The 144,179-nt window shown below is 38.2% G+C and overlaps 2 protein-coding genes across 4 annotated transcripts; both read left to right on the top strand.

Annotated features, from left to right (window-relative positions):
• The first annotated feature begins 9,375 nt into the window (after positions 1 to 9,375).
• On the top strand, positions 9,376 to 105,428 carry DEPDC1B (DEP domain containing 1B). Of its 3 annotated transcripts, none has more exons than XM_057743051.1 (11): positions 9,376 to 9,502; positions 26,481 to 26,746; positions 55,875 to 56,052; positions 60,029 to 60,156; positions 61,708 to 61,838; positions 63,749 to 63,796; positions 67,951 to 68,091; positions 95,342 to 95,508; positions 97,952 to 98,128; positions 101,645 to 101,830; positions 104,472 to 105,428. In XM_057743051.1, exons 2-11 carry the CDS (start codon positions 26,514 to 26,516, stop codon positions 104,631 to 104,633), a joined length of 1,551 nt encoding a protein of 516 aa, XP_057599034.1. In that variant the 5' UTR covers positions 9,376 to 9,502; positions 26,481 to 26,513; the 3' UTR covers positions 104,634 to 105,428. The 3 variants fall into 3 exon arrangements, with proteins under 3 accessions (XP_057599034.1, XP_057599018.1, XP_057599024.1); XM_057743035.1 differs by lacking the exon at positions 9,376 to 9,502 and adding an exon at positions 9,725 to 9,852; XM_057743041.1 differs by lacking the exon at positions 9,376 to 9,502 and adding an exon at positions 9,725 to 9,852 and having other exon boundaries at positions 55,875 to 56,010.
• On the top strand, positions 22,365 to 24,127 carry LOC130857410 (elongation factor 1-alpha 1-like). Its single transcript, XM_057743063.1, has one exon. It carries the CDS (start codon positions 22,440 to 22,442, stop codon positions 23,826 to 23,828), a length of 1,389 nt encoding a protein of 462 aa, XP_057599046.1. The 5' UTR covers positions 22,365 to 22,439; the 3' UTR covers positions 23,829 to 24,127.
• Positions 105,429 to 144,179: the final 38,751 nt, after the last annotated feature.

A 144,179-nucleotide genomic window follows, 5' to 3' on the forward strand; every position in this document is an offset into this window, starting at 1 on the left:
ACCCACCATCCAGCCTGTTAGAAATGGAAATTTTCAAGCCCAAAGTTCTACAGAATTAGAAACTCTTGGAGTGAGGCACAGTGATCTGCGTTTTAACAAGTCCTCCAAGTGATTCTGATGCATGCTAAATTTCCAAAACCACTGCTCTTAGAGACTGAGTCTTTTAAAAGATAACTACAATATAATTTTAAACTATAATTCTTGATTATCTTCAAATATCTGTTCAGTATTCCATCTTCCAATTGTTTCACAATTGCTTTTTAAAGGTGTTTTTTTTTTTTTTGGCAGCGCAGGGAGGCATGTGGGATTTTAGTTTCCCGACCAGGGATGGAACCTGTGCCCCCAGCAATGGAAGTGCAAAGTCTTAACCACTGGCTGGCCAGGGAAGTCCCTCACAATTGCTTTTTAAAACGTTTAGTTTTTATAATTTTTACAGTAGGTCAAATTATGATCTAAATAATGTCCACATGCTGTGATTAGCTGATTTGTCTCAAATCTGTAACTGTTCTCCCTCCACCCTCCACCCGCCTTCCTTCCTTGTAATTGCAAATACCTGGTCCTTTATAGACTCCCCCATATTCCAGATGTTGCCAGTTGCAACCCCCCCACCCGGGCCTCCCCACCCCCATGTTTTTCCATCCTCTGCATTTCCTGTAAATTGGTAGTTGCATCATAAAAATTAGGTATGGTCAGGTTGTTTCAATTTTGGGGGCAAGGATCCTTAGTAGATGAAGCTGTGATCCTTGTCTCTTTGAAAGCGCCTGGCTAAAACGTGGTTCTAGCTATCTGCACGGCAGCTCTGTAGTTACTCCAGGTTCCGCCTCAAACCTCCTATCTCACTGCACCTCCCCTGTTCCCATCTCCTTGGGCTCCCCATTGGGAGACCTGACTTGATGCTCCTCATGGCCTTTATCTGACATTCCTTCAGGATTACTTCAGGTCACTTCATCATCATGCAAAGAGGAACAGGTAAGAGGCACTTTCTCTTAGACTGCTGCCCAGGTCCTCAGGACACTTCTGGCAGGGCCTGCAGAGCCCCACCTCCAGCCCTCAGCTCGTCTGAGGGAGAGGATCAGATAATAATGGCACAGCTGTGCTCACTCCTCTGGGGCCCCTATGCCCCAAAGGAGATATTTCCAGGAGACCTGGAGTTAGGCCTAGCATCTGTGTTTTAAATAAGAGTCTCCAGGGTTCTGGTATGTAGAGAGGCTGGAGGTCACTTCACAGTGAACTCTGAGGAGCTACTCTCCCTCCTAATCCCTCATTGGACCTGGAATCAAAGCACTGCCCTGTCGTTAATTCCAGGAGCAACCCAGAGACAGCTAGATAAGGAAATGCAGTCAAGCGGGTTTGAATGTCTAGAAAGTCTCTCTTTAATTTTAAATGAAAGCGGAAAATCCACAAAAATCCACAAATGGAATATCCAGTCAAGCTTGAAACCAAATGCTGTGTTTCATCCACTAAATAAAATCCTCTCATCCCTTCCCCCTCCACTTTTTTTGTTTGTTTCTCCATATTCTTGCTTTATTTTCCTTCATCATATGCAGTTTCACTAACACTTGTAAATATTTGAACCAATTAAGTGAAAACACTGTTAATAGTCTAATTGCTTGAGATTATAAAATAGACATAACACCACAGGGGGCCCCCCTCCACTGTTTATAGTTGGCTTTTGGATTACAATGTAGATGGATTAAATTCTCGGGCAATTTGTAAATTAGCTTTTGTTCCTCTTTAGTCTGGAGTAAACTCTTTCTTGTTTCTCTTTTTCTTACGTAGTAGAAGATCTGCAGCAGTTATCTTTAGGCAGGTAGAGACTGGAGGTCTGCTCAGGTCCTGGTCATGTCTTGTTTCTTGATCGGGGTGCTGGTTATAAGGATGTGTTCAGTTCGTGAAAATTTCCCAAACCTTATACAGATAATCTCCATAGGTTATAATCCAATCAAAAAGTTGAAAGAAAGGGACAAGATCTGTGTCAGAAACAAAAGAAAAATATAAAATATAAATAATCATCAGTAAGGACAAAATGCTTAAAATAACTTTGTTTTTTTATATCCAGGCCAGTTTCAGTTACTTGGCTTTGAAAGAAAATAAGAGTGGCAGTGTTGTAGGCGAACACAATAACCACTGTTGCCTTTGTTAGCCCTTCAAGATAGCGCAACACATACAGACACCCTGCCCCAAACCCAGCGCACAGACCTGCCTTGTTCCCCAACTGCTTGGCCTCGGTATCTCATTTTCATCCTGCTCTGGCTTGGTGCTGCCGACCACTGTCCTACTTCTGACTCTCTGAGCTCTTGTGTTTGTTTGTGGTCCATGGGCCTTGGCTCCCGGGATCCCCTGCTGCTGCTGCCAAGAGTAGGAAATTCCTGTTAAGTATCTTACCTCTGCCCTGTGCACCTTACTACTTACTTTCAAGTGTCTGGCTGTGCGACCTGACAGCAGCGTTTTCGAAAAGTTCTGCACATTCTTCTCCTCCTCCACTCTTTTTTTGTAAGTTGAATTCTTTGGGGCTATACTAAGTATATTTGCTACTTCAGGTACCATTTGTGATAAATCTTTTAAAAGTGCAGATAATTTTATCTTACCTTTAGATTTTTCTTTTTTTTTTAAAAATTTTTATTGGAGTATAATTGATTTACAATGTTGTGTTAGTTTCTACAGTACAGCAAAGTGAATCAGCTGTATATATACATATATTCCCTCTTTTTTGGACTTCCTTCCCGTTTAGGTCACCACAGAGCATTGAGTAGAGTTCCCTGTGCTATGCAGTAGGTTCTCATTACTTACCTATTTTATACATAGTATCAGTAATGTATATATGTCAATCACAATCTCCCAATTCATCTCACCTAGATTTTTCTTAAAACTGAGTTTAGGGGCTATGAGTCAGACAACCTATGTACTGATACTAGAATTTATCATTTACCTGTTCGCTAGCCAAAAGTTCAATAACATGTAATGATTTGTAATTCTGCTGAAGCGAAAACTTGAATCTTGAGACTTTGACAGTGAAACAGAGAAGAAAGTCTCTGATGGATGCCCAGAGTTGAAGACTCTAGGCAGGGAACCAAGAGAGTGGGATAATCCCCTAATTGAAGTATCACTGGCCCTGGACAGGCTGAGGAATTGTGGAAGATGAAGTGCCAGTAGTGGACAGACGGCCGAGACTCAGAGGTGAAGCAGCAGGTTTGAGGGCCAGAGAAGCGAGTCAGTCAGGGTAGTAAGCTAAAGGGCTGAAATGGCACAGCGAAGGCCTCTGTTCTTCTCTCGATGTTCTTCCTTCCTCAAAGTCCTCATTTATCTGTAGGCCTTTAACTTCCCCAACTCTCCCCTACCCTCTTGATCTAATATATTTTCAACCATGGGTCATCTCTATTTGGATATTTCATTGTCAATCAAAGGCTGCATATTCAAATTCCAACTTCTTTTGGCTTTTGGCATTTATGAGGAACAGGTCCATTGACTTGGGTAATTGTGAAACACAACTATAGCATAATTAATTGTCTCCATAAGATACATAAACACAAACAGTAGAAAATATCAAAGTCACACTGAGCAGGAGATCCTAGGGGTTGGCAAGCTGGATGACATTCTCTTGCATACCAGCCTCTGAGGAGGGAGTTTAAAGTTCTGTCTCATCAAAATTAGAAATATGTACATGGATCTTTACAGTTGCTGGTAAGGAGTCAAAACCATAAATCCCCTGTGGAATCTAGGTAACTAGGATTTTAAACAAGCTACCTTGGTGATTCTTATCTCCAGGATCTTCCTCCTCTAATCCTATGTTCCTTGGCCAGCCCAATGTTTGTTTAAAAAATTTTTTTTTTCCCATTATGTCACTTTCCTAGATGTTAGCCATAGCAACACAGAGGCATGGCTATGATATGCCAGAAACTGAACCTGAGCCCAAATATGAGACGCCATTCAGCTAGATCCTTGCTAAAGATTTTCTTATGCTAACTTCAAACTATAATGGTGTGATTGTGAGGCGGCAGGAAGTGTGTGTGCGTGTGTGCATGTGTGTGTGTGTGTTTGCATGTGATTATAACACAAGGCATGGGCTGTAGCGATATCTTCCCAGACTCATAAAGGAGAAGCAAGAATGGAAAATCCTTTAACAATAAAACCCAACAGAGTAGTAGGTTCAGAAGCAAATTGTATAGGTTAAATTGAAAATATAAAAGTTACCTATTATATTGTAGAGTACATACATATAAGACATACACTTATAGAGAAAATGCATTGATCTTTAGGAGATGAATTACTTTTAGAAGCTTACTTTCACTTGCTCACTCATTTATTCATTCAGCAAATATTTGTGGAATGTCACTATGTGCCAAGCACTGTACCAACCCGATTTATTTATTTTTCCTAGTAGTGTATTGCAGTAGTATCCCTAACTGGTTTTCCTGCTTCTACTCCACACCTACACCCATTCCAGTCCATTATCCACACAATGGTGAGAGTGATGCTTAAAAAACCCTATTTAAGATCTTGACACACTCAAAACTTTCTAATACATTTTCAACAAATGCAGAGTAAAATCCAAATCCTGTGGCCCATAATGTGGCCTCAAATGCTCCTTTCCACTCTGTAACCAACCCCACCTCCTCCTTTCTCCCTTTCACTCACCCCACTCCAGTAACACTGGTCCCCTTCCTGTATTCCCTAGACGTGGCAAGTATATGTCCACCTCAGGCTTTCCCGTGGACTGTTACTCCACTGGCTTGGAGGGTCCTCCCTTAGACAGCTACCACACTATTTCACTCAGATTGTCTACCCAATGCCACTTCATCAGAGAGACCTTTCCTGATCACCTGAGCCAGAATAGCATCCACTCCCTCCATCCTCCTCTCCTCTTTCTTCTTCTACTTTACATCCCAGCACTCAATTACCACCTGATACAGTATATATATTTTATATAGTTGGCTTGTCATCCTTTCCCCCACTAGGATGTCAGCTTCTGGAAATGAGAACTTTGTCTTATCTACTTATCTATTTCAGTGATTGGAACAGTGCCTGGCACACGGTAGATACTCATACATACTTGCTGAAAAAATGAATTAATGAACATAAATCCTCTATTTCTTTGGGGCATTTAGTTTTTTAAATACTGAAATAAAAATATTATTCAGCAGTTTCAATGAAATAGCATGGTTTTATATTTTCCATATATTTTTATCCTTTCTTTTTCACCCATACCCTAGAGAATATGATGTCCCTATTAGTGACTAAGGTTAATACAAGATTTGGGGAAACATTTCCTAACAGAACAGTGACAATACAGACCAATAGCCATGGAAATCAATTCACAGATATTACAACTTTTAAGAACCTTGGCAAATAGACAGTCTTGATGGCTTAAATGCAACAAACTCAACTGAATGTAGCTGCAGTACGATCTGAAAGGCTCAAGTTGAATATAAGCACTGAGTGACTTGGGTTTCAGCAGAGGAGTTCTTTCAAAATGACCCATCCAACCGGCTGGGAGATCTTTCAAGCAGCAGCAAGACTGCATGAAGCAGTCAGGAATTTCCTGGGGAGTGAGGGCGCCTCTCCTAAGAGTTCCTTACTGGGCATGATTGAGAAACACACCTTCCAACCCCACAATATACTTGAGGCCTAATGTCAGTGACGAGTCACGTGGTGATGGTGAAACTGCCCTTTCTCAGTGTGCTAATACTCACCTTATAAAGATGTTCTGAGGCTGACGCAAAGCTTCTACAGGACCTTGACGGCCACACACTTAAATATGCCAAGAAGAGTATGCACAGCAATTTATTAAAATTGCTTCCACTGTGAATGTGGAAATAAATTTTGATTAGTTAGTTGAGACATAACTGAGAGTTCGATTTTCTTGGGGGTTAGTAATCTGAGTAAATACATATTTCATATGCAGTCAATCCCAATGAATACATAGTAACAAGCCACACTATAATCAGAGGGTTGAAAAGAACTCACATGTTTTATGAAACTCAAGTTTTTTACTCAGGTTTTTATGAAACTCGTTCCTAGGAAGGGTCATTTGGATAAACTTATGAAAGGTTTCTATGCTTCTCCCCCCTCCTGAAATGTGTATTTGCATAAACATAACCGTGAAATTCTACTTTACATTTAGAAATTATCTTTTTTGATTTGTGAAGGCATTAGTAAAAACCAACCAAACAAGCAACCAAACCAAAGCAAACCAAACTCCACAGGCTTTAGCAGCAGCAGGTCTGGGTTCAGTTCTAAGTTCTGTCAGTTCCTGGCTGTGGGACATTTAACCTCTCAGGTTAGGCAAGTCACTTAACCTCTCTGAAGCTTAGCTTTCTCAACAGTAGGATGGCATTATTCATATTTGCGTATCCATATGGTTCTGAGGTTCAAATGAGAAAATGTGACAAAGCTTTGAAAGCAGCTTTACAACTGTAAGGATTGTAATTTATTTCTTAAAAGTAGCGGGTACCTTTTTCCAAAAAGGAACTGAGCCAACTTACAATGTATTTATATAATGCGTAGAATACGTAGGAAATAAAAGTAGAAAAATAAAATAACTATTATATTCTTTTTTTTAAATAAACATTTATTTATTTATTTATTTATTTTATTGGCTGTGTTTTTGCTGTGCGCGGGCTTTCTTTTTAGTTGTGGTGAGTGGGGACTCCTCTTCATTGTGGTGCACGGGCTCCTCATTGCCGTGGCTTCTCTTGTTGCGGAGCACGAACTCTAGGCGCGTGGGCTTCAGTAGTTGCAGCACATGGGCTCAACAGTTGTGGCTCACGGGCTCTAAATGGCGCTCAATAGTTGCGGCGCACAGGCTTAGTTGCTCTGCGGCATGTGGGATCTTCCTGGAGCAGGGTTCGAATACGTGTCCCCTGCATTGGCAGGCGGATTCTCAACCACTGCGCCACCTAGGAAGCCCTCACTATTATATTCTTTATAGTTGTTAGGAATTGGCCACAAATTTAGATCTCAGTTCCTAGTAGATAAGTCAGAGATAAATATTCAGTCACAATAGTCATGAGTCTATCAGACAAAAAAATAAACTAGCATATTTTTGTGCTCATTCAACAGGGGTACCTATGGATTTGGAAGGAAGATTGTGGTATGCACAGGCATGGAAAGCCAGAGGATAAACTGTAGAATCTCCCTACTGCTTCAATTTTACTTGAGTAAGTTAAAACATTTTTACATTAAAACAAAGTTATGTATTAAAAAGTTTTTTATTCAGTGTTTACTATGTATCAGATACTGTTTTTGGAACTGGGGTATAGTGGGAAACAAGAGGTCCTTGGTCTCATGGAGTTTATAGTTTAGACAGAGAAATGGTTCACAACTGGATCAGGGCCAATACTCTTTACTCTGCCGAAATGAAATTCACAGATAACCAACCTACACATAATTAAAATTAACATTATTTTTAATAGAGAGGTGAAATAAAAAGGAAGTAACTCATAATAAAGCAACATTCATTTCAAAATTTAAATAAATACCTAAGCGTGATTATATCAGAAATATATAATAAAATAGGCACGTACTTGCATCTACTTATAAAAATTAATTTGGATTAAAGAGAAGTAAAGATAAAGCCAACTGAATATTCTTGTCATTCTTCCTTTATATTTGACATTTCGAAATAAGGACTAAATAAGTATTCAGCACCTTTATGTATAATTCCCATGAATTCAACAGTTACAGGTACAGAATGACAGATACGTGTCTCAAACACCATGAACAGCATTGCCATTACAGATGATTCTGTGACATGGCGAGCAACTTTTGGTACGGTCCCAAATGGGACAGGGTATGATATTCCTGGAAACTTCAGTGCGTACTCAAGCTGGCCAAAACTATTTTTTATTTCACACGTAAAACAGAGTTAGGTTCTAGACTCAGATAAATACAAACAGGTTATTCACTTATTTGAATGTCCAGTGGACAATTAAAAGGCATGTTGAACATAGGCCAATTGTAGGTTGTGTGGCCTGACTTAAGCATTAGAGGATATCTAGCTCCGCTGGCCCCTGCCCACAAAATACCAGTTATGGCCTTCCTACCTTTTTGAAAATCAGACAGCAACCTCACAGATGCCCAAAATGCTCCCAGAAGCTGAAGCCCGTTCAATAGACAACTCTTATTTTAGAAGCAGAAGAGAAAAAAAATAAGTAATTCTAGATACAGGTAAGTAAGTGCTCAGAAGGAAATAAAACAATGTAAGAGTAGGGTGGGGGGTGTCGGTTCCTCTATACAGGAAGGTCAAGGAAGGCTTTGCTAAGGTTGGCAGCATATGAACTGAGACCTGAATGGTGAGATGGAGACGGCCTTGCAAAGAGCTGAGGCAAGAACTTTCCCAGCAGGGGAACCACACAGACTGCGAGGTTTGAATGGAAAGAGGACCACTGTGGCCGGAGCATAGGTCAGAAAGGTAGAAAGCACTGGCATTTTACGGCAGAGAGAGGGTGAGAAATTTCCCAGTTGATTTTATGTGATGCTGAAAGACTGGCAGATGATCAGCTGCCTAATTTAAATTACATTTATAAAGACTGTCTTTGTGGCCTCTGATATGTAGATCATTGGGAAACACACCTGTCCAGAAAAAGGAACTATCTTGTCTTCGGCTCATGACTGGAGTCTGGGGAAAATGCTGGGGAAACAGGCATGATGTTTTGTATCAGATCACAGTTCCACCACTGAGGCAGGCGGCGACGATTCCGAGGTGGACAAGGCCCTGGCATTTCTTTTCTCCTTCTGTCTCTTGTGCCCCATCGGTGTCCCTTGTTAAGCACAAGCAGCATCTCTTCTGTGGCGTTTAGAGGTCAAAAAAAAAAAAAAAAAAAAAAAAAGGTTCCGGTAAGGATTGGAAGTAAAAAAATCTTTATTTTTTTCCCGATTACAAAAGTAATATATATGTATCATCCGGGGAACGTTTTGGGCTTTCTAAAATGCAGCTAAATACATACTTGACGCAGCAAACGGAGGACGGGTATTAACAGAGGGTGGGAGTCTGATCCTTTATTTACCTCTTTCTTAAGATATCTCATCCTGAATGGTCGCTGAGGTGACGAGGTTTCCATTTTGAACTCGCAGGTGTAGAGCGGTGACCTCATGTGGCCATCGAACAACTGCCAATCAGACCATCAATTCCTCGAGGGAACATTCTGCGCAGCAAAAAAAGGACTCCCAGCTCTGCGGCACAGGACTGAGAAGTTCAGTCAGATCCAAAACACCACTCAGCTTCCAGGGAAAGACCACTCGATCAAAAGCACGACGCAGGAAGCTGGACGGGGCTCTTTCCCAGCTCTTTGCCATTCCGTAAGCGCGGTCGACACTCCCCGTGGCCAAGCGCTCTTACCTGGTTCTCACCCGTCCCTCCACTTGAAGAGGCTGTCCCCTCACTCCCTTTCACTACCCACTTCTCCTAATCGCAGCCGCAAGGCCAGGTTCACCGCGCCCTCGGAAGGGAGCACAGGGATTTGTCTACCCGGACGCGCCGGGCCGCCGTCCCTGAACTATACAGGTTCGTCTACCTCTCTGCGGCGACGGCTTGCGCGTGCGCGGAGTGGGGGCGGTGAGCGCGGCCCGCGGACGCGACCCCCGGCGGCGGTGCGCGCAGGCCTCCCTCCGCCGCAGGAGGTCTCGGAGGGCACGCCCACCGTCCCCGCGGAGGGGCCCCGGCGGCCCCGCCCCACAGCTCCCGTCACGTGCCGCCGCGCCGCCCAATCGGCGCCTGCAGCGCGTGGGCTCGGGATTCAAACTGCGGCGCGTCGGGCTCGCGGGGATCGGCTGTGGTGCGGCGGCCGCCGCCGCTGCGCGCGGGCCATGGAGCACCGCATCGTGGGGCCCGGGCCGTACCGGGCCACCAAGCTGGTGAGTGCGCGCGCGGGGGTCTGGGCGAAGCCAGCCTCCGGCCGGAGCGCAGGCCGCGCCCTCGTCAGGCCTCGCTTCTCCAGGGCGGGCCGAGCCCTGGAGGGGTCTGGAGGCGGGGGGTGTTTCGGGCGGGGCGGCGGTGTCCCGGACGAGGCCCAAAGAAGAGCTCACCGGGCCGGGGGCGGACGCCTCGAGGCGTTGGCTGGCTCCGCGCCAATCCGCGGCGCCTCCCGGTTTAAAGCGCCCGGAAGACCGCGGTGACACCCCCTTCCCCCCTCCGTGTGCTCCGGCATCCGGCGCCTGCAGCCGGGAGAGGGAAGGCCCGGTCCGTGGCCTCAGGGCCGCCCACCGCCTGCAACGGGCAGGGCGCGTCTCCGTCCTCAGTGTCCCTTGTGGGGACGCGAGGTTCTTTGTGACAGGGCCCAGGACAAAGGTGATTTGGGAGGAAGGGACTGTTCTCCTTGGTCTGTCACCACTCCTGGCCACAGCTGACTTGGGAATTTTGTTCTGTGTACTCTAAGGGATATCCAGGAAAAGATGACAACAGGATGGAAGGAGTTGGTGCACTCATCTTTGCAGACAATGCACAATACACCCATAATGATTCATTAAAAAAAAAAATTCAACACATATAAATTTAGGTTTTCCTTTGGACTAGCCTCTAAGGTATGGACGCTGGTGGCAGGGAACAAATAGAGTTTAAAGAAAAGTGTCTTCATGTCTGCTTCCACTTCACAGTTGCCTCTACCACTTGAAACCACCTGGGGTCAAGGCTATTGGTAAGTCCATCTCTAGGGATGAGATACCGATAGTGCCTTTTTCAGGGACTTTCAAAAACTTTACTCTGCTTTGTGGAGGGAAAATAGCATTCCGCTACTGCCAATTTATTCACAGCACTTATGGAGGGGCAACAGAGAGACTCTGGATCTTAGGGTAACCAGTTTTCATTCTTCCAGCTTTAGACTAAAAAAATAAATTACATGATAATTGGAACTGTTTTTAAATCTCATATTCACAGAATTGTGTGAAGTACCACTTTTTATAGATGCAGAGTGCCTATGTGAAAGATATTCTTGATTCTGTTACATTAAAATAATTATCAAAGGAATTTACAAAGAAAAGTACTCTGCTCTTCAGAAGTCTTCAGTCCCCAAGAAGTGATATTCAAGTCAAAGTTAGCCAAGACTGATCAAGTTAAGCATGAAATTAAATTATGTGAATAATCAGTCAAACATCTCAATTTCACCAGAATTTCCTAGGTAGTCAATTCAGTTCTCAACTTTATTCTGTTTGAGACTCTTGATGTTAAACTAAGATATTTGAAAACAGAAAACAATAGCAATTTTTTTTTAAAGTGAGAATTACTGATTTATCAATGATCTCCGTAGTCATTACAGGTGCTTTCCCCCCATTGTAAAATCTCTTAAGTGTCTCCCTGAGCATAATTCACTTGTGCTTTACAGCTTTTATCAGTTAAGTCATAAAGTTTGTGATTAGTCCTCTCTTTACTTATTTGCCCCAGCTTGCCTTTCCTCCTTGGCTCCCAACTTCCCATTTCCATCTTCTCCCAACATCATCCTCAACCTAATCTTCAGGAAAAGCTTGGGAGAAACCTGTTGGTACACAAAGAGCAGGCCTTTAACTTCCTCCTTTCATGGCTCACTGTACGTTTTTCAAACCATGTACAGCTCCATATTTTCTAAGGCACCAAAGTCTTATCTGAAAATAACATTTTGTGGACTAGGTAGACTTCTATGCCCAAAATCAAATGACAGACTCTTTAAGTCAATTCATGGTGAATATGGAAGGTAATTAGCAACTTATTCATCTTCACTGAAATAGCTCTTATTTTTGTAACCCACATGTTAAATAGTTCATTAGTTAAAAAGAAATAATGAAAACATTGCTTTTTCTGAAAACTGCCTAAATCTACTGATCCTTTCTTTGAACTTGAGTTGTCTGTATCTTCTGATGCAACTGGTAAACTTTGAAAGACTTATAGCTTGAATCTGAGAGTTCGAATGGACTCCAAAGATTATCTAGTCCAATTCTCTCATTTTATTTGAGGCCTAAAAGGGTGAACTGACTTGATCTGGTTCACACTGCCAGTATGTGGCGAGTACATCTAGATTTAGCATTTGTTTGTCTCTTTAGTCCCTGGCCAGGTGCTGTATTATAGCACCACTATCATAACATTTTTAATACTAAGAAGTAAAGAAATGGAACAAACATTCAAGGGAAAAGAATAGGAAGCACACTTCAAAATTCAGTATTGTATTTTGTAGTTTGGCTCACGTTAAGCAAAAACAGTTGTGTTGTATGATTTATTATCCTTTAAACTAGGGGTTTCAAATAAATAAAACAAAAAATGTGTTTTAATCATGAAACAAATCTGTTCTGTCCCCTTTACTATAAAGATTATCTCTTAATATGTCATTGAAACAATCTCATTCTCAAGCTCTATGTAGTTCTTTGATGACATAGGATATTTTCTTACTAAATGTGACTGAGAGTAGTGAGGTTTTTTTTTGATATTTAAGACAACTTTTATTAAAATTGATTTTTAAATGATACAAAGAATAAGCCTTAACACACTGCTTAAAAATAACTGGTTCTGTCTCAAAATGATCAATGCAATTAATCTAAAACATTTGTCATAAGAGATTAAAATAATACCGAGTGTTACACGTTATAAAATTGTGGATATACTGTTTCAATGTATGTACTCAGCATTCGCCAAAGAAACCTAAGTTCAGTTATTTCTAACTCCACTAGCCCTGCATATCTTACTGCTTCTGTCATGTAATGTTTATATGAACTGTTTTTATTATCATTTTTTGTACTACTTGAAAGTCCTTCATGATGAGGATTATTTGCTCTGTTGGTCTACATGCATATTGATAGAGCATAAAGCCAGTGACACATAATTTTTAAGCATTGATATGTTCTCCCTCCTGTCTTTTTTTTTCCCTTTAAGAACTTTTATTGAGATATAGTTGATATACAGTAAACTGGATATATTTAAAGTGTACAATTTGATATATTTTTTTCTTATTAGTAATGTGTATATGGCAATCCCAATTTCCCAATTTGTCTCCCCCCCCCCCCCCCGCTTTCCCCACTTGGTGTCCATATGTTTCTTCTCTACATCTGTGTCTCTATTTCTGCCTTGCAAACTGGTTAATTTGTACCATTTTTCTATATTCCTTATATATGTGTTAATATACGATATTTGTTTTTCTCTTCCTGACTCACTTCAGTAGTGAGTTATTTTAAAGATAACTCTTTTTCTTTCTTGGCAGAGTAGCCAAATAACCACTGAATTATATTTGGAAATATGTGGGAGCAGAGTTCACAGTCCTTGTTAGGTTTTTTTTTTTTTAAATTCTTTTTTTTTTCTGAATTTATTTATTTATTGGCTGTGTTGAGTTTCCACTGCTGCGAGTGGGCTTTCTCTAGTTGTGGAGAGTGGTGGCAACTCTTTGTTGCAGTGCACAGGCTTATTGCGGTGGCTTCTCTTGTTGTGGAGCACAGGCTCTAGGCACGCAGGCTCAGTAGTTGTGGCACATGGGCTTACTTGCTCCGTGGCATGTAGGATCTTCCCAGACCAGGGCTCGAACCCGTGTACCCTGCATTGGCAGGCGGATTCTTAACCACTGTGCCACCAGGGAAGCCCCCTTGTTAGGTTTTTGTTTGTTTGTTTGTTTTTAGCTGAGTCTAAGTTTCTTTTTTTTTAAACTTTTTTTTTTTTTTTTGGGGGGTACACCAGGTTCAATCAACTGTTTTTATACTCATATCCCCATATTCCCTCCCTTCCTTGATGCCCCCTCCTCGAGTCCCCCCCACCCTCCCTGCCCCAGTCCTCTAAGGCATCTTCCATCCTTGAGTTGGACTCCTTGTTAGGTTTTGAAAATTTAAAATGTCTCATAGATTGAGTAAATATAATCCTAATGATAAATGCCATTAAAAATAAAAATAAATAAATTCAAAATTCTTTTATGAGTTTTTTTTTTTTTTTTTTTTTTGGGGGGGGTACACCAGGTTCAATCAACTGTTTTTATACACATATCCCCATATTCCCTCCCTTCCTTGACGCCCCCCCCTCGAGTCCCCCCCACCCTCCCTGGCCCAGGCCTCTAAGGCATCTTCCATCCTCGAGTTGGACTCCCTTTGTTATACAACAACTTCCCACTGACTATTTTACAGTTGGTAGTATATATATGTCTGTGCTACTCTCTCGCTTCTTCTCAGTTTCACTGTCACCCCCCGCCCCCTCCCATACCTCGAGTTCTCCAGTCCATTCTCTGTATCTGCATCCTTGTTCTTGTCACTGAGTTCATCAGTACCATTTTTAGATTCCGTATATGTGAGTTAGCATACAATATTTGTCCTTCTCTTTCTGACTTACTTCACTATGTATGACAGATTGTAGTTCTATCCACCTCATGACATATAGCTCCATCTCATCCCTTTTTATAGCTGAGTAATATTCCATTGTATATATATGCCACATCTTCTGTATCCATTCATTTGTTGATGGGCATTTAGGTTGCTTCCATGTCCTGGCTATTGTAAAGAGTGCTGCAATAAACATTATGGTACAAGTTTCTTTTGGGATTATGGTTTTCTTTGGGTATATGCCCAGGAGTGGGATTACTGGATCATATGGTAGTTCTATGTGTAGTTTTTTAAGGAACCTCCAAATTGTTTTCCATAGTGGCTGTACCAACTTACAGTCCCACCAACAGTGCAGGAGAGTTCCCTTTTCTCCACACCCTCTCCAACATTTGTTGTTTCCAGACTTTGTGATGATGGCCATTCTGATTGGTGTGAGGTGATCCCTCATTGTGGCTTTGACTTGCATTTCTCTGATGATTAGTGATGTTGAGCATCTTTTCATGTGTTTGTTGGCCATCTGTATGTCTTCTTTGGAGAAATGTCTCTTTAGGTCTTCTGCCCATTTGTGGATTGGGTTATTTGCTTTTTTGGTATGAAGCTGCATGAGCTGCTTGTATATTTTGGAGGTTAATCCTTTGTCCGTTGTTTCATAGGCAATTATTTTTTCCCATTCTGAGGGTTGCCTTTTAGTCTTGTTTATGGTTTCTTTTGCTGTGCAAAAGCTTTTAAGTTTCATGAGGTCCCATTCGTTTATTCTTGATTTTATTTCCATGATTCTAGGAGGTGGGTCAAAAAGGATGTTGCTTTGATGTATGTCAAAGAGTGTTCTGCCTATGTTTTCCTCTAGGAGTTTTATAGTGTCTGGCCTTCCATGTAGGTCTTTAATCCATTTGGAGTTTCTTTTTGTGTATGGTGTTAGGAAGTGTTCTAATTTCATTCTTTTACATGTTGCTGTCCAATTTTCCCAGCACCACTTATTGAAGAGGCTGTCTTTTTTCCATTGTATACTCGTGCCTCCTTTGTCAAAGATAAGGTGCCCATATGTGTTTGGGCTTACTTCTGAGTTCTCTATTCTATTCCATTGATCTTCCTTTCTATTTTTGTGCCAGTACCATACTGTCTTGATCACTATGGCCTTGTAGTATAGTTTGAAGTCAGGAAGCCTGATTCCACCAACTCCATTTTTCCTTCTCAAGATTGCTTTGGCTATTCGGGGTCTTTTGCATTTCCATACAAATCGTAAGATTTCTTGCTCTAGTTCTGTGAAAAATGCCATTGGTCATTTGATCGGGATTGCATTGAATCTGTAAATTGCTTTGGGTAGTACAGTCATTTTCACGATGTTGATTCTTCCAGTCTAGGAACATGGTATGTCCCTCCATCTGTTTGTGTCATCTTTGATTTCTTTCATCAATGTCTTAAAGTTTTCTGCATACAGATCTTTTGCCTCCTTAGGCAGGATTATTCCTAGGTATTTTATTCTTTTTGTTGCAATGGTGAATGGGAGAGTTTCCTTCATTTCTCTTTCTGCTCTTCCGTTGTTCGTGTATAGGAATGCAAGAGATTTCTGTGCATTAATTTTGTATCCTGCTACTTTACTAAACTCATCAATTAGTGCTAGCAGTTTTCTGGTAGAGTCCTTAGGGTTTTCTATATATAATATCATGTCATCTGCAAAGAGTGACAATTTTACTTCTTCTTTTCCAATTTGGATTCCTTTGATTTCTTTTTCTTCTCTGATTGCTGTGGCTAACACTTCCAAAACTATGTTGAATAACAGTGGTGAGAGTGGACACCCTTGTCTTGTTCCTGTTCTTAGAGGGAATTCTTCCAGTTTTTCTCCATTGAGAACAATGTTGGCTTTTGATTTGTCATATATGGCTTTTATGATGTTGAGGTAATTTCCTTCTATGCCCATTTTCTGGAGAGCTTTTATCATAAATGGATGTTGAACTTTGTCAAAAGCTTTTTCTGCATCTATTGAAATGATCATATGGTTTTTATCCTTCAATTTGTTGATATGATGTATCACGTTGATTGATTTGTGTATATTGAAGAATCCTTGCATCCCAGGGATAAACCCCACTTGATCGTGGTGTATGATTTTTTTTTTTAATGTGCTGTTGCAGTCTGTTAGCTAGTATTTTGTTGAGGATTTTTGCATCTATATTCATCAGTGATATTGGTCTGTAGTTTTCTTTTTTTGTGACATCTTTATCTGGTTTTGGTATCAGGGTGATGGTAGCCTTGTAGAATGAGTTTGGGAGTGCTCCGCCTTCTGCAATATTTTGGAAGAGTTTGAGAAGGATAGGTGTTAACTCTTCTCGAAATGTTTGATAGAATTCGCCTGTGAATCCATCTGGTCCTGGGCTTTTGTGTGTTGGGAGATTTTTAATCACTGCCTCAATTTCTGTACTTGTGATTGGTCTGTTCATGGTTTCTATTTCTTCCTGGTTCAGTCTTGGAAGATTGTATTTTTCTAAGAATGTATCCATTTCTTCCAGGTTATCCAATTGATTGGCATATAGTTGCTTGTAGTAGTCTCTCATGATGTTTTGTATTTCTGAGCTGTCCGTTGTGACTTCTTTTTCATTTCTAATTCTGTTGATTTGCATCTTCTCCCTTTTTTTCTTGATGAGTCTGGCTAATGGTTTATCAATTTTGTTAATCTTCTCAAAGAACCAGCTTTTAGTTTCATTTATTTTTCTTATGGTTTCTTTCCTTTCTTTTTCATTTATTTCTGCTCTGATCTTTATGATTTCTTTCCTTCTGCTCACTTTGGGGTTTCTTTGTTCTTCTTTCTCTAGTTTTTTGAGGTGTAAGGTTAGGTTGTTTATTCGATCATTTTCTTGTTTCTTAAGGTAGGACTGTATTGCTATAAACTTCCCTCTTAGAACTGCTTTTGCTGCATCCCATAGGTTTTGGGTTGTTGTGTTTTCGTTGTCATTTGTTTCTAGATATTTTTTGATTTCCTCTTTGATTTCTGTAGTGATTCCTTGGTTGTTTAAGAGTGAATTGTTTAGCCTCCATGTGTTTGTATTTTTTGCAGTTTTTTTCCTGTAATTGATATCTAGTCTCTTGGCGTTGTGGTCTGAGAAGATGCTTGATATGATTTCAATTTTCTTGAATTTGCTGAGGTTTGATTTGTGACCCAAGATGTGATCTATCCTGGAAAATGTTCTGTGTGCACTTGAGAAGAACGTGTAGTCTGTCGTTTTTGGATGGAATGTCCTATAAATATCAATTAAGTCGAGATGGTCTAATGTGTCATTGAAAGCTTGTGTGTCTTTATTTATTTTCTGTTTGGATGATCTGTCCATTGATGTAAGTGGGGTGTTCAAGTCTCCCACTATTATTGTGTTCCTGTCGATGTCCCCTTTTATAGCTGTTAGCATTTGCCTTATGTATTGAGGTGCTCCTATGTTGGGGGCATAGATATTTACCATTGTGATATGTTCTTCTTGGATGGATCCCTTGATCATTATGTAGTGCCCTTCCTTGTCTCTTTTAATAGTCTTTACTTTCAAGTCTAATTTGTCTGATATGAGTATTGCTACTCCAGCTTTCTTTTGACTTCCATTTGCATGGAATATCTTTTTCCATCCCTTCACTTTCAGTCTATATGTATCCCTTGGTCTGAAGTGGGTTTCTTGTAGGCAGCATATAGAAGGGTCTTGTTTTTGTATCCATTCAGCCAGTCTGTGTCTTTTGGTTGGAGCATTTAATCCATTTACATTTAAAGTGATTATTGACATGTGTGTTCCAATTACCATTTTCTGAATTGGTTTGGGTTTGTATTTGTAGGTGTTTTCCTTTTCTTGTGTTTCCTACTTAGAGAAGTTCCTTTAGCACTTGTTGTAAGGCAGGTTTGGTGGTGCTGAATTCTCTTAACTTTTGCTTGTCTGTAAAGCTTTTGATTTCTCCCTCAAATCTGAATGAGATTCTTGCTGGGTAGAGTATTCTTAGCTGTAGGTTTCTCTCTTTCAGGACTTTCAGTATATCCTGCCATTCCCTTCTGGCCTGCAGAGTTTCTGTAGAAAGGTCAGCTGTTATCCTGATGGGTTTTCCCTTATATGTTGTTTGTTGCTTTTCTCTTGCTGCTTTTAATATTTTTTCTTTGTGTTCAATTGTCGTTAGTTTGATTAATATGTGTCTTGGTGTATTTCTCCTTGGGTTTATTCTGTATGGGACTCTCTGTGCTTCTTGGACTTGGTGAATTATTTCCTTTCCCATGTTGGGGAAGTTTTCCACTAGAACCTCTTCAAATATTTTCTCAGACCCTTTCTTGTTTTCTTCTTCTTCTGGGATGCCTATAATTCGAATGTTGGTACGTTTAAGGTTATCACTGAGGTCTCTGAGGCTGTCTTCTAGTCTTTTTATTTTTTTTTCTTTTTCCTGCTCTGTGGCGTTTATTTCTCCCATTCTATCTTCCAACTCATTTATTCGTTCTTCTGCCTCAGTCATTCTGCTGGTTATAGCATCTAGAGTATTTTTAATTTCAGTTATTTTGTTATCCATTGCTGTTTGTTTTTCTGAGTTCTTATGAACTGTTTCTTGTACTTTCTCTATTTTGTTATCGAGATTTTGTATCATTTTTACTATCATTACTCTAAATTCTTTTTCAGGCATTTTTCCTATTTCCTCCTCATTTATTTGGTCTTGTGGGTTTTTTTCCTGCTCCTTTGCCTGCATGGGGTTTCTTTGTTTCCTCATGGTTGTCCAAGCTTTTGGGGTTGCTTGTCCTGGTGATAGAGGTGTTTATAGAAGACTGTCCAAGCCTCAGACTAATGTCCAAGTATTGGATTAAACGAATATTCAGTCGGCTATGTCAGGCTCCCCGCAGCCCTTTCTGGTGTCCGAGGCCGTCTGCTGGTGTTCAGCTGGTTCTCTGTGGGAATGACTGCGTCCTTCCGTGCATTCCCAATGCATCTGTGGAGAGGGATGCACTCCACGTCTCTCTACTTCACCGCCATCTTTTTCTCCCCGAGTTTTTTTTTTAAAAAAAGAGATGTGAGTCTTTGGTAAGCATGTCTTCTTAGAAAGTTTCTAGTGTGAAATGAAAACTGGCTATCAACAGAATAGCTAAAAAACCAATCAGAATCCTAACAGATTTTTTTTCCTGTTTGGGGATGCATTGAGTAGAAAGCACATAAAGAAGAGTAAAAGTGAAGGACTTAAAAGGTTTTTTAAAAAGATGACTGTAGGTGGCCTTGACCTGCCAGAGATTTAAATTTAGTATTAATAGACAGTAATCACACCAGTGTAGTACTACTCAAGAATAGACAAATAGGTCAGTGGGATAAAAAAAGAGAATTCAGAAACAGATCAAGAAAAGTGATATGTAAGGTAACTTACTGTTTCACTTCAGTAAGAGGGTAGCATAATTGGCTCTCCATTTGGGAGAAAATAAAGTTAGAGATCTCCTCCTTCCTGCCATAAAAAATTCCAGTTGAAGATTCAAATATTAAAATCCCTCTAAAATATTATAAGAAAAATTTGATAAATATTTTTAATACCTCAGGATGGGGAAACTTTCTTAGTTGAGGGAGTAAACCCTGAAGCTGTAAAGAAAAAAAAGATAATTTGTTTCCTTAAAACAGCTAGAGACCACAGTAAGCAGGTTGATGTCAGGAGAAAACATTTCTAGTATATTTGAAAAAGGATTAATATTTATATTCATTCAATACTTATTAAACACGTGTACTGTATGTCAGGCACTGTCCTCGGTTGTGGGGATACTGAACTGAGCAAAATAGAGTAACTTTCCTGACTTCTGTGCACTTAGTTTGAAATTCTATATTTAAATACTTCTTAAAATTGATAAAGAAAAAGAGAAAGAAAGACAACCCAGTATAAAAATGGCAAGTCTCAAATGAAGAAACAAAAACGACTAAGGAGAAAGGCAGAAAAATGCAAACAAAATATAAAGATACCATTTCTTATGTACGGTATAGATTGACAGACACAAGAATGATAATATCTAGGAATGGCCAAAGAAAAGGCAGTAGGCTCATACAGAGTTGGTGGGAGTGTGAATTGCTACAGCTGGTTTAAATAAGCTGATACTCTTTAGAAATCTGTTCTATCAAAAATAAATAAATAAAAGCTTTGGTATGTTAGGTTTTATGAACAAGGATATACTTGTGAAACAAACTGGAAACAGTTGCATGCCCCTTAGCTGGAAAAGGGTTGAATAAGTGAGGAAACTCATTCATTCATAATATGGGCTAGATCTATAGGTATTGACACGAAGATAGCTTGGTATGTTCAATGCAAAAGCAAGTTGTCGGATAATGTGTACAATATGGTTGATCTCATTTCTTAAAAAAGGAAGCAAACAGCCACAATAATAATAAACAATACATACATACAAAGGGAAGAATTCTGTATATGTGTGTGTATGATTGATAGGTATGTGGGATTGGAGAGAGACAGGGCAGACTCTTTTGTGTATATTTCTGCATTTAATTTGTTACCTTGTGCATTACTCTGTAATTAAAGTGACAGTAGAGGAACTGCTAACCAGCTTGAGTGAAATAACAGGCATATTTACTTATATTTTGAAATATTGGGTCCCAGAGAACCATATCTTCATCCTTTTATTAAGTAATGCATAAAGTACTGTGCATTGTTTATCCATCAACCTAAAATAAATAAAAATCTTTTAAATTAACTCTTCTTTTTTGCGCATCTCCCAATACTTAATCAGGACTGAAATGAATACTGGGTGTCAGCAGAGAATTAAAAAAAACTCAAACAACCAATGATTAAAAATATGTGGAAATTGTTTAAAGCTGTGTTAAAGTTCGTAGTTTCTTGGTATAATGAAGTGACCAGTTGGGAAGGCGAGCATAGAACAGGATTCTGGATGTTATTATGAGACTAAGTACCTGAGTGACATGTGCCAACTTGCCTGTCCTTTTTCAATCTTGATTTTGCCCCAGAGTTTCCTTCTAGCTCCAGAATAGATTGAACCTGTAATTTGTTTTAAGAGGTTGTCCTGGAAATTTAACTTAATTTAATTTTAATTTCAGTCATGTGAGTGATTTTTTTTGACATACAATAACCTGCATATTTTTTAAGAACTTTTATTGAGATACAATTGACATACAATAAACTTCATATATTGAAAATGTGCAATTTGGTATTTTTTTTCTTATTAGTAATGTATATATGGCAATCCCAGTCTCCCAATTCATCCCACCCCAAACTCCCCCCGCCCCGCCCCCGGCTTTCTCCCCTTGATGTCCATATGTTTGTTCTCTATGGAAATTTTATATATTACCCTTATGTTTGAGGAATGTTTTATCTTTTACAAAGGGCTTTTGTTGCCATGATCTCATAAGACTTCACAGTAACCTGGTCAGGGAGATGGGCAGATAGTGAACTTAAATCAACGTATATGGGCTCTTCCTGGGCTCTCTTTCTACTGTTCATTATTTCATTTTAGCCAGTTTGCCCTGCTTCTCCTCTGTTTATATTCAGTCCCTTTTTCATCCACTCACTTGGTTTCTTCTCCGGCTACCCTCCGCACTCTCTTCCACATTCAGTTTACCAACACAGTCAGCTAGTTCATATATAGCAACTTTCAGGTTGGTAATCTAAAATTGTGGATGGCTCTCAAGGAGGATTTTAATATATGAGCATATGTGTGTGTATATGTATATGTGTGTTTTGTTTTTAGCCCTTTATTTAGCATAATGTACAGAAAAGCGCACAAATTATAAGCATGCAACTCAATGAATTTTTACAATGTGAGCACTGCATGTAATCAATGCCCAGATCAAGAAATATGACATTACCAGCAGCCCAGAAGTCCCCCTGCCTCTCCCAGTCTCCACCTCCATAGAAATTAACCACTATTTTGATTTCTAATACCATGGATTAGTTTTGCCTATTTTTAAACTTTATGTAAATACAATCACATACTATTTTTCATATCTGGCCTTATATCATTTACATTTTATCTGTGTTATTCATCTGTTATTGCATGTAGCAATAGAGATTTGTTCATTCTTGTTGCTGTACAGCATTCCATTGCATGAATAAATCTTTTTATTTATCTGTTCTTATGTTGGTGGACATGTGGGTTGTTTTTGTCTATTAAGAATAGTGCTATTGCTTTTTGCGCAACGGGTTTGCCGCCAGGACACAGGTGTCGTGAAAACCACCGCTAATCCTAAGCAAAAATGGGAAAGGAGAAGACCCACATCAACATCGTTGTCATTGGACACGTAGATTCGGGGAAGTCAACCACTACTGGCCATTTGATCTACAAATGTGGTGGGATAGACAAGAGAACCATTGAAAAATTCGAGAAGGAGGCTGCCGAGATGGGAAAGGGCTCCTTCAAGTATGCCTGGGTCTTGGACAAACTGAAAGCTGAACGTGAGCATGGTATCACCATTGATATCTCCCTGTGGAAATTCGAGACCAGCAAATACTATGTGACCATCATTGATGCCCCAGGACACAGAGACTTCATCAAAAACATGATTACAGGCACATCCCAGGCCGACTGTGCTGTCCTGATTGTTGCTGCTGGTGTTGGTGAATTTGAAGCAGGTATCTCCAAGAACGGGCAGACCCGTGAGCATGCCCTTCTGGCTTACACTCTGGGTGTGAAACAGCTAATTGTTGGAGTTAACAAAATGGATTCCACTGAGCCACCCTACAGCCAGAAGAGATACGAGGAAATTGTTAAAGAAGTCAGCACCTACATTAAGAAAATTGGCTACAACCCTGACACAGTAGCATTTGTGCCAATTTCTGGCTGGAATGGTGACAACATGTTGGAGCCGAGTGCTAACATGCCCTGGTTCAAGGGATGGAAAGTTACCCGTAAAGATGGCAATGCCAGTGGAACCACGCTGCTTGAAGCTCTGGATTGCATCCTGCCACCAACTCGTCCAACTGACAAGCCCTTGCGTTTGCCCCTCCAGGACGTCTACAAAATTGGTGGTATTGGTACTGTCCCTGTGGGTCGAGTGGAGACTGGTGTTCTCAAACCTGGCATGGTGGTCACCTTTGCGCCTGTCAACGTAACAACTGAAGTGAAGTCTGTTGAAATGCACCATGAAGCTTTGAGTGAAGCTCTTCTTGGGGATAATGTAGGCTTCAATGTCAAGAACGTGTCTGTCAAAGATGTTCGTCGTGGCAATGTGGCTGGTGACAGCAAAAATGACCCACCGATGGAAGCAGCTGGCTTCACAGCTCAGGTGATTATCTTGAACCATCCAGGCCAAATCAGTGCTGGGTATGCACCTGTGTTGGATTGTCACACAGCTCACATTGCTTGCAAATTTGCTGAGCTGAAGGAGAAGATTGATCGTCGTTCTGGGAAAAAGCTGGAAGATGGCCCCAAATTCTTGAAATCGGGTCATGCTGCCATCGTTGACATGGTTCCTGGCAAGCCCATGTGTGTTGAGAGCTTCTCCGACTATCCTCCTCTGGGCCGTTTTGCTGTTCGTGACATGAGACAGACAGTTGCTGTGGGTGTCATCAAAGCAGTGGACAAGAAGGCAGCTGGAGCTGGCAAGGTCACCAAGTCTGCCCAGAAAGCTCAGAAGGCTAAATGAATATTCCCCCCAATACCTGCCACCCCAGTCTTAATCAGTGGTGGAAGAACGGTCTCAGAACTGTTTGTCTCAATTGGCCATTTAAGTTTAATAGTAAAAGACTGGTTAATGATAACAATGCATCGTAAAACCTTCAGAAGGAAAGGAGAATGTTTTGTGGACCATTTGTTTTGTGTGTGGCAGTTTTAAGTTATTAGTTTTTAAAATCAGTACTTTTTAATGGAAACAACTTGACCAAAACTCTGTCACAGAATTTGAGACCCATTAAAAAAAGTTTAATGAGAAAAAAAAAAAAAAAAGAATAGTGCTATTTTCTATTTTTACAACAACCAGGTCATGGAAACAACCTAAATGTCTATTAACAGATGAATGGATAAAGAAGATGTGGTACATATATACAATAAAATATTACTCAACCATAAAAAGGAATGAAATTGGGTCATTCGTAGAGATGTGGATGGACTTAGAGTCTGTCATACAGAGTGAAGTAACTCAGAGAGAAAAACAAATATATATTAATGCATATATATGGAATCTAGAAAAATTGTACAGGGAACCTATTTCTAGGGCAGGAATAGAGACGGGATGTAGAGATCAGATGTGTGGACACAGTGGGGGAAGGTGAGGGTGGGATGAATTGGGAGATTAGGTGTGACATAAATACACTACCATGTGTAAAATAGATAGCTAGTGGGAACCTGCTGTATAGCACAGTGCTCTGTGGTGACCTAGATGGATGGGATGGGGTGGGGTGGGAGGGTGTGGACACAGTGGGGGAAGGGGAGGGTGGGCTGAATTGGGAGATTAGGTGTGACATAAATACACTACCCTGTGCTCTGTGATGACCTAGATGGGTAGGATGGGGTGGAAGAGGGAGGGGATACATTCACTTCATTGTACAGCAGAAACTAACACAACATTGTAAAGCAATTATATTCCAATTAAAAAAAATGTAAACACAAAAAAGAATAAACATTTATTCTTTATATAAATGTGGCTTTTGATGAACATATCTCTGTTACATAATACTTAATGGAATTGCTGGATTATACAGTGTGCATATAATTTCCAGTTGCTCCATGTTCCCACTGGCACTTAGTTTTGCCTGTCTTTTCCACTTTAGCCATTCTGTAGGCATGTAGTGGTATTGCATTGTAGATTTATTTTGCATTTCACTGCTAATTAATGGGAGTGAACATCTTTGTGTACGTTACGGTAAATTTGGAGATTCTTTTATGTGAAGTGCCTGTTTAAGTGTTTTTCCATTTTTCTATTGGAGAGTCTGTCCTTTTCTGATTTGAATTTTTTGTTTTGTTTTAGAAATTCTGGTTATATGTTATCTTACTCTACAGCTTGTGTTGCTTTTCTGTATGGTTTTAAGAAGTTAAAAAAAGTTTAAATCTGGACCAACTTAATTTGGAGCATGGCTTATAGCAGTGTCAAATGAAGTAGAAAGATTGATATGCATAGGGCAAAAAGATGCTTGAAGTTGGCCAGGAGGAAGACATGATTGGGAGTCAGAGTAAAATTAAATTGCATGAAGTTAGGAGGGAGTTGAAAAAAAAAATAGGAAAAATGAAAGACCAGTTAGGTGTTTGCTTGTTGTGTACCTACTATGTGTTAGTTGTGCCTGGTGCTGCACATCCAGGGTGCATGCTTGCACAGACCCTACCTGGGCCCTTGAAGCACCTGGTGTTGTATACTCAGGCATGACTACTGTGGCTGAGAAAATTAGCCATCAAAGGGAGAAGAGAAATGGAACAACAGATACAGAGGTGACTGGGCAGTTGAGAGTATGAAGAGAAACCTGGAAGAAGAGGCCTGGTTGGCAGAGAAAACAAGGAACAAGTGTTGAGCAAAATGAAGAGAAGATGCTGAGGTCAGAACTATCATTGAAAGAAAAAGGTGAAATTAGAAGAGCTGATTTCAGTAGGCAGGTAGGTGAAATATAAGGTTTAGAGTCTGTAAAGGGATAGACTTGAAAGAGAAGCGTGAGAGAAGAGCAAATGGTTATGAGAGTAAGACTGAGTTTTCAGGACTTTTAGGAGTGGCGGGAACACAAGGGTCCTAAGAAAATGTTGGAGTAATTATGTAGGAAGAACACCATATGTGAACATTTAATTTAATTTAAGGATAGCTGATGATGGTGTGGATGTCTAGATTTTTTTTTTAATAGGAAAATATTCTTTAGAATTTTTAAACATGCTTTGACACCAGGCACTATATTTCATGCATCTCTCTTTTCCTCTCTCCATACAATGCCTTTCATGTAATAAACAGTAAATACTTGCTGAATGAGGTAAAGTTATATTAAACGTAGGACTCCAAGAAGTGAATTATGCATATTGGGCTCAGTTTTACCATATTTTTGTTCATATGTTTCTCATTAATGTAAAATCCATTAAGTTCACATCATAAGACAACTTAACGGCAACATCTCCAGTAAATATTTATTGAATGAATACATGCATTTGTAAAAGTTACTTTTTCTTTTGCGTGTAAATGTAAATAAAAACAATTTCAAGGCTCTCTGTTATTAAGGCAGTCTTTTAAATGGGAAAATTGCATGCATTGTCTTAAATATTTGGGATATAATAACCTTTTAAAAAACTCAATTGATTACTAAATTCCTTCCTCTCTTTTTGCCCCTAGTGGAATGAAACAGTCGAGCTTTTTCGTGCCAAGATGCCATTACGGAAACATCGCTGTCGTTTTAAAAGTTACGAACATTGCTTCACAGCGACCGAAGCTGTGGATTGGCTACATGAACTGCTGAGGTGCAGCCAAAACTTTGGCCCTGAAGTGACCCGCAAACAAACGGTCCAGCTGCTAAAAAAATTCTTGAAGAATCACGTTATTGAAGACATCAAGGGAAAATGGGGCCAGGAAGACTTTGAAGACAACCGTCACTTGTACAGGTAATGGCAACGTCAGCCCTGAAGAGGAGGAGTTTGGGGAGCAGGAGTGGATCTGGTCAGTCTGTTGAAATTTCCGCATGTGAAAGAACTTACCTTGTCCTTGGGGGTGATGCTTCTACTTGGGATTTGTTGGGTGGAGGACTGAATCTGTTGCTACAATAAAATTGATTGCAGTTTTTCTTGACTTCATAGAGCAGTGGCTTTTCAGGAAGGAAAGCTTTTTGTGCCTTTTGCACACTGGGAGGATGGCTAAAGTAGCTTAGCACCTCTCCTGGGGAATCTTACAGTGTGAAACAGTAGTTCTGGCTTGTACCTTTCTGAGCAACGTAAAGGTGTATGTTCAGGGAGTTAGTGGCAGAGGTGTCTGATCTTTAAGCAGAGCTCAGGCCTATAAGGAAGAATTGTGCTAGAACTCCCTGATGTCTCAGATTAACCCTGCAATGCATATCTGCTTCCCCCCAAGCATTTTGGCTCATGTTTCAGTGCTGTTTTATGATTGCTTACTTACTACCTGATAATCCAAGGGCAAGGATGTCTCTCTGCTGACACTTCCCTTCTCAGTGCACACTAGACTGCTTTATTGCTGGAGGTGGAGGGGTCCTGCCCAAGATTCAGGGAGTGGGAGAATACTAAAGAGGAATGAAGTCACGTGAGTCCAGAAAAGAGGAATTGTCGAGTTATCTGCAGAGAGGGCTACCAAAGTGCTAAGAACCTGAGGGGGATTAAAGGAAGAAATGAAGATGATGGGTCTTTAATATTTGCTGCCTTTTACTCCAGCAGAAGAATAAGGAATATTCTTACAACACATTCAGTGAGGCATTTTGGGGCCCCTGGGACACCTGGCTTTGAGCAGAGAAAATGTGACTGTTTCCTACCTGAGTCATTTCTTTGGTTCCTCTGGGGACTAGCTGCTGAGAAAGGCTGCAGAGCAAGGCTTCAGAGCAAGGTGGTCACCAGCACCAAGGCTACAGCCGGACAAGACTGTATGTTTAGGGTCTAACTTCCTCACGGAATTTCATCAGCAATCTCTCTCTTCTAGATTTCGAGATTGTCAGCTGGGCAATTAATTGTCTCTCCACTTGGCAGTTACTTTTGGCTTGCTGATCCAACTTTTACTTAGACTCTTGGGTGATTTTAGCCTATTCTGAGACCATAGTGCTTATTAGTATCAAGCAGTGGAAACTCTAGCCCTGGTTCCACATGCCACACTTCACTGGGGATTCTTGAGTGATTATTTCTCTTGGGAAACTGTAATTGCTTGTACCCCATCAAGATTTAGCTAGCACACTTGTAAAAGATTGTCTGGATGAGTAGCTTGCAACCTGTTTTATTGTGACCTTAGATTGGGTACCGTGCATTGAGTCCCAGGAGGCCTTAAGAGTTGCCAGGAGAGTAAAATAGGAGCCGGCTCTAGGAGCCAACTCCCCAGCACTGTCAGAGCATGTTTCACTTCAATATGAGGACTTAATCATTTGTCCCCTTTTAAACAATAAAGTTCACAGATAAATTAAATTTATCCATGAAATAATGATTTTTTTTACCACCAATTTCTCTTATAAAATACTTGTGAGTTGTAAAGGGAGCAGTACCACTTTCATTATTTACCACCTGAAAACTCATAGCTTTCTATTTTCCTTATGTAAGTCCTAAAAGTTAACAACTGATGTTTAATGTTCTCAGGTTAATCTGGGTTGAAACTATTCAGACCTGTAAACTATTTGTGAAGGGGCGTGTGCCTTGAGTTGAGGGTAAGCTGACTAATGAGTGTGGAGGCACCTGTTGCGCGAAGGCAGCTTCCAGGACTGAGTGTACAGCTCAGGATCATCACGGTTACATGCCAGTGCCCCAGGGAAGAGTGGGGACAGGCTGCCGTCCCTGTTGTGGTCATAGTACCACTGCCAGATTATAATGAAAGCAGATGAGGGAGATTAGGAGCTAGAGGCAAATTAGATTTGAAAATAGATGCAGCATCGATGAGGTGAAGAAATTCCCAGAATGCTTTTAAATATCAAGCTTTATGGAAGAGAAGCCTTTATAAGTTGTACCAAGAAGGCTAGAATGGACAGCTGACGGTTCTTGCTGGGAAGAGAGGGACTAATATCAACAACACCTGTGATGTGCCGGACTCCTTACTTAGTCGTCATTTAACTCGGCACCTGTGGATATTGGTGATATTAGCTTAATCTTAAAGATTAGGAAATTAATGAGGCCAAAGTTATGGACTTGTTCAGCCACTCAAGTAATAGTAAAAGAGTCAGGATTTGAACTGAGATCTCTTTCTCTGAAGCCTGTGTTTTTGTGGCATGCCAGACCGCCTCCATTTCCACAGCATGAGGTTGACTAGCTTATTAAATAAATTAGTGACTAAATGAGTAAACACACAGAATCATAAACAAGACATATTTGGCATAGTTAACCGTGTTCATATATTCACAGAGTTCCAGTAATGTATTAACTGCTGTGTAATACATATTAAATGATCAGCTGTCTTCTCAAATAAAGGAGGCAAAGTAAACATAATCAGCTTAAATACTTATATAACATAACAGGAGATAGGTGGTTTCTTGGGTCTGTGAATTATAGAAAGGCATAGTTAGAGAAAGCAACATGAAATACATATTTATTATTATTATTATTATTATTATTATTTTTTACTTTTTACTTTTTTGGCTACGTTAGTTCTTCCTTGCTGAGCATGGGCTTTCTCTAGTTGCAGTGAGTGGCTTTTCATAGTGGTGGCTTCTCTTGTTGTGGAGCACGGGTTCTAGGCATGTGGGCTTCAGTAGTTGTGGCACACGGGCTCAGTAGTTGTGGCTCACAGGCTCTAAAGCACAGGCTCAATAGCTGTGGCACACGGGCTCAGTTGTTCCTCGGCATATGGGATCTTCCTGGAGAAGGGATTGAACCTGTGTCCGCTGCATTGGCAGGTGGATTATCAACCACTGTACCACCCAGGAAGCCCAGGAGGCGGATTCTTAACCACTGTGCCACCAGGGAAGTCTCAAGACTCTTAGAGTATTAGAGTATTTTTTCAAGACAAATTACACACACACACACACAGAGCCCACAGGAGAATTTTATAATAGAAATGATGAGTGAAGCTTTTATTTTGGAATGTGTCAAATCTTAGTTTAAAAAAATGTCGTATTTGTTGTGTGACTACATTTACATTTGTTAACTGTGATTTTATTTTTCAAAAATTCAGGAGTTAAGTATAGAAGATAGGAGAAAATAGTGAATTTGTGTGTGAGAGAAAGGAAAGTAAGATCCTAATATCTGAATGTCCCTAACAATCAGAGGAGATGTCGCGGAGAAGTGCCCAGAGCTATTTACTGAACCACTTCTTTTCTGTTAGTAACACTGATGACTGGAAAGAGTGCTGGACTTGCTGCCAGTGAAGACAATTTTAGGTTTCACTGAAGGGTCCTCATAGTTGAGCCAGATGCTGTCATCTGTGTCTCACAAGGCTTCGTGGCCCTAGACTTGGGTGAGGAGAAACAGTTACACTACCTTGTATTTTTGTAAGAAATTTCAGTTTATGAAGCAGTTCTTTATGATCTCATTTGATCTTTGTGATAACCCCCTGAGGGAGACAGGGTGGATATTTCATCCTCAGAGAATTAGACTCTTGTCTCTTTGAACCCTCTAAACGAAATATCAGTAAATTCCATGCTGATCATTGAATCCGCCCATTTATGTATGTGAACAGACAGTTATGTAGGATTATTTGAACCTAATGTAGTAGGTTATATAAAAATAGAAGTGTGTATTATGATCATTGCTTGTTTTGAACTATTTAATGGGAAAACTGTTTAGCCTATTGTAGATCTTTAACAGGATGGGTCCCTTGGTGTGGGGCCTCCCCCAGGCCCTTGCCCTGCTCCCAGTACTGATGCTAGCTCTGGTATGCAGTTGTAACCAAGAAAGGCGTTCATGGTTTACAGATGGGAATTCACTGGCTCGTTGTAGTGCTTGTAATCTAACGTGTAGGGAACCATTTTCTTTTTATTCTCCTACTTCTTCCTCTTGCTTTTTTTCTTTCCTGCTCTTTTTCCTTCTCTGTTTATACCACTTTATGTATATCACTGTCATATTCCCACTTCTTTCCCCTTTTCTTTTTCTTCTACTTTGTTTCTCTCTCCTTTTCTTCCTGTCTTTTCCCTCATATTTGCTTTTTTCTGACTTATTTCCAAAATGTTTTATTTGAACCTAAAATTCATTATGTAGATTTTGTCAGCTTTCTTGAATGTGACTTTCACAGTTCTTAATTTAAAAAACAGGAATCATGCTACCCAGTTTTAAGACTTACTCTATAAAACCACAGTAATGAAGGCTGTGGTGTTGGGGAAGGGCTAGATGGATGCTTGGATCAGTGGAACAGAATAGAGTCCAGAAACCCACACAAATACGGCCAATTGATTTTTGACGAAGATGTAAAAATAAAGGAAAAAGATTAGTCTTTTCAGCAGGTAATGTGGGAACAATTGGAAGGCAGCTATGCTTACCACTATACCATCAATGCTCATGATGTTGGAACAGCTGGACATCTATTCATCTGCATGCAAGAAAATGAACCTCGGACTTCCTAGGTGGCGCAGTGGTAAAGAATCCGCCTTCCAATGCAGGGTTCACGGGTTCGAGCCTTGCCCTGGAAAGATTCAACATGCCGCGGAGCAACTAAGCCTGTGCGCCACAACTATTGAGCCTGTGCTCCAGAGCCTGTGAGCCACAACTGCTGAGCCCATGTGCCGCAACTATTGAAGCCCATGCGCTGCAACTATTGAAGCCCATGCACCTAGGGCCAGCGCTCCGCAACAAGAGAAGCCACTACAATGAGGAGCCTGTGCACCACATTGAAGAGTAGCCCCCGCTCGCAGCAACTAGAGAAAGCCCATGTGCAGCAACGAAGACCCAACGCAGCCAATAAATAAATAAAATAAATAAATAAATTAAAAAAAAAAAAGAAAATGAACCTCAACCTAAACTTCATTTTTTAATATACAGATTCATTCAAAGGAATCATAGATTTCAATGTAAAACTAAAAGTTTTAGAAAAACAGGAGAAAATCTTTATGCTCTGAGCTTAGGCAAGGAGCTTTTAGACATGACACCAAAAGCATGATTTATAAAAAAGAAAAAACATGATAAATTGGACTTCATCAAAATTAAAAACTTGCTGTATGAAAGGCACTATTAAGAGGATGAGAAGACCAGCGACTATTGAGGAGAAAATGTTTATAAACCACACATATAACTGTGGACTGGTATCAAGAATATATAAAGAATTCACAAAACTCAGCTGTAAGAAAACAACTCAATTAAAAAATAGTATATTTGAAAAGGTACTTCGAAGATATAAAGATACTTCATCAAAGATATACAGATAGCAAATAAGCACTTGAAAAGATGTTTAACATCGTTAGCTGTAGGGAAATGCAAATTAAAACCATAGTGAGATACCACTACATATCTAATAGAATGGCTAAAATAAGAATACTGATTTAACACCAAAATCAAGTGAGGATGTAGAGCAATTGGATATCTCATCCATTGATGGGAAGCCTACATTGGTAGTCACTTGGGAAAACAGTTTGGCAGTCTCTTTCAAAGTTAAACATGTACTTACATATGACTTCATATTCCTGCTCCTGGGCATTTACCCTGGAGAAATGAAAACTTAACGTTTACACAGAAACTTCTATGTGAATATTTATAGTAGCTCTGTTAACTCAAATGTTCCTGTGGGTGAATGGATAAACACTGAACATCTGTATGGAACACATCTGTGCATATTGGGTGCAGTGGGAATTGTGACTATAAAGTCAGAGCAGGAGAGAGGTTTTTTGTGAATAATGGAACTGTTCTGTTTCCTAATTGTGATGGTGGTTTTACAAAGTGTATATGTGTGTTAGCATTGATAGAGTAGTACATGCACACACACACACACACAAAGAAAAAAAAAGATCAGTTTTACTATATGCTAATAACATTTCCTTAATGCTGGAGATTGAAAAGTCTCTGTTTGTACCTCTAGTGAAAGAAATCCGAATTTACATTGATTGACGTACACAGCCCTTTAGTCATTTTCTGTGACCCAGGGAAAAAGTCTCCATTATTACAGCATAGGTCTTTTGAAGGGGCGGATGGGAACTTCAAGTTAATGGGCTATTGGCTCCCTCTAGTGGACACCTCTTGTTTTATAGTAAAGCTGAAAATTGTGATTGTGATTTTTTTCTTTTGTTTCTATTCATTTCCTTAAGTTCTGAGTTCTTATCATGTGATAGTTGGGTAAATTTTGTACCCTTCCTATGCATCAGTTTTTTCATCTATAAAATGACAGGGGTGGGCTAGAACTTTAAGGTCTTTTTCCATTCTAAACGTTTATGAGTCCAAATATTGAGTACTTATCATGGGTGTTTTCTAAGTCCTAGGCGATGAAGAAGATAAGAAATATAACATTCTTTTCCTCCCTAGTTTTGCACTCTCTTTTGAGAGAGAGTATATATGTATAAAAAAGATAAGTAGCAGAACCAAGGCAGTATTGAATTAATTAACCAAAGTGAACCTGTAATAAAAGATTTGAGGCACTACCCTGGCAGTCCTTGGGTTAACACAGCAGTTTTGTTTGACTGGCATTGTGTTTTTAGTCACTGACATTTTTTTCTCATTTTCGTTTTTCAATTTTGTATATTTTGTGAAGGTAATACATTCGTGTGTTTCAAAATTTACAAAGTATGAGAGTATATACAATAAAAATCTCCCTTCTACCTTGCTCCCCCAGGTGGGGTTCAGGCCTTGAACTTGCATTGAATCTTTCTTGTTTTTATTATTTATTCTAAAATTGTGTGTGTTTTTTTAATACCTTAAATGCCAGTTTGTCACGGATGAGAAGATGCTAAATAACTTTCAAATGCCCAGTAGAAATAGAGTGGGGAGTAGAGGGGAAGAGTGGGATAGAAGATACTTTAGTCTTACTCTTTTCCATGTAAAGGCTTAAGCAAAAAAATATAGAGACGTCACAATGTTAACAGTAATTATTTCCCGATAGTGGGCTTAAACATAGCATAAATTATTTTCTTAATTTTAGACATTGAATATATATTACTTCTTTTTCAATTTTCCTTATTGAGATACAGTTAACAGACAATAAACAGCATATATTTAGAGTGTACAATTTGGTATCCCAATCTCCCAATTCATCCCCCCCCAACCCTCCCCGCTCTCCCCACTTGGTGTCCATGTGTTTGTTCTCTACATCTGTGTCTCTATTTCTGCCTTGCATTTCCTCTTTCATAGTTGTTAGCATTTGCCTTATGTATTTTTTTTTTTTTTTTTGGCACACGGGCTTAGTTGCTCCGCAGCATGTGGGATCTTCCTGGAGCTGGGATCGAACCCGTGACCTCTGCATTGTCAGGCGGATTCTTAACCACTGCGCCACCTAGGAAGCCCTGCCTTATGTATTGAGGTGCTCCTATATTGAGTGCATATATGTTTGTAATTGTTATCTCCTCTTCTTGGATGGATCCCTTGATCTTTATGTAATGTCCTTTCTTGTCTCTTGTAACATTTTTTATTTTAAAGTCTATTTTATCTGATGTGACTATTGCTACTCCAGCTTTCTTTTGATTTTCATTTGCATGGAATATCTTTTTCCATCCCCTCACTTTCCATCTGTATGTGTCCCTAGGTCTGAAGTGGGTCTCTTGTAGACAGCATATATATGGGTCTTTTTTTGTATCCATTCAGCCAGTCTGTGTCTTTTGGTTGGTGCATTTAGTCTATTTACATTCAAGGTAATTATCAGTATGTATGTTACTAGTACCATTTTCTTAATTGTTTTGTTGTTGTTTCTGTAGGTTCTTTTCTCTTATGTTTCCCACTTAGAGAAGTTCCTTTAGCATTTGTTGTAGGGCTGGTTTGGTGGTACTGTATTCTCTTAGCTGTTGCTTGGCTGTAAAGCTTTTGATTTCTCCGTCAAATCTGAATGAGATCCTTGCTGGGTAGAGTATTCTTGGTTGTAGTTTCTTCCCTTTCATCACTTGAAATGTATCGTGCCACTCCCTTCTGGCTTGCAGAGGTTCTGCTGAGAAATCAGCTGTTAACCTGATGGGAGTTCCCTTGTGTGTTATTTGTCGTGTTTCCCTTGTTGCTTTTAATAACATTTCTCTGTCTTTAATTTTTGTCAATTTGACTACTATATGTCTTGGTGTGTTTCTCCTTGGGTTTATCCTGCCTGGGACTCTGCGCTTTCTGGACTTGGGTAGCTATTTCCTTTCCCATGTTAGGGAAGTTTTCAACTATAATCTCTTCCAATATTTTCTCAGGTCCTTTCTCTCTCTCTTCTCCTTCTGGGACCCCTATAATGTGAATGTTGGCGTGTTTAACATTGTCCCAGAGGTCTCTTAGGCTGTCTTCAGTTCTTTTCATTCTTTTATCCTTATTCTTTTCTGCATCAGTGATTTTCACCATTCTGTCTTCCAGGTCACTTATTCGCCCTTCTGCCTCAGTTAATCTGCTGTTGGTTCCTTCTAGTGTAGTTTTCATTTCAGTGATTGTGTTGCATATCTCTGTTTGTTTGCTCTTTAATTCTTCTAGGTCCTTGGTAAACTTTTCGATCTTTGCATCCAGTCTTTTTTCAAAGTCCTGGATTATCTTCAGCATCATTATTCTGAATTCTTTTTCTGGAAGGGTGCCTATCTCCTCTTCATTTAGTTGTGTTTCTGGGGTTTTATCCTGTCCCTTCATCTGGTACAAAGTCCTCTGCTTTTTCATTTTCTCTATCTTTCTGTGGCTGTGGTTTTCAGTTCCACAAGACAAAATACTGCTGATACTGCTGTCTGCCCTCTTGTGGGGGAAGGTATCTAGCAGGCTTGTGCGTGCTTCCTGATGGCTGTTTTCAATTTTTAAAACCATTCCAGTAAAAGAGGGATAAATCGTATTGTTTGGAAGTTTACAATGACTGGATGAGTTCTTTTAGGCACCTCTGCTCCTTACCAGTATCCCACTTGCTTTTGGATACTGTAGACTAAGAATGCCACCTCTTATTATCAGTAAACAAAGGATGTTGCAGCCATTGAACTATTAGCCACTGCAGCCACCCTGTTGAACCCTGAGGGAACTCAGGGTGGAAACATTCTGGATGCCTGCCATCAAGCCACCAGCCACTGCAGCCACCCGCGATGGAAAAGCATGCGATACTGGCCCAGGTAGCTAAGATGCATATCAAAGAGATGATTTCAGTGAGCTGACACTTACATCTTCCCATACATATAAAAGTGCTGAGTTAAGTAACTTGAGATATGTGGTTTTCTTTAATTAATCTTTTGATGTTCCCACTATCTGAACTTTGTTATAAAACTCCTATGAAGCTTGGCTCTCCCCTTACTTCTTCAGAGCGGTTTCTCAGAGCTATCTGAGGGGCTGCCTTCCAGGGTTGAAGTCCTCAGAAAGTTTGCCAAATAATACATAATTCTCAGCTTTTCGGTTGTGTATTTTTTTCAGTCAACAATAGTAAGAATTCATCCAGAAGAGAGAAGGCACAGAAGTAGCCAAAAAATCTTGGACAACAAGACCTTTTGCTCTATCAGAAACTAAAATGCCATAGGGCTAAACAGTGTGATAATAGACTTGGAATAAATAAATATGGAATTGAATAGAGTAGAGAAAAACCAAACTTTCCGCCCAGTACCCTCCTCCGTAGGCACCTAATATTATTAGCTTCTGACACAGTGTTTTAAAAAATTGTGAACCTGCAAGTCTTTAGATGGAGCAGATCCCCCCAATTGCCGCCCTTCCCACTGCTTCACTACATCATACTAGACTGTATCACGGTTATGTTGTCTGTCTGATCAGTGCAGGAATTGTGTTTATGACCCAGTCAGTGTGGGCTGGGGTGTTGTGAGACCTCCTGGAGGAGGAGGTAGAGGATGTCCATCTGCGTCCTGAGAATGGGGCAGGGTCTGGATGACCAGATGGAATCGGAACGGGGAGGATATTTCAGGTGACAGGGATGGCAGGACTATGGCTGTCAGTCCCATATGCCTAAGTCAGCTCCACTGGGAGAAGAGGGAGGAGACTAACCTGGCTGGAGAAGAAGTTCTAGGTCCGGAAGTCATAGTGCTAAATTTGTTTCTTAAATACCTGGCTGTGGAGTTGACGTTTATGTAAAAGAAAAAGGCAGCCAAGGTCCATGTTTTGAGTAGCAATGAAGTGTGTGTTCTAGAATAGAGTTAATTGGACTTCCCTGGTGGTCCAGTGGTTAAGACTCTGTGCTTCCACTGCAGGGGGCACGGGTTCAGTCCCTGGTTGGGGAACTAAGATCCCACATATTGCGTGGCACTGCCAAAAAAAAGAAAGAAAGAAAAAAAGGATAGAATTAATTGAATAGTAGTAATAGAATAGATTTTTAAAGCAGAGAAACTGATGAGGTTTTTAAGGTAATTGGCAGGGGCGATGTTGCCTGGTTGAGAATGCCAGCCATGGCGCTGAAAAGGAAGGAAGGGCCCACATTTTATAGCCAAATTCCAGGCTAGACCCTAACAGCTCTGTAGGCCTTTAGGTTTACCTGAAGTCTGATATGTTTTAAATGTATTATTCATTAGTCTGAAATTGCTGTTTTCATTTAGAATCTTTGTTAATGTTTAGCATTTTCTTCTATTGAGGCCTGGAATGTAACTCAAGTCTTTTTCAAGGTAACTCAATCCAGTTGCAATCCTTCAGACATATCTCGTGTTTAGTGGGTGTCTGAGTCTTTGGAATGGCTTTGTTCCTATTTAATGTCTCAAGGAGTTTGGAGCCTCAGGAGCTGGTTGAGTGTCTCAGAGTCTCTGTCCCCATGCCTCCCACAAGGGTCAAGAATGAATGTCCAGGTTGTAGGTCATAGTTGTGGGGTAATGATGGAAAAATATATAGTAGATGTTTGACTTTTTTTTGCTGGCACGCATTTTAAACTCCTTTTCTGTTTTGTAGGATTCCTTGTTTGTGTGAGCCTTGGTGGGAGGCAGGGCCTGCCCCCCTCCAGTGGAAGCCTAGGTGGGTGAGACGCTCTCTCCCTGCCCCCGAGCAGTTAGGGTGCAGGCACACGTCCTACCCTGGGCTGTTGGTATGTTCCTCCCTAGGACTTTGGACAGCTTAGAGTTTCTTGTGGTAGCAGTGGTGGCCTGTGAGAGCAAGCACAAGTAGCCATGGTGCCAGCAGTGGCTTTCACACTAGCCTGTCCCTTGTGGTTCCTGCTGTGTGTGTGCTGTGGGGCTTCCTTTTCACCCTTGTCCCAGCTTTTTTAACTTTCTGATCCTGATTTTCCAGCTCGCCTATTGATTTTGTGACCTACTAGGATATCTTAAAATTCTTTTCCAGTTAAAGTAGCCAGAATTGGTTTCTGCAACCGAGAACTCAGACTGATATAACAAGCAATGCCTATAGAGGTAGCAACACTGGGGCGGCTTTTTGGGCCTAGGAAATAGTGCTGCAATTTCTGTGTGTATTTGGACTGCCTGAGAGCTAAGCACCAGATCAGATTGGCCTGTAGCAATCAAAGATAAGGAGATGGAGCTCAGGAGCCCTGAGGCACAGGTATGGAGTCTGCTTAGAATAATGGTTACAGATAACCCCGGGGGCTGAAAGTTCTATATTGGGCTGTTCAGTCTAACTGATTCTAACTGAGGTTACATTATCACTGCCATCTTTGGATGTAAAAGATGCCAGTATGGTGCGTTAAATAGAAGGTTGAAATAGATTGTCCTGATTCACAAAAGGCAACTCCTGGTAGCTGATAAACTTTTGTAATATCTTTTTTCCGGCTTTTTGGTGATTAACTCATGAAAATTTCAGACTTTCAGACTTTCAGAATTTCAAAGATTTATCGTCCTATCTTGGTCCTTCCTTTGTGGTCCTAGTTACACATTCCCTGTCCGGTTACTTTACCCCTTCCCTTTATATTTGTTTGTTTTATCCACTTGGTCTTCACCAACTTGCTCCTGACAGTCTTTTTTTCTTTAATCCTTACCCCGATTTCTTTCCTATGAATTTATAATACCTGGTTATTATCATTAACACGGAATGATGTGTCATTAGTAGGGAATGGGGCAATGGAATTCAGAAAAATAAAAGGAGCTTGGCTCACCAGATGCTCCCATTTTAGGAGGAGAGAAAGCTCTTTAGGCTAGAGAAGGTAGATTGAACAGGAGTAGTTCTCGAATACTGTTGACCTTAAAACAAAATATAGTTGACCCTTGAACAGTGCAGGGGTTAGGAACGCTGATGAGTATAACTTTTGATTCCTCTCTAAATTTAAGTACTAAGAGCCTACTGTTGACTGGAAGCCTTACTGATAATAATTAACTGTCAGTTAACACACACTTTGTATGTTGTATGTATCATATACTGTATTCTTACAATGCAATAAGTTACAGAAAAGAAAATGGTAAGAAAATCATAAGGAAAATACTTATAATACCATACTATATTTATTTGTTGTATATATATATTTTTTAAAGAGTCCACATGAAGTGAAAACAATATCTGCCTTTCCCTGTCTGACTAATTTTGCTAAGCATAATACCCTCCGGGTCCATGCAGGCTGTTGCCGATGGCAAAATTTCATTTCTTTTTTATGGTTGGGTAATATTCCATTGTATATATCTACCACATCTCCTTTATCCCTTCATCTGCTGATGGGTGCTTAGGTTGCTTCCATATCTTGGCTATTGTAAATAGTGCTGCTGTGAACATTGGGGTGCATATAATCTTGAATCAGTGTTTTTGTTTTCTGTAGCCATATACCCGGGAGTGGAATTGCTGGGTCACATGGTATTTCTGTTTTTAGCTTTTTGAGGAAACACCATACTGTTCTCCATAGTGGCTGCACCAGTTTACATCCCCACCAGCAGTGTATAAGGGTTCCCTTTTCTCCACATCCTTACTAGCACTTATGTTTGTTGCCTTTGTGACAGTAGCTGTTTTGACAGGTGTGAGATGACATCTCATTGTGATTTTGAGTTGCATTTCCCTGATGATTAACAATGTTGAGCATCTTTTCCTGTGCCTGTTGGCCATAAAACTCCTAGAAGAAAACATAGGCAGTACACTCTTTGACATGTCTTAGCAATATTTTTTTTTTTGGAGCTGTCTCCTCAGGCAAGGGAAACAAAAAAATAAACAAATGGGACCCAATTAAACTTAAAAACTTTTGCCCAGCAAAGGAAACCAGTGACAAAATGAAGACATCCTACTGAATGGGAGAAAATATTTTCAAATGAAGCAACTGACAAGGATTAATCTCCAAAATATACAAACAGCTCATGCAGCTCAGAAAAACAAACAACCCAATTAAAAATTGGAAAGAAGACCTGCATAGCCATTTTTCCAAAGAAGACATACAGATAGACTATATTTATTGATACTGTAAGTTTATGTCATCTGTTTACAAGATGAAATGTCTCTCAGTACCTACATCAATATTGTATATGATACAAAACACTGTAGATGTTTCACGAGTCACTAACACTAGACATTAAAAATGAAAAGATAATGTGATAACCCTTAAACACTCACTTTAAGCGTTTCATAAATTTAGGATTTAAAAGAATATCTTAAAAAAAAAAGATAATGTGAAAAAGTCATTTTTTTTACAGTTATAATGATTCATGTATTAATAACAAAGAAGCAGCAAATATGATGGCTTCACAGTAGTCTACCCTATGCTCTATGAATGAATTCTTACAAAATTTTTATGGTGTTACCATATTACAGTCACATAATGCTGTTGCATTTAAGGGGAGAAAAAAGCCGCTTACCGGTGATGATAGGCTGATGTATGGTTTCTCCAAATACAAGAGAGAGGGGCATACTGTACAGTAATATAATTCTTTGAAAACAAAGTTATGAAATAGTAAGAACTAACACATTATTAGTTTCATATTAAATATCACTCATCTTATGCCTGTGTAAGGATATGCTATCCACTTCAATACAAGTCTCGCACAGGATGTTCTACACAGTGAATACTTAGGTGATGGTGATGATGACACAGAAATGCCTCATACAGTTCTTGCTCTGCAGGTACGAGATTTTCACACAAGAGACACACAGGTACTACAGAAAGGCTTATTAACTGTGTGGGGTGATACTTACTATGCATTAGGTAGAAGTGGATCATCATAAAGGTCTTCATCCTTGTCTTCACAGTGAGTAGGCTGGGGAGGAGGAGGGAGAGGAGGGGTTGGTCTTGCTGTCTCAAGGGTGACAGGTGGAAGAGGAGGAGGAAGTGGAAGGGGAGGGAGGAGAGGCAGGCACACTCGGTGAACTTTACTAAGTAATCATGATTTCTGACTTTTTTGCTTTTTCGTTTGCCTAAAAATGTTTCTATATCAATCCTTCTTCTACCACTTGCTTTAGTTTCAGTGCCTGTATCATAGAAGGGTCCATGTTATAAAAGAAGTCAAAAGCAGTCTTGAATAATTGGAACCCTCTGCCGGGTTGTCTAATGTCAATTTGTTTTCTGGCACTGCTTCTTTCACGTGTTCTTCCTTGTCATCTGGCACTGGTTAGGAAGCACCCATCTCCATCAAGGTGTCTTCTGTTAGTTCTTCTGGTGTGGTGTCTGTTAGCTCTTGAATTTCTCCAAGATCCATATCTTGAACCCTTCACCCTCCACCTTTTTTTTGTCATTTCCGCAATATCTTTCATAATTTCCTTGATTGGCTCTATAGTAATTCCTATGAAGTCAGATACAACATATGCAGGAATTTATTGTTTCAGGCTTGACAGCTTTCACAGCTTTTTCTGTAACAGTGATGGCATCTTCATTATTCATATCCTTCCAGACTTTCATGATGTTCTGTCAGGGTTCTCTTCCATAGTGTGACAGTCCTTTCCAAAGAGTACCATGTATAATTAGCCTTAAAGGTCCTTATGATCTCCTGATGTAGAGGCTGAATTAGAGACGTTGTGTTTGGGGGCAAGTAGATCACTGACACCTTCAGTGCTGAAGTCATGGGGTTCTGGGTGGCCAGGGGCATTGTCCACTATCAGAAGAACTTTAAAAGGCAGTCCCTTGCTGGCAAGATATTTTCAGGGACAAAGAATCGATGGAACTGGTCCAGAAAAGGGGTTCTTGTTGTCCAGGCCTTTCTTGTACAGCCAGAACACTGGCAGCTGGCGTTTAGCTTTCCCTTCAAGGCTCAGGGGTTAGCAGCTTTCTGTATAAGGGCAGTCCTGATTGTAAACCCGACTGCGTTTCCACACAAGAGTAGAGCTGGCCTATCCCTTCCTTTCTTAAATCCTGCTGCTCACTTCTCTTCCTTACTAGTAAGTGTTTGCTGCATTTTTCTCCCCAGAATAGGTCACTTTCGTCTGTATTAAAAACCTGTTAAGGCAGATATCTGAGTTTCTCCTCAGTGATTTCTTAATGGTGTCAGGGAATTCATCTGCTGCCTCTTGGTCAGCAGAAGCTGCTTGTCATGTTATCTTGACATTTTTTAAGCCAAAACTTTTCCTGAAATTACCAAACCATCCTTTGCTGGTATTAAATTCTCCAGTTTTAGATCCTTCACCTTCCTTTTGCTTTAAGTTGTCATGTAACGATTTTGCTTTGTCTCAAACCATACTGGAGTCTATATGCCTTTCTTATAGCAATCCTGCACCTACAGAAAAGCTGCATTTTCAATGAGATAAAAAGGTATTTCTCAAAAAGTGCAAGGTTTTCATGCCTGCTGGATTATTAGCAGCAGCAACAGCATCACTGTTTTGTTTTTGTTTTTGTTTTTAAAAAAAAAAACAGTCCTTACACTGGATTCATTTATCTTGAACTAGTGGATAACCACAGTTTCCGACCTCAACCTGTGGTACATATCAAGCAATTCGACCTTTTCTTGTCATGTCATAACTTTTCTCTGCTTCTTGGGAGCACTTTCAGCATCACTAGCGGCACTTCGTATGGGCCCCGTGATATTATGCAAGGTTTACAGCACTGAACATGATGAAAGATACAGGAGAACTGTGAGAGATCACTTCTTACTTCAAAACGTAATTTACTGGAGATATGAACTGCTAAGGTGGAGATGATTAGTCACAGGGCAATTTGAGCAGATACTGGTAACACCTGAGCTCACTATAATGGCAAAAGGAAGTGGCTATGAAATTACTACAGTAGTGCAGTGTGTACACAGTTTCATGCAATTCTAATGCTGCATTTTTGTGTTTGTTTACATTTTTCTCAACCGCAAATGGTGCCATGTACGGTCTGTAAGAGTTTGTGTGTAAATGCTGACTTTTTATAATAGATTTGTGTATATTTTGTGGCAGTAAATGATAAAATAGGATAGTCTCTACATACAGTTTATGCATTCAGGACATACCTAACTTTTTCTTAATTTTTTTTGATAGTTCTAGGCTACCTGGTTTGTCTGTGAGTTTTTTTCAAATTGTTGCAAATCTCCAAAAAAATTTCCATTACATTTATTGAAAAAAATCCATGTGTAAGTGGACCCATGCAGTTCAAACCCCCTGTCGTTCAAGGGTCACCTGTGATATGGATCATGTGGGCATCAATCAGTTCTCCTCAGTTAATCCTAAAACTGTAACTTTCTGAGAAGAGTGGGAACTTGCTTGAGATGCAGTTGATAAGACTAGGCTTATAAAAGTTGTTGAAAGGTGTAATACCTAGCATGCACTTACATTGTTTGAATTGATTTGAAGTCTTCACACGGAAAGGAGTACAAATTAATAGCAGATTCTGTTAGTTCAGGTCCTCTGAGAAGAGAAGGAGATCCCAGGAAGGGACTAGATGTGCAGGCATTAAAATGCCACAGTTGGGGGGGGCACCTGGAAAGGATAAACAGAAGGGAAGAGGAGTTGGGGTGAGCCTTCAGACTGTGATGCAGATCTGACTGTGAAAACAGAAAGAGAAAGAGGAATTGGGGAGGAGGAAAGGCCGAAGCCCACAGGGTGCAGTTCTGAGAAGGTCGTGGCCGAGCTGATGTGATGGGGAGTCCTTGGGCAGAGGTTGCCTGCTGGAGGAGTCCTGTGTCTTCTGGTGGGATTGGCCTGTCTTCACTGATGTACTAGAAGCATCCTGGGGGAAGCATGACATGTGCAGCAGCTAGAGGCTGGAGGCTGTCCTGGAGGCTGCTGCTCTTGAAGGGAGATACGAGCTGTGCGCCTCCTTGGCAGGCATCATCCGTTTCCTGTGCTGCACAGACCTGCTTCCCCACACGTGTTCATGGGCCTTTCTTCCTGAAGCAAAATCTAGGAGATGGAAATTACTAGGAAGAATACATTCTCTGCTGCTGTAGCTGGTCTCCTGGCTGCAACTGGTGCTGACTCTCTTCCTTCTCCACTCTCCATTGTAGATCCCCCACCCTCAGCTGTCATGTTGGCAGACTTTGGGTGGCTTCCCTAGAAGTGAGACCCAGACATTCATTCTGAGAATCTGGACCCTTGGTAACCATGCGCTCTCGGCATGGCGTCTGTGCGCGTGCCCATTCACAGTGCGGTGTGGCCCGGGAGGACAGGAGGTGCATGGCTATTCATTTCTTCCTCCCCCTGCCTCCTTCTGCTGGTCAGCATCAGTTACCCTGCCATGACAGGGGTTCTTCTTCTTGCCTGTTGTTCCCTGCTCTGTCTGCTGGCAAGAGTTCTTACTTCTCTTTGGGGGACAGGACTTCTAACTGCAGAGCCCAGGGTTGTATGGATGGGAAGCACCAAGTCCCCCAGTGGGTCACTGGGAGGGATGATAAGCAGGGCTACTCCTGCTTCCACCCCTTGGTCCCAGGACATGTATTCATGTGTATGTTGGGCTCAGCATATAAAGCCCTCTGACTTAATTCATACACTGTTCCACTGTCCTGTATGTCCACCTTGTCTCCAGTACCACACTGTCTCGATTACAGTAGGATTGTAATAAATCTTGAATTCCAGTAGTCTTTTTTTTTTTCCCAAAATTATTTTGGCTATTCTAGTTCTCTTGCCTTTTCATATAAGTTTTTAGAATCAACTTTATTTACAAAAAATTTCTTTTGAGATTTCGAAACAAATTTGTGTAGAATCTATAGATCAGTTTGGGGAGATTTGTTAACAAAATTGAGCCTTCCAAATCATCATGGTATAGCTCTCAGTTTATTTAGGTTTTAAACCTCTCAGCAGTGTCTGTAGCTTTAAGCATATAGACTCTGTGCATGTTTTATTAGATTTAGATCTAAGTAGTTCATGTTTTTTGGTGCTATTGTAAATGGTGGTAGTTTTCCCTGTAGGTCTCGTGCATTTATTTTTTTGTCATAGGTATTTAATATATTTTATTCTGTTGTAAATAGAATTTATTTTCTAAATAGTTATTGCTAATCTGAAGTAGGAATGTCTTTCAGATCAGATCATATCTCTCCCTTTCTTGAAAATACGCATTTGATCCTTTACTCAGTGGAATCTTTATTCATACAGAATATGGAATGAATTCTGAGCTTGTAGTTCAAAGAGTTCATTAGTTTATCAAGTAACTTTTTCCAGCTTCACCTATCATTCTCTTTCCCTCAAATGCTTTTAGTTCCTAATACACCTTTAAGCAGTATCGTGAGATGTAATCATTGGCAGTTTTTCAGCATTTAAGTGATATGATACTATATACCACTATTGGGCTCTAAAAAGATGTTGAATGGATGTACAGAGCATAGTGAAACCCATAAAAATACTATAAATTTGCCTAACCCTTGGGTTTCTGGGAAACAGCAGTCTCAGAGAGATCAGCTTCTATAATAATCACTACTAGTCTGCTTTTTAAAATTTTTTTTATTTTTATTTTTTTATTTTTTATTTATTTTTTGGGTGGCTGCTTTTTTTTTTATACAAAGGCTGTAGGCTGTTAAGGCAAAGAGGTGGATGGTAAAAGCTGTAGATGCTGCAAATTTCTGTAGATGCTAAAGGAAAATTTTTAGTATATATTGTGGAAAGGACTTTTTAAAGTCATTCTGTCCTCTGTTATTTATGAGTGAAATTTATTAGGATTTATAAACTATGTTTTCCTTGGGGTTTAGATGCCCTAGAATGTTTCTGTTGACTGGTTAGGTAAGAAGTTCTAGTTTGTTTCAAGTACATTCACCAAAGGATAGTAGTTTTAGTATGGATTATTTCTTAATTGCTTTTTTCTAACGGGTATTTGGCAACAGAGGTGGCAATAGGAGACCTGGGCTGTTTTGTTGAATGATTAGCTGTGGCCATTTCCTTTTCTGGCCTCAGATTTTTCAGTGTACACCTGTGGAGTTTGTACTAGATCGTCCTAAGGGGACTTTATAATTTTGGAATCCATGATCATGTTGGGATTAAATTTATAGTTTGTGTTTTATTTATTTATTTTTTGGCTGTGCCTCGCAGCCTGTGGGATCCCAGCTCCCTAACTAGGGGAGCGAAACTGGGCTCTTGGCAACAAGGGGAATTCCCAATCGTTTTTAAAGTAAAGACAAATGTTGCCCACTAGAGAGAGCTCTGCTCTGTTTGAATGTCCTAAATTTCGAGAAATACATTTTTCATGCGAGAGTGTATAAACTATATTTGAACAATTTATATAGGAGTAATAAAGCAAACACTCATTACCCTCAATTTATTTCTTCTCTAGAGAGGTCATCAACATCCTGACCTCTCTGTTAATCATTCCCTAGCTTTCTCTTTATTGTTTTAACATTTAGATTTGTATCCTTGAACAATAGACTATTTTTGTTACTGAAACATTTTTCTTTGTTTTAAACTTTATATTAAAGATATCAAAGAGTGTATGTTCTCCCATTTGTTCTTTTGCATCTCATGATTTTTGAAATTTCATGCATGTTGGTGTGTTTATAGTTCATGGAATTTCCTCAGCTCTATTATATCGATATAATCGCTTTAGTCTGTCTTCTGTCAGTGAGTTTTTTGCTCTTATAAGCAATGCTGCCATCAACATTTATAGGCGTGTATCCTTTGCACACGTGTGTTTCTTTAGGTGACCCTGAGTTACTGAGGAATGGAATTAGTATGCAGGATATGTGAATGTTCACATGTGCATGTTCAGCTTTACTGGGTCATGCCAAGTGTTTTCCATGGTGAATATGCTAACTTTTTTTTCAGTAGTGGAAGATACTTGATATTGACTGACTTTAGCTTTTGCCTGTCTGTTAAGAATGAAATAATGTTTTACTCTGATGTTATTTTGAATTTCCTTGGTTACTAATGAGATTATCTTTTTTTAAAAAAAAACTGAAGTATAATTGACTTACAATATTGTGTTAGTATCAGGTATACAATAAAATGATTTGGTTTCTTTTTTTTTTGAATTTGATCATTATATTTTATTTTCTAATACAGGGTGTTCAGTTGTGTCTTTGGGTAACATTTTACATCATGAATTAAAATTTATAATGAACTTTATCTGTGTCTGTCACTTCTTGTAAGACTTTTTACTACATTCATCTTCTTACTAGAACTTAACTGTGAAGATTTAGGACTAAAGAAAAAAACATTACAAACATAGAAAAGTGAGAGTAGTTGCAAATTCCATTCCTTTTCTCCTAAACTAAGATTTAAGTGTCCTCATTTGTTTGTTACTTATAAAGATTGTTTAGTTGCTTTTGCATCCCCTGCCACAGGACAGACAAGGAACTGTGCTGTGGAGCTGGAGAAGCTTCCAGGGTAGAAGGGAGGGTTCAGGTATATAAACATTAACCACAAGAAAACAGTTACAACGCTTCTGACCTTTAGCTACCATTGAGTTTGGTGCCACTTTTCTGTTTCCAGAGTCTTGCATGTTACCACATTGGATGCTTTGACAGCCCTGTGATTTGGAAGCACAGGCAGGTTGTGTGGTAAGTCAGCGTTGATACTGCATACGGGAGGATGCCAGAGAAACGGGCAGGGCTGGCGTGTGGGCCGTCTGCGCCATGCGGGAAACAGCTTTCATCCTAGGTGCATGGGGAGCCCCTGGAGGACATGTATGTTATGCAGGCAATCTGTTATGTGTGCGCAAAGGGAACAGCTGTTTGTTGTTGTTGTTTTTATTTATTTAGGCTGCATCGGGTCTTAGTTGTGGCACGCAGGCTCTTTGTTGTGTCATGTGGGCTTCTCTCTAGTTGTGGCGTGCAGATTTTCTCTCTTCTCTAGTTGTGATGTGCAGGCTCCAGAGCGCATGGGCTCTGTAGTTTGAGGCACGTGGGCTTCTCTAGTTGAGGCATGCAAGCTCAGTAGTTGTGGCACTAGGGCTTAGTTGCCCCACGGCATGTGGGATGTTAGTTCCCCGACCAGGGGTTGAACCCGTGACCCCTGCATTGGAAGGTGGATTCTTTACCACTGGACCACCAGGGAAGTTTGGAACAGCTGGGGTCGGTATCCTGTGTTTTCATATCCTGAGTTTCCTCAAGGCTCACCAGTTCACCATTGGCTGTGGCTGCAATTGCTGATAACTGACATCCTTTGTTTACTGATATTCAGGCAGTATTCCATTTATCAGCTGGCAGTGTGGGAGGGCAGTGTTGTAAGACAACAGAAAAGCCTGGAGACCCAGGAAAGAGAGGAAAGGCTGTTTTTCCTGTTTCACTTCCCTGGAAACTCTGGTTTCTCAGAGCTCCTGACTGGGGGCCACCTGCTCAGGGTCCCTTGCCCCTTCCAGGGGCCGCTGCCTTGACCGATTTGGTTTCATATATTCTTTTTTTTGATTCTTTTCCATTATAGGTTATTTCAAGATATTGAATGTGCTTCCCAGTGCTGTACAGTAAAGCCTTGTTGTTTATCCATTTTGTATGTGGTAGTGTGTATCTGTTAATCCCATACTCCTAATTTATCCCTCCCACCCCGAGATTAAGTATCTTTTAAAAAAAGTTTTTTTTTTTTTTTTTCATGTGGACCATTTTTAAAGCCTTTATTGAATTTGTTACAATACTGCTTCTATTTTATGTTTTGGTTTTTGGCTGTGAGGCATGTGGGATCTTAGCTCCCCAACCAGGGATCGAACTGCATCACCTGCATTGGAAGGTGAAATCTTAACCACTGGACTGCCAGGGAAGTCCTTAAGTATCTTTTTATATGTTTATTCATCTTTCCTGATTCCTTACCTGAAAGTGCCTGCTTCAGGTCTCTGTCTTCTCTATAGGATTTCTTTTTTATAATAAATCCTTAGCAGTTTTAAAAATATATTCTGGATATTAATCCTTTGTCAATTATATAGATTACAAAATCTCACATTTTTTTTTCACCTTACAGAGTCTTAATGAACAGAGAATTTTTAAATTGTGATTTAAGTGAATGTATCAGGCTTTTTCTTTATACTGTGTGGTTTTTATATCTTGCTTAAAAAGAATTCCTTTATTGCCCAAGGTCAGAGAGATATTTTCTTATATTGTGCCCTAATTTTATGGTTTTGCCCCTGATTCTTATTCATGGTGTGAATTTGGGATTGTTCTGGTTTTCTATTGCTGAGAAACAGTTTACCCCAAACTTTAGTGGCAGAAAGCAACCATTTTATTTAGCTCATAGTTTTTGTGTCAGGAATTTAGGGCTCAGCTGGCATTTTGCCCCTTACCCACAAGGCATTAGTTGGGCTAGAAAATTCACTAGAAAGAAGGTGGCTTCTTTCTCTGCTCACAAATGTAGTGCCTTTGCGTTTCTTGGCTTTTATCCTCTAGGGCATCTCCACATGGGTTGTGCTTCTTGGAGCACGGTGGGCTTAGGGTAGTTGCTATTCTTATGTGGTTGTTGGCTTCTAAGAGGTATGTTCCAAGAATGAGCATCCCAAGAACAAGTATTTCCGATAGGCAAAAAGGGGAAACTGCCAGGCAACTAAGATTCATGCCTGAAACTAGCAGTGTCCCTTCTGCTTATTCTGTTTATCCAAACAGTCACGAGGCTTACTCACATTCAAAGGAATAGAGAAATAATCTGCTCCTGTTGATGGGCTGTGTCAGAGTCACATTGTGGAAGAAGCATAAAGGATGGGAGATACTGTTGTGGCCATCCCTGAAAATACAATCTGACCACAGCAATATTTGTTTGCAAACTATGTTCACCTCCCCAGATCCATCCTGCTATGGCATCACATACAGCAGTTATTAGCCCATACATAGCACTTGTAAAATGCAGTTGAACATATATCTGCCATTCCTGGATTAGGCCACAGTTCTGCTTCTTGGGAGTGATTCTGTGTGGTTCCTGGCTACACCCTTGTACTCTTAGCTCTAAATTCTGAGTTATTCTGGCCCATGACTGCAGTGGAATAGCTTTCTCAGATGCTTCCTGCTTATAGAAGCTTGAGATTCTTGACTGTTCTTTTCATTGCGAATTGTTTCTTTTTTAGTCCAAGTGGATGGTGATTCTGTTAGTACTGTTATCTTTAAAATGCTATGGCTTGGACTTCCTAGGTGGTGCAGTGGTTAAGAATCTGCCTGCCAATGCAGGGGACCCAGGTTCGATCCCTGCTTCAGGAAGATCCCACATGCCTCGAAGCAGCTAAGCCCATGTGCCACAACTACTGAGCCTGCGCTCTAGAGCCCGTGAGCCAGAACTATTGAGCTCATGTGCTGCAACTACTGGTGCTGCAACTACTGAAGCCAGTGTGCCTAGAGTTCGTGCTCCACAACAGGAGAAGCCACTGCAATGAGGAGCCCGCAACAAAGAGTAGCCCCTACTCGCCGCAACTAGAGAAAACCTGTGTGCAGCAACAAAGACCCAATGCAGCCAATTAATTAATTAAAAAAAATAAAATGCTGTGGCTTTTCTATGACTTTTATTGTGCTTTAATCCATTGGACAAAAGTCACACTCATAAATCTCTTTGAGATAGACTCTCCTCTGCCTTGGGCTGTTATAAGTCTGCTGTGGTACAACACTCTTAAGATTCTTAGTGTACTGCTTTATAAGGTACTGCCTTAAATCTTTCTGAGGTTATAGCAATAGTTTTATAGCCACACACTTGTGACTACTCTGAGACAATAGTTTACTGGAAACATCTTGAATTTGGTGTTTGTTATAAGGCCATTTTTACTTTGAGAACCTTTTGCTGGAAGAGATTAGGGATGAGAGATATTAGAAATAGCTTTGTTTTCGAATTATCAAGTCATGACTCCTTTACATTTCCTCTAATTTCTGTTTAAAAAGTTCCTTCTTTAGTTTCTCTCTGTCTATATCTTGTTATCAAGGCTAAAAGAAAGAGGTAGGTACTTTCAGCACTCGTCTTGGAAAACTCCCTAGTCAGATCCACCTTTTGTATTTTCCTTATTACCGAAGGCACCAGTTTTAACTGAACTTTATGCCACTATATAACATGGGTCTTTCTCCATCTTCCAGTAACAACTTCCTCACTGTTCTTCCAGCCTCCACCAACAAGTCTCTCTGAGGCCCTTCAGGCCTCCACTGGCCCTGATGCTATACATTTCTCTTCCGGTTATCTATTGTTGTGTAACAAAGCTATGCCCAAACTTAGTGGCTTAATACAAGCATTGTAATTTTTATGTAATTTTTTGGATTGGGAATTTTGAAGGGCTTAGCTGGACATCAGCTGGGGCTGCTGAGGCTGAGGAATCCACCTCCACGATGACTTCTTCATCCATCAGTCTGGAACTTTGGTGCTCCTTGACCTCAGTTTCTTTCCATGCAGGGTCTCATCTTCCAGGGTTTCTTCCTGTTGCTTAGGCATCTCACAGCATGCTGGGCTCAGGGTAGTCACACTTTTTACATGATAACTGGTTTCCAAGAGGAAGCTTTGCAAGAATGAGTGATATAAGAGCTAGAGTTCCAAGAGGCAGGAAGAAAGTTTCAGGCCAATTAAAGGCTAGTGCTCAGAACTGCCACACTGTCACTTCTGCCATCTTCTATTTATCAGAGCAGTTGAAGAAGACTCACCCTAACTCAAATACACTCTACCTCTTGTTAGGGTAGTGGCAAGGTCGCATTGCAGAAGTGCATGTAGGTGGGAGGTAATGTTGTGAAACATCTTTGGAAGTGCAATCTGCCACAGGAATACAATATCACTATTCCCAAATGGATAACCAATTGGATTAGAACTCTTTATTGAACAGTCTGTAAGTCTGTACTTTTTCATTGATCTGTAATGTCTGTTCTGTCATAAATCAGCTTTCTAAATGTGTGTGTGTTTTAGATACATGTTTGTTTGCACTCATGGTTTTTTTTTAATGTTAATTTATTGGCTGCATTGGGTCTTCATTGCTGCACGTGGGCTTTCTCTAGTTGCGGTGAGCGGGGGCTCCTCTTTGTTGTGGCACATGGGCTCAATAGTTGTGGCTCATGGGCTCTAGAGTGCAGGCTCGGTAGCCGTGGCACACCGGCTTAGTTGCTGCGCGGCATGTGGGATCTTCCCGGACCAGGGCTTGAACCCATGTCCCCTGCATTGGCAGGCGAATTCTTAACCACTGTGCCACCAGGGAAGCCCTGCTCTCATGGTTTTCAACTAGGGGCCATTCTGCAGAGGATAGTACTTGGAGACATTTTTGTTTGTCACGCTTGGGAGAACATGCTGCTAGTGTCTAGTGGATAGAGGCCAGGGATACTGCTAAGCATCTTGCAATGTATAGAACTGCCTCCCACAACAAAGAACTATCCAGCCCAAAGTGTCAGTAATTCTGAGGTTGAAAAATCATGGTCCATGCCACCAGTATTATCCTACCATGTTATCTTAATTAGCTAAATATCTGGTGGAGTAAGTCACCTCACTTTGCTTTTCTTTTTTAAGAATATCTTATATTCATTTATTTGGTTGCACTGGGTCTTAGTTGTGGCAGGCAGGCTCCTTAGTTGTGGCTCACTGGCTCCTTAGTTGCAGCATGTGGGCTCCTTAGTTGTGGCATGTGCGCATGTGAACTCTTGGTTGCAGCATGCATGTGGGATCTAGTTCCCTGACCAGGGATAGAACACAACCCCCACTGCATTGGGAGCTCGAAGTCTTATCCACTGTGCCACCCAGGAAGTCCCAAGAATGTCTTTGTTTTTTTTTTAAGCTCTTTATTGGAATATAATTGCTTTACACTCTTGTACCAGCTTATGAGGTACACCAAAGTGAATCAGCTGTATTTATACACATATTACCATATCCCCTCCCTCCCACGACTCCCCCCCAACCCTCCCTGTCCCGGCCCTCCAAGGCATCGCCCATCATCGAGTTGATCTCCGTTTGTTATACAGCAACTTGTTGTTTCTAGATTTTTTGATGATGGCCATTCTGACCGGTGTGAGGTGATACCTCATTGTGGCTTTGACTTGCATTTCCCTGATGATTAGTGATGTTGAGCATCTTTTCATGTGTTTCTTGGCCATCTGTATGTCTTCTTTGGAGAAATGTCTATTTAGGTCTTCCGCCCATTTGTGGATTGGGTTATTTGCTTTTTTGGTATTAAGCTGCATGAGCTGCTTGTGTATTTTGGAGATTAATCCTTTGTCCGTTGCTTCATTGGCAAGTATTTTTTCCCATTCTGAGGGTTGCCTTCTTGTCTTGTTTATGATTTCTTTCGCTGTGCAAAAGCTTTTAAGTTTCATGGGGTCCCATTTGTTTATTCTTGATTTTATTTCCATTATTCTAGAAGGTGGGTCAAAAAGGATCTTGCTTTGATGTATGTCATAGAGTGTTCTGCCTGTGTTTTCCTCTAGGAGTTTTATAGTGTCTGGCCTTACATTTAGGTCTTTAATCCATTTTGAGTTTACCCAAGAATGTCTTGATTATGTTTGGTCCCTTACATTTCCACATAAATTTTAGAATCAATTTATCATGTGTCATGGAAAACTTTATATTTGATTGGAATTTCATTGTAACTATATATCTTCATGATGCAAATTGACATTTTATGATATTGAATCTTCTTATTCACTAACATATCTCTACCAATTTAATTCTTTGATGCATTTTAATAAAACTTTTTAATTTTCTTATTAGCGGGCTTGCAAATCTTTTGTGCAAAATTTGCTGTCTTGGCCAAGTAACTGTGAGGCTTTCCATAAGTTGCATTCCTATTTTGGGGCTTAATTCCTCTAAGTGAAGAATGTAACATTTGAAATAGATCATCTCCAACAGACTTTCAAGCCTGAGATGACATGATTAAAATATAAGTAATTGAAAACTGTCAATGCACAAAATACAGGTTGTCCACTAGAGGGAGCTCTTCTGCATTTCATCTCAGGCCAGGTTGCCCGTCTGCTGTGAAGATAGCGCATCAGCTACTAATAGCAGCAGATGTTGTAGCACAGACCTCATCTTCTCAGGGCAGAGGAAGAAAGTGACTCCTAGTATCTCTTCAATCACAGTTCTCCGCATAGGAAATTCTGCTTTGGTCTTGGAAGATATTACTTGTTTCTGGGTATGGGAATACAAGAGACATGTTTTGAACCTGGGAGGATATTATGGATCGTGCAGTTTCACCCCTTCATTTAACAAGTGGAAAAGCTGTGATTTAGAGACACTTTCACTTTCCAGAGGACAAGCAGTTTGTGAGAGAGCCAGGGCTGGAACTCGGGTCATCCTTTTCACACTGTAGTTGAGGGAGGGGGACAAGAAATAAGCAGCGGGTATTAATGATGGGGTGGGGGTAGGGATTATGTTTAATTTTTAAAGGACTGAGAGGTGGGTGGTCTGTGGATCCCCTGAAGTTTTATGCAGTATTGTATATGTATGTGAATGTGAGAGGGTGTGCGTGTGCGTGCGTGTGCATATGCTTGCTGTACTTTGGCTGGAAATAGGACTTTTGCTGTGATTGTTGGCGTCTAAGAAATAGGATTGGACTTTGGTCAGCCAGCCTTTACTTACAAAGTAGAATGACTTTCACTGGCTTTTGAGATTGATTTAATATACTTTGGAATTATTTGGAAATACCTGCCTTGGTAACTTATTACCAAAAATTTAAGCTATCTTTCAGTTTATTTATCTTTAGTTTGATTTAATGATTTCCAAACTACATTTTTTTCTTACTCAAAACTGACTTTTCAGATACAGTGCAGTTGTTGGATGTTCTCTTCAGAGAAGATGAAACTCTGCTTTTCTCTGTTAGTCACCCTTCTTGAAGTCTATTGTGACTATTTTTGAAATGTTTCTCCATAGTGTTCTTATTATTTATGATTCTCCTGGTTCACCTCAATACAAACTTTCCTTGTACACTGTGGGCGTTTTAAAATTCTTTATTTCTGCAGTTGCCTTACGAATAAGATCTTTATAGTTTATTTGGATTGTTTTTTTATGGATATCCTGTACAAGATTTTAAGCCTTTATTTTGGCTACATAAATAAAAAATGAAGATAAAAAAGTCATTACCTACTGACTTCTATGTCACCTTTAAGAACTAGAGTTCTTGCATTGCTTTTCCAATGCATTGCAATGTATCCCGCTCCAGCAAGCTAACGGGAGAAGATGCTCTGAGAAGAACGTGTGTTTAGTTGCCTCTGTTGTTCCTTATCAGGTGTGGCCTAGGCCAGTTCAAAGAGAGTTAGGTTGTGTTTAGACTTCTGTGTATTTGTCCAAGGAGTGATGATGTTGATACCCAGGGAGGATAAAAACAGAGAAGGTGTATTAAAGAGCAGGAGAAGGATATTGGGAAGCTTTCTGTCTCCTCCAAGATGGATGTTTAGACTAAAGCTTCAATCTCAATGTGAAGTGTTAGATACTCAAGGGAAGGAGGGTTAATCTTTATTAGAAATAGTTAGAAAATGAATATTAGGCCAAATGATTTTTGTGCTAATGTTTGTTTCCACAGCAAGTATTACTGAAGATTTATCTATCAATAATTTCTATTTGCATACTTACCACCTAAAAATTTCAGCAGGAGTTATGAGGCAGTAAAGATTTTGAGCTGGGTGAAAGGAATGGCTTACCCTCGCGTCCCTTTAAGAGCATCTTTAATCATGAAAATCAAGTGACAGACCAAGGTTTATTTATTTATTTAAAAATGCATCAAGGGTTTGATTCCGGTTTTTCTTCATAAATGTTATTTAATGGGCAAAGGGATGAATGTTTTTAAAAAGTCATATATTGTTGGGTACTATTAGCTGTATGTAGTGATTTAAGTATGAATTCATTATCTGAATTTTGGATTTATATAAATTCTCAAGGATACAAGAAGTGGGGACTATGATTAAAATATCTTTCCCCCACTGACTGCAATAATAATGATTTTCTTCTTGGTTTTTAGATTTCCTCCTTCCTCACCTCTGAAACCATATCCAAAGAGGCCCCCATATCAAAAAGATGTTATTAAATTTCCAGAATGGGATGATCCCCCGCCAGGTGCTTCACAAGAGAACATCCCAGTGAGGCCAGTTGTGATGGTAAGTGCTCTTATAGAAGCTGGAGCACTAGCAGTGGGAGAGGTAAGAAATAGTCTGAACCATCAGGCTTTGTTTAGGTTTTCTTTTGGTCCCTTGGAAACAATGGTCTGAAAGCACTTTAAAACAATATCCTGTCTGTCAATAGCTGAGAGACTGGTAATGAAGGAAGATTGACCTTTGCATTTTTTCAGTCTTGCCTATTGACACTTTGACTGAATATATAGTAGTTGTTTTAATATGTTTAGACTGAGCAGTTTTCTTTTAAAACTCCCTATAATTTTCTTTTCCTTTCTATTCTATAATTTTCCTCCTCTTCTTCTTTTTCTCCTCTTCCTGGACTTTGTTATAATTTTTGCCAGTTGGAAGTGTGAAGTTTGGGGCATGGAGGATTGTGGAGTGAGCCCTAACACAATATGAACAAGGGTAGATTCTGCTAGTTTGGGGAAACCTAAGCACATTGTGGAATAAACTACCTTTCTTGGGGCATACTTTTTCCTTGAAATATCCCCAGTAGAAAACTACTAAGATAGGGATAAGGCTAAAAAATAAAATGTACACAAAAACTTTTATACTGCAGTTTTAAAGAATTGTACTAACACCAATATTTTAAGTTAATCTAGTCTTATAGGATTAGGGTCCAGTTCATATGTTTGCCAAGATATGTTGTAAACATTTTTAGACAATGTAATTGAAAGAAAAAAAATTTTTTAAAGAGGTAATATTGTATCTCAGTTTGAAGAGAATAATTAAGCAGTTTAAGCTTTATCAAATATAATTCAAGAAAAAGAGTGACACCAGTGACAGAAATGGGGACTCCATATGAACTTGCACATTCGTCAGGGCAGTGATGAATGTGGTTTTAAATATGTTTGATGATAAAGGTGGGTTGTGTTAAATGGAAGTATCTAACAGGCAGATGAAGATAATGGCCCTGGAACTTAGATGAGAGGTCATATTCGAAAGTCATTAATTTATTCATTCAGCAAAGATTTGTTGAGTGTCTACTGTGTGCCATGCATCCTGCCAGGTTCTACAGACACAGTTGTATGTGATACAGTTTTTCCTCCAAAAGGGCTCATAGTCTAGTGAAGTATTCAATACAATGATAGATTATTAGAAAACAAAGTGGAACTACTCTGAAAGAGTGAGCACAAAGGGTATTTGAGGACTATTTAATTCATTACTAATGAGGAGAACTTAATTAAGGTTTAGCTGATAGTTCCTGTACTTGAGAAGATTAAAATATAAGCTCCATGAAATCAGGTTCATTTTTTTAAACACTTGTATTTAAACACCTAATATGACCCCATCAGTAGAGTGGTTATTCAACAGACGTTTTTTCATTATAATGTCATCCAGTATTGTTTATACAAAAGAGGTAAAATCCTGTATTAAACTAATGTGTATTTATGTCGTTGATATAATAACTTCCCTTTTCTCTTCTTTTTGGTTTTGTGAACCTCTAGGAAAACCAGCTGCTCATTAGCACACTTTCATGCATCAGTGAAGAAGACAATATCTTCTCTCTTCTATTTTTAGTTTCTAATTTTTCAGCAGCCCTGAAGTGGTACACCAGTGTCTCAGATTCATCAACCATTTCCCTGATAGCTTGTCATGTCGCTGGTCGTCTGTATGTATATTTCTGATAATGTTGCTCTTGCCTTTTCTTGTACTTCCCCCTAAATTAAGTGGTGGAGGTTTGAGCTCCTCACTTGTTACAGTTCCTCTAAAGCTTGGGCTGCTGCTTCTTGAGGACTGTCCAGAGGAATAATGGCAGAGCAGAATCTGTTTCCCCAGTTGGGCCTTAATGCAGGTTTTAGATTGATGAGGTTAGTAGTCAATCGAGAAGCAGTCCATCTTTCTTAAAAGACTTGAGCTCATCTTCATTTCTTCTATCTTACTTTCCCTCTTTCTTTCTCTGCCTCCACTTTGCTTGTTGGTTTTTGTTTTTGTTCTGTCCTAGCCTCTCTCTTGCCTAGCCATTATATAAAATAAAATGAAGTGCAGCAAATGAAATGGTTTGTTGTGTTTGCTTAGGGGCAGTGTAATGTGGAGAGTATGAGTGTGAGCTCTGGAGACAGACTGCTGTGTTTGAATCTTGGCTCCTTCATTTACTAGCTGTGCGACCTTGTTTCTCTGTTTTATTCACTGTGTCTGTGTCTGTTTTCTTTTTGGTGAAAGTGGAATGATAACACCCTCCCTGGGATAAGGTTGTTGAGAGAATTAAGTGACTTCGTATCTATAAAGTGTTTAGAATGGTGCCTGACATGCAGATTTTTGGAAACTGTTAACTACTATTGCTATTATTAATAAAATTGTTCACAGGTAGAAACAAAAGAAAAAAAATTACTCATAATATCATCCAGAGAAAATCAATATTAACATTTTTGTTGTGTTTTCTTTTTTCCATGCATGTTTTTAACACCAAAATGAGATGGTGCTGTGCTGTTTTGGTAGCCTATATTCTTCACTGAGAACAGTGTATTGTGTCCTTTTTTTCATGTTATTAACATCATTTTTAAGTGATCATGTCTATAAAATATTATAGTTTATTTATCCAGTCCTTTTCTGTTAGATATATACCATGTTTTCAGCTTTCTTGGTATGTGTGTAAACAATGTAATGAGCAGTGTCTTTACAGGTAAATAGTTCAGTATTTCTTTCAGATAACTTTTGGAAGTGAATTTGTTAGGCAAATGCAATGACTGATATTCCTGCCTTCAAAAAGAGAACATGTAATTTAGATACCTTAAAAAAAAAATCATAAATACATGCGACCTTCAAGGTTTTTTTTTTTGCAATTCAGTAATTCTCCAAAAACAAAACCACATCAAATAACAACTTTCCAGTTCATTTTTTCCAATCATTAAGGTTTTTCTATAATGACACTTCTGCAAAAATTATTATAAAATCACTTTGTAGATGGTTTCTTATTTGTTTTGCCCTTAAAAGTTCAAAGTTCCTCTCTGTGATTACCAAAAAGAAGTTTTAAGACTTCTGTCTAGTAGCCTAAATGTGAGAAGGGAGATGCTAAGAATGTTGAAGTGTTAAAGCTGTGTGGCTCGAGGTTTGGGAGGGGGCGGGGGGTGAAGGGGAAGCTGAGACGAAGCGAGAGAGTAGCACAGACATATATATACTACCAACTGTAAAATAGATAGTCAGTAGATAGTGGGAAGTTGTAGTATAACAAAGGGAGTCCAGCTAGAGGATGGAAGATGCCTTAGAGGACTGGGGTGGGGAGGGTGGGGGGGACTCGAGGCAGGGGGGAGTCAAGGAAGGGAGGGAATACAGGGATATGTGTATAAAAACATGATTGAACTTGGTGTACCCCCAAAAAATAATAAATAAATAAATAAAATTAAAAAAAAAAACAAACCAGATGATTGAACTTGGTGTACCCCCCAAAAATAATAAATAAATAAATAAAAATTAAAAAAAAAAAAAAAAAAGCTGTGTGGCTTTGAGCAAATTACTTAACCTCTCTGGGTTGTAGTTTTTCTTCCCGGCCATCTCCAGCTGTCCCTTGTGGAGCTCTTTTTTTCCCTGCCTTCTTCGGATGCCTAAGATCTGGGGCCTGCTATCTAATGTTGTACTTATTTGATCTTTCCTTATAAAAAATAGAGAATTCTTGAAAGTAATAGACTTTAATGTTATTTTAAATGATCACTTATTTTGGACAGTGTGTGAATTTGGATAGATATTCCTCAAGTTAATTTTGAGTTAATGAAAATTTCATTGCTACTTCACTGATTAGTTGGAACTCCCACAGGAAAAAATAGCTAATGTCATGCTTATCGCCATAGCTCTTTTGCAATTCTTGAATATTCATTTTTGATATGACCTGATCTTTGTCATACTTTATTACTCTGCAATCCATGCAAAGAAAGTTAGTTTATGTTTCAAATGATTATTTTAAAACAAGTTAAAAATGATTAAATCAATTTTTTATAAAATCATATCCCATCTGTTGGAATATTTATTCTCTTTCTGTCTTACTCCCCTCCCCCACCCCAATTAGAATTCTGAAATGTGGTACAAGCGTCACAGTATTGCTATTGGAGAGGTGCCGGCTTGCCGTCTTGTCCACCGCAGACAGTTGACAGAGGCCAACGTAGAAGAGATATGGAAGACTATGACATTATCATAGTACGTGCATTTGATATCAATGAGAACTTTATTTTTTTTTTCTTTTTTGCTTCTTTACTACTCTGCATATTTAATTTTCTGAAATTGTGTATAAAACTCAACTTTGCATTATTTGCTGCTATGCTGCTTAGCAAACATAATATAACTGAATTCTGGTAATTTGCTGTTGTCATTATATATTAAGAATAGAATTTTACCACTGGTCCAAAATTACCTAATGTTTAATTATTTTTATTTTTAATTTTTAAAAATTTAACTATAGTTGATTTACAATATTGTGTTAGTTTCAGGTATACAGCTTCAGATTCTTTTCCATTGTAGGTTATTACAAGACATTGAATATGCTGTATAGTATATTGAGTTGAATGCATATTGAATATGCATACGGTATATGCTATACAGTAAATCCTTGCTGTTAATCTGTTTTATATATAGTGGTGTGTATCTGTTAATCCCATACTCCTAACTTATCCTTCCCCCTCCCCTTTTCTCTGGTAACCATAAATTTGTTTCCATGTCTTTGAGCCTATTTCTGTTTTGTAAATAAGTTGATTTGTATTATTTTTTTAGATTCCACATAAAAGTGATATCATATATTATTTGTCTTTCTCTGTCTCACTAACTTCACTTAATGAGATAATATGTAGGTTCATCCATGTTGCTGCAAATGGCAATATTTCATTCTTTCTTATGGCTGAGTAATATTCCATTGTGTATATGTACCACATCTTTATCCATTCATCTGTCGATGGACACTTAGATTGCTTCCATGTCTTGGCTATTGTAAATAGTGCTGCAGTGAATCTTGGGGTGCGTATATCTTTCTGAATTAGAGTTTTCCTCTTTTCCGGATATATACCCAGGAGTGGGATTGATGGATCATATGGTAACTCTACTTTCAGTTTTTTAAGGAACTTCCAGACTGTTTTCCATAGTGGCTACACCAATTTACAGTCCCACTAACAGTGTAGGAGGGCTCCCTTTTCTGCATATCCTTTCCAGCATTTATTATTTGTAGACTTTTTGATGATAGCCATTCTCACCAGAGTGAGGTGATAACTCGTAGTTTTGATTTGTTTTTCTCTAATAATTAATAATGTAAAAGTTTTTAAACTTTCTAGTTATACCGAAATCTTAAGCGTAATGGAACATAATGGAAAATTTGGTCTCTTAGATATTTGATGTATAAGAGGTAATTAAAGTTAACAATGTCATAGCAAGTTTTTTTTTCTTTTAATTCTTATAAAGATATACTCATAGCAGTTTCTCATCATTGGATAAGCTAGTTTTTGTTATTATATTTTACTTATGAAATCATTTTCTTGACATTCAATGTGCTGTGTTTTTAAATTAGTGAAGTACTGTGTTAATGACAAAAGGATGTCTTTTAAGTTTGTTTTATATACCCCATGTCTAGCCTTTTTGCCTCACTATGGTTGGGTGAAATGCATGAAAACAGCACATTCTAAAGATTGATCTTTTATAGTGCCAGTTCTTGGGCAGATAATGATTTCTGTAAAGTAACTAATTAATCATTATTTATCTTTTTAGTTTACAGAAAATCCTTGGCCTGGATTCCTTAGAAGAAGTATTAGACGTTAAACTTGTCAATTCTAAGTTCATCATCCATAATGTATATAGTGTGAGCAAGCAGGGAGTTGTTATTCTTGATGACAAATCAAGTAAGTGCATAGAAGCCGTTTTGTTCCCAGTTGACCTAATACATTGGCTGTACAGGTCCATCAGCTTCTATTTGACTCTGCCCTAAACCCTACATGAGTTTACCCCCTTATTACGTATACCCTTAGCTCACTTCCAAAGACCTTTAAACTAATTATTTGGATTCAGGAAATGTCATAGAAAGATGAATACCCAGGAGTGAAAACCTCAGCAAGATCCATCCAGGTGCTGGTTCAGTGTTAGCTACGCGGGGCAGTACGTGGTTCTTTATCATCCGCAGAAAGTCCCTGAGAAGTGAGTAAGTTAATGCCTAACAGAGAGCTTGAGTCAGTTTTTAGGTGGGTCCTGGGGTCTGACTGATTTTTAGAGCTCTCACTGACCTTTTCATTATGATGTCTCTGTGTCAGATTTTCTGGGATAGTCTTGGTTTATGTCATTTTTTTTTCTTTTTTAATAAAGGTCGCTTTTTAGATGTTGAAGGTGCTTTAATTTATTACACCTTTTCCTGCAAGCCGGTTTACAAATTGGGGGAAGAACACATTTAGCAGCCGCCTATCTTGGTTTTTGATTAGGAAAAATAAGGTCCTGGTAGCTGTAGTGAGCCAAAATGCCCAAACTGATTTAAAAATTTTCTTCCCTTGGGTAAGAGATAGACCAGAATTGGATGGCCTCTTTGATTGCTTGTTCTTTTACTTCAAACTCTTGATTGAGGAATTAGCTGGAGCTAAAATGACCTTTGGATATGGGATGATGGTATGGTACTTCTGGGTTTTTATAAATTATTAAATGTAGGGCTGGGGGCTCCTGGGCAGCAAACAGAGCTGGCCTAGAAGGAGCCTGAGCAGTGAGAGGGCAAGAAGTTTTTTTAGGCCATGTTGCCTGACAGGAGCAGGATATGTCTTTGAAACCTGAAACACTTCCCCTTTAAAATCCCTATAACAGAAATGGAGAACATTAGAAAACAGAAAAGGACAGATTTGTGCCTTCATGAGTTGTCAGGTTAATATCAACATATAAAATTAAGTCACATGCAGTGAGGGTGGTGTTACCTTTGAAATACATCTAAAATCCTTCCACATTCTCTGAGCAGAGCAAACATGAATATTTTCAGCTACCAGTTGGAGGATCAGTTGTCTTTTATTTTACTAAGTATGTTCTTCAGAAAGAAGCACTTCGCAAGCCTCAGGTTCATTAGCTCTAACACAAATCAACCAGTGTCTTTGCAGTTTCAAAGACAGTGGAGAAGGTGAGAAGTGGAAGCATGAGTGCTGGCCCCCACTCATCAGATGTCTGTGGCAGGACCAGGGAAAGAGACCCTGTACCAAATAGCTCAGCGGGGGTTTTTTGTAGCAGTGCTAACCATTATTATTCTAAGGCTGTCCTAATACTAATAGCCTATATTGATATGTCAGTGGAATTTTCATGCCTTAAAACATTTTGGAAATTGAAACGTGTAAAATGATAGTTATATTGGACCTTGGACATTACAGATTTTACTTTTTTTTTAAAGTTATTTGGTGAACTGGTTTCATAAATGCATTTGATGACTCATTTTTGCTTTTTCTGCTTTTTTCTTTTCCTTCTGTAATTCTTAGGAAAGTTGATCTGTTTGTTAGTTTGTTTCTTTGGAACAAACTGTCAAATTTCTTCTTTTCCCTAAAGCTTTTAAAAAGTGCATCTTGTCTTTCTAGAAATTTACAGGCATGGTTTATATAAGCACATGTTGTAACATTGCTGTTAAGGAAAAATTTTTATCTTTTAAATGTTCTGATACATAAGTAGGTGATTTGTGAAGGCAGGTATGTTTCCTATTGCTTGAGTAAGTATCATTCTTATGATACCAAGTGTGTGTATAATTCCTTGAGTTGTATGCAGTTGAGTAAAACGTCTTTTTATTTTCATTTTTCTGCAGAAGAACTTCCTCATTGGGTACTGTCAGCTATGAAGTGTTTGGCAAATTGTAAGTACTAATTGTCTGCCATTTTAAGGAAATTAACAGAAATTAGTGCCCTGAATTAGAAAATATTTTTGCTTAATGATCTGAACATTGATTTGACACCCAGGAGACTGGCAGTTAATTGTTTGGGGATTACTGTGCTTTTAGTGATAAATTTGTGACTTAGTGAAAGGGCTGAGTTACAGAATATTTTAAAAGGGATTTTGTGCTTCCATTTTCTTGTGGATATAATCACACTACAGGTAAGGTCCACATTACTTCTGAGTGCTTCATCACAGGAAGTAATAAATAGTAATATTGAATCCAATATTTCAATTGATAAATGCCTGTTAACAGTTTATAGGTTTTTATTCCTAAAGCCTATATTTTAATTCCTAAAACATATATTCCTAAGTATGCCTTATATTTACCTCATCAACTTACTCAGCAGATCTTTTTTCCCATTGGCTTTTTATAGGGCATTGGTTTAAGTTGGAGAGGAATGTTTTAGAAGACTAATCTGATTGGTATGCAGCATGGTTTGGAAGGAGAAAAACCTGCATGCAGAGAAACAAGAAAGGCTATTTTAGTAATTTGGCTGTAAAACGAGGGGGCCTGGACCAGGGCGGTCCCTCTGAAGTTTTTCATAGGCATGTGAAATCTCCTTCATTGGATATCATAGGCACTGTAAAAAAATGAGTTATTATGGTAGCTCATTAACACTCCTGGTTTTTTTGGGATTTTCAGAAGGCTTAACCCAAAGAAGGGATTCTAATGGTTAATGGCTTAACCCAAACAAGCAATTTTAATGAGAAGGATTCTAGTTATTTTAGCTGACTAATAATGGTGATATTTGGTCCATAGGGTCTTTTAAGCCTCAAAGATCACCTCAGAGAGGTAATTTCTTTCTTCCCTTTTGGGTGAGACTAGCACTTATGGGGATAGGTTTATAAATTCTTGAATTAGTAGGCTCCGGATTATTAATTTCACTGAAGTTAGTTTTGTTTGATTATAGAATGAAACTAAAATAACTGTTCAGCTCACTGTGGGTGATCTCAGTGGTAATGTTTAGAAAGTGGTTATCTACGATAATCCTGGGTATGAATAGCAATATTAGTTTTGAGAAGCTCAAAGTTCTGTGTTTATTAAGATTTTCATTGGTTTTTGGTTCCTGTTTTGGAACCTCTGAGATGTAGAGTCCTGTGGTTTTTAGTTTGGGGAGTAGTTTTTATTCTTGCTCAATCATTTGAAGTAAATTAATCTAAATTATATCTTTGGCCAGAGTTGGCAATGACAAAATAGAAGGTATAGATGGGTTAAATGACCCATTTATGAATTTTTGGAAAACCAAGGATTTTGGAAGTTGTTCAACTGGGAATGAACAGAGGAAGCCAGTATAACAAGTCTAGGCTATAATACGTTGTAAAGTGTATATTAAGGTGTGGTTATGAGGTTGACATCTCAATGGTGATCAAAATATAATGAAGAGTATAATTTTCCCTCAAGCAGAATTTATACATAATGCCACAAAACTTCTGCAGAAAGGTTAGAATAACTGGATTTATCAGTGGAGAGAAAAGATGTGAGGATTGACTTCGTAATGTTCTCCACGCGTGTGAGATGGTGTTATGTTAGTTGGAAATTCTTGGAAACAGGGACATATCTCACATGTATTAAGTGCAGTTCTTTACAGATGGTTGGCACATCCGTAAAAAAGCTTTTTTTATGTGTCAAAGAAAAAAACGTGGCCAAAGGGCCCGAGGTCAGCCTTTTGAATAGTTTTATAAAATTATTAATTTTTCCAAATTCTCATTGGCCCCCTAAATTTACTTTGAGTCTATCAAAGTCATGGTCTGTTCCTTATCTTTCTTATCCTTAATGAGTCTATGTTCCCATTATAGTCATCTAATAGGGAACAGAAAGGATAGGCAGATAATATGAGATTTTGAAGATCTCATGCATCTTTTTCTCTAGGTTTACTGCTCATCTCTTCCCTTTGGGCCCATCTGCATTTATTGCAGACCATCAGCCTGGATGCTTTCGTTGTTGGCCAGCCTCAGGGTTGGCCGCAGAATGAGGGACTGATGCTAAATAAATACAAAACCAGGTTAACTGTTTTTCTTCCTTGTACACGTAGGTTGCAAGACTCCAATGAAAAGTGAATGTAAGGAGTTCTTTTCCAAAATCTTTCAGGAACATTTATAAAAACTAGATTTAAAAAATATTCTGAAATTCAACATGATAGAGAAACAAAAGATCTTAGAACTATGGCCTCCTCTCATAGGGGTCATTATGCACTGGCATTTTTAGGGAAACTTTTTTTTTTGGCTTGTTTTTGCCTTTTTTTATCAAGAATGATGAAGTGTTCACAAAGGGGCACAACCACTTAGAATGAACTGCATATTATCATGGGAGGGAGTAATTCAAGGCAACATGTATTGCTTGCTGAGACATATCACAGTATTTCAGCTGCCTAAGCTTGGGATATTGTAGAGGAGGAAGCAAGTGAAAATGGCTGTTTGCTGCTAGGTTAACGAGGTGCCACACATATAAAGGTTTAATAATTTTCCTTTTTTTAATCAATCAAATTGTTATTTTATAAGCAGTGTATAGAACACTAAAAGGTAAGAGAATTTTTGAGACCTACAAAAAACCGTTTTCACAATGTCCCAGTGGCCTTGCAATGTGAAGGCCCCAAAATACTTAACTGTTCTTTTTTTGTTTGATACTTTCACTCTAGTTACAGTGATTCTGTAGGAAGAATTTCCTTTCAATTTTACTGGCTTCTTCTGCTGTCCTGAGGGTAGAGATCTGTTGGTACAGTTGTTTAGTCCTGTGTTCTGCTGGCCTAGAGCTGGCCGATGCAGTTGCGTCCCTTCTTTCTTCCACACTGTGATGGAAATAGACAAGGCCGGCCAAGCAGCTCCTCATGGACCACTTGCCATTTCCCTCAGGCACAGGCAGACCCAGATCCTCTCCCCACTTGGCGATATAAGTCCTGCTGCCTTTGTATGGATTGCTGGGGGCGTTTGCTGCCAGCTCTGTAGAGAGCTAAGCGTTTCTCGTTGCTCATTGGTCCCTGATACAAGGGGATCTTTGTCTCACTTGTTCTAGGCTTCTTGGTTCCTTGGTTGTTACAGGTTTCTTAGAGTTACTTTGCAATATGACTCTGCTTGATAAACTATCTTTTTTAATTTTTAAACTTTTTTTAGCAGAAACGTCAATTTGTTTCTTCTTTGATGTTATTTTCTATTATAATTTTTGTTTAATAAAAATTCATTAAATGCCAGTGTTCACTCAAAAGTGTTGTTGGGTAAATAAAACCTAGACTCTTAGATCAAAGAATTGAATAGGAACTTAGAGGTCACGGTATCCATCCTCCCATAGTCTTTGTTGAGCAGTTTAAAAAAAATTTTTTTTTATATTTTATAAACTATCTTTTGATGGTGATCAAATGGAGATTTTTATAATCAGAATGAATTTAAGACACAATGTAAAATCTCCTTTTCAGAATATCTTTAGGGAAAAAAGTATACATTCTTATTAGTCTGTAATAGTTTAGAGGCAGAAATTGTTTATTTCACTCAACTCTGATTCTAGAATTTCATAATATAGCAACGATGAAATAATTAAAAACTTTAAAAATTGCTTTATAGCTTATCTATTACATATATGAGGTAATTACTATATTGGTTAACTATGTCAAGACTGCGAAAATATCGGGACTTCCCTGGCAGTCCAGTGGTTAGGAGTCCGCACTTCCACTGCAGGGGGGTGGGTTCGATATCTGGTTGGGGAACTAAGATCCCACATTCCTCATGGTGTGGCCAAAAAAAAGAAAAAAAAAAAGACTAGGAAAAATATTGAATATTTCAAATAAAAATTATCACTTTTTACATTTAATAAAAGTGCCTTTCGGAAGGTCATGAAAGAAAGAGTCGGTTACTTTGAAAATGGAAGTAAGCCAGTGATTTTCCTCATTGTTTTATAGTAGATTTCAATTTATACATAAAGTATATTTATATAAGCAAAGTGTATAGTACCAATTTTCCCTTTGAAAACTTTTCTGATCTTGAATATCTGCACACACCACACCTATGCACATAGACTAATACTTAGAGGTGATTGCCCCGTTAATGTTTCTCTTTCTTTCTCTTTCTCTTTCTCTTTTTTAACAGGGCCTAATTGTTCAGATTTGAAGCAGCCTATGTATTTAGGATTTGAAAAGGATGTCTTTAAAACTATAGCTGATTACTATGCTCATTTGAAAGAGCCTCTGCTTACATTTCACCTTTTTGATGCCTTTGTCAATGTATTAGGTAAGTTGGAATATAATGAGCGTATGTCTTCATTATTGATATGGAATCATTTCATTTATCACTGTCTTGAGACTTCATTAGCTCAACTTCCATAGCATTTTTGAGATAAAAACTATGGAGTGCTTGCCTAGTTGGAGTCCTGCTCTATAAAGGGGGAAAGAAAATTAAGCTCTGTTATAAAACCTAAACAAGGACTAATAGCTTTTATTTCTTAGGAAAGAATAGTATGTTCTAAGTCATTTTTGTAAAAAAAAGTATAACTTTATTCGTAGAGAAGAATGTAAATTTGACATTTACTGTTCCTGAGTAAATTTACTCTGGATATGACTTCATGAACAGTCAAGTGTGAGAGATATTTTCACTTAGAAATCTTATTTCTTTTTATAGAAGGAATAGGTTTTTTTTAGGACTGTTTGTTATTTGTGACATGTAAAATAAATATGGTAACTGGTCTCTAAAACTTGTTGCTATTTCTCACATAGATTTATATTTCAGAATTTACTCTGTCAAAGAAACATGGTAAAAATGAAAAAAAAATATTGGTATAGGTTTTACTGATACTGTTCCATTCTTCTTGGAAATCAGATTTTTATGTTGCTATTGTGATTGCTCAGTAAGTATTATTGTTTTCTTTTCAAAAAGTTTGCTTTAATGACCAAATCACTGTGTGGGTATCATACTCTGTTATGTAAAATTGTAGGAATTAGCATCCTCTTGGTTTTGAGTGTTGTAGGGTTAGCAGTCTTTACCTTCCCATTCTTCCTTCCCTGTCTCTTCCTTTTCTACTATCTTATTTTCTTCTTGGAAAGTATGGATACAGCCATAGTATCCTAACAAAATAAGGCATCAGCAATATGTGAAAAATGTGCCTGATCTCTGAGCATAATACTTTAAATTTTAGGATTTAATAGGATTTTGCATAAGAAGCAAAATGGAACAATTATAAATCATGTATGTAAGAGTGAGTTTGTTTTCAAAGACCAATATTGAGAACAGATGAAGGGATTAGGCCTATTACTGTATTTTGAGACAGGGTCTTCTTGATATTTTGTTTCCCACCAGGAGGAAATTTCCCCCCCAATTCCAAGGAGGATTGGGGGCTTATGTACTTGTGAATATTGTGCCTAATGATGAATACTTGCTATTATTTAAGATGCACAAGGACTGAGTAGATTCTCATTATAGCCACTTAATGCCATTATGCCACTGGTAAAAGAAGAATTCTAAAGATAGGATTAAAAACCACTTCTTAGATTGTCTGCTCATTTTCCATTTTCACAATGTTTTATGGTAAAATTTAGAAACAAAAGAACTTGGAACTTAAAAAAAAATTCCAATTAAAAAAATTTTATTTTATATTGGAGTATAGTTGATTAACAATGTTGTGCTAGTTTCAGGTATAGAGCAAAGTGATTCAGTTATACGTATACATGTATCTATTCTTTTTCCCATTGAGGTTATTACAGAGCATTGAGCAGAGTTACCTGTGCTGTGCAGTATATCATTGTTGGTTATCTATTTTAAATATAGCAGTGTGTACATGTCAATCCCAAACTCCCAATGTACCCCTCCCTCCCAGCCTTCCTCCCTGGTAACCATAAGTTCATTCTCTAAGTTTTGTGAATCTGTTTCTGTTTTGTAAATAAGTTTATTTGTATCATTTGTTTTTAGATTTCTTTCATCAGTGTCTTATAGTTTTCTGCATACAGGTCTTTTGCCTCCTTAGTTGAGTTTATTCCTAGGTATTTTATTCTTTTTGATGTGATGGTAAATGGGATTGTTTCTTTAATTTCTCTTTCTGATCATTTGTTGTTAGTGTATAGAAGTGCAACATATTTCTGTGTGTTAATTTTGTATCCTGCAACTTTACCAAATTCATTGATGAGCTCTAGTAGTGTTCTGGTATCATCTTTAGGATTTCCTATGTATAGTATTATGTAATCTGCAAACAGAGACAGTTTTACCTCTTCTTTTCTAATTTGGATTCCTTTTATTTCTTTTTTCTTCTCTGATTGCCATTGCTAGGACTTCCAGAACAATGTTGAGTAAAAGTGGCAAAAGTGGACATCCTTGTCTTGTACCTGATCTTAGAGGAAGTGCTTTCAGCTTTTCACTGTTGAGTATGATGTTAGCTCTAGGTTTATCATATATGGCCTTTATTATGTTGAGGTATATTCCCTCTATGTCCACTTCCTGGAGAGTTCTTTTTTGTTTTTTTTTTTTAAATCATAAATGGGTGTTGAATTTTGCCAAAAGCCTTTTTTGCATCTATTGAGATGATCATATGGTTTTTATTCTTCAGTTTGTTTATGTGGTGTATAACACTGATTGATTTGTGGATACTGAAAAATCTTTACATCCCTGGGATAAATTTGACTTGATCATGGTGTATGATCCTTGCAATGTATTGTTGGATTGGATTTGCTAGTATTTTGTTGAGAATTTTTGCTTATGTTCACGTCTATATTCATCGGTGATATTGGCCTATAATTTTCTTTTTTTCTTTCTTTTTTTTTTTTTTTGTGATATCCTTGTCTGGTTTTGGTATCAGGGTGATGGTGGCCTCATAGAATGTTTTTGGGGTTGTTCCTTCCTCAGCAATGTTTTGGAATAGTTCAGAAGGGTAGGTGTTAACTCTTCTCTAAATGTTTGATGGAATTTGCCTGTGAAGCCATCTGATCCTGGACTTCTGTTTGTTGGGAGTTTTTAAATCACAGTTTCAATTTCAGCACTTGTGATTGGTCTGTTCATATTTTCTCTTTCTTCCTGGTTCAGTCTTGAGAGATTATACCTTTCTGAGAATTTGTCCATTTCTTCTAGATTTTCCATATTATTGGCATATGGTTGCTTGTAGTAGTAGTCTCTTATGATCCTTTGTATTTCTGTGGTGTCCATTGTAACTTCTCCTTTTTCATTTCTAATTTTATTGATTGGAGCCCTCTCCCTCTTGATGAGTCTGGCTAAAGGTTTATTAATTTTGTTTATCTTTTCAGAGAACCAGCTTTTAGTTTCATTGATCTTTTCTGTTTTCTCCATCTCTATTTCGTTTCTGCTCTGATCTTTATGATTTCTTTCCTTCTTCTAACTTTGGGTTTTGTTGGTTCTTCTTTCTCTAGTTGCTTTAGGTATAAGATTAGGTTGTTTGAGATTTTTCTTGTTTCCTGAGGTAAGATTGTATTGCTCTAAACTTCCCTCTTAGAACTGCTTTTGCTGCATACCATAGGTTTTGGATTGTTGTGTTTTCGTTTTCATTGTCTCTAGGTATTTTTTGATTTCCTCTTTTAATTTCTTCAGTAATCCATTGGTTGTTTAGTAGCATATCGTTTAGCTCCCAGATGTTTGTGTATTTTTCACAGTTTTTTTTTTTTCCTCTTGTGGTTGATTTCTAATCTCATAGTGTTGTGGTCAGAAAAGATGCTTGATATAATTTCAGTTTCTTAAATTTACTGAGGCTCACTTTGTGGCCTAGCATGTGATCAATCCTGGAGAATGTTCCATGTGTACTTGAGAAGAATGTGTATTCTGCTGCTTTTGGATCGAATGCTCTATAAATATCAGTTAAGTCCATCTGGCCTAATGTGTCATTTAAGGCCTGTGTTTCCTTATTGATTTTCTATCTGGATGATCTGTGCATTGATGAAAATATGGTGCTAAAGCCACCCACTGTTATTGTGTTACTGTTGATTTCTCCTTTTTTTTTAAATAGGGTTTTTAAATTTTTTTGGTTGCCTTAGGTTTTAGTTGCTGTGCATGGGCTTTCTCTAGTTGTGGTGAGTGGGGGCTACTCTTCGTTATGGTGCGTGGGCTTCTCTTGTTGTGGACAGTGGACTCTAGGTGTGTAGGCTTTAGTAGTTGCAGCATGTGGGCAGAGTAGTTGTCGCTTGTGGGCTTAGTTGCTCCGAGGCATGTGGGATCATCCCTGACCAGGGATTGAACCCATATCCCCTGCATAGGCAGGCAGATTCTTAACCACTGTGACACCAGGGAAGTCCCCGATTTCTCCTTTTATGGCTGTTAGTATTTACCTTATATATTGAGGTGCTCCTATATTGGGTGCATATATATTTACAATTGTTATATCTTCTTCTTGGATTGATCCCTTGATCATTATGTAGTGTACTTCTTTGTCTTTTATAACAGTCTGATATGAGTATTGCTACTCCAGCTTTCTTCTGATTTATAGTTACATGGAATACCTTTTTCCATCCCCTCAGTTTCAGTCTGTATGTCTCTTGATCTGAAGTGGTTCTCTTGTAGACATCATACATATGGGTCTTGTTTTTGTATCCATTCAGCCAGTCTGTGTCTTTTGGTTGGAGCATTTAATCCATTTAAATGGATATGTATGTTCTTATTGCCATTTTGGTAATTGTTTTGGATTTGTTTTTGTAGGTGTATTTTCTTCCCTTCCTCTTTTGTTTTCTTGTGATTTGATAACTAACTTTAGTGTTGTGTTTGGATTTTTTTTTTTCTTTTTGTGTGTTTCTATTGTAGAATTTTGGTTTGTAGTTACCATGAGGTTTTGATATAGCAGTCTATGTATAAACAAGATTGTTTTAAGTTGCTGGTCTTTGAATTTCAAGTGCATTTCCAATATCCTGCATTTGTGTTCTCCTCATGATTGCTGGTTTTGATATCATATTTGTGTGTGGTTGATTTCCAACCTCTACTGTATGTTTACCTTTACCAGTGAGCTTTACCATTCATAATTTTCTTGTTTCTAGTTGTGGCATTTTCTTTTCTGTCTGGAGAAGTTCCTTTAGCATTTGTTGCAAAGCTGGTCTGGTAGTGCTGAATTCTTCTAGCTTTTGCTTGTCTGTAAAGCTTTTGATTTCTCTGTGAAAACTGAATGAGAGCCTTGCTGGGTAAAGTGAGTCAGACACTTGGTGGAAGCTGCCTGAAGAAATTCTCATTTGAGCACTGGCTTCTAAGAAATCAAGTGGGAAGTATTTAAAAATATGTGAATTCCAGTTTGAATCAGTTATATTTGTGATGTCACTGGTCTCTTCCACTCCAATTGTTCATTTTTATCTCATCTCGGAATTAAAGCTGGTTGTTTGCAAATTGATGTCAAAATCAGCCACCATATAAAATACTATCAGTAGAGGGTCTGAGGTGGAGAAGAATGGATAGAATGGAGAATTTATTATACATAGGTATCAGTAATAATAGACTAATATGTATAGATGGTGACATATATTAACCTTACTTGATTAGTCCTTCTCAAGTGAATATATTTCAGACTGCCTGCATTGAGAACCATATATTTTAGATCTTTACATAGTGAAAGAAGAAAGTCTTCTAGATTGTGGAAGACCGTAATTTGTTTCTATGAAGAACAGAGATTATCTAATGTAGCAATCCTGTTAGAATCTGTGGGAAAGCTATCATATCTAGGTATGTGTAAACTAGATACATAGATTGAATCCTAGGAAGAATGACTCATTCCTTAAACTTTTTGACTTACTTTGATTGGAATAGGATTCCCTATTTAAAATACTTTAAAGTAGGTGATCAGTCTACTTTGTGTAGAAGTTAATTCTGTAGCAGTTTCAGTGGAAATGGTTTTTAGTTTAGTTAATGAATTTCTTTTGTTATTCCTTTGCTTCTAGCATTAATTAATTCTAGCTTGATGCCATAACTGTGACCCTGAGAACAGTCATTGATAGGTGAAACAGGATATTGAAGAGCTTTTAAAGAAAAAAATGAAAAAATAAAAAGATATTTTTGGAGGTTTAAGACTTACTCTTTACTTATAATTAGAAATTGATTTACTTTGGCTCAGCATTCTGCCCTAACAACATAACTGTGAATAGTAATAAATCTTCATTTCCAAAATAGCAATTCCTTATATTAAGATGAGAGTTTGGCTAACTCTTGAATAGAGTGAATGAGATAGTATAGCAGCCTTTCCTCACATTTCACATGCACCCTAGAATCTTTTGAGCTGTGTAGCTTGCAATAAGTTGGCATACTGAGGAAAAGAGAAAGAAGCACAAAGGGGCATGGGAACAAGGAAGAGTGTTTTGGAAAATTGGCTGGCTTGTGTGTAGTATACTGTTAAAACCTGAGATCCTAGAGTGGTGATCTGTGGGCCAAATCTGGCTCATAAGTATGTCTGGTTTAACTTGTGTGTTTTAAAAAGAAAATTTAATTAATTGCCAGACTTTAAGAAACAGGAAGTTCACTTAAGATTTTATATTTTTGGCTTCTTTAAAAAATTGTGATATTTGGCAGCTCTGGGCTTGAATTTTCAGTGGTATAAGCTTGTAGCTGTGTAATAAGTGCCACCACTAGAAGGAGCCAGTGTTTCAGGGACATGAACTCCAATTTGCCGAGGCTCCAATGTTCTCAGACAGTGAAGCCAAGTTCACTTGACCTCTTTTGCTCATTTATTCCATTTGTCTGCTCCTATATGCAGGTGAGCTGTGGTTCCTGGTTTATGTGGTAATAGACTGGAAGGCTGACACAGTAGCTTTTCGTTGTTTGCTTTCTCCTAGATGTTAAGTTTAGAAAAATGCCATTGAGATTCACTAGACTGATTATACATTGGATCATCTAACTCAAAGACTGAGATCTCCTCCTGTGTTTTTTTTTTTCTTTTTTTAAATAAATAAGCTTATTTATTTATTTATTGGCTGTGTTGGGTGTTCATTGCTGCACACAGGCTTTCTCTAGTTGTGGTGAGTGGAGGCTACTCTTTGTTGTGGTGCACGGGCTTCTCAGTGTGGTGGCTTCTCTTGTTGCAGAGCACGGGCTCTAGGCATGTGGGCTGCAATAGTTGTGGCATGCGGGCTCAGTAGTTGTGACGTATGGGCTTAGTTGCTCCACGGCATGTGGGATCTTCCCAGACCAGGGATCGAACCCATGCGCCCTGCATTGGCAGGCAGATTCTTAACCACTGCACCACCAGGGAAGTCCCTCCTCCTGTGTTTTTTAACCTAGAAATATCTATAAGGTTAGGTTTTCCGTTCTTTGGTTCTTTTGTATAGTTATTTCTAGGAGATCCTCTGGAGCTGTGTGCCATCTTGCTTTGTTACCTCTATGCCCTCATGTACTTCCAGTTATCTCAGGGTCCTCAGCCCATGGTAATCCTTAGGGGAAAACAGTTCCTTTTTTCAGAGAGTGCCTACTTGGTGCACTTGACCAGACAGAGGGCTCTTACCCCCATTAGTCCAAAGTTCTTGCTGGTGGTGCTGTCTGCTCTCAGGGCCCAGGGATTATGGCCCAAGCTTTTGAAGTTGCAGATGGGCCAAGATAAGTATACTGAATCACCTTCAAATGTAATGACTACTGTTATGTCAAGACTGTTGGAATAAAGTGAGTTAGGTAGTTCTTAAAGATGGAAATTTAGGCGAATGTCTAGGTATTTGCTGGCTATAACTAAACACATAAGTTATTTATAAGTAATCACTAAGATAATTGACAAAACTTGGGGAAAAATTAAGACCTTTCTCATACTACTCAGCAGGATTAATTCCGGCTGGATTAGAGAATTAAATTTTAAAAATGCAAATCTAAAATAGATGATATTTATCTGATGTTGGGGTGAGTGAAGGACTGTCTAAGCATAAAAGCAAAAGAACTCATAAAAATGCTGTAGCAGTTTGGGACTTCATGTACAAAAGGGCATCATCTTGTGTGTGTGTAAATCTGTATCTACCTTTAAGCAATTCACAAAGGCAACTTGCTTGTTTTTCCTTAAAAGCCTCCAGCAAAGTAGTCCCGTTTACTGTGTCTCTCTGTAGGCAGGGAGTACTTGCCAATAAATGTGTAGTTTGCATTCTTCCAGCTTAGTATAAACCATTTCCTTTTTATACCTCTTCTCAGTGAAAATGAAACTGTAACATATTTTTTTTATTCCTTTGGTTGTTCGAAAACTACAGTGAACCCTTCTCGAGTCTCTTATTCTCTGGCTGAACAGACGTGGTCCATTAACTTTCTGGGAACTCCAAGCCTTCTCAAAAGTCTTCAGGTTTCACTTCTGTGTTGAAGTTCCCATAAGGAATAGCTTATTGTTAACATTGTATACATTAGTGGAATGATCAGGTCTACTTTGCAAAAATGAAAATTTGTGTTCCTAATGATTTGAAAATAGAAATATAATGTCACCTTTGGAGAATGGGAAGGAGGGTGACAAAAAGAGGTGTCACACAAAGTACTGAAGAATTCTGAATCTGTCACATGGTCATTATGGCCAAAGTGTCACCTAACTTCTTAAAAAAACTTTACAAAATCCCATTGATTTTGATTTTATTACTTTTTGCTAAGGAATAGTTGGGTTTCTTTGAGATTTAATTATTTATTCACATATCCATCCTTAATTCAGCTAAATAAAAAATGTTTCCCTGATTGAAAAAAGTCTCACAGATGAATTGCTTAAGTAATTTGGAGGATAATTTATCATCTTTTCATTATTATATTCTTTTTTTTTTCCTTGGGGGGGGTACACCAAGTTCAATCATCTGTTTTTATACACATATCCCCGTATTCCCTCCCTCCCTTGACTCCCCCCCCACCCTCCCTCGAGTCCCCCCCACCTTCCCCATCCCAGTCCTCTAAGGCATCTTCCATCCTCGAGTTGAGCTCCCTTTGTTATACAACAACTTCCCACTGGCTATCTGTTTTACAGTTGGTAGCATATATATGTCTGTGCTACTCTCTCCCTTCATCTCAGCTTCCCCTTCACCCCCCACCCCCTCCCAAACCTCGATTTCTCCAGTCCATTCTCTGCACCTGCGTCCTTGTTCTTGTCACTGAGTTCATCAGTACCATTTTTAGATTCCGTATATGTGAGTTAGCATACAATATGTCTTTCTCTTTCTGACTTACTTCACTCTGTATGACAGACTCTAGGTCTATCCACCTCATTACATATAGCTCCATCTCATCCCTTTTTATAGCTGAGTAATATTCCACTGTATATATATGCCACATCTTCTTTATCCATTCGTTTGTTGATGGGCATTTAGGTTGATTCCATGTCCTGGCTATTGTAAATAGTGCTGCAATAAACATTATGGTACATGTTTCTTTTGGGATTATGGTTTTCTTTGGGTATATGCCCAGGAGTGGAATTACTGGATCATATGGTAGTTCTATTTGTAGTTTTTTAAGGAACCTCCAAACTGTTTTCCATAGTGGCTGTACCAACTTCCATTCCCACCAACAGTGCAGGAGAGTTCCCTTTTCTCCACACCCTCTCCAACATTTGTTGTTTCCAGATTTTGTGATGATGGCCATTCTGATCAGTGTGAGGTGATCCCTCATTGTGGCTTTGACTTGCATTTCTCTGATGAGTAGTGATGTTGAGCATCTTTTCGTGTGTTTGTTGGCCATCTGTATGTCTTCTTTGGAGAAATGTCTATTTAGGTCTTCCGCCCATTTGTGGATTGGGTTATTTGCTTTTTTGGTATTAAGCTGCATGAGCTGCTTGTATATTTTGGAGGTTAATCCTTTGTCCATTGTTTCATAGGCAACTATTTTTTCCCATTCTGAGGGGTGCCTTCTAGTCTTGTTTATGGTTTCTTTCGCTGTGCAAAAGCTTTTAAGTTTCATGAGGTCCCATTTGTTTATTCTTGATTTTATTTCCATGATTCTAGGAGGTGGGTCCAAAAGGATCTTGCTTTGATGGATGTCATAGAGTGTTCTGCCTATGTTTTCCTCTAGGAGTTTTAGAGTGTCTGGCCTTCCATGTAGGTCTTTAATCCATTTGGAGTTTCTTTTTGTGTATGGTGTTAGGAAGCGTTCTTATTTCATTCTTTTACATGTAGCTGTCCAATTTTCCCAGCACCACTTATTGAAGAGGCTGTCTTTTTTCCATTGTATATTCTTGCCTCCTTTGTCAAAGATAAGGTGCCCATATGTGTTTGGGCTTACTTCTGAGTTCTCTATTCTATTCCATTGGTCTTCCTTTCTGTTTTTGTGCCAGTACCATACTATCTTGATCACTGTGGCCTTGTAGTATAGTTTGAAGTCAGGAAGCCTAATTCCACCAACTCCATTTTTCCTTCTCAAGATTGCTTTGGCTCTTCAGGGTCTTTTGCGTTTCCATACAAATTGTAAGATTTCTTGCTCTAGTTCTGTGGAAAATGCCATTGGTAATTTGATAGGGATTGCATTGTATCTGTAAATTGCTTTGGGTCTTACAGTCATTTTCCCAATGTTGATTCTTCCAATCCAAGAACATGGTATGTCCCTCCATCTGTTTGTGTCGTCTTTGATTTCTTTCATCAATGTCTTAAAGTTTTCTGCATACAGGTCTTTTGCCTCCTTAGGCAGGTTGATTCCTAGGTATTTTATTCTTTTTGTTGCAATGGTGAATGGGAGAGTTTCCTTAATTTCTCTTTCTGCTCTCCCGTTGTTAAGTGTATAGGAATGCACGAGATTTCTGTGCATTAATTTTGTATCCTGCTACTTTACTAAATTCATTGGTGAGTGCTAGCAGTTTTCTGGTAGAGTCTTTACGGTTTTCTGTGTATAATATCATGTCATCTGCAAAGAGTGACAATTTTACTTCTTTTCCAATTTGTATTCCTTTTATTTCTTTTTCTTCTCTGATTGCTGTGGCTAAAACTTCCAAAACTATGTTGAATAATAATGGTGAGAGCAGACACCCTTGTCTTGTTCCTGTTCTTAGAGGGAATTCTTTCAGTTTTTCCCCATTTAGAATGATGTTGGCTTTTGGTTTTTCATATATGGCTTTTATTATATTGAGATAATTTCCTTTTATGCCCATTTTCTGGAGAGCTTTTATCATAAATGGATGTTGAACTTTGTCAAAAGCTTTTTCTGCATCTATTGAGATGATCATATGGTTTTTATCCTTCAAGTTGTTGATATGATGTATCACGTTGATTGATTTGCGTATATTGAAGAATCCTTGCATCCCAGGGATAAACCCCACTTGATCATGGTGTATGATTTTTTTAATATGCTGTTGGAGTCTGTTAGCTAGTATTTTGTTGAGGATTTTTGCATCTATATTCATCAGTGATATTGGTCTGTAATTTTCTTTTTTTGTGACATCTTTATCTGGTTTTGGTATCAGGGTGATGGTGGCCTCGTAGAATGAGTTTGGGAGTGTCCCTCCTTCTGCAATATTTTGGAAGAGTTTAAGAAGGATAGGTGTTAGCTCTTCTCTAAATGTTTGATGGAATTTGCCTGTGAATCCATCTGGTCCTGGGCTTTTGTGTGTTGGGAGATTTTTAATCACTGCCTCAATGGCAGGTGTATTCTTAACCACTGTGCCACCAGGGAAGTCCCAGATAGGAAGATTTTTTTATGTAAAACTATTTGTGATAGATCTTTACAATCTATAATTAGGATAAGCACTATTATATCATTCTGAAATGCAAGAAACAAGTTACCTCTGAGGCTACAGAAGGCCCTTGTCATTTTGTGATGATGAGATTGTAGAAACGGTGAAAGATGAAAAAGTTACTCTTTTAGCTTTTAACAAAATGAAATGAATCCAAAGAATAAAATAGTTAAAACATTGAAACTCTTTGGTTATAAAATAAGGATAGAATACTAATGTCCTTCAGAAGTTCTTAAAACAGAACCTTAAACAAAACCAAGAAGCCCTTTAAAATCATTGAGGAATCTGCAAGTACTTGTTGAAGATGTCTCAAGTTCAGTTGTAGACTGTCATGGATACTTGAAAGCTAAGTTCTCTTGCAGTCATTTTTTCCTGAATCCTGTAGTGTGCTTTTGTCAGTAAGCTTTTAATGAAGGGGGCAAAAAAGATTAGGTAATAGTTAGCAATGAGAAAGAAGTTAGGAAATAGAAACAGAGAGCTCAAATTAAACTGTTTTCGAGAATTTAAGAATTCCTACATGTATTTGAACTGAGGAAAGCAATATATATAGCATTCCAAGATTCAAAGGCAGAACTAAAAATGAGTCCTGCTTTGACATTTGAACAGATTGAAAAATGACATACTTGGGACAGGATGCCAAGAAGGACTTAATATTATAGATGTAACAGATCTTCTCTGGTCACATCATACCACTTTGTGGATCACCCATGTGCTTATCTTCATCTCAGAGCCATTGGTTCAGAAGCTACCCGTTGGATGTGAATTCTATGTAGTAGAACAGAATTAAAAAAACAAACCCATAGAATAGTGTACAAAATATCAGAGTGCATTGTATATAATAAGAGTAGGTATTTTTTTATAAACTTTTTTGTTTTAAATGCCTATGTATTTGTATACATATTATTTGATATAAAATATATTTCTTAATTTTAGGTGTAGTAAAAAATTTTTGGAAAAAAATGTACTCTAAATTTTGTCTCTACCTACCTATATAGTAATATGATTGTGAGGATTTAATGAATGTGAAGGTTTCTCAGAAAGTATACTATTGTTCAAATATTACTAGTAATAATAGGTAATTGTGAAAGATGCTTACATTACACATGGTTTATCATTTATGCATGATTAAAAATCACATGATTTGTCCTTTACATTTGGATAAAAATACCTTTTACCTATGGCTCATATTTTATAAAGTTATATTCAGCTTTTCATTCCTAATTGTTGTGGAATTAGCATTTTAAAGTGATTTGAGAGTTTCTTCAGGGATAAACTACATTCTGCTTTTACTTTGTGCGAGGAAAACTGCTAGTAGTTTTCCTTTTGAAACCTGGCTTTCATTTTGAATTCTCAGGAAAATGGTTTTGTGTGCTCTTGTTGGTGTGAAGGAGCTAGTTTCAAATTTAGGTGCGTTGAGAAATTCTCTGTTCTTTTTATTCTCTAATCCTTCCTTCAAGTTGAAGAATGCAGCATGGCATTTTATTTGACTATCTGCTTATTGAATATTTGTGCATACTTTCTGAAGCAACATTTCTACTTCTATGAATTTATCCTTAGGAAGTAACTGGCTACTTGGTAATACAGCATGGTATTTAGGGTGTGCATGGCCTAGACTGTGTGGACTCAAATCCCATTCTCCTACTGACAAGCTGTGTGATTTGGGCAAATGATATAATCTCTTTAAGACTTACTTTTCTTTATCTGTAAATGGAAATTATAATAGTATCTACCTCACAGAGATTGTTGTAAAAATTAAATGACATACTGTTAGTGTTTAGAACCCTATTGGATACATAATAAAATGATTAGTAAATGCTAGCTATTTTCATAATCATTATAAATTAGGTTCATCATTATAAATATTAGCTGCTATCCTTAGTTTTAATTTTTTAAATTAATTAATTAGGCTCTGCTAGGTCTTTGATGCTGTGCGCAGGCATTCTCTACTTGCAGCAAGTGGGGGCTATTCTTCATTGCAGTGCACGGGCTTCTCACTGTGGTGGCTTCTCTTGTTGCAGAGCATGGGCTCTAGGGCTTCAGTAGTTGTGGCATGTGGGCTCGGTAGTTGTGGCGCATGGGCTTAGTTGCTTCACAGCATGTGGGATCTTCCCAGACCAGGGATTGAACCTGCGTCCCCTGCATTGGCAGGCAGATTCTTAACCACTGCGCTACCAGGGAAGTCCAAGTCTGAAAGGTTTCCTTGTCTATAAAATGGGGCAATATTTCCTACAGTATAGAATAGTCAAAATTATTAAATGGGAACAGATAAAATTGCTTAATATATAGTAACTGGGGCCTAGAAGGCATTCAGTAATGTTCAGACTTCCGGGGGGGGGGGTGGGTAGCAGAATTTTCAAAATCTAATTTGATTCATAAGCAAACAAAATGGTAATATAACTGATCTCCCAAGTCTTTTCAGTCAAGACATTAATTTAGCACCTATAGTGTTCTAGGCACCAGAGCAGAAAATAAAAATTATATGCTTGCCAGAATCGACTTGAAGTGTATAAATATTCCTGTATTATATATTTAATTTTAATAAGCATACAGGTATTCTCTTGTACATTGTGAGTAAAAGTATTGTTCAAAATTCTGGACTCACTTTAATATATAGTATTATTTTTATAACCTTCACAATACCCCTGTTAGATTGGTACTAGTATTATTTCCCTTTCCAGTTGAGGAAAATCTCAGTAGACCTGAAGAGAAGTTGAATAGTTTTCCCAAAGTTATTTGGTTCTATACCATCTTACCATGCTGCTAGTATCTCTACTTTTCTAACGCTGAGTACATGAATGACATGACTTTTTTTCTTTTTTACAATTTCTTTTTGGTGATTTTGGAGAAGTTTTACAAATTAGAGGTATTATAGGAAATTATTTATATAAGAGTTTCTGTAATTTTTAAATCTAATTTTTACAAACATAAACAGCTAATGGCGTTATGGAATGAGAATGAAGAATAGTTTTTTCTTGTCAGAGGCAATATAATATGGGGGTTCAGAATGCAGACTTTGCAACTGGTTCAGACTCCAGCTTCTCCACTTACAAGTTGTGTGATTTGTCCTTAGTCTAATATGATGGTGTCCTAATAAGAGAGGAGATTAATCTTGGACACAGACACAAGGGATGACCATGTGTGGTCAGAGCGAGAAGACAGCCATCTGTAAGCCGTAGAGAGAGGCCTTAGGAGAAACCAACCCTGCTCACACCTTGATTTCAGATTTCTAGCCTCCAGAACTGTGAGAGGAAAAAAATTTTGTTGTTTAAGCCACCTAGTCTGTGGTATTTTGTTATGACAGCACTAGCAAACTAATATAAGGCAATTATACAGAGAAAAAGCTCCACAGCTCTGCATGGAGATCCCCTTAAATCTGTTGCTGAATATACACTAAGCTGTACACCTCTAGGGTGATATTCCTCAGAACTGGGCAAATCATAACCACAACTAGATACCACTTAACACCCACTAGGGTAACTATATAAAAAAGATGGTTAACAAGTATTGGTGAGAATGTGGAGAAATTGGAACCCTCATACATATATAAAATGGCATCGCCATTTTGTAAGACAGTTTTGCAGTTCCTTAAAAAGTTAATCCTGGAGTTACCATATGATTCATCAATTTCACCCTTAGGCATATACTCAAGTCAATTGAAAGTATATGTCACTACAACTTATACATGAATGTTCATAGCAGCATTACTCAGAATAGTCAAAAAGTCCATCAAATGATGAATGAAAAAATGCAGTATATTTATACAGTGGCATATTTAGCAATCACAAGGAAGGATGTACTGTAACATGCTACAACATGGATGAATCTTGAAAACATTATTTTAAATGAAAGAAGCCAGACACAAAAGATCATATATTTTATGATTCCATTTATGTGAAATGTTCAGAACAGGCACATCTATAGAGACAGAGATTAGTGGTTTCCAGGGACTTGAGGGGAGGAGAAAATGGGGAGTGCTGCTAATAGGTGTGGATATTTCTTTTTGAAGTGACAAAAACATTCTGGAATTAGGGGTGATGGACGTAACTTAGTGAATACACCAAAACCCACTGAATTGTGCACTTGTAAAAAAAAAAAAAAAAATAGATAATCTCATTAAAAAAAAGAACAAAGAAAAAAGGACCAAATTGGACTTCAGGAGTTAAAAAAAACTGGGGATAGAGGAAATTAAGCTGAACGCAGCCCCCATGACATATAGGATAATATTAAGCAGTCTAATATAATGTATTCGGAATCCATGGAGGGGGTCCTTCAAAATGGTTCATGTATTCTTTTGCCACCTCCCCAGCATCCTTGAAGCACTTTCTTTATTTTTGCCACTGCAGGCTCATCTTTTACTTTCTGTCACCATGCTGGAATCAGCCATTTCTTTAAGGATTCTTGGTTCCTTTTTGTAGAGAATGATATTTAGAACCGAGATCTCGTGCTCAGTTACTTAATGTGCTCATTGTTATTGGTGGTATTGTTCATAGAAAGAAACAACATTCTCAAATAACACTTTAAGAAGTAACCCTGCAATTTAATTTCCAAATTTTCACCAAAAGTACTGTTTGGAAGGAGGGTGATTGTTAAATTGGCAGAATGAAGACATCATGTGCCCACCACCCTGATCCAACCCATACATTTCTCCATCTTGTAAAGATATCCATGTGTTTCTCTGTATCTAGAAGCAGAATTGCCAAATTGTTTGGTATTCAGGTTTTTACTAGTTCTACAAATTGTTTCCCAGAGTCGTTCTAGCAATTTACACACCATTAGTGATATGTTCTTATTTGACCATTTCCTTACCAATACTTGGTTTAATCAGGCTTTTAAATTTTTCTAATCTGATGGGTATGAAAAGGAATCTTATTGCTGTTTATTGGTCATGTGGGTTTCTTCTTCAGTAAAATACTTTTTGTATCCTTTATCCATTTTTTCTGTTGGTTTTTCTTTTTTTGTTTTTCTAAAAATACGTTCTAGATACTAATCCTTAAGTCTGGCAAATACCATTTCATAGTCTGTGGCTTGTCTTTTGATTGTAATCACAAGGTAGAAAACTTCCATGCTTTACTTTGGTCAAATTACTTTGTGTGTCTGAAGGAATCTTTCTTTATCTTTAAATCACAAAGAGATTTTGTACTAAGATTTTTGAGTTTCACTTTTGTCATGTTTAGGTCTCTTAAATCATTCCTTTAAATCATTTATTTTTAAATTAACTTTTATTGAAGTATAATTAACAAAATTAAAATGCACCCATTTTAAGTACAGTTTTGGTCAATTTATACTAGCGTAATTATCATTACACTTAAAATATAGGCCATTTCCATTTCCCCTTTATGGTCCCCATATGCTTTTAATCCCCAACCCCATCACTGGCACCAGACAACCAGAAATAGAAGCTTTCTATGCATAAAGAATAGATTTGCTTTTTAAGAGGTTCATGCAAGTGGAATACATGCAGTATGAACTTTGTATTTGGCTTCTTTTGCTCTGTAATGTTTTTGAGATTTTGTTCATGCTGTCTCATGTACCAGTAATTTGTTACATTTTATTGCTGAGCATTCTGTAGTATGGATGTGCCACAATTTATTTATCCATTCATGTGTTGGGACATGTGAAGTTTTTCTCTCTTGGGCTATTATGAGTATATACCTGTTATGAACATTCGTGTACAAGACTTTGTGTGAATGTAGGTCTTTCTTCTTTTGGGTAAGTATCTAGAAATGGAATTGCTGGATAATATGGTAAATGTATGTTCACTCTTGTATGAAAGTGACCATCTATTTTCCAAAATAATTGTGTAATTTTACATTTCCATCAGTGATGCATGAGAATTCCAGTAGCTCTTCCTTCTTGTCAGCATTTCACATTGTCAGTCTTTTACATTTTAGTCACTCTAGTGGAAGCATAGTGTATATTTTTTTGGTTTTAATTTGCATTTTTCTCATGACTACTAATATTGGGCATCTATTTATTTGCTCAGTGGCCATTCATATATCTTCTTTTGTAAAGTGTCTATTGAAATCTTCATTTCTGTCATTTTTTTAAATTGGCTTCTTTGTTCTCTTATTATTGAGTTATTGGTATGTTCTAAAAGAGAAATAGACTCACAGACATAGAAAACAAACTTATGCTTTCCAAAGGAAATGGGTAGGGGAGATAAATTAGGAGTTTGGGATTAACATATACACACTACTATATATAAAATAAACAACAAAGACGATGTAGCACAGGGAGCTATATTCAATATCTTATAATAACTTATGATGGAAAAGAATCTGGAAAAGAATTACATATATGTATATCTGTATATATATGTATAGATATATACTATAATAAATATGTATATAAATATATATATTTAACTGAATCATTTTGTCATACACCTAAAACTAATACAACATTGTAAATTAACTATTCTTCAATAAAAAATGGTTATTAAAAAAAGTTATTGCTATGTTCTGCACGTAAGTCCTTTGTTAGATGTATTTATTGCAAATATTTTCTCCTAGAGTTTGTTTTTTTTTTCTTCCCATTTTCTTAACAATGTCTTTCAAAAAGCAGGAGTTTTCAGTTTTGAAGTCTATTTTATCATTTTTTTTATGGTTCATGCTTTTTGTATCTCAAGAAAATTTTGCCTACCTTTAAATATAGTACCATTTCATTTATAATGTTACTACCTTACAAGCATATTGTTTCATTTTTTTCTACTGCCCTTTGTGCAATTGTTGTCATACATTTTAGTGCTACATATATTTTTAATAAATGTTATAACCCTACTATATATTATTTTTCTTTAAACAGATGATTTTCTTTATTTCCGTTTGCTTTTTTTAAAAAATATTTTTCTTCTAGTTTTTATTGAGATATTGACATACAGCACTGTATAAGTTTAAAGTATACTGCATAATGATATGATTGTGTGCATCCTGAAATGATTACCAGAGTAAGTTTAGTGAACATCGTCATCCATCCATAGATGCAAAATTACAGACATAGAAAAAGTTTTTTTTTTTCCCTTGTGATGAGAACTCTTAGGATATACTGTTAGCAGTTTTCATATATAACATACAGCAGTGTTGATTATATTTATTTTGTTGTACATCACATTCCCAGTACTTATTTATCTTATAGCTGCATGTTTGTACCTTTGACTGCCTTCATCCAATCACCCCACCCCTGGCTCTGGTAACCACAAATCTGATCTCTTTTTCTATGAGTTTGTCTGTTTGTTTGTTTTTGGTATATAGTTGACCCACAACACTATGTTAGTTCCTGTTATACAACATAGTGATTTGATATTTCTGTGCATTTTAAACTGATCACCAGGATGAGTCTATTTACAATATGTCACCATACAAAGATATTATGTAGTTATTGACTATAGTCCCCTGATGTACTAAATGTATATATATGTAATTTCATATCTGTGATGCATGTATTTTGCAACTGAAGGTTTGTACCTCTTAATTTCCCTCACTTTTTCTTTCCTCCCCCTACACCTCTCCACTCTGGCAACCACCTGTTTGTTCTATGCATCCATAGCTCTGTTTTTGTTGTTATGTTTATTCATTTCTTTTGTTTTTCAGGTTCCACGTATAAGTGAAATCATAGTATTTGTCTTTCTCTGACTTATTTCACTTAGCGTAATGTCCTCTAGGTTCATCTATGTTGTTGCAATGGCAAGATTTTATTCTTTTTAACGGCCGAGTAATATTCCATTGTGTGTGTGATGCACACACACACATGCACACTCACACACACCCTCTTTATCCATTCATCTATTGATGGTCTTTTGGTTGCTTCCATATCTTGGCTATTGTAAATAATACTGGAATGAAATAAGGGTGCGTGTGTCTTTTATAATTAGTGTTTTTGTTTTCTTCAGATAAATACCCAAGAGTGGAATTGTTAGATCATATGGTAGTTCTATTTTTTAATTTTTGAGGAATCTCTGTACTGTTTTTCATAGTGGCTGCACCAATTTACTTTCCCATTAACAGTTCACAAGAGTTCCCTTTTTTCCACATCCTCGCTAACACTTACTTGTTGTCTTTTTGAAAACAGCCTTCTGACAGGTGTGAGGTGGTATCTCACTGTGGTTTTGATTTGCATTTCCCTGATAATGTGTGATGTTGAACATCTTTTCATGTGTCTGTTGGCCATTTGTGTGTCTTTTTTGGGAAAAATGTCTATTCAGATCCTCTGCCCCCTTTTTAATCAGGTTGTTTGGTTTTCTGATGTTGAATTTTATGAGTTCTGGTTTTTGTTGTTTGTTTGTTTTGTTTGTTTGTTTTGGTATTAACCCCTTATTGGATACATTGTTTGCAAAATATCTTCTCCCATTCAGTAATTGGCCTTTTTGTTTTGTTGATAGTTTCCTTCACCATGCAAAAAGCTTTTTAGTTTGATGTTGTCCCATTTGTTACTTTTGCTTTGTTTTTTGGATACATGTCCAAAAAATATAAAAAAACCAATGTTAAAGAAGCATATTGCCTGTTTTCTTTTAGAAGATTTATGGTTTCGGGTCTTACATTTAAGTCTTTAATCCATTTTGAATTTACTTTTGTGCTTGGTGTGAGAGAGTACTCCAGTGTGATTCTTTTGCGTGTAGTTTTCCAGTTTTCCCAGCACCAGTTATTGAAGTGACTCTTTTCCCCCTTTTCTTGCCTCCTTTATTGTAGATTAATTCTTGTCTCCTTTATTTTAGATTAATTGCCCATATTAGTGTGGTTCATTTCTGGACTCTCTATTTCATTGATCTGTGTGTCTGTTTTTTACCAGTACCATACTGTTTTGGTGACTGACAGTTTGTAGTATAGTTTAAAGTCAGGAAGTATGATACCTCCAGCTTTGTTCTTCTCAAGATTGTTTTGGCTATTCAGGGTCTTTTGTGTTTCCATAAAAATTTTAGAATTATTTATTATAGTTCTGTAGAAAATGCCAGTGGTGTTTTGCTAGGGATTACATTGAATTTGTAGATTTCCTTGGGTAGTATGGCCATTTTAACAATGAGCACGAATCCATGAGCACTGCACATCTGTCTGATTGTTTTTGTCATCTTTGAATTCTTTCATTAATGTCTCATTGTTTTCAGAGTATAAGTTTTTTACCTCCTTCATTAGATTTATTTGTAGGTATTTTATTCTTTCTGATACAATTGTAAATGGGATTTTCTTAATTTCTTTTTCTGATAGTTCATTACCAGTATATAGTAATGCAACAGATTTTTGTGTATTGATTTTGTATCCTGAAACTTTGTTGAATTTGTTTATTAGTTCTAACAATTTTCTGGTCCTGGACTTTTATTTGTTTGGAGTTTTTTGATTACTGATTCAATTTCATTATTGGTAATTGGTCTGTTCAAATTTTCTGTTTCTTTCTGATTTAGTTCTAGGAGACTGTACATTTCTAGGAAGTTATCCATTTCTTTTAGGTTGTCTGATTTATTGATGTATAATTGTTTGTGGTAATGTCTTATGATCCTTTGTATTCTTGTGGTCACTGTTTAACTTCTCATTCATTTCTGATTTTATTGATTTGGGCCCTCTCTCTTTTTTTCTTGATGAACTGACTTAACAATTTATCAATTTTGTTTATCTTTTCAAAGAACCAGCTCTTAGTTTCATTGGTCTTTTTTATTTTTAATTTATTTCTTTTGGTTTGTTTTTTTAGTCTTTTTTTTTTTTATTTGTTTCTGTTTTGATATTTATAATTTTTTTTCATTCTACTAACTTTGGGTTTTGTTTGTTCTTCTTTTTCTTGTTCCTTTAGGTGTAAGGTTAGATTTATTTGAGATTTTCTTGTTTCCTGAAGTAAGATTGTATCATTTCCCTCTCAGAACTGCTTTTGCTTCATCAATTTTGGATCATTGTATTTCCATTCTTATTTACCTCCATGTATTTTTTTATTTCTTCAGTGACTCATTGGTTGTTTAGTAGCATATTATTTTCATGGTTTTTTTTTTTTTGCACTTTTTCTTGTAGTTGATTTCTAGTTTTATAGTCTTATTGTTGCAAAGATATTTGATATGATTTCAGTCTTTTAAAATTTGAGACTTGTTTTATGGCCTAGCATGTGATCTCTCCTGAAGAATGGTCCATTGCTCTTGAAAAGAAAATGTATTCTGCTGTTTTTGGATGGAATATTCTGTATATGTTTATTAATTCGATTGGTCTAATGTGTCATTTAACGCCTCCATTTCCTTATTGATTTTCTGTCTGGATGATCTGTCCATTGATGTAAATGGGGTGTTATTATTACCTACTATTATTGTTCTACTGTTCATTTCTCCCTTTAATATTTGCTTCATGAATTTGGGTGCCTTATTGTTGGGAGAATATATATTTAGAATTGTTATATCTTATTGGGTTGATTACTTATCATTTTGTAATATACTTCTTTGTCTCTTGTCATAGTCTTTGTTTTAAAGTCTGTTTTGTCTGATGTAAGCATTTCCACCCCACCTTTTTTTTCCATTTCCGTTTGCATGAAATGCCTTTTTTCATCCCCTCACTTGCACACAAAGACTCTGTGTGTCTTTAGATCTGAAGTAAATTTCTTGTAAACATCATATGTGTGGATTTCTTTTTTTTAATCTCTCAGTCACTTTGTGTCTTTTCATTAGGGCATTTAGTCCATTTACTTTTAAAGTAATTTGATATGTATGTGCTTATTGACATTTAAAAATATTTTTTAATTAACCAATTTATTTTTGGCTGTGTTGGGTCTTCTTTGCTATGCATGGGCTTTCTCTAGTTGCAGTGAGTGGGGGCTACTCTTCATTGTGGTGCACGGGCTTCTCACTGCGGTGGCTTCTCTTGTTGCGGAGCACAGGCTCTATGCATGTGGGCTTCAGTAGTTGTGGCACTTGAGCTCAGTAGTTGTGGCTCGTGGGCTCTAGAGTGCAGGCTCAGTAGTTGTGGTGCACAGGCTGAGTTGCTCCGCGGCATGCAGGATCTTTCCAGACCAGGGCTCAAACCCATGTCTCCCTGTATTGGCAGGTGGATTCTTAACCACTGTGCCACCAGGGAAGTCCCCTTATTGCCATTCTGTGAATTGTTTTCTGGTTGTTCTTGTAGTTCTTTTTTGTTCCTTCTTTTGCTTTCTTTCCTTGTGATTTGATGACTTTCTTTAGTGTTATGTTTGGATTCCTTTTGTGTGTGTGTGTGTGTGTGTCTGTGTCTTTCTCTTGTGGGTATTTGGTTTTTGATAAGGTTCATATATAACCACTTCTAAATACACATGATTATTTTAAATTGATAATCTCATAACTTTGAATGAATTTTAACAACCCTACAATTTTAACCACACCCCCCTTAATGTTTTGATGTTGTATTTTACATCTTTTTGTTTTGTGTATCTTTTAACTACATTTCTAATAGTGGCCTTTTCTTTTTTGCTTTGAGAAGTCTGTTAACATTTTTTGTAAGGCCAGTGTGGTGGTGCTGAAGTCGTTTTTAGCTTTTGTTTATCTGTAAAACTCTTTGTCTCGCCTTCAAATCTGAATGATAACCTTGTTGGGTAGAGTACTCTTGGTTTTTCCTTTCATCTCTTTGGGTATATTGTTCCCATTCCCTTCTGGCCCACAAAGTTTCTGCTGAAAAGTCAGCTGGTGGTCTTATGGGACTTCCTTTGTACCTATTTGATTTTCTCTTGCTGCTTTTAGAATTCTCTCTTTACATTTAATTTTTGCCATTTTAATTATAATGTGTCTTATTGTGGACCTTTTGGGGTTAATCTTGTTTGGGACTCTCTCTACTTCTTGAACATGGATGTCTTTTTCTTTTGCCAGGTTAGGGATATTTTAAGCTATGATTTCTTCAAATAAGTTCTTTGCCCCCTTCTCTCTCTGTTCCCCTTCTGGAACCCCTATAATTCAAATGTTAGTATACTTGATGCTGTTCCAGAGGTCTCTTAAACTATCCTCATTTTAGAATTTTCTTCTTTTTCTTGGTTCAGCTTGGTGAATTTCCACTACTCTGTCTTCCAGGTTGCTGATTTGTTCCTCTGTGTCTACTATATCTAGTCTATTATTGATTCCTTCTGGTGTGTTTTTAATTTAGTTATTGTATTCTTCTACTTTGTTTGGTTCTTTATGTTTTCTAACTCTTGGTTGAAATTCTTTGTTCATCCATTCCTCTCCTGGGTTCAGTGAGTATCTTTATTATCATTACCCAGAACTCTTTATTGGGTAGATTGCTTATCTCCACTTTAAGTCTTTACCTTAAGGTTTGGTCTTGTTCCCTCTTTTGGAATACATTCCTTCTTATCCTCATTTTGCATAATTTTCTGTTTTTATGTCTATGTATTTGGTAGATTAGTTACATTTCCTGATCTTAGAGAAGTAGCTCTATATAGGAGATATATTGTGCGACTCAGCAGCACACTGCCTCCTTCTGGTCACCAGAGCTCTATACCCTTGCGTGCTCCCTATGTAGGCTGTGTTTGCCCTTTTGTTGTGATGAGTCCTGCTACTGTGGGTGCATTGGTAGGTGGGGCTGCTCCCCTCCACACTCAGCTCAATTGACTGCAAGGCCCTGAGTCGTGTGGTGAGTGTGGGCCTGCTGGAGGGTGTGGTAGACTTCACAGTGGTTGGCTGGGTGACCCAGTGGTCCATGGCTGCTGTGGACCTGCTGGTGGGCGGGGCAAGACCCTGGAACTAATAGATTAGAGGGAGGATTCCAAAATAGTGCTTGCTAGCACTAGTGTCAGCACAGTAGAATGAGTTCCCCCAAATGGCTTCTGCCAGTGTCTCCATCCTCAGGGAGAATCCCAATCTCCTCCTCCCTCTCTGGGAGGCTCTCTGAGATGAGCAAGTGGGTTTCACCCAGGCTTCTTTCAAACTACTGCTTCTGTGCTGGGACTCAGAGTACACGAGATTTTGCACATGCCCTTAAAGAGTAGAGTCTCTGTTTCCTCCAGCCCTCCTAAATGTAAGCCCTACTTGGTTTCAAAGACAGATGTCCTGGGTACTTGTCCTCCTCGTGTAGGAACCCTGAGCTGGGGAGCCTGGTGTGGGGTCTGACCCCTCAGTTCCTGGGGAGGACTTCTGCAGTTGTGATATTCCTACCATTTGTGGGTTGCCAACTCATTTGTATGGGTCCTTTAATATGGCATCTCTGCTCCTCCTACTTGTTTCATTGTGGCTCCTTCTTTATATATCTTTAGTTCTGGAAAATCTTTTCTGCTAGTCTTCAGGTCATTCTCATGGCTCTGTAAGTAGTTGCAATTTTGGTATGCCCATGGGAGAAGGTGAGTTCAGGGTCTTCCTACTCAGCCATTTTTTCCCTTCCCCAACCCTTGAATGTTTACTTTTATGCTTTGTACCCACATGATAGGAAATAGGGCTTGCCAAAAGAAATGCATTATGATTTCAATTATCTTGCAGTCTTATTTATAAAACTATGTCATATATATATATTAAACATATAAAGATAAGGTGAAATTTGACTCTCCACAGGTGTTTATAATTTGGTAAAAGAAGGGATTTGTGGCCTAATGTGATAGAAGTCTTCATGGAAAGAGTAAAAGGCTTTGTGGAGAAATAGATCTAGAATTTAATTAGTCTTTACTAGATCCAACTGTGGCCAGTTCCAGCCTCATCCAGACTGCCATCATGCCTTGAATCTCCCCCCCCGCCCCCGTTACTCCCTTATAGTCTATTCTTTTTTTTAATAAATTTATTTATTTATTTATTTATTTTATTTATTGGCTACATTGGGTCTTCATTGCTGCACACGGGCTTTCTCTAGTTGATGCGAGTGGGGGCTACTCTTCATTGTGGTGCTTGGGTTCCTCATTGTAGTGGCTTCTCTTGTTGCAAAGCAGAGGCTCTAGGTGCATGGGTTTCAATAGTTGTGGCACATGGGCTCAATAGTTGTGGCCCACGGGCTCTAGAGCACACGCTCAACAGTTGTGGCACATGGGCTTAGTTGCTCCGCAGCATGTGGAATCTTCCCAGAGCAGGGATCGAACCAGTGTCCCCGGCATTGGCAAGCAGATTCTTAACCACTGTGCCACCTAGGAAGTCCCCTTATAGTCTATTCTTTATACAGCTGCCAGAGTAAAAATAATTCAAATCAAATGGCTCCCCTGCCCAGAATCCTTCAGTGGCTTCTTGGATCACTTACAATGAAACCCAGAGTCCTTAATAATAGTCTAGAAAATTCTACATGAGCTGGCTCTTGGCTTCCTCTCTAACCTCATTTCTGACTTGAATATTCCTTGCACACTTCTCTCTCTTCACACTTCCCTCATTGCTATTCCTCAAACAGTCCAGACATAGTCCCTTGTCACAATCTTCGTAATTGCTATTTCCTTCACCTTGAAAATTTGTCTCTGGTATTTGCCAGGCTTACTCTCATTTTCTTCAGATTTCTGCTCAAATGTCCTCTTTAGTGAGTAACTTTTCTCAAAACTCTAGGACTATTTTCTCATCACTCCCTAGCTCCTTTCCTTTTTTTCCCTTCAAACCCAAAGTCCTTAGTCTGGCATTCAGGGTCTTTTAAGATCTCATCTCTGCTGACCTTTTTAGCTTCATTTCTATCGGGCTCTCATAACCTATGCGAGTGACTTATAGTTTCCGTAATATGTCTGTTGCACTTGTCTCTTGCAGTACCTATCACATTTTGCTACTTGCTTTTTTTTTTTTTAATTTTATTATTATTTTTTAAATTTTTGACTGCATTGGGTCTTTGTTGCTGCTTGGGGGCTTTCTCTAGTGGCGGAGAGTGGGGGCTACTGTTCATTGCAGTGTGTGGGCTTCTCATTGTGGTGGCTTCTCCTGTTGTGGAGCATGGGCTCTAGGTATGCGGGATTCAGTAGTTGTAGCACTCAGGCTTAGTAGTTGCGGCATGCAGGACCTAGAGCACAGGCTCAGTAGTTGTGGCCCATGGGCTTAGCTGCTCTGTGGCATGTGGGATCTTCCCAGACCAGAGATCTAATCCATGTCCCCTGCATTGGCAGGCAGGTTCTTAACCACTGCACTACCAGGGAAGTCCTGCTACTTGCTTTTTTATGGGCCTCGCCTTCTCACAGTGCATAAACTCTTCAAAGGAAGGAACGTGGCATATTTTTACATTTCTGAAACCTAGCATTGTTCCTGGCATATCATACATGGCCAGTAAATATTTACTGAATGTAAAGGACAGTTTTGTCTCCCAGTCAGAGACTAGTTGGAACTTGCAAAGATTGGATTTGAAACAATAAATTGGTGAAAGCAGTTTCATCTCTTTAGAAGGCTTGGAGGTGTGTGTGTTCAGAGGCGAATATGGTTGAAGAGAGCACTATTTATTCTAATACTGTAATTTTTAGCAAAATCATATTGGGTGAGGAGGAATGACGTGTAACATGATTGAATCAGCACACTTAGCTAGAAAAAATAGCTTAAGTGCGAGGAAGGGTTATTTGACAGGTGTTATTCAGAAAGAAGCAGAGCCATTTGGCACTGGAATGACTCTAAGAGCATTAATCCTGTTATTTAGTCTGTGAGAGTCATGCAAGATGGTGACCATGCTCATCATGAGGAAATAGTACAAAAGGGGAGCCTTCAGGGCAGTGAGGGCACATTCATGTTCTTGCTCACACTGTCTTGGACTTCTTACAGTATGAGTGTTGAGAGTTAAGTTAGGCTTAACCTGACTGCTCTTGGTTCAGTGGGAAAGAATGCTATGAAAATTGTTTTATCTGTCAAGGGTGTGGGAGGGGGAAATGGCTGTGTTTGTTTTATGTACTTGCCATCTCTAGTTGATGGTTCGTATTTTCTATGCTGATTTGTGACAGTGGATCACAGTTAGCCCATTGTAATTGAACATGCAAACATGTGTTATATAATTTTAGTAATATATATTTTGTAAAAATGTGGACATAATAGAGTCAGGTAGGCTGTAGGTTTCTAAAGGATTAAAACCTTTTTTTTTTCTAAATCAGGTTTGTTACCAAAAGAGAAAATGACCATTGAAGCATTTCAAATTTGCTGCCTCCTCCTGCCCCCTGAAAATAGGAGAAAGTTACAGCTGTTGATGAGGATGATGGCAAGAATCTGCTTAAATAAGGAGATGCCACCACTGTGTGATGGCTTTGGCACCCGAACACTGGTAAGCTGATTTCTAACATCTACGAGCACTGGAGTTTTGGGGATAAAATTCACTTGAGTAAAGTTTATTAGCTTCACAGCCAGAGGAAGGTACAGGGCAGGCTTGCTCAAAGTGTAGACCCACCCAGACTGGTATTGTGCTTTTGGTCTTAGTGACTTCAAGAACATAATGAAAAGTAAAGAGTGAGTAGGGATAGACTCTGAATGTAGAGATATCTGCTGCATCCTGCCTGCTGTCAACACAAAGAGGAGAAAGTGTGGACAGAAAGGATCACTGGCCTCTCAAGAAACAACATTCTCTCCTCCAGGACAAAAAGGGTTGCAAAGTCTTTGTTACTGTAACCAGTAGGAGAAGATGCAGCATATATCATGGATTAAAGAGGGAAGAAGTAAAATACAGAGTTAGACTAGATAACTTGGAAGGAAAGAGAGAATGTGTATCTTTCAGGGTATGATCTAAGGGTCCATGAGTGAGGATATTTCTTAATATATTCTCAGTTTTGCTTAAAAACATAGGCTAATTTTGAATTCTACTTTGTTAAGTCAGCATGTATTTTAAAATTAGGGTTAGGTTTAGAATTATTTACCAGCAAAATTTATTATTCTTCCTCAAAAACTATCTTAGAGCAAAATTTGATGTTTCGTTGGGCTATACATCCTTTCCATATGTTAGTGAACCACTGTGTATGCCTGCGGGTCCACTGGCCCACTTTTAGAGGTGTGGCATAAGATTAGAGGACAAATCAGTGCCCAGCAGAGTGATTCTTGACCTTTTTTAGGGGTGTGTGTGGATGGGTAGGTGGGCTAATGGACCTTTTTTGAAAAGCTGAAGAAAACTTTGCCACCTATTCCTCAGAAGAATGCATGTGTAAAGTTTTGCATACAATTTCAAGGCGTTCACAGATGGGTCGCTGTGTGTGTCTCTCCCTCTGTACATATATGTGAGTGAAGATAAAGTATTATCTGCAGTATGTTGATGAAATGAAGTTGTATTAAACAGAATTATGTGATGTCATGCTTATAGGTTTTTAAAAATTGTAGTTGATGTACAGTATAAGGCACAGGCGTATAATATAGTGATTTACAATTTTTAAAGGTTATATTCCATTTATAGTTGTTATAAAATATTGGCTGTATTGTGTTATATAATATATCATTGTAGCTAATTTTATACATAATAGTTTCTAATTCTTTTTTCTGTATTGGAGTATAGTTGATTTACAGTGTTGTGTTAGTTTCTGCTGTACAAAAAAGTGAGTCAGTTATGCATATATGTATATCCACTCTTTTTAAAATTCTGTTCCCATATAGGTCATTACAGAGTATTGAATAGATACAGTAGGTGCTATACAGTATGTTCTTATTAGCTATTTTATATATAGTAGTGTGTATATGTCAATCCTAATCTCCCAATTTATCCCTCTTCCCCTTTTCCCTTTTGGTAACTATAAGTTTGTTTTCTACATCTGTGGCTCAATTTCTGATTTTTAAATAGGTTCATTTGTACCATTTTTTTAGAGTCCACATGTTGCCCCTCCCCCCTTCCCTCTCCCCACTGGTAACCACTTGCTTGTTCACTGTATCTGTGGGTGTTTTTCTTTTTTGTTATAGTCACTAGTTTCTTGTATTTTTTAGGTTCCATATGTGAATGATATCGTACAGTATTTGTCTTTCTGTGCCTGACTTATTTCATTTACATGCTTGTAGATTTTGAAATAAGAGTATCAGCAATAAAATTAGTAGGACAAGGAAAAAAAGTCCATTCAAAGGATTGTATTAAGCATGGATTAGTTGAAATGAATTCTATGGAAACAACTGCTAATAATTTTTGTATTTCATCACTTAATGCACTTCTGATGGTTGTGTTCAAAGGTGATTGTCAAATGTATAACCAGAGTCCTGGAGAAAAGAACACTTAACTAGGAAAAACTATAATGGTTGAGGCATATAGATTGTGCTAGCAGATTTAAAAAAAAAACACACAAAACAACCCAAACCCCAAATAAAAAAACAATGAAATTAGGGTATTGTTAGACTAAATGGCTACAAAATACTTTGAACTTAAAAGTGCTACATGATCCAAGTTGTGATGGTGATAATAATTTTCAGAATTTGTTTAAATATATATTTAAAAGCATTTGTTAAAGGGGGTGGCTTTAAAAACTGCTCAGATAAGCATCTCTTCTATGTATCTGTGAGATGCGACACATTCTGTTCATGTGACACATTCTGTTCATGCTGGTGGACGAGGAGGTCGGCCCATCTCACATGGCCAGGTGCCAGGTAAGATGTGCGCCCTGTGCTGTGGGCCATTTCTCGCTGACGAGGCACGTTTGCTTTTTGCAAATTAGATTGCACTCAGTTCAGAGTAGGGGAAAAAAAACCACTTCACCTGTGTTTATTTAAAAAACTCTCACTCCCTCCCCGCTTTTTGTTTTTTTAAGATGGTTCAGACATTTTCCCGTTGTATCTTGTGTTCCAAAGATGACGTGGACTTGGATGACTTATTAGCTGCTAGGTTGGTGACATTTCTGATGGACAATTACCAGGAGATTCTGAAAGTCCCTTTGGCCTTGCAGACCTCCATAGAGGAGCGTGTGGCCCATCTACGAAGAGTCCAGGTAAAGGAAGGGATATTATCAGTCCTATAAAATTGCCAGCAGAAAGTCATGTAAGTTTGCTAGGCTTCTTAGCATCTTTCGTTATGAAGATTTAGTGAGTTAGTTTGTACAGAGTGCTTATAACCGGGCTTGGTACATAGTAGGCAGTGCAAGTGTTTGTTATTATCTTTGAAAATTTTTGGAATGTCCACTAGGTTTGGTTGTGTCAACCAATGCTGCATACTTTTGGTTGCAAATTCCTTAAATGGGTTTGTTCAGAATCTACATTTACTTCCTGATGGAAGTGATATATGTGCAATAACGCCTTGATTCATAATAGCCCTGCAACCTAGATACTATTTTTTGAATGAGAAAGCTAAGGCACAGAGAACATAAGCAATTTGTCCAAGGTCACAGAGCTAAGATTCAAATTGATAAATCATTCTCCAGAATCAGTGCTCTTAGCTATGATGCCGTACTGCCTCATTATAAAACATGGTGTGGTAGAAGAACCCGGCTTCAGAGCCATAAGGATCTGTGCCAAAATCCTAGCTCCCCACTTCCCACTTTCCTGGCTGTGTGGCTCTGGGCAAGTGCCTTAACGCCTCTGGCTGTTAGTTTTCGCAAGTGTTAAAATGGTCCATACCTACTCTATGAAGTTGTTGTAAAGAGTAGATACTACATTGTGAAACCCCTGGAGCAAATGTCTATCATACGGCAGATACTTTTTGAAAGGTAGCTATTTTTATTGTTTTTGTTGTCGTTGTCATATTAAAATGATGCAAAAGAAATGTAATGTATTACTATTATGTGGGCCCCACAGTGGGGTTTATATGTCAGCCTCTGGGAGCAGAAACTTTGGGTAAAGGCAGGCAGAAGGTCTGCTTGTCTCCTTCTGAATGATTGGACCTCTTTCTCCTTAAGCATTTTTTGAGGCTCCACAATCAAGAACCAGTGAACAGCTACCTCCCAAAGTATCATTAAAGTACATAACTATCTGTTTTCAGTGTGCAGTTTAAAAATTAAAATAAAAATTTTTCTATTTTTTGGTAATTATCAACCTAATACATTGAAGGAATTTGGAAAATATAGAAAATACACACCAAAAAATATCACAGTAACTCTAAATGTTCAGTCAGTGTTGTCTTTTAAGTGTTTTTCTATTTCTCCCTCTCCCTCCCTTCCTTCCCTCCTTCCTTTGTTTCTCTTTATAACTTACTTTCTCTTAATAATACAGCAAGAAAAAGTTTCCACATCATTAAATATTCTTGATTGACACAGAATGGCCAGGAGCACAGATTCTGGAGCTAAATGGTGTTTGAAATTCTGATGTGCCCTTTATTAGCTGTGCAACCTTGACATGTTGCAGCGACTCTCTGCTTAACATCTGCCCCGACCTCTCTTTTCTCATCTGTAAAATGGGATAACAATAGTTAATAGCTACCCCCAGGGGCTGTTTTGGGGATTGAATGGCTTAAGACATGTAAAGTGCTTTGAATAATGTTTATCTCATAGTAAGCCCTCATTTGGTGCTGCTGCTGTTAATTATTATCAACATTATTGTTATATTATTCCACAGTATCATGATGATTGATAACATAATGTCCCGTAAGATGGATATACCATGATTTATTTAAATGATTTTCTTTGGTTGATATTTAGATTGTTTCCATTTTTTTCTGTTTTGCAAGCATTATAACAGTAAGTATCTTTATAGTTAGATTTTTTTTTTTTTGGTCGGTATGTGATTACTTTCTAAGAATAAATTCCTAGGAGTGGCGTTTCATGGTCAGAGACTATGAATGTGTGTTAAGCATTGATTGCATATTGCGATATTTCCGTTTAGAGTGATTGTTCCAATTTACATTCCCATCATTGGTATAAGAAAGCGTTTATTTCTGTACACCCTTGCCTACTTTGGGTATTAATATTAACATACATACCGTTGCCATTTTAATGGGTGAAAAGTGTAATCTTGCTGTTGTTTTAGTTTAATCTCCCACCTCCCCTTGGTATTTTATGAGCCAAACTTAAAAAAAAAATCATAGAAAAGAAATAGTTTCACTGAATTTCTGCAAGGAAAAGTGATAGCAGTGCCTCCGTTGCTCTGTATCCTTGCTGGGCTTGTGTATTCACATGGCACAGGCGTGTATTGCAGAAACTTAGCCCTGTGAGCCTTTCACCGTCAGCTGAAGATCAGAAGGCAGAGCGATGATTAACTTAACCGCAGAGTAGCGTGATCCTGTGAAGGGGCAGTGCGATGGCCCTGAGTAAAATCAGTAACTACCCAATTGTCCAGTTATGTTTTCTCTCTTAGAAGTACACACGCATTAGAATTGCCAAACAATTGTTTGTTTTAGCGCTCAGAGCCTGTAGGTCTCTGTTCTCTCACAGACTACTCAACTCCTCATAAACATTTAGGGTGGCACTTTTTTGAAAACGAAGTGTTAACTTGGACTGCTCTGGTAAATTGTTCTGGGGCAGTTTCAAGGCCGACCCTGGGATAGATAAACACTGAGGTCAGCATTGTTTTGACACCAACCTTTTGTTGACCTTGTGTGTAACCCTTTTCCTCTTGTACCTTTCAATACTAGGTATCTAGTGTTTTCTCATGTCCTAGACTTCGGGCTGACACATTTTACCTGGGCCTCACCCTTTATTCTGGTCCTTTTCTGCTATTTCCAGACTTCCTGGTTCAAATAAAAATTAAGTGTTGTGTGTGTGCACCTTTTCCTTATGGTTCTGGTCTGTTTCTCTTGGGTTATCTCTACATGACCTGGTAGACTGATGATGAGGCATAGAATGTACTTCATGGAGTAATGCTTCTTGGCAACACATTTATTTTTAACTGTGGCTTCTGGGGAAAAAGAAACAAAAAAACCCTTAAACCAAAGACATGAATATAATGATAGGGATTTTATCCACTGCGGAAGAACAGTAGGTGCTATATTTTTGAGAAGATGAACCTCTTGGACTCTGAAATTGAATATTTTTAATGGATGCTTTTATTTATAGATCTTGGTACCTTTTTCCCTCTTCTTTCGCCCTTCTCCTTTTGCCCTGTACAGTGTCTGCATATTTGTTTTCACTACACACTAAGAATATGTTTGGAGACGGTTGCAGTACTTCTCTCTGCACAACAGCTGAGCTGAACATGTACCTCTGTCCATTCCCAAGGGAGAGAGGAGCAGACTCCGGATGTAGGACGAATCTCCATAGTTCATCATGTGTTTCTGGAATCGTTTTAGTCAACGTGTTTAGTTTGTGTGTAAATTTCAGATCTTATTAGAAGAGGGCACCGGTTTTTTGTTTATGAAAATGGCTTTGGGGTTTAAAAGGTAAAAACTCATATTTAAAACTATGGCTTTATGTGAATCTTTTTTTTGAAGTTATGGAAACCCTTTTACTTTTTAATATAGAGTTTTTCCCAGTCAAATTGAATGTCAGCATTCCTACTAGGAGATATGCTGTATGATCTGAACTAATGTTTGTAATTTATTTGAAAATGCACTTTCAATAATAATCCCTTTGCCTCAGATAAAATACCCAGGAGCTGATATGGATATCACTCTATCTGTTCCATCATTTTGCCGTCAAATTAGCCCAGAGGAATTTGAATACCAAAGAGCATACGGCTCTCAGGAACCTCTGGCAGCCTTGTTGGAGGAAGTCATCACAGATGCCAAACTCTCCAGCAAAGAAAAGAAGAAAAAATTGAAGCAGGTAAGAAGAATATTCTTCATAAGTCATTTCTTCTCCCTACTGTTCTTATATTGTTTTTTCCTTTCTATTCTCTATTTTAGTAGAATTCATATGAATCTCATCTTCTGAGACGGAGCAGTTTTGAAAGTATTCATTTCATATGTTAATTTACACAATTGTCAGTTTTCCAGATCTTTATCTTTGTTCCCCAATGTAGATTTTTTTTTTTCCCGTGCCATGTGGCATGTGGGATCTTAGTTCCCCCACCAGGGATTGAACCTGTGGCACAGAGTTAACCACTGGACTGCCAGGGAATTCCCTCCAATGTAGATCTCTTACCATTATTGAGCTCTTCATTTATGAGGCTGCTCTCTAATATTTGTCCTTGGTTTTGATATGTGGTATGATGAGTTAGTGGAGCAGTTACTTTAAATTCAGAGAAGCTATCAAATGAGGACAGTTTCTTTGGATTTTTTTGAAAGGCAAATCAGGCTGAATTCACAAGCGTAAAATGTCCAGAATTAAAAAGTCTTTGGTTTTAGATAGCCAATATCAAATTGGTTTCTTGCCTCAGGCATCACTAAAAGTTTTTAGTTCCTATTAAACAACATGGTTTAGTGTGTCAGAATAGTTTTCAACTCAGAATAGGTTTAACTTGACCTTTTTTTAAAAATTGAAGTGTAATTGATTCACAATGTTGTGTTAGTTTCAGGTGTACATACCTTCATCATTTTTAAAGTATTGATTCAAGAGCAAGTGAATGGTGTTTATTTTTAAAGATTGAATCCTACGTAGCTTGATTTCTGATCACACCACATGCATAAGATTATACACAGAGCACAAGAGTTTTAGACTCTCATCATGTTTTTCTCAGAGTAATTTTGGAGAAGAGTTCAGTGGTGAGGATCAAAGGAAAAACATACTGCTTCTTTGTAAGCTTTTCATAAAGTAATATATGTGGGTTAGCCAGAAAGTTCCTTCGGTTTTTAAGTAAAAATGAAAGACCCATTTTTCATTTTCACCAAGAACTTTATTGAACAACGTATTCACCGTTTTGTTCCACTACCTTCTGCTATTTTTGAGGCAACTTCATAATTCCATCTTCCCAAAGCTTTTTATCTTTTTGAGCAAAGAACTGTTCCAGGTGCCTTTTACAGTTTTCCAGGGAATTGAAATTTTTTCCATTAAGGGAATCTTGTAAAGACCTAAATAAGTGAAAATCCAAAGGTGCAATGTCTGGTGAATATGGTGGATGAATCAGAATTCCCAGCCAAGCTGTAACAGTTTTTGCCTGGTCATCAAAGAAATGTGGTCTTCCGTTATCCTGATGGAAGAATATACATTTTCTGTTGACTAATTCCAGATGCTTTTCATCAAATGCTGCTTTCAGTTGGTCTAATTGGGAGCAGTACTTGTTGGAATTGTGTGGTTTTTTGGAAGGCACTCATAATAGGGGACTCCCTTCCAATCCCACCATATACACAACATCACCTTCTTTGGATGAAGACTGGCCTTTGGTGTGGTTGGTGGTGGTTCATTTTGGTTGCCCCATGATCCCTTCTGTTCCACATTATTGTACAGTATCCACTTCTTATTGCCTGTCACAATTTGTTTTAAAAACAGAACGTTTTAAGTAGAGAATCACATGTAGAAATACAGTCAAGAAGGTTTTTTTCACTTTATTTCTGTGGAACCCAAATATCAGTGATTAGCATAACCAAGCTGGTGCAAATGATGTTTCAGTGCTTGATTTGGATATTTTCAGTATGTTGGCTATCTCCTGCGTGATATAATGTTGATTGTTCTCAATGTCTTGATTTGATCGCTGCAACTTCAACTGGTCTACCCGACTGTGGAGCACCGTCTGGTGAAAAATCTCCATCATGAAACTTTGCAAACCACTTTTGAAACATTCGAAAGCACGTTCTCCATACACTGGACAAACCTCTTTTTGCATTTCAGTTGCGTTTTTCCCTTTCTTGAAATAATATAGCATAATAATACAGCCGAAAATGTTGCTTTTTTTCTTCCATCTTCAATATTAAAATGGCTACACAAAAATTCACCAATTTTGATAAGTTTTTTTTTTCAAGTGCACACTGATGTGACAGCTGTCACAATACAATCTAACAAAAGTTAAAAACAACTGAGCACTACTAGAACCATCTTATGGAAAAAAAACGAACGAACCTTTTGGTCAACCCAATATACCAGCATGTTTTCTCTTCCATTTGGGCAGAAGCAGGTGGGGTCGAGTTGGAGAAATGTTGTTGGACCCAAATTTTCTTTAACTGTGTAAAACAGAAGTCAATTACTTGTGAATATTTTAGAAGGGAGATCTATTTATAGTTCACAGGGGAGAAATTTTAAGAGGTATGATTAAAGTGAGAAGTTTATTGGAAGATTAGATCAAATTTAAGATGAATCCAGTCTACTGAAAGTGAAATCCAATGATTTAACAAAAAGAAATGGATTTGTGTTGAAGTGAACTTGTGATCTGTTTTCTTCTTATTCTCTTTTCTGATGGAAAGCAGTAAGCATTAAAACAAAACAAAAACAGAAAAGTATTAGATCATTGAAGTATAGAAACTTATTGTAAAATTACAGTGCCCAATTTTATTGACTTTGTTTTTTGACTCTTCTTGGATCTTTTTTTTTTAAGTTTCAAAAATCCTATCCTGAAGTCTACCAAGAACGGTTTCCTACACCAGAAAGTGAAGCACTTCTATTTCCTGAAAAACCCAAAGCGAAACCACAGCTGCTGATGTGGGCACTGAAAAACCCCTTCCAACCATTTCAAAGAACTAGAAGTTTTCGAATGTAATACTTGGATAGCTGTTAGAGACCTCTGTTGTTACTGTTGTTTTGAGTAAATGGGTGGTTAGAGAACTATGGTGGAAGAAAGAAGCACATAAACCACAGACTACTGAGTTATAAGGATTTCCTGACTTCAAAAAATGTTGAGCCATTATCAGTATTTTTATAAAACTCAATGCTGTTTTTAAAGTGTACAAATTGATTAAAAATAATGACAATTATGTAATGGTAATGTTAACGTGTTTATAAATGTTACAGAATTTAAGGGTATTTTCATTTTTTTATTTGTTTTCTGTAGTGTTTATAAAATGTTTGTGTGCACATCCTAGTTACTGATGTCTTTGTGACAACCAAGACTGCAAAATTGTGTATATACTTAAATAAGAAAGACACTGGGTACTGTTACTGTGATGCTATTGACTTAATAGCCAGTTGTGATTTCTGCTGTGTAAATTGTTTTTCACTGTTGCACAAAGATTCTTAATGTTCTTTATTACAATGGCTGTGTCTTATATTGCAGATTTGTTGGATGCTATGACAGATTTTATGAAAGCTATTCCTTTTATGATGTATATATTAGTGGGTGTTTATTTGTAAGTGAAGTAGATTTTCATCTGCCTGCAGTGGCATAATTTCAGTCTTGGCTGAAGTGGAAAATTGAACTGGATAAATTCTTTTGGTCTCATTAGCCCTGTGATTCTAAGTCAAATTGTTGTTGTTTCATGAAAAACACAAATGGGTTAAGTAGAATGAGACTACTTCCTTTATAAGTATTTTTTCCCCCAGCTTCCATATCCTTTTGAAAGTAAATGGAATGTAAATAAATACTGTTCTTTTTAATGCTTTACATGGTGTTTCTTTTTTGGCATTTATTTAGGTCAGTCAGAGAACATCTTCAAATGCTAAATGTCATCACCTTAGCAAATGTTCTCACATCAATCATTTATTTCTATGATAAAATAAGAAGTGAGTTTAGGGTTTTTGTACTAGACTTTAGGAGGTGCTTTGTCCATTTCTTTTGCTTTGCTTTGGCCTCTTGCAAATAGTGGTACACTTAAGTCATGGGGCAGCTGGAATGCTTCTTCTGAGAGCGATTACCCAAAAAGCTAAGGGCAACACTCATAGTTGGCTTCCTCTGCTCTTTGGACTGATTTTTCCCTGCACTTGAGGTCTGCCTCAGTTCTTTCGTAGCAGAATCCCTCCTGCGATGGACTCCCTGATTTTGCCTCTTGGAAAGGAATATTCCTGTTGATTTGAGTACCCTTTATCATGCAAGTATGGAAAGTAATGGGAGATTTTTAGTGTTTTAGGATTTATTATTAGAATTCTGTTTAGAGCAAAGAGTAAATTTACTTTCTGCTCTATTTGTCCCCCAAGGTAGAATTTACTTTCCAGAGTCTCTTATTGCTTATCTTTGAAAATATATGTTACTGTTTTTTTCCCATAAGATTACTTTTCTTTATTGTTAAGTATAACATACTTATAGAGAGGTCATAAAACACAGCCACCACCTACATGTGAAATTGAGGAGTGGATAAAACCAGTTTTTCAAAGTGGTTGTGCTGGTTAACAGCCCATCAGCAGTGTATAAGAGTTCCTGTTACTTAGCATCCTCACCAAAACTTGCTGTTGTTAGAGTTTGAATTGTCAGTGTAGTGGATATACAATAGTATCTCATTATGGTTTTACTTTGCATTGTTAACATGGCTGAAGACTTTTCCCACTTTTTTTGGACTTTTTTCAGTTTTGTTCACATCTTAATATCAGCTTGTCAAGCTACACACACACATACAGAGTTGAGATTTTGATTTTGACTGCATTGAACGTATAAACCCATTTGGAGAGAATTACTGTCTTTACAATATTGTCTCCTAGTCCATGAACATGGTTTATCCTTCCATTTATTTAGAATAAATGAGAAAAAAAATTAAATTTCTCTGTAAAGGTTTTCAAATCTTTTATTAGGTTTGTTGCCAGATATTTGATACTTAAAAAAAAAGTTACCATCAAAAGTTTCAAATAAATGAAAAGGTAAAGATAAAAGAATCCATCCCTAGCTTCAACAGTTATTATTTAACTTATAAACATCTTAATGTTTGATCCTTGGTAAATGGGTTTATTTTTAAATTTACATTTTCTGTTTGTTGCTTATATATTAGTATAAACTGATTTTTGTGTACAGGTTTTTGTACCCAACAACCTTGTTAGACTTTCCTATTAACTCTAAATACCTAGTGTGATTCTTCTGGATTTTCTGCATTCACCGCATAATAAGCAAACAATGACACTTTTTGTTTTTCATTTCTGTGGTTGACAGCATCTGAAATGTCCCCAATGATCCCTGCCTTTTGGTGTTTATTCCCTTGTGTAATCTCCTCTCCTTGAGTGTGTGTCCTTGGATCTTGTGACATACTTTTAGCAAGTAGAATATGGCAAAAGGGATTAGATATCACTTTTGAGATTAGATCACAAAGACTCTGGCTTCCATCTTGCTTGCCCTCTCTCTTTTATTCTCTCTCTGGCTTCCTCTAAAGGAAGCCAGCTGCCCTCTTATGAACTGCCCTATGGAGAGGCCCCTCAGGCAAGGAACTGACATCTTTGCTGAGTAGCCAGCGAGGACCGGAGGACTGCCAGCAGCTGTATGCGTGATCTTGGAAGTGGATCTTCTGACTTCTGCCAACAGCCATGTGAGTAATGTTTTTGTTTTCATTCTTTGTTTTTTTGGGGCTGTACCATGTGACATGCGGGATTCTTAGTTCTCTGACCAGGGGTCCAACCGGCGCCCTCTGCAATGGAAGCATGGAGTCTCAACCACTGGACCGCCAGGGAAGTCCCCATGTGAGTGACGTTGGAAGTGGATTCTCCTTTAGTTGAACCTTGAGATGAAGGCTTAGCTGACACCCCGATTGCAGCCTGTGAGAGATTCAGCTAAACTGTTTCTGAATTCTGGACCCACAGAAAATATGAGATAATATTTGTTGTTTTAAGCCATTTAATTCTAGGGTGATTTGTTATGAAGCAATAGATATAATACACTTTGTACTTCTTTGTTCCCTACCTACCTGCATCCTTCCCTTTTTCACTTTTTTTTAAAAACCATTGTGAAATGTCACTGTTTATCTCTAGCGATGCATTTGTTTGCAATCTTTCTGCATTCTTGTATTTTAGTTTTGTTCCTTATAAACAACATACAGTAGGAATATTTATTTTTTTTTAAGAAGCCAACTTGATAATCTTTATTTTTTTAGCTGTATTTTTTAAGCTCTTTATTGGAATTTAATTGCTTTACACTGTTGTGGCAGTTTTTGCTGTACAGCAAAGTGAATCAGCTGTATTTATACATATATCCCCATATCCCCTCCCTCCCACGATTCCTTCCCACCCTCCCTATCCCAGTCCTTTAAGTCATCACCCATCATTGAGTTGATCTCCCTGTGTTATGCAGCAGCTTCCCACTAGCTATCTGTTTTACATTTGGTAGTGTATATATGTCAATGTTACTCTCTCACTTTGTCCCAGCTTCCCCTTCTGTCTCCACCCCGTGTCCTCAAGTCCGTTCTCTACATTTGCGTCTTTATTCTTGCCTTGTCACTGGGTTCATCAGTACCATTTTTTTAGATTCCATATATATGAGTTAGCATACGGTATTTGTTTTTCTCTTTCTGGCTTACTTTGCTCTGTATGACAGACTCCAGGTCCACCCACCTCACTACAAATTACTGAATTTCATTCCTTCTTATGGCTGAGTAATATTCCATTGTACATTCCACATCTTCTTTATCCATTCATCTGTTGATGGGCATTTAGGTTGCTTCCATGTCCTGCAATGAACATGTGGTACATGTTTTTTTCTGGATTATGGTTTTCTCAGGGTGTATGTCCAGTAGTGGGATTGCTGGGTCATATGGTAATTCCATTTTTAGTTTTCTAAGGAACCTCCATACTGTCTTCTATAGTGGCTGTACCAATTTACATTCCCACCAACAGTGCAGGAGGGTTCCCTTTTCTCCACACAGTCTCCAGCATTTATTATTTTTAGATTTTTTGATGATGGTCATTCTGACTGGTGTGAGATGATACCTCATTGTAGTTTTGGCTTGCATTTCTCTAGTGATTAGTGATGTTGAGCATCTTTTCATGTGTTTGTTAGCCATCTGTATGTCTTCTTTGGAGAAATGGTCTGTTTAGGTCTTCCGCCCATTTGTAGATGGCGTTATTTGCTTTTTTGATATTGAGCTGCATGGGCTGCTTGTATATTTTGGAGATTAATCCTTTGTCCGTTGCTTCGTTGGCAAATATTTTCTCCCATTCTGAGGGTTGCCTTCTTGTCTTGTTTATGGTTTCTTTCACTGTGCAAAAGCTTTTAAGTTTCATGAGGTTCCATTTGTTTATTCTTAATTTTATTTCCATGATTCTAGGAGGTGGGTCCAGAAGGATCTTGCTTTGATGGATGTCATAGAAGTGTTCTGCCTATGTTTTCCTCTAGGAGTTTTAGAGTGTCTGGCCTTACATGTAGGTCTTTAATCCATTTGGAGTTTATTTTTGTGTATGGTGTTAGGAAGTGTTCTAATTTCATTCTTTCACATGTTGCTGTCCAATTTTCCCAGCACCACTTATTGAAGAGGCTGTCTTTTTTCCATTGTATATTCTTGCCTCCTTTGTCAAAGATAAGGTGCCCATATGTACTTGGGCCTACCTCTGAGTTCTCTATTCTATTCCATTGATCTTCCTTTCTATTTTTGTGCCAGTACCATACTATCTTGATCACTGTGGCCTTGTAGTATAGTTTGAAGTCAGGAAGCCTAATTCCACCAACTCCATTTTTCCTTCTCAAGATTGCTTTGGCTCTTCGGGGTCTTTTGCGTTTCCATACAAATCGTAAGATTTGTTGTTCTAGTTCTGTGAAAAATGCCATTCGTAATTTGATAGGGATTGCGTTGAATCTGTAAATTGCTTTGGGTAGTACAGTCATTTTCCCAATGTTGATTCTTCCAATCCAAGAACATGGTATGTCCCTCCATCTGTTTGTGTCGTCTTTGATTTCTTTCATCAATGTCTTATAGTTTTCTGCGTACAGGTATTTTGCCTCCTTAGGCAGGTTGATTCCTAGGTATTTTATTCTTTTTGTTGCAGTGGTAAATGGGAGAGTTTCCTTAATTTCTTTTTCTGCTCTTCCGTTGTTAGTGTATAGGAATGCAAGAGATTTCTGTGCATTAATTTTGTATCCTGCTACTTTACTAAATTCATTGGTGAGTGCTAGCAGTTTTCTGGTAGAGTCTTTACGGTTTTCTGTGTATAATATCATGTCATCTGCAAAGAGTGACAATTTTACTTCTTTTCCAATTTGTATTCCTTTTATTTCTTTTTCTTCTCTGATTGCTGTGGCTAAAACTTCCAAAACTATGTTGAATAATAATGGTGAGAGCAGACACCCTTGTCTTGTTCCTTCCCTTAGAGGGAATTCTTTCAGTTTTTCACCATTTAGAACAATGTTGGCTTTTGGTTTCTCATATATGGCTTTTATTATGTTGAGGTAATTTCCTTCTATGCCCATTTTCTGGAGACTTTTTATCATAAATGGATGTTGAATTTTGTCAGAAGCTTTTTCTGCATCTATTGAGATGATCATATGGTTTTTATTCTTCAATTTGTTGATATGATGTATCATGTTGATTCATTTGCATATATTGAAGAATCCTTGCATCCCAGGGATAAACCCCACTTGATCATGGTGTATGATTTTTTTAATGTGCTGTTGGATTCTGTTAGCTGGTATTTTGTTGAGGATTTTTGCATCTATATTCATCAGTGATATTGGCCTGTAATTTTCATTTTTGGTGACATCTTTGCCTGGTTTTGGTATCAGGGTGATGGTGACCTCGTAGAATGAGTTTGGGAGTGTTCCTCCTTCTGCTATATTTTGGAAGAGTTTGAGAAGGATAAGTGTTAGCTCTTCTCGAAATGTTTGATAGAATTTGCCTGTGAATCCGTCTGGCCCTGGGCTTTTGTTTGTTGGGAGATTTTGAATTACAACCTCAATTTCTGTATTTATGATTGGTCTGTTCATATTTTCTATTTCTTCCTGGTTCTGTCTTGGAAGATTGTATTTTTCTAAGAATTTACCCATTTCTTCCAGGTTATCCAATTGATTGGCATATAGTTGCTTATAGTAGTCTCTTGTGATCTTTTGTATTTTTGAGGTGTCTGTTGTTACTTCTACTTTTTCATTTCTAATTCTGTTGATTTGCATCTTCTCCCTTTTTTTCCTGATGAGTCTGGCTAATGGTTTATCAATTTTGTGTATTTTCTCAAAGAACCAGCTTTTAGTTTTATTAATTTTTGCTATTGTTTCCTTCCTTTCTTTTTCATTTATTTCTGATCAGATCTTTATGATTTCTTTCCTTCTGCTCACTTTGGGGTTTCTTTGTTCTTCTTTCTCTAATTGTTTTAGGTGTAAGGTTAGGTTTATTTGAGATTTTTCTTGTTTCTTGAGGTAGGGCTGTATTGCTATAAACTTCCCTCTTGGTACTGCTTTTGCTGCATCCCATAGGTTTTGGGTTGTTGTGTTCATTGTCATTTGTTTCTAGATATTTTTTGATTTCCTCTTTGATTTCTTTAATGATTTCTTGGTTGTTTAATAGTGTATTGTTTAGCCTCCATGTGTTTGTATTTTTTACAGTTTTTTTTCCTGTAATTGATATCTATTCTCATGGCGCTGTGGTCAGAGAAGATGCTTGATATGATTTCAGTTTTCTTAAATTTACGGAGGCTTGATTTGTTACCCAAGATGTGATCTATCCTGGAGAATGTTCCGTGTGCACTTGAGAAGAAAATGTGTTCTGTAGTTTTTGGATGGAATGTCCTATAAATATCAATTAAGTTGAGATGGTCTAATGTGTCATTTAAAGCTTGTGTGTTCTTATTTAATTTCTGTTTGGATGATCTGTCCATTGATGTAAGTGGGGTGTTCAAATCTCCTACTATTATTGTATTACTATTGATTTCCCCTTTTATGGCTGTTAGCATTTGCATTATGTATTGAGGTGCTCCTATGTTGGGTGCATGGATGTTTACAATTGTTATATATTCTTCTTGGATTGATCCCTTGATCATTATGTAGTGTCCTTACTTTTCTCTTGTAGTAGTTTTTACTTTAAAGTCTAATTTGTCTGATATGAGTATTGCTACTCCAGCTTTCTTTTGACTTCCATTTGCATGGAATATCTTTTTCCATCCCCTTACTTTCAGTCTATATGTATCCCTTGGTCTGAAGTGAGTTTCTTGTAGGCAGCATATAGAAGGGTCTTGTTTTTGTATCCATTCAGCCAGTCTGTCTTTTGGTTGGAGCATGTAATCCATTTACATTTAAGGTGATTATTGACATGTGTGTTCCAATGACCATTTTCTTAATTGTTTTGGGTTTGTTTTTGTAGGTGTTTTTCTTCTCTTGTGTTTCCTACTTAGAAAAGTTCCTTTAGCAATTGTTGTAAGGCTGGTTTGGTGGTGCTGAATTCTCTTAACTTTTGCTTATCTGTAAAGCTTTTGATTTCTCTGTCGAATCTGAATGAGATTCTTGCTGGGTAGAGTATTCTTGGTTGTAGATTTTTCTCTTTCAGGACTTTCAGTATATCCTGCCATTCCCGTCTGGCCTGCAGAGTTTCTGTAGAAACGTCAGTTATCCTTATGGGTTTTCCCTTATATGTTATTTGTTGCTTTTCTCTTGCTGCTTTTAATATTTTTTCTTTGTGTTTAATTGTCATTAGTTTGAGTAATATGTGCCTTGGTGTATTTCTCCTTGGGTTTATTTTGTATGTGACTCTCTGTGCTTCTTGGACTTGGTTAATTATTTCCTTTCTCATGTTGGGAAAATTTTCCACTATAACCTCTTCAAATATTTTCTCAGACCCTTTCTTTTTTTCTTCTTCTTCTGGGATGCCTATGATTTGAATGTTGGTGTGCTTCATGTTGTCACCAAGGTCTCTAAGACTGTCTTCCATTCTTTTTATTTTTTCTTTTTCCTGCTCTGTGGCAGTTATTTCCCCCATTCTATCTTGCAGCTCACTTATTTTTTCTTCTGTCTCAGTTATTCTGCTGTTTATACCATCTAGAGTATTTTTAATTTCAGTTATTTTGTTGTCCATTGCTGTTTGTTTGTTCTTTAGTTCTTCTGAGTCCTTATTAACTGTTTCTTGTATTTTCTGTATTTTGTTATTGAGATTTTGTATCATTTTTACTATCATTACTAGGATAAGGAATTTATAAAGTGACTGTTCCATATAGAAAATCTGAGAGTACTACAGCAATTTTTAAAGTTGACTATACCATGTGTATGAGTGTGGTGATGGAAATCAGCCATTCATCACTGTGATTTCTCATACATCTTTGTGTTCCTGCATCGGCCTTCAGGGGAGTCATATCTGGGGTCTAGCCAATGTAATAGACATTTGGGTCATGGCTTAACATTTGTGTTGTCCAGGAACTTGATTCTGATTCCCACCTCTAGAAGAGAGTTTCTGTACCTTTTTATAGGAATTGTAACTTAAAAAGAGCCGGTGTTTGTAAACTGTTTATGTAGAAGAGGAAGAAACTAAATATTCCTATGTTTGGAGTGTCACAAAAATGTTTTATCATGATTAAAAAGGGAATCAGTTAAAATGGTTCTTTATTATATGGGCATGGCTATATCCAATTATATCTTTCTTTTTACCCTCAAGAACAAAAACCTGCACATGTTAAAATCCTGGAGTAAAGTAAGAGTGTTATTACCTGCTGACGTCAGTAGTAAGAGGCAATTCAGCTCTTTGTCTATCCGTCATCATAGCATTTGCCTAAATTTGAAATATTTACTTCAGAATGAGACATAGGATATTCTGATTTTATGGCATTTGGAATCATTCTTGCATTTCCTTGCTTAAGACTGTTTAGCCTGCAAAAAAGTATAATTGGGCCTTCCATGCGAACAAGTTACTGTAAAATATAAACTGTGATTATGAAACCTTAGAGAAATTATTTGCTCCTGGGTATTCAAGAGATTTGAAATTTGGGATCTGATACCACATTCATAAACAGAGAATTTGCTTATTTTTATCAACTTGGAAATGCATTTATTATTGAATTTTGTAGTAAAAATACACTGCCTGGAATAAGTGGAGGATATATTCACTAATTTAACGATGTAATGAGTACCTTCTGATGGACTCTTTTTGTGTTTCAGTGTCTACTTAACCTTAATATTCAAATTTTCAATTTGAGGAAATAAAATGGGAAGAATAATGGGATGAAAAGGTTCTAGCCCAATAAAAAATGCCACTTTCAGTTGGTTAGTGCATATTTGTGTTGCTACATAAGTTCCATCATTTCTAGTGAATCTAAGATTTAGTTAAAAATCTGTTAACAGTTTTTGTAAATTCCATTTTGGAGAATTGTTATGTAAATTGTTTGCTTCAAGGATCTAGAATATATTTTCCATAAACTGTGTCTGTTTCAAAATAAAAAAGTAGTATATTATTTGGCTAGGTCTACTCACTTTATAATACCTCTTTTGGGGCTCCTTGCCAAAACTGAGAACAGTTGTAGTATTCAGAGCCTTTTATAGAGACTGTGACAAAAGTTATTCTCCTCTCTTCCAGCCTCCACAGATTTTACGTATTGCTGCCAGGTGGTACTCTCTCTCTGATAGTAATAACATGGTAGTTGTCTTGAGTAGTCTAGTAAAACAAAGACTTATTTAAAAAAGAAAAAAAAGAGGACTAAAGATTATTTTCATAAGAAATAAGTAAACTGTAATTGAGTTTTTAAATTGAAGTACTTTTATTTTGATTATTTGTAAGGCTAATCCAACATAGGAATAAAGAAGCCTTTTGCTCATTGTTTCCACTAAGAACTTGTGACCTTTTGAAGGATCTTGGCAACAAACAGTGATAACTTATCATGATAGCAGAACAGTTTATTGCTAAAAATAGTTATGCCAGGATAACATTCAGTCTCTGACTTTTTGAGAGCTCATGAGTCCAGTTTATCTCTAGTTACTGATACCTTTATTTATGTCTATGTTTTAGAATCAGGTGTATTTTTGACTCAGTTATTAAGAAAGAACAGCTAAGTCAAACTATGGAAAGCTGTTAGAATCGTGATTGAAAATGATTTCACATGAGATCTGAAAACAGACTGTAATATGAGGCACAGAGGAAAATAAAAATGAAATTAGCCTTCTTGCGTACTGATTCTTCATAATTTATGAAACCTGGATTTTTGTCCATATGCCAGTTTGGCCTAAAAGACTCCAATCTTCTAAAAGCTTTTTGATAGTTAGAAAAGATTTTAAGACTTCTAAAGAATGTACAGGGTGGTCAAATCTAATTGGGTAATATTGCTTCAGTGTTAGAACTCTTAATAAGTATCTGAAGCAATAATTAACATTTACTGACAAATTAATGTTTAACATTTACTAATAAAAAACATATACTGACATCATTTGTAAATTTCTTAACACTTTCTACCTATTAAAATACCAAGTATAATTAGACACAATAACTGCTTAAAGATGATGAAGGTTTTGATTTCAAATAGTTCTCTTACCTTTTCACGGAGAATTTTGAATTCAATAATTTATTAAGGCCCTAGGACGGATCCGGTTTAGTCTATTTCACTTTTCCCAAGTTATGATCTGGGTAACAGATCCCAGCAGGGGTCAGTCTCGTGTTGGTAATTATTGTAGCAAAAGGAAAAACTAAGGATTTTATTTGTCAAGTATATTTTGTATAATTAGTAAGCCATTAATTGTAAAAAGAAGAAACGTAAATCAGTCATCTCTATTACAACAAAAGTAACTGTGGGTGATATTTTGGTCTTCTGTTACAATATTTACCCCCAAAGCTTCAGAAGGCTTCTATTCAGAAGGCTTCTATTCAGAAGGCTTGCTAAATACTCTCCAAAAGTGAGCTATAAATGGTAAAAATGAGCAGTTATCTAAATGCAGCAGCGGATAATTTGGGATAAATGTCAGATTATTAGACTTTAAAGTGAAAAAAAATTGCCTGCAAAGTTGAGGTTGAGGAGAAAACCCGCAGAGGTAGGATAATTTTGTACAAGTCAGTCGCTTGCCTTAGCTGCCTTCCGCAGTGAGGATAACTGTGCCTGTCTTTTTTTTAAAGTAAACCTTTACTCATTATTGAGATTAAGCTAATCTTTTGATCTCTAAACCAAGCTCTTTATAATAAATGCAGAGATGGAAATCTGGGATAAAACATGTGTTTTCAAATAATGCCTTTGGAGTTGTTGATGTCAACATACTATAGGCAGCCAAACAAGCATAGCCCAGAAAACATCTTAGCGGCTACTGAGATAATGTGTGTTGGCAACAGCAGTGATGGCACAGGATAGCTTGGGGAGGCTTTCATCTCCCTCACCTGAAACAAACATGATTAAGCAAATACAACCTCAAGGCAAGGTGCTTAGTCTCTTCTTTCCAATTAAATTATCACCCGAGGGTCCTTCCTGCTAGAATTTGTAGCACCAGTATTGGTTAGAAATGAGAGTATTTGGATTTTAAATTCTAGCACTACCAGTAAACAGTTGGGCAAGTGGCCTTGAGCAGGTCACAACCTATCTAGGCTTGATTTACTCCTCAGTGAAGGATTACATTTTGGAGGTCACAGACTCCAGTGTCTTCCAGGGACAGAAAGGTATAAGTTGCTGAGAGTGGAGGAGCCAGTGGAATGTGCAGATCCTACAACTAAGTATTGGATAACCAAAGGAAAAAAACAATGTCAAATGCCCCATGTTAGTCACACTGATCCTATGTGTAGAGATGATAATCTTTGGATTAGGTAATTTTGTAATAGGGAAGAAACTTTATTCAATTACAAGTTAATCACTAAAGGGATGTTGCCTATAAGCTTAAATTATACATACTGGCCCACCTCTGGGAACCCTGCTTTCCAGGTAATAAAGCATTAAGCTAAAATACCTTTGTTTAGCTCACAGGAAACACCAGACCCACCTGTGAATGACTACGGGAAGAAAGAAGTTAACAAATCTCCTTTGAAGGCTGGCCTGAACCCGGAAGTGTTTGACTTGACTCCCTCCCCTTTTAGTATAAAAGAAGCCTGAATTCTGACTCAGGCAAGATGGTTCTCTGGCACACGAGTCCACTATCTTCTTGGTCTGCTGTCTTTCCAAATAAAGTCACTATTCCTTGTCCCAACAACTCGTCCCTCTGTTTATTGGCCTGTAATGTGACGAGCAGCATGAGCCTGGACTCAGGAACAAGTTGTAGGATTGCTTCCATTTCTAGTGTTTTGTGATTTATTTTCTTAAATTTAAAAAATTTTTTAAATTTTTATTTACTTTTTAATTTTATTTTATTTTTCGATCTTTATTGGCGTGTAATAGCTTTACCCTGTTGTGCCAGTTTCTATTGTACAACAAAGCAAATCAGCTGTATTTATACACATATCCCCACATCCCCTCCCTCTTGAGCCTCCCTCCTGAGCATCCCTCCCCACCCTCCCTATTCCACTCCTCTGGGTCCTCAGCAACCATCCAGGTTGATCTCCCTGTGTTAGGCAGTTGCTTCCCACTAGCTATCTATTTTATATTTGATAGTATATAAATGTCAATACTACTCCTTCACTTTGTTCCAGCTTCTCCTTTTTTCAAAACATTTCCCACACTTGCCCCCTTATTGCCTTGTGCTTATTTTCCTATCTAAATCTCTTCTCTTTTTCTTCTGAGTGGGACAGCTTCTCGTATCAGCGAGCTCAGTTCTGTATCACATAGAATAAAGCTGATCAGGGTGGGTTTAAAGTCAGTGCTAATGCGTCATGAAATGCTTTTTTCTGATAAATGTTATCCTCATCCTTAGGCTTGCCATAATGTGCCTAATTTAACTTGAACTGCCGTCTGCCTCTGTTTATATTATTATGACAGATGGTTTAATACACAATAGCTAACGAAAGTTTTCCTTCATTAGTGTCAATATTTGTGTTATATGTCTGTACCTATTTCATCAAAGTTGTTGATAAGATACTCAAGAAATTTTGGTAGGCATTGTGCCAACTAAATTGCTGGAGCCGACCTTCAGTCTCCTTCATTAGCAAGTGGCTTTTCACCCACATTGTCTTATTGGTTAGACCAAAACAAGTAATACTTTTCATTCCATGAGCACTTTGTACAGTGATTTCACTTGTATTTTCTGACTTAATCCTTTGAAATCCCAGTGAGCAGACAGATGCAGATGAGGAAACTGAGGTTCAGAGTGGTACCCAACCCAATTATAAATGTTAAACCTTAATTCTGGTCTTTTCTTTGATAATCTGGTACTTTTCCACTTTACCACACCACCACTGTGAAATCCTATCACTGTGGACAAGGTATGTGGGCTTTATCCAAACAAATCTGTGAAAGGGGGGGCTTGTTTTGGTTCCCCATATCCTCCATCTGTGCCTCTTCTTTCTTATTAGGGTCCTTTTCTCTTCATCCCCCACCTCCTTGGCTGTGCTCATATGCTTATTGAGAGTCAGTTTTGTACGTAACACCTTTTAGGAGTTAGTGAAACAGCCTAGTGCCCGCATGGTACTGCCCTCTAACTTCAGGGTCACCACTATGATACTGACCTTTGTCTTCAGTATAATTTATCCAGGCTGCACTACATTTGTTTACAAAGACTGGCTAGCTATACAAATAGTTAGAGGTCTTTGACTTAGTCATTTTTTTTAGAGCCTTAATTTGCTAGCCCTTAGGCTGGACAATGGAGGAAGCGGGCAATGATGGACTTCTCTCCAACTGTGAAGGGACCTTAGCCCAGTGAGGAAGATGAACTTGCCTATGTGTAACTCTAGATGACGACCTTGGTGCCACAGAGCCCCATAGAGTGCAAGGGGCACAGAGGAGAGAAAGGCAGTTTTTCCAGGGCAGTTGGAGGGATATAGATATCAGCAGCTGGATATTTAAGCTGAGTCCAGAAGAATGTGTCCACCAGTGAGGAAGGCAGGGCAGAAGGCATTTCCTCAGTGGGACCAGCATGTAATAATATTCTAGTGGCAGCTAGAAATAATTCCACATTGTCCAGATAATATTGGTATTTTAATAGAGCATAAGTGGCTTTATCTAAAGGCGTGAGTACTAAGGAAATTTCATGAATGTGGCAGAGTGGGCTGGGGAATTATTTTAAGTGAGAAGTTTTATGGCATCCCTCAAATAACATCTCCGAGGTGACATCCTCTTATTCCAGCCCAGTGGATCCAGATTACAGTGCTCTTTGGAATTAACTTTTGGATCCTTTTTAGGTTGCTATTACACCATGGTTTCTCCTCAATTTTCACAGGGCATGCCAGTGTTCATTTGTACCAATGCATTACCAAAGGTTGCAAAAAATCATTGGTGTTGATGAACATTCCACGAGAGTGATCCTTTTTATTTGCCCATTTCTATTTTTCCATCAACAGCCTGATATTCGGTGCCTCTGGGTCTGTACTGTTCCATTTCATAACATTTAATGAATGTTAGAACTGGCTCTGCAGATGCATTGCCTTAATCTTGTTGCCTGCAGTAAGATGCTTTTTATATTTTCTCCACATGTGAACTCAGTGTTTTCCTTTAGCTTTTCTTTAATTTCCATGTGGTTAATCCCCTTCTACTCCAGGGAGCCTGGATATTTATAGATTTCTCCTTTTCACTCTATCTTCAGTAATTTGCCTTTTACATTCAGTGAACATATCCATCACAATAAGTGGTCCTTTCCCTATTTGTATTGACTTGCCTTTATATAAACCAGACTCCCCTTTTCACATCATTATTAATATTCATGATAATTTTCAGTAGCTTGGGACGCTGGGTATTAGAGCTGGCACAGAGCTTCAAGTTGTCCTATTAGATCAGATGACTCATGTCATGACGCCTGGTTTCGAATTTTATCATTAAGTCAAAACCAAGGTTATGTGTTTTTTTTTTCTTAATCGACTCAATATAAAATGAGAATATTAAATAAGCATCTCTAAATTATTCCTCATTTCATTAAAATGTTCTTGAACTGATTAGCCCTGTATGAACAAAAAGATGTAGAATATTCCCATTATCAATGTGGAATATTTTCAAAATCTAAAGCCCAATTTTATAAGCTTTTATAATCCTTAGTAGATATAAATAGGGCAGTGAGTTATAAGTAACTGACATTGGTCATACTTACATGCTATGATTTTCTGATTGCTCAACTTATTTTGACAGTCTAGGATGATGTAGTTTTAAAATTCTTATATTCTTTTTATGCTTCATTTATATTCTTTTAGTTAAAGGTAATTTTTTGCTATCATTTATGCATGTCATGGGTTTGCAGATGGTAGGAAAGGATAATCGGCAAGACTTAGATTGCTGTTCTTTAGGCAAAATCAGACTGGGTCTAGAGTTCATCATATTTTCCATAGCTTGTGCACGTTTCCCAGAAAGCATCTTTCCAAGTAGTTCTGTGTTTCTGAGAACCTTCTGAACCAGTCATTCTGCTGTAAGACAGTCCTAGGCTTTCCTACTAACTACACATTTTGATTGTTCAGCACCCTCTTCATGTATAAGTAGAATTTCCATGATTGTTTCTTTGAAACTAGGATACATCTTTCAGTTGATTATGTGCCACAGTTTAATTGGTAGCATTAACAAAATTTTTTAGTGGCATAAAAATTAATGGTATCCTACATTTTATAAAGTGTGGCATTTTATTTTTCTCTGTCTCTCTCCTTTAAAACCACTTTGATGAGTTGCGATCAACATAAAAAAAGCTATACCGTTTTAATGTATACACCTTTATGGGTTAGGAGATAAGTGAACATTCATGAAACAAGCACCACATCTATGCCATAAATATCTATCGCCTCCAAAAGGTTCCTCCTGCCCTCTTTAATATTATTCTCGTGTGTGTGATAAGAATACTTAACATAAGGTCTATATTCTTAGCAAATATTTAAATATAGAATACGCTGTTGTTACCTATTGGCACTATGCTACACAGTAGTTCTCTAGGACTTATCCATCTTGTGTAACTAAAACTGTGTACCCTTTGACTAATACCTCTCTGTTTTCTCCTCCCATAAGCTCCTGGTAACTACCATTCTACTCCCTGCTTCTTTGAGTTTGACTGTTGTAGATTTCCCATATAAGTAGTATCATGTAGTATTTGTCCTTCTCTGTCTGGCTTATTTCATATCATGTACTCCAGGTTTACCCATGTTGTCACAAATGGCAAGATTTCCTTCTTAAGGCTAAATACTATTCCATTATATGTATATACCACAGTTTCTTCACCCATTTGTCCATCAATGGACACTTTAGGTTGCTTCCATGTCTTGGCTATTGTGAAAAATGCTTCAGTGAACATAGGAGTGCAGATATCTCTTCAAGATCCTGATTTCAATTCCTTTGGATATATTTTTGTTTTCTAAGGACAGATATTCACGGTCTCAGTGACTTTATATGTTAAGTAAGCGTTCCTGAATGTTTTGTGAGCTTGCTTCTCTGTTCTAGTCTTTCTTCACAAGTTTATCTTCCAACTTGTTCATTTATTCATTCATTCGCTTCAATTAATGAAAGCTAAGCATTTAATGAAAGGTAAAGTTTTTTGAAATATGCTATATACTCTCCTTTCTTGAATTTCTATGTATATGACCTTATTCCTGGTCAGGCCGAGACATCTTTCTGTAGCTTTGGGTGGGGAAATGAGAAATTCTAGAACTAAGAGTAGGATTAAGACTTTTATAATAAGAATGCAAAGAAAAAGTTCAGTGTTTAGCTTTTAATTATAATAGGATGTTTTTCAATAGTGCTGGCAGCATGCAAATCTTGATTATGTCAAGAGAAAAAGAATTTTCTAAATTTCTTTAAAGCTCTGAAACATTAAAAGAGAAATTGGTAGTGCTAGGTCATGGACTGTCTTTCAGAGTCCAATGAGTTTGGTTCCTCTAGGAAGAAGGATTTGGATTAGAGCAAGTAGAGGCTTTACCTTCTGGTCCCATTAGATAATGGTTCCTGTTTTTTCCTTAAGGTCCTTGATTTCCCCCTTCTTAGGACTGTGAGTCAAATGGAGAGAGTATAGAAATGTCAGGAAAGGCATGGGGGAGTCTGAGAACATTTGATCTAGTGCTCTGCTCCCTGTCAAAGCATGAGGGAGATCAAGGACTCTAGTTCTTGGTCAACATAAGCCTGTCACTCCGGGCCATGACCAGTGCAGTGTGAGAGCAACATCACCAAGTTGCCTTGAAGGAAGCTGGATGGCTGAGACTGAGGCTTTGCTCCTGGCTCCCCAGGGCCTGTGCTTGGTGTATAGGAGATCATGCTTAAAGTTTTCCACAGCCTCAGAGGTGCTGTAAGGGCCAGTGGACCAGAATAGGCCAGCTCAGAATGACGAGACTGTAGTGTGAGGAGCCTGTAAGAGCAGAGACCAGGATTGCATTTTCTGGCATAAAAACTGTCTGCTTGCAGGCAGAACTGAGTAGTTGCAACTGTGATCACATGGCCCACAAGGCCTAAAATATTTATGATCTGCTCCTTCACAGAAAAATTTTCCAATTCCTGCTGTAGGAAATTCTGAATTTTAAGACTGTAATCATAAATATAGTTTAGTAATCGATCTCAGACCGTTGAAGGTACTAATGACTTTATAGGAAGATATGAAAGAATGGATTATTTAATTTATGATTTATTGGAAAATAAAATTATGAATTGTCTTAATTTGGCTGCTGTAGCAAATTACCATAGACTTAGGTGGCTTAAAGAGCAAACATTCATTTCTCATAGTTCTGGTGGCTGGAAAGTCCAAGATCAGGTGCTGAAAGATCTGGTGTCTGGTTCCAGCCTTGCAGACTGCCAGCTTCTCGTTTTGTCCTTACATGGCAAAAAGAAAACTAGCTAGTTGCCTCTTCTTATAAGGGCACTAATACCATTCATGAGGGTGGAGCCTCCCCAAGTTAATTACCTTCCAAAGGTCCAACTCCTAATACAGTCAGATTGAAATTAGGGTTTCAGTGTACGCCCTTTGTTGGGGGACACAAACATTCAGGCCATAAATGAATAATGGAGAAATCACATATAGTCTGAATTAAACTAATTGACCTCAATTTGGAAAAGAGGAGAAGCAAAGAGAATCAAATCCAGAGCTAACAGTGGCGAATAACACCCTACATTTTACCATTTATTAAGTTCCAGACTGAATCAATATTATTTTAATGAAAAAGTGGAAGGACTATGTGATGAAAAGATATATATCATCTTGACAGGTGAAAAGGACTCATTTTATTAAATGTATATATATGTATGGTTTAAATGAAAATGATCATGATTTGTTATGTATTTCATGATTCCTCACTTAGACTTTTAAATCAAATATGTGTTGATTGTGTCAGATAAGAAGGCATCTGAATATGTTTACATTTTGTTGCTTGACAAATCCTAACTTTCTTAGTGCCCAGTAAGGTAGATCCTCGTTGAGAAGATTGGACCAGCTACCTTAAATAAATCACTTCGCATTCCCTTCCCTCCCACCTCCTGCCATTTCCTTGTAGGGTGGATGAATTTGCCACCCCAAAGCTGCATATAGTGTATCGGGCAAAATAACCGCAATATGGACTTGTGTGTAACTTAAGAGGGAGTTCCTCTTCTGTCCCTTCTTCCTTCGGCGAATGCCTCTTAAAACAAATCACAGCTGTGGTGGGTGAACAACTGTGAACATACTGAAAACCACTGAATTTCCCCCTTCAATGGGTGAACTGTATGGTATGTGAAACATATCTCAATAAAACCAGTACAAAAAAATCACAGGAGAAAATAAAAAAACTTAGTGCCCAGTTCATGGTATAGAACTAAAAAGAAAAATATATGTTCAGCGCCTCCTACTATATGCTAGAAACTCTCAATGGATAGATAAGAGTATCAAAAGTGCACACACCAACTTAAAGCAAGATAATTCAAACATTTGCTTCTGTTGAAGATCATAAAAATGCTATTCTAACTAGTGTTTTTATTTATTTCTGTAGATATATACCATATGGACAAAGCTAATTTGTTATTATTATAGTGTAGAGAATATACTACTAGGCAGAGCAGAACAGAGTTGTATTTTCTAGGTTTAAAGTAATTAAATTATGGGTCTGGAAGCCTAATTTGTCTTATTAATTATGAAATATTTCTAGGATCTCCATGAGCTTGTGTTATATCTGGCTTCCTATAAGCAGCACACTAAGTAGGCAGTAATGAGATTGATTTTAATTTACAAATACAAGCGCTCCGCAGCGGAGTAGCCCCCGCTTGCCACAACGAGAGAAAGCCCATGCACAACAACGAAGATCCAATGCAGCCAATAAATAAATAAATAAATAAATAAATAAATAAATAAATAAATAAATTTATTTTAAAAATTTACAAATACAGGAATAAACATTCAAATTATTTCCATCCTTTTAAAGAGTGAGATTAAGAAATGTTAAAACGCACTCATTTTAACAATGATTCCATTGTTCAAAATATCTTTGGCACCATTGTCTTTTTCAGGCAGGAAAACATCAAAGCTTTGTAATCATATCTCATTTGTGTGTGTATGAGTCTGTTTGTCCATATATAGTATGAATTAATATCATCACTTGTTTCCAGATGCCTTTTGGCTGTTTCAAAAGTCAAACCTACCCTTAAAGGAAAAAAATTTGCCACTATTGAGACTATTCCAAAGTATGGGCTGAATGGGGCTCACAGAACTGGTGGGAAGATTAAGACTGTAGAACTAGGCTTGGGAATTTGTCAAGGACCTTGGAAGCTTATAAGGTCACAGAGAAGGTCACACCACAAAGCACTGTGGTTTCACATCTCCCTACTAGCAAGTTCACCATTAGACTTTCACTTCCACTGGTACCAACTGGCCATGGAGTTTTGTATCACTTCCTTTAGATGTAATAGTGCCAGTAGGAGTGTTGGTGCAAGCTGAGCTTATGTGTGTGTGTGTGTGTGTAGCAGGGGTAGTGGCGGGGGCGGGGGTGGGTTGGGGGTGTGAATCCTTTGTCATGCTCTTTGAATCTGTTCCCACCTAAATTCACAGAAGCTTTCCCCACAAGTGTTCACTACAAATTTGTTTAAACATTACTGATATTATAGATGTATCTTTGGATTCTGTTATTAGTTAAAATGAGCATGTATTACATTTTTAATTTAAAAAGTAGAATACAAAATAATTATAAAAAGAGAGATGTTTTTCAAGCTCTAGGCAAAGTTAGCACCAGCGCTATGATGGGGGGGAGACTTAAGAGAGGGCTGCTACACCCCCAGCTCACTGCTCTTTGGTTCCCCTGAAAGGAGGACAGAGCCTTGACCTGTAGGAAATTCTACTTAGTGGTGCAATCACCTGGACACAGTGTAAGAAATCAGGTAAAAAGAGAGAATTAGTGTAAAATGTGCACATGTTCCTTTATCACCCCCCTCCCCATCCGATTGTCAGTGGAATTTCACTCAGAACTTCAGTTTAATCTCTTGTCTGATTTGGAAGGGAGAAAGTACATTAAAAAACAAAAACCCCCAGAACAATAAGAAGGAAACATCGCTGGGAAGGCAAGCGTTCTGCTCTACTTTGTTAAGAGACTGATGTTCCTAAACTCCCGAGGAGACTCCCCTGGCTGTTGGGACCACTTTTTTTTAGTTGAAAAAGTGTGAGCTTAGGGAAACTAAGGGGAAACATTTTTCTTCATTTTCTTCTCAAAATAGAGGCAGAAATAAGTCAGGAAGGTATAGATGAGTAAATATAGCCACTGTCACCTTAGGATAACTGGTGATAAAGTACTGGTGCATCTTATTTTCATTCTATCGAGTCATTTTTTAATTGGCTGTCCTTGAAATAGTGGTTTGTTTTCAGCTGACTTCTTCACTTCTGTTTTCCTGTTAATGTCCTTATTTAGGGGTGGGGCAACTCTACTCTAGTGGATGATGAAATGTTCAGGCAAGTATTTCTTGGTGTTATAAGCTCATTAAGTTTCTTGTCATTTCTTACAGTATGCTGGGAAGTGCTGTTTACAGCCCTTTTTTGCATGTAGAACCTGTCTTCTGTTGAGAACCATGGAAGCTCCTTCTTTGATAAGTCATCTCCTGCTTTATCAGAGCCGTTAAGAACGCCGCATAAACTGCCAACACTTGTGGATGTGCAGAGCCCTATGAGCTTCCTAAAGCTGGTGCTGCAGGTGACATTTCGAGATGCTTCTGGAAGTCTTTCTCAGCTTAAAGCAGTGGCTCTCAAAAGTCAGCATGCATTAGAATCACCTGAAGGGCTTGTTAAAACCGACTGCGGGGTTCCACCTGGAGAGATGGATTCAGTAGGTCTGGGATGCAGCCTGAGAGTTTGCATATCTAACAATTTCAGGTGCTGCTGCTGCTGCTGGTCCTGAGACCATACCCCAAGATCCACGGAGAGTTATGGCTCAAATGGGTATGTAAACACCCTAGGTAAAATGGAGAAACCAGTGCAGTGAATTTTTGAATTAATGCTTGTGAAGTATCTCAGAGAGCAGAGTATTACACAAGGTGTTTGGGGAATGTTTCAGGTGAGGGTATACAGTTCCTGCTGCCTAGGATCTTAACAGTAACTATAAGACAGTGCTTTTATTTTCCAAGTAACTTTATTTAATCTCATAGAGAATGTTATTTAACAAAATCCTTCTCCTTTCACTATAAAATAGTATTCTAATAGTTTCTTGTTCAATGTAAAATGAAATACTATTTCACATAAGCAGCAATTTACTATTATTTTTCAAGTTTTTTCCCTATAAAATAATAACTTGAGAGTTACTTTAACATAGAAAAGATGCAGACTTCAAAATCACTTACAAATATGCTGCAACAACAAGGATGATTTCACCGTTGAGTGCATTTGTAAAAGCCAACTTCACTTACATTTCTGGTTCCATCTTCTAGAAACAGAGTTGCTTTTATTAAGATCATTTGCTTCAAGGGCCTCAGGACCAGATAGTGGTTATGGGTTGCTTTTTAGACCACAGCCTGAGAGCTTCACTTAGGAAGCCAAAGAGCTTTGGGATGGTATCTAACTCTGTAGTTAGGCAGATTATATCACCCCTCGTGAAGAGGCAGTCCTAGGCTTTGCTGACCTCTACTAGTGTGTATTTGTTTTCTATGTCTTTACCTTGTGTTCCTGTCTTTATTTCTTTCACTCTGTTTCTTTGACTTTAATTTGCTGTTCTTTCAAACTTTGTGAAATTAAATGCTTAAATCATTATCAAATTTTTGTCTCTTCTACTGTATGCATAAAAGGCTATAAACTTTCCTTTAAGCACAGCTTTAGTAGCTCCAATGAGTTTTGATGTGTATTATTTTTATTATATATCAGTTTAAAATGTATTCTAATTTCTACTGTAGTTTCTTGGGTCTATGAGTTATATAGAAATGTATTTTAAAATTTGTAAACATATGGGGGTTATTTAATGTCTTTAAGCCTAAAGGCCTTTATCTTTAAAATATAGTGGTTGTTAGGAGGACTAATGAGCTAATGTAATCAAAATGCTTAGTGCAATGTCTGACAAAGTCAATTTTCAATAAATAGTAGCTATTGCTATTATTATTATTATTTTTAATATGCTCCAAGGGTTCAAGGTAGACAACTTAGATAGCTTACCTTCCTAAAAATAGTTTGGGTTGAGAAAAAAAAAATAACTAATTTCTATCCACAACATATATGAAACACCCACAATATTTGGACTGTACAGATTTACTTTATGAACATTTACTGACTAATGGATTTAGCTATTCTTTTTCAGGGCTCAGTTTTCTGCTGATTTTATTGTATAGAAAAGGCCCTGAGAAAGTGTGATACTAGTCTTTATTTAAGTGACTTTATATCTTAGAGTCTAAAATACATAATTTTACTTTTTAAAAAGTAAGATGCATCTAAATTCTTGAGTATATTTAATGTACTATTAATTTAACTCACACAACTTTGATAAATTAATGTTGTAACTTAACATTTGTTGGTGTCTTTTAATTAAGAAAATATAATGTGGTTTTGTTGGTTTTGACCTGCCAAGTTGATTTTATGACTCACAAGTGTGTCATATTCCATAGCTTGGAAAATTCTGACTTCTATATATCATAATTTATTTCCTAGGACTGGCAGATTGCTATATAGGCTCCTGAGCCAGGAAGGTAGACAAGTGGTTATTAGGCATATATTCAACAGTTCTACTACCAGAGTCCCAATGTGGTAACGTGGCCTGTCTTTGGCCTCTCTCTGCTTTCCTTTTGGTAACTACCTCTTATCACCTGCTTCCATCTCATGGACCGTGCTATTAGAAGGTCCCCAATATGGATGTCACTCAGTAATTATAGTTTTAATTTCACATCTCTAGTTTTAATTCGACAACTGCAGTTTTAATTCAGATGGCACGCTGACAAGTGTGAGCGATTCAAATAGTTCTGAGTCGTTTCAAACACTTTTCTTCAGGACTGTCTTTTGTACAGTCTTCCCAAAGCTGGAGGAGATGCTACATTTGGGATAGGGCAGGACTCTGTCTCAGTACTGCCAACTACCAGGGCTTTGTCTGGTTGGTACAACTTCACTCAGGCATTTTGGGGGAGATGTTTCGTAGAGTAACCTGTTTCTCAAGGTGGTTTTTTTCTTTCAGTCAAGTTTTCCCAAAATGGTTTATTGCCACTTGGAAAAATTTGCGCAGGTGATTCTAATGTGCAGCTAGGGTTGAAAGCCACTGGGAAGTTTATCTAGGAAGTTTCATTTTCCCTTCTATGACTTCCTTAGCTAGCCTCTCCCCAAAATAACTCTACCCCACAGGACCATGTTAAAAAAAATTGCTCTTTATTCCTCACTTAGAGACAAGGTTTAAATTGCAAAAACCCCTGGGAGTTCCTCAAAAATTAAACATAAAATTATTGAACCAGCAATTCTGCTTATACACCAAGTGAATTGAAAACAGGTGTTCAAACAAAAACTTATGCACCAATGTGATACTGTGATTTATAATAAGGAACATATATTTGGTTCTCATCCCATTTGTGAATCAGTGCTCCTAAAACATTTGGAATTACTTAAATGATGAGAGAGATTTAAATGTCTTTTGTTATGTTAATAAAGTGACTTTGGGAAAGCATCTGATGAGAGGGCAGGTTGCCAGGAAAACAGACTATGTGATGAGAAGATTGGGACCTTCAGGCACAGCCCCCTGACCTCCCATTAGAGGAGAGGGACTGGAGGTTGAATCAGTAGCCAATGGCTAGTGATTTAAACAGTCATGCCTATGTAATGACACCGCCATAGAAACCCAAAATGAGACAGTTTGGAGAGCTTCCAGGTTGGTGAACAAGTGAAGATCTGGGGAGAGTGGCATACTGGAAGAGGGCATGGAAGCCTCTGCCCCTCCCCCATAGCTTGTCCTACGTGTCTCTTCCACCTGGCTGTTCCTGAGTTATAGTCTTTTATAATAAGCCTGTCATCTAGTAAGTAAAATGCTTCTCTTAGTTCTGTGAATCATTCTATAGCAAATTAATTGAACTAAAGGAGGGGTCGTTGGAAGCTGTAATCTGTAGTCAGAAGCACAGGTGACAACCTGGACTTGAGATTGGCATCTGAAGTATTGGGGGGCAATCTTGTAGGACTGAACCCTTGACCTGTGGAATCTGACGGTATCTCCAGGTAGACAGTGTCAGAATTGAATTGAATTATAGGATAACCAACTGGTGTAGAATTACTTGATGGTGTGGGGAAAAAACGCACACACACAATGAAATTGGGTGCAGAACCCTTACAAATGTTCATATCAGCATTATTCACAGTAGCCAAAAGGTGGAAGCAATTCAAATGTCTGATGAATGGATAAATAAATGTAGTATATTCATACAATGGAATATTATTCAGCCATAAAAAGGAATGAAGTGGTATATGATACAATGTGGATGAAGCTTGAAAACATTATGCTAAGTGAAAGAAACCAAACACAAAAGGTCACATAGTATATGATTCCATTTATATAAAATGGAATCCAGAATAGGTAAAGCCACAGAAGTAGAAAGCAGATTAGTGGTTTCCAGCGGAGTATGGAGAATGCCTTTTTTTAAAAAGATTTATTTTTATTATTTCTTTATTTCTCTATTTTTGGCTGCGTTGGGTCTTCATTGCTGTGCACGGGCTTTCTCTAGTTGTGGCGAGTGGGGGCTACTCTTCGTTGCAGTGCACGGGCTTCTCATTGCATTGCTTTCTTGCAGAGCACAGGCTCTAGGTGCGTGGGCTTCAGTAGTTGTGGCACACGGGCTGTGGAGCGCAGGTGCAGTAGTTGTGGCACACAGGCTTAGTTGCTCCGTGGGCATGTGGGATCTTCCCTGCCCCAGGATGGAACCTGTGTCTCCTGCATTGGCAGGTGGATTCTTAACCACTGCACCACCAGGGAAGTCCTGAAAATGACTTCTTAATGAGGTCACTTTCTTTTGGGTTGATGAAAATGTTTTAGAACTAGATAGAGGTGATGTTTACATAACACTGTGAAGGTACTAAAAGGGACTGAACTGTGTATATTAAAATGGTTAATTTTAGGTTATGCGAATTTTACCTCCATTTAAAAAAGTGAAGCAAACAAATCAAAATAAACAAGATGGTACTGGAAAATCTGCATAGAGTTGCTTTTGACTACAAACAGAGTCTCTCTTATTTACTACCAAGAACACAGAAACAAAAACAAAACCCTGGGAGAGGTAAATAGTAAGTTTGAGAAGGATTTACCTGAGACCACTGAAGCTTTAGTCAGAGAGTCCCTCGTGTATATGGTGCCATTTTAAGTTCCTGTTTGGGGCACTTGCACTGTCTTTGAAGCTAAGGTACTTCATATATAAAACCGAAGAGAGGTGCGAGGATTGAATTGATATAACAAAGTCCTAGATTTTGTAAAAATTACAAAAATATTAGTTTCTAACTTCAATTGGTTGAGACTACTCTTTTTACTCTGACTTTTAGGTCATATTTCCCTTTGGGTTATGGTAGTAAAGTGGCCATAGGCACTTTTGGAATCAAGCTGGTGGGAGGTTGAATTGGACATGCCTTTAGTTTGGGTTACATGTGAGACATATATGTTACATATATAAAAGTCAGTGTGGGGGGCTGTATGGTGGCCCCCAGTGATATACTAATCTCTGGAACCTGTGAATGTTACCTCACACAGCAAAGGAGACTACAGATATGATTAAGAATCTTGAGATGGGGAAATTATCTGGGTAGGCCCTAAAAGCAAACAAAAGTGTCCCTGTGTGAAGGAGGCAGAGAAAGATTTGACACAAAAAGAAGGCAAAGGGACCACTAAAATAAGATGCTACACTGCTGGCTTTGAAGATGGAGGAAAGGTCCCGCATGCCAAGGCGTGAGGGTGGCCTGCTGACACCTTGATCGTGGCCCAGTGAAACTGATTTCACATTTCTGACCTCCGGAACCAGAAGAGAATATATGTGTGTTGTTTTAAGCTGCCGCGTGTGGTAATTTGTTACATCAGCCATAGAGAATGAATACACAGAGAGAGCTAAGTTACTCCTAGCTACACTGGTGTTGGGATGTCTTCCGGTAGTGTTCCTGCTGCCCGCAGTGTCAGTCCACCCAGCACAGTAGCAGGAAAGGACAGAGCCAGAGTTTTTATCATACAAATGTGTCACGTGGAGTCTAACACCAGAAGCATGTATGTCCAGTAGCAAGCTTTGAAATGTAGAGAACCAAAAGTTACCCTGGGAAAAACTCTTCCAATTACCAGGCTTGTAAAATTGTTTTCATTGATTTCTAGTCAAAGTGGAAATTCTCTCCTGTCAATAATATATTCGATAGTGCCTCATATCAATCACAGATGTACCATACATTTTTTTTTCTTTTTGATGGGAAATGTGCAAAATAGAATTTATCAGAATTTCCACGTAAGACCCAAACCTGTTGCCATACTACAAACTGTGTGTGTGAAGTGACATGTTTTTTGCTTCCCAGGGTATTGGATTATTTTAGCATTTCAGATACACCTCGTCTTGCTAAAATCCTGTGGTTCCACATGAAGTGGCACACCCCAAATGGCAGCTGCAGTAAAACAACCAGAAGAGGGAAGTATTCCAGTGACCAAACTCCTAACATTTGCTAATAAGTCAGTGTGTACCTTATGAGTCAGTTATATGAGTAAATGTGGAGCTCAGTACAAAGTAGCAGCACTTTAAAAATGCATTTGAATTGCTCTTGGGGAGGGTTGGCTAACTGCGGCCTGGGGACCAAATCCAGCTTGCTGCCTTCTTTATCAGAAGTTTCACTTGGGACACACTCATGCCCATTTATTGACATATTGCCCATGGCTATTTTAGTGCTATGAAAGCAGAGTTGTGTAGTTCAGACAGACTGTAAGGCCCCCAAAGCCAAAAGAGTTTACTATCTGACCCTTTACTAAAGAGTTTTCCAAGTCCTGCTCTCACGTATGACTTGATTTCAGATGAATCATATTGTATGTTACATGATATATTACATATTAATTATATAAATTATTAAAGAATTACTCACTATACCAATATAGCTATGAAAGGCATATATTTAGGGAAACCAAAAACAAAAATTAAAAAAAAGAAGGCTGGCAGAAGCTTCAAAATACCAAAAACTTTTCTTTGTGTCACAGTATAGATGAAAAGCTCTAATGCTCAAAACCATGAAGATAAGGGAAAGGGTCAAGATAACCAAGAATTATAGTTAATAAAAATGGAGACAGAAGACATAAAGATGTTTATGAGGACCAGGACCTTCTCACGAAGGAAGTGAAAAAGCAGCAGGAAGATGAAAATGACAGTAAAGAAAAGCTCACTTTGTACAGTCAGCAGAAGGTCGCGAAGATCAGCCGTGGCTGCGCTGTGGCCGGGTCATTGATGTTGATTCCTATTCTCATCGTGCGTGAGGACCTGTTACGATGAGCACTACTTCATTCAGCAGTGCTTAATGACTTTTTTCAGAATCATGATCACGAAAGAGATGATGCTTCTTAATTAGATATTTTGGGGAAAAAATCATTGCCATAAGGCAAGGCAACCAAAGAATATTCAGCTACAACTATAGGAGTACAAGTATTCTAGAAATGTGTCAGGCAGCTAGTTAATAAAAATATTATATATTTTTTCTGGATTTTTGTGTGATGTGATCTTTATCACTTTTTTTAATATAAATTTATTTTTTTATTGGCTGTGTTGGGTCTTCATTGCTACACATGGGCTTTCTCTAGTTGCAGCGAGTGGGGGCTACTCTTTGTTGTGGTGCACAGGCTCCTCACTGTGCTGGCCTCTCTTGTTGCAGAGCACCGGCTCTAGGTGCATGGGCTTCAGTAGTTGTGGCACACAGGCTTAGTGGCTCCTCGGCATGTGGTATCTTCCTGGGGCAGGGATTGAACCCGTGTCCCCTGCATTGGCAGGCAGATTCTTATGCGCTGTGCCACCTAGGAAGTCCTTTATCACTTTTTAAAAGTTTGTACTTTGTTGTAATTTCTTTTTTTCATTTTAAATAAGTATTTATGATCTACTGTTTTGTCCCTGTGTCAAATATTCTATATATACTTTTATATTCACTTTATACTTATAAGAATACATATTTATATTTTATAATTTTATTCATTTTATATTAATTTATATTTTATGTTACTCAGTTAAAGGCTAGCTGTCTAGTTTCCTTTTTATTTTGTGGGTAGAAGATTTTCATTCACTGAACATCTGAACGATTTATTTACCTAGTAAAATAAATGAGGGGAAATTTGAGGGAATAAACTTGAATTTTAAAAATCCTTGGGCAGCATCTAGCTTAGAATTCATGCAAGGTTTTTTTTTGTTTGTTTGTTTGTTTTCGGATGAAGTAGAAAAGGATAGCTTTATTGCTTTGCCAGGCAAAGGGAGACACATCAGGCTTCTCAGAAAACTGTGTCTCAACCCCAGAGGATTTGGTGAAGGGTTTTATAACAGTGGTTCAAAGTTGGGGTCTGTGACAAGATTAGGATGTGAGCAGGACTTGCACTCTCTTAATCTCATTTCAGATTGTCTTCTCTTAATCTTGATGAGCTTCTTTGGTCCCTTTAATCTTTTTTAAAAAATTAATTAATTAATTAATTAAATTGGCTGTGTTGGGTCTCGATTGTTGCACATGGCCTTTCTCTAGTTGCAATGAACGGGGGCTACTCTTTGTTGTGGTGCGCAGGCTCCTCATTGTGGTGGCCTCTCTTGTTGCAGAGCACGGACTCTAGGCACGTGGGCTTCAGTAGTTGTGGCACAAGGGCTCAATAGTTGTGGCTCATGAGCTCTAGAGTGCAGGCTCAATAGTTGTGGTGCATGGGCTTAGTTGCTCCACGGCATGTGGTATCTTCCTGGGGCAAGGATCAAACCTGTGTCCCCTGCATTGGCAGGCAGATTCTTTTTTTTTTTTCCCCTTTTTTAATTAATTACTTTATATATTTATTTTATTGGCTGTGTTGGGTCTTTTTTTGCTGTGCGTGGGCTTTCTTTAGTTGAGGTGTGTGGGGGCTACTCTTCGTTGTGGTGCGTGGGCTCCTCATTGCCGTGGCTTCTCTTGTTGTAGAGCACAGGTTCTAGGCGCGTGAGCTTCAGTAGTTGCAGCACATGGGCTCAATAGTCGCAGCTCATGGGCTCTAAAGTGCAAGCTCAATTGTTGTGGTGCACGGGCTTAGTTCCTCCGCGGCATGTGGGATCTTACTGGAGCAGGGATCGAACCCGTGTCCTCTGCATTGGCAGGCGGATTCTTTTTTTTTTTTTTTTCTTTCAGCACACGGGCTTAGTTGCTCTGCGGCATGTGGGATCTTCCTGGAGCTGGGATCGAACCCGTGACCTCTGCATTGGCAGGCGGACTCTCAACCACTGCGCCACCTGGGAAGCCCAGGCAGGCTGATTCTTAACCACTGCGCCACCTGGGAAGCCCATGGCAGGCAGATTCTTAACCACTGAGTCACCTGGGAAGTCCCTGATCCCCTTAATCTTGCCTCAGGTGGTTTCTTGGCTGCTTCTCCCTTGATTAGTAGTTGTTCTGAATCGACCTTTGGAACTCAGGGAAGGTCATGGAGGCTGGAGCCTTGCTTTTAAGAAATGGTGGACGAAAGGACTCCGTGACCAGGCCCCATTCAGTTTCAGCTGCCTGGGAGCCCCGCAGGGCCCCAAACAGATAATTTTTAAACAATTTTCAAAGCCTTGATAAGATATCATCAACATGATTTAAACATGAGATTAGCTAATGTAAGTAGCAATTAGATTTAGCTCACACACTTGGAGTTATGATGGAAAGCTCCTATGTGTACTCTTTTATTGCATACAAAAATATGAGAGAGAAAAAGGAATTGTGTTCTCCTGTTTTTGTCCTGAGGTGCATTGCTTTGCAAGATCCTCAGGGAGCAAAAGGATAGATGAGTTATATGAAAAAAAAAAAAAACTATATAGGGGATTTAATTATTTCAAAATTGCCTTTATTTAAAAAAAAAAAAAAAGGAATGGCTACTTTTCCCAGGGAAAATGGCAATAAATACAGCAAGCACATAACTGTAATAAGTAATTTTGTAACCTCCTTCTAAGGTCTTCATTCTGAAGAGTTAAGTTATTTTTTAATTCCCACCTAGCCTCTAATTCGCTGTTTGATTCCCTAAAGAATAGTAGCATTGCTGAGCTCGGAGCAACTGTACTTCCAGGCATATTTGATGGTCATTTAGGCCATCACATTTCAGCGTTCAACATCAAAAATTTACTTCCACTTGCCAAATTTGCTTAGATTTTACCCACATTTGCCTTTGCCTCCTACCCTTAATATAAGAATATTTACAGCTACATAGTAATCTCAGACACCCAGAATGTCAGAGACCATCTCTTTCAACACCCTCATTTTACAGATGAGAAGGGAGGCCCAGGGTGGTGGAGGTGCCTTCTGACATCCTGGCCTCTATTTGTAGAGGTGGAACCAGAAGGACACCCTGTAGCATTTCCCACCACACTTTTCTGCTTATTACCTTTTATGAGCTGGGCTGTAACATGGATTTAGAATCATTACACATGAAATCACACTTATGAAGCCTACGCTTCAGGCCCTCTGATGAAACAGCCTATTATAAAGCAGCTGAGAAAAAGTCATCCACTATTCTCTCAGATGTTTCTCAAAACAGTTTTTATTAAAAGCAAATAGAATGAAACAAATATCCAGATATACCTTTTAAAATAAGGATTTTGTGATTTGTTTGATTTAATTCTTGGTTTTATTTTAGCTGCACTGATACATTTCATGAAGTAGTGGCAGAATGAAAGCCACTTTTAAAAGGCAAATTTTCAAAACAGCCTTATTAAATAATTCACGTACATTTAAATTTATATAAAGTGTACAGTTCACTGTTGTTTTTTTTTAGCATATTCACAGAATTGAACCAAGATCACCACAATCTAATTTTAGAACATTTTTGTCACCCCCAAAAGAAATCTCATTTCCATTAGCAATCCCTCTCTGTTCCTGCCCATCCCTTCCCCACAGCCCGAGGCAACCTCTAATGAACTTTCTGTCTGTGTAGATTTGTCTGTTCTGGACATTTCATACAATGGCATCATACAATATGTGGTATTTTATGACTGGCTCTGGTTTCTTTCACTTAGCATAACACTTTCAAGTTTCATTCATGTTATGACATATGTAAATACGTCATTCCCTTCTGTGGCTAAATAATATTTCATTGTATGCATATACCACATTTTATTTATGCCTTCATCAGTTGATGAATGTCTGGACGATTTCCACTTTCTGGCTATTATGAATAATGCTGCTATGAACATTTGTGAACGAGTTTTTGGGTGGCATATGTTTTCATTTCTCTTGGGTATATACCTAAAAGTGGAATTGCTGGATCACATGGTGACTATATGTTTAACATTTTGAGGAACTGCCAAACTGTTTTCAAAAGTGACTGTGCTATTTTACAATCTCACCAGCAGTGTATGAAGGTTCCAATTTCTCCCCATCTTCTAGAAGGCAAATTTTACAATTTTAAGTGGCAGACATTCAGTTATTTATTGAGCATCTCCTAGGTGAAAGATTCTGTTTGAGGTGCTGTAATTTTTACAATACTATCAATTCATTTGTGGAAAAACTTAGAACTTTTCTAAAGGGGATTCCTTCCTGAAGGGGACTTATCAGTCAGTGTCTAATGAGGAGACAGAAATTACACCAGTAATTTGAACAGGGAGAATTTAACATAATTATTAACTGGTACAGTGTGATTAACTACAAAAGGGGTGAATTAAATGCTAAAAGAGCACAGGAACAGCAAATGTAGGGAGACCTATGACATCTAGGGCTGAGGAAGAACACTCAGGGAAGGAATAAACTTGGGAAAGGGTCATCCTCTCCTCGAGGCTGAGGTCCAGACCTTGTTGGAGAGGGAGAGACTGTGGTCCACTGGAGAGTGAAATTTCTTGAGGTGCCATGAGCCAGGGCTGGCAGCAGTGAGCTGAGAAAGTGCTTACTCGGATCTGGCAAAACCTATGGGAAGGTGGGTACCACTGGGTCTTCCACATACTGCTGGCAAGCAGGCTGCCTACTGGGTTGGCAGGGAAACTCAGTAGGAGGCCCTCACTGGACTATGATGCCATTGGGTCTCCCACATACCGCTGGTGGCGTGCCGCAGGAGCAAGAGGTACCAGGGAGAATGAAGAAGGGGACGCGACTTCCTCTGCTAGACCCTGCAGTATCCCTGCTGCACCCCACTAACGAAACATAGCCTGGCGCCGGCCGGAAAGGAGACGTGTTTACAAAGTCCAGCTTAGGGCAAAGCAGGGTGAATTTGAAGTTGAGAGGCGGTAATCCAATAACTGGCAGTCACCTTCTTTGGCTACTTATTTCCACATGCATCCCTTTAAACATATTTGAACTTTTGTACAACACAAAGCCAACTCTGTTCTTCATAGAAATGCAGACGTTCTCACCCCTTCCCCCAATGAGGAGACACACAGTTTCAACAGCCGTTTATATCCTCCACTGGCAATGTTACTTACTCTTCAAATTTAGTCCCAGTCCCAGTGAGTATTCTCTTACCTAAAGGCTTCATTGCAGAATTTACATTCAACAACTTACATGTAAAATAATAAAGGGAAGAAAAGAGAGAGAAAAAGAAAATGGTTAACATACAAAGACGCTCATATACATAACATACAAAGAAAAAATATGTAAAACTACTGCAGGTCTTATTTCTGTAATTGATAAAGAGGCCATAGTTGATGGCTATGACTTCCTCCTTCTTTATTGTCTATTCTATATACCCATTGCCCTTAGATGGTCAGGGTTCTATACCTATTGGAGTGATCCAAATCTTCATTTCCAAGGGTCTGAGTTCTCAATAATCCTGCCTTTTAAAATTTTTGATTCCTATAGTTTTCCATTAACCTTTACTATTGGTGCCCCCAAAAGATCCCCTGCGTTCCATAGTCCTTTTTGCCTCCCTTGTATAGCAGCGCCTCAAATTCCCCTTGGAACCAATCACTCCAGCTAATAGAGTTACCCCTTTCTCTGTCGGTTGGTTCAGTAGCATAAGGAGTACAAAATGGCCTGATGGCATTTGCATCCTATGAATTAATGGAACCGTTTCACATCCCTTGGTGGAAGTATTGCCTCCTGAGAACTTAGAACTCCAAGTCAGCCTGCAGTGCTCGAAGTTGTTGGGAAGGGAAGCAGAATTTTTGCAACTAGATTACTATTTATATAGCCAATTTTATTTGCACACTTGTAGATCCATGTATTCTGGTTATGAGGGAGATAGCACCATATGAAATCTCTGATTCAAGGCATACACTTTATTCTATAAAAGAGAACCCCATCCTCTCAGAGTCTTGTCTCTCAATTGGTGCTACAACTGAGTCTTCAGTAAGCTATTCCACATTTCAATCAGCCCAGTTACTTCTGGGTGATGGGATATGTAATAAAATCAGTTAATTAGTTAGGCATAAGCACGTTGCTATGCTTCATTTGCTGGGAAATCGGTCTCTTGATCAGAAGCACTGCTGTGTGGAATATCATGATGGATGGGCAGTCTTTTGAGACCATGGATGGTGGTTCTGACAGAAGCATTGTGGGCAGAAAGACTCATCCATATCCAGAGTATATGTCTAGTACAGTGGAGACAAATCTCCAACCCCTCCACAAGGCAAGAGGTCCAACAAAATCACATTGCTACCAGGTGGCTGGCTGGTTCCCCTGGTAACAGGTGCCATGTCAGGGGGCTCGGTGTTGACCTCTACTCTTGGCCAATTAGAAAGTCAGCAGTAGGAGTAGCCATATGGGCCTTAGTAAGGAGAAATCTCTGTGGTCGAGCCTGTGCAGAGCCTCTATCTCTGACACTGTGATAACTATGATTAACACTGGGGTAGCTGGGGAAAGTCTTGACATCAGAAAGCATGATTTTAAAGAGCCTCTTCCATAGCAGATGCCCTTTGGTAATAAACATTCACATACAACACAAATGTCATCACACTGTGCTTATTCTGAGAAGTCTGTTCACATACCTTTTCTCATTATTTGTTGAAACTCAAGAGAGGTATTTGGTCACCAGACCTAGAGATTTTTACTATTAAATCCTGTTTTCAGATTACCATTTGATCCTTGGTGCCCTTTATGGTAAATATGTTCGTCTGGTCTTTGGTGGTAAATGGCTGCCTCATGGCTTCTGTTCTTCTGGAATCCCATAGTTCTGTGAAACCAGGGATCTCATTTCCACAGAAGCTTCCTTCATGGTTATGCTTGGCCTACAAAGTGAGCAACTACAGAGCGTTTTTTTCCCCCTTTGTTTTTCATCTGTTTCTTTGGTTTTTTTTTTAGCATTTAAAAAAAATTGAAGTATGGTTGGTTTACAATGTTGTGTTAGTTTCAGGTGTACAGCAAAGTGATTCAGTTATACATATAAATATCTATTCTTTTTCAGATTCGTTTCCCTTATAGGTTATTACAAGATAGTAAATATAGTTCCCTGTGCTACACAGTAGGACTTTATGGCTTACCTATTTTATACGTAGTAGCGTGTACCTGTTAATCCCAAATTCCTAACTTATCCCTCCTCCATCTTTCCCCTCTGGTAACCATGAGTGTGTTTTCTACCTCTGTGAGTCTCTTTCCGTATTGCAAATAAGTTCATTTGTATCATTTTTTCAGATTCCGCATGTGATATCATATGATATGTCTTTGTCTGACGTACTTCACTTCGTATGGTAATCTCTAGGTCCATCCATGTTGCTGCAAATGACATTATTTCACTTATGTTATGGCTGAGTAATACTCCATTGTATACGTGTACCACGTCTTCTTGGTCCATTCCTCTGTCCATGGACACTCAGGTTGCTTCCATGCCTCGGCTGTTGTAAACAGTGCTGCTGTGAACATCGAGGTGCACATCTTTTTCAATCAGAGTTTTCATCTTTCCTGGGCATATACCCAAGAGGGGGATTGCAGGGTCATATGGTAACTCTGTTTTCAGAGTTACCAACATTCCTATCTCCCTGAGCTTTTGTATTCCCCTGCATCTCAACCTCATTAAATATAGACCACTCTTGGGGCCATGTTTCCAGCAATGAGCCACATAAATTGTTAGAGCCCATTCTAGCTGCACAAGCTAACACATTAAATCCAGAATCGCTAGTAAACATACCTGTATCAATGAGTTTGGCTCAATCTAATTATACTCCATTTCCTTGTTCTAATACGCTTGGAATCTTATTTCCACGTGTGTTCTCCAGGTTTATGCCAATATATTTAGCAAAATCTTGCAAGTCTTTTGGAGAGTGAGCTATTTCCTTCTGTGTTATAGCGTGTGCCCAACTCCCTGGAGCATGCTGAGAATCACCCCTAGTTGTGGGTCGAGTGGCTACAAGAGGTGGTTGTAATTGTGGTGGGTGTTGAAGAGAATGATCATCCCTTTTCAAGTCATCTTCTCCAGCTGATGTTATCATAGGCTTTTCAGTCAAAGAAAAGTTAGTGTCCTCAAACAAAAGAGGGCAAGCTACTTCCACTGGTAAGGAAGACTGAGGGCGACTTGGGGTTTCAGGATTGTCAATTCCATTTCAATACAACCAGATGTCCTCATTCCACATTTTCGGGCTCCATTCTTTCCAAATCAGTGCCCTCACTGTTACATGAGAAACTTAGTGAAATTGTGAATTCAACTGATGTTAAAAATTCAAGAACCCACACTAGTAAATTTCTTGTTTGATTTTTTAGTACTATCAGCCCACTGGCTACAATAAATAAGAGAAAGCAAATGTCTCTGGGTTTTATGATGCTGTGTGGTTAAATAATACTTATTTTGGTCATTTTGATGTCTTATGGTATAGTGGTGAGATTGCTTTCTGAAGATCACAAGATTCATTAAAAAATAAAACTACATTCAGTTCTGTCATCACTAACCTGCTCTAATTGGATTTTTATACCTGAGTGTTATTAAATGCACCTTGCAGGTAGACTTTTCCTCCTGACCTCCAAGTAGGGACACTATGATTGTGTAAACATTTGTAGATTTTAAGCATCCTCACAATGCACTGCTTTCATAACGCAATAAAAGTAGATAAGCTCAGTGAAATAAAGACCATAAATGTCTGTCTGCTTAGCTGAAAAGCATACTATGAAGATTAAACAATTCCCTCATAGCAGTATGAATCTCAGTCCACAGATATTGGTGTTTTCTCTATACGCCATCATAATTGTTTTAATCCACCTCCATTCCACTAGCGTCGAGGAAACCATCTCAGTCAGGCCTGGGTCTGCCTTTTCTCTCCTTTTGCACTTCAAGCCCAGGCTCTGGGGAACGTCGCTCATGTTGAAGGTGACCCTTCCGCTCCTGTGCAGTAGTTTGTGAGTGACTGTTCTCCCAGGTGGTCCTGGGGCCTCGGGCCTCTCAGGTTGCTGCTGCCTCATTCCTGGTACCTGTCTGCTGGGCATTTTTACTTTGGGTGGTTCGTCCCACTGTGTTCATGTCGTACATTGAAGGACTGTGTTATGACAGTTTCCTGCTTCTCTGAAGTGCCAGGGCATCCGGAATCCCTGCAGGATGCTGGGCGCGGCCACTCTTTTCCTGGAGACTTATCACCCAGGGCCCCTCTTTTTTAGGACACCCCCCTCTAATCTCTGTTCCCCTCTCATCTGGGGAAACCTTTTCCTCTTCTGGGGTGGTGGAGCATGAGGAAAGAAATTATTTTCTTTTTTTATTTGTCCTAGACACTTGGACGGTCTTGGTTCATTTTCGTAGCTTGAGGGGCTTAATTCTAACCATGCTCCCCGCACCTCCCTCCCTAACCTCCCCTCCCCCCCACCCCGCGCACACCAAACCCAGAAATCACTTCCAGGAAATCTCATAGGCCTTGTCAGTTTTCTGCCTCAATTTACCTCAGTGAACAAAGAGCTAACATTCTGCTTGTAAAGGGGGAATATAGTAAAAAACTAACAAAATGTAATATCTTACAGTTCTTTTCTCACCTTTTAATAACTATTGATAAATTCTAAAAATAGCTGTCTAGTTGAAAGTTCACCAAGTAAATTCTAGCAGTTATAAATTATTTATTATATAAGCTAATGCATATATCATAAATGTCATTATCTGTGGTATAAATATACATTGTAACCACTTCCTCTTAAGCATTGTCTCTTGAACTTTCAACATTTGAATTGGATTCAGGATACTGAACAGGCAAATCTCTTAAAAGCGTCAGACATGCTAGATTTCTTTCTTGACTCCATGGAAAAACTAAACACAACATAAGACACCCATTAAATTTTAGAGGTGAAGAATGTGCTTTATGTATTTTATGCTAAAAAAAATTCCTGAGTTATATAAACTTGTAGATTAAAAATAAGTTATTGTCATTTGGAGATGGCAACAGAGCAATTGACAGATTAAAGGATTTATACACAAAGGTGAAGACTTCTTGAAACAACCAGAGTTTCCTTGCAAGTCTAACTCCTGGAGTAATTTATTTCAAAAATCTTGAAATGTCATGCAGGAAGATGTTTAGGATATGCAAAATTATTCAGTCTGCTTTGATTATGTTGAATCGGAGGACAGGTCAAGAGTGTAACAAAAGGTAAAACAGGAGGAAATGAAGTGAGCTTATTGTGAACATGGCCTTTTCCCATTTAGAAAAAGAGGATAGTTTATGTTATTTTGAGAATTGTGAAGTGGGAGAAGCAGATCAGCTTTTCATGCTTCCGAAATAGAATTTTCCTGGCCCCATATCTCCCTCCTTACTTGCCCCCAGTTCTTTAAAAAGAAAAAAAAAAAAAACCTTCCTACATTTCTTCTGGAATAATTTCATAGTTGTATTTGCCAAATATTTAAACATGGATGTGATAAGCAGTACAAATCTATTACTCTCTGGTGACATGAAATGATTGAGAAAATAACTTTTTTTTTTAATGTTTAAAACATCCATCCTATTCTCCATCCCTTTTAATTGAGGGTAGCTGGAGGGAGGGTTCTGTCTGACTTCCCCTTTCTCCAGGAGAGAGTGAAGGGGCTTTTGCTGCATTGCCCTGTGCTCCTGCAGCTGTCGCACTGGACGGATGCTGAAGGAGCACTGGGAAGCTGAAGGAGGAAGGTTGAACCCCAGAGGATGTTAGAATGCTGAGACCCCTGGTGGTAATGAGAGACGCTGGCTTTCAGTCAGGCCAGAGACGTCAGTGGTGGGGTGGATCCTGTGAATAACAGAGTCATTCATCATGAAAAGAGCCAGTTGGGTGGGACAACATACTTCAAGATTCTGCAACCAAGATAGACAGAGGACCAGATCAGAGAGCTTCCGCAAATGGAGTACAAAAGCCCCAGTGTTATGTTGTTGGGTGCGGTAGACGGTGGTCAGAAAATGACTGAGATTGGATTTCCTGTCAATCCTAGTGGGAGAGGGCTCACCCAGTTAGAATTAGATTGGAAAAGTACATAAGCATGACATTTTGTGGACCGTGGATTGTGGAACAAACCTATACCCGTTACATTTGTTTCAAACACATAAGCAGTAGATCCTGCCTTCTTGCTTTATGTACTCTCCATGTGTAGCGTAGGCCAGACCATTTCAGGTTCCCTCTCAGGCCAGAAGAGTAATTCCATGAAGAGTTGACGAATGTCAACAATTTAAAACAAGAAACGTTTGCTGACTCACTACTTTGTTAGCCTGGTAGATACTACCTGCCAGGTACTATGAATACGAGGGAAAATATGTGATATCTGCCCTTAAGGAGGCAGAACTTGTACATTAAATCTATTAAGTATTAATGACATCAACAAAAGGTCGCTCTAATGGATGTGGCCAGGGCTGGCGCTGAGAGGTCCATCTCAGAAAGCAGTGCGAAATAGTGAGTCTTCAGTCTTTCATGGAGATGAAGGGACATGCTAAGGCCCAAGGAATTGGAAGGGAATGGATAGAAATCTTATTTCTGTTCATCTGCAATGTCAGTTCCCCATTATAAAACCTGTTCACATAAAATGCAGTTTAGTACACAAGGAATCCGCAAGATTGTTTACTATGAAAATCTGGAGAC

Source organism: Hippopotamus amphibius, chromosome 1 (assembly GCF_030028045.1).
Source record: "Hippopotamus amphibius kiboko isolate mHipAmp2 chromosome 1, mHipAmp2.hap2, whole genome shotgun sequence".
Classification (NCBI taxonomy): Eukaryota; Metazoa; Chordata; class Mammalia; order Artiodactyla; family Hippopotamidae; genus Hippopotamus; species Hippopotamus amphibius.

What these genes read in the sequence shown, in the direction of transcription:
- DEPDC1B (XM_057743035.1), top strand. Translation starts at nt 9,805, where the DNA reads ATGGAGCACCGCATCGTGGGGCCCGGGCCGTACCGGGCCACCAAGCTG. An exon ending in CGTACCGGGCCACCAAGCTG is followed by an intron (nt 9,853 to 26,480) that starts GTGAGTGCGCGC and finishes TTTTGCCCCTAG; the next exon opens with TGGAATGAAACAGTCGAGCT. An exon ending in GAGCACTAGCAGTGGGAGAG is followed by an intron (nt 56,053 to 60,028) that starts GTAAGAAATAGT and finishes CACCCCAATTAG; the next exon opens with AATTCTGAAATGTGGTACAA.
- LOC130857410 (XM_057743063.1), top strand. Translation starts at nt 22,440, where the DNA reads ATGGGAAAGGAGAAGACCCACATCAACATCGTTGTCATTGGACACGTA.